The following is a 122,049-nucleotide window of genomic DNA, read 5'->3' as shown; positions in this document are numbered from 1 at the left end:
TTCTCAGTTTGCTTTGTGCTTCACAACTGTTTTGTACACACTCACTTTACCAGTTTCCTGCATGTAAGCGTGTGACTCATGTAGTCTATTCTGTTAATTGTGTAGGTCTTTCGCACAGCACAGGGGGTGGGGGAGAAGAAATCCCTTTAGAACTTGAGCAATTGCAGTAGTTGAAAATCTTCTTCAACTCAAGTGCTTTCATCTCGTTTTTGCAGAGAGAAAGGAGGGTGGACCTTTTATATTTGGTCTAACAGGCTGTTGCTAAACTTCAGTGGTAAAGAAACAGATAAGAATAATAAGAATAGATAAAGCAAACTTGCTGCAAGGAAAAAAATAAGGATTCTTCTCTAGTTTCTTGAACGCAGGTCATCCTGTGTCATGCATTCCATGCCAAGAAAAGGATGTAGCTGGTTGGGCTTTGTCATTATTACTGTAGAAAAATTTTGTTTTGTTTTAGTTTTGTTTAAGTTAAAATTTCTTGCATTATACCAGTTTGTCACAGTCATACGGCACATGATTTGTGACATTATGTGATAAATACAGGAAGAATATGTGTTGTTTTTTATCAAGCGTGAGTTTCCAGCCTGCATTTTCTTATTCCTTATTCGTATTCTTGAAATGCTTTGCATTAATAGTTACTTATAAGACAGTCTACCTGGAAAATATAGACATGATTGAGAGACAAAGCTGAAGAGACTGAACAGAAGGTACTTGTAAGTATTTCGCATTGTCAGGTGCCTCATGAAAGCTTCACAATGTTAAGCTTTGATGTCCCGTTACTGACAGTTTTGATGATTTGATTGTAAAAGCTCAAGAAGAATTTTTCGATTAGCTTAATCTGACACAATAGTAAATTGAATTGTAATCTGGGAGCAGTTATAACTGGAATTAAGTTAAATTTGCCATCTACTGGAAGAGCAAACAACTTTTAGCTTAATACGGAGAGACATCAGTGTACTGCAGGAGTAACAGGGGTAACAGCTTCACTCATTCTTTCAGAGATCTTTGAGATAGCTATACATGAAAACTAAAGCAGCCGTTGTGTCAATGTATCTGCATCAGTGTTTAAAAAGATACTTACATGTGCCATACATACGGCAGTGCTAGCAGTAAAGCTTAAGGAATTAAAAGTATTGTTGGAGTTTTACTTCTGCTCTGTTTCCCCCTTCCAGTAAAATGTATAGTTTGTTTCCTTATATGTGCATGACTTTCAGGTAGATATGATTTAGCAGAGGGCTGTTAGAGTACTATGGTTAGGCTGAGGTTGGACTTGATCTTTGAGGTCTTTTCCAACCTGAGTAATTCTGTGATTCTGTGATGACTGTTGGCTCCTTAAGTAGGAACAAATAATTTGTGTACAGCACGTTGTTTACAGCAGTAGCAACGATGAGTCTTGAGCTCTCAACATTTGTCTCAAGCTTGTAGAGCAGCATGGTGTTCTAAAATTCAGTGTAATACATTTTATAGCAAGTAATAGAGGACATTATCAGCGTTAAGTGTGCGAGAGATGCCTGCTGTTTGCTGACTGTATTAGATCTGTTGCAGGGCTAATTTAGATTAATTTGTTCCACGTCTTAAGTACAGCCATGCTGCTTAAAGTCTCAGACATCTTGCCAAGTAGAAGAAAATGAACCATGTAATTAAAGGCTTATTTTCCTTGTCGGAAATAGTAATGAGAAGATAACTGTTAATTATTTCTTACTTAAAAAAGGGCATTTATCATCCGCTAGGAGCCCATACCAAGTAATTTGGGGTCACTTTGTCCCTTCTTACTGAGCTGGTGTTGTTGCTGGTTAAATCTGATTTCTGTTAAGCGTTCACAGATGTTGTACATCATCCTTGATCTTTGGCAGTAAATTAATCTTTTCTCCACCCTTGTGTTAAGATTCCCATTAGACATCTTCTCACAGATTTTATAATGGATATCATTTGCACTCAAGTTTCTGGCAGCTCCAGAACTGCCTTTGGAAGGGTTACTGTCTCTGGGTCTGTGATGGTCAGCTAATAATGATTAGCATGAATGTTCACACTCACATGAAGAAAACAAACCACCACTTCCCAGGCCTCCTAACGAAGGAAGCTGAGAACACCCTTCTCTGTTTGAAGCTGTTTTGATTTGAGATCTTCTACACTGTTGTTTTTTGTTTGTTTTTCTCATTGGGAAGCATACACAAATGTTTCCTCCTCTGATGAAATGTGATGTATCTGCCTTGCTGCTCATAGCTCCCATGTATATGGAGTATTACCCTTGAAAATGCCTCTTTTGAAATCCCATTTCTGCCAGTTCTGTTTCATTCCTATTCCCATCAACGAGAATTTACATTCTTCATAGCTGTAAATTCTTAGCAATATTCTAATGCTACAGCAGTTGATGTGACTCTTGTGGCTCCAGAAACCAAGTGTGAATGCTTCCATATCAACTAATTGTCTCTCAGAAGCTCGCATGTAGATGTGCAGTTTGGGGCTGAAGGTGGTGTGACACCTGATATAGCTAGAAGCTAGAGGGAGGAGGATTCACACCAAGTCAAGAGTTCAAGGGGAAAAAGGAGTGAAATGAGTCATCACAGCTTGCTCTTTTTGCTGCTTTTCTGTTGTTATTTAGCAGTTGGACTAGAAAATTATAACACAGTGAAGGTGGTAACATGGTCCCAGAAGGCTTGTTTGTGATAATGTTCTAGAATAGAAAAGGTGAAATTCTTGTCTGGATTGTAAGGAAATCATGGAAGGGCTGTACTCCATGTCCCATCTGTTCCTAGGTTCTTCAAAGGCACATCTACGCGCTGTCATTCAGCATGCATACAGCTGTACTCAAACAAATATCTGCGTACATCTGGTCGGTGGATTTGCTGCTGCTGAAGCATGCGAGATGGGCTGTTGTGCTGCTATCTGCGGTGAAATGCAGCTAGAGAATAAATACTTGCTTTTTAAATGCCTGGTAACATTTCTCAGGCTCTGAGAAGACCATTTTTTTTCTACCAAGAAAGCAGTGTTCAGTTCAGCCTTGGTGCTTCACATGTCTGCAGGCCCTGGCAGCAGCAGGGATGATTGAGTGTGTTTCAGGTGGGGACTGCAGTGAAATAATTTGTTTGCATTTCTATACCTGCAGAAGTGTTTGAAAGAGAATAGACCAGAAGTTGATTTTCCCCACGACTTAGCCTGGCTTTTAATGCTTGCAATTAACCATTTATGTTAATGAGAGAGAACACCTAAAAAAGCATTAGTCTGATTAATGCAAAATATTACAATTGCTGTCTGGGTAGGCTTCAAATGGCAACTCATGTCATCAAGGTAAGGGGAATTCTTGTACTTTGGTGCTGTCAGCTCTAAGTTGTTCATTTGTAATATAGACGTATTTCACTACACTTTACTGCATGAAGGAGACATAAGATAGACTGAATTGCAACATTGACTGGTTTGGTGCATAAGCCAAAGAGGTTTTACAGATCTGAGGCAGATAGCTAATGTTTCTTTAATGTTATCCATCACTCTTGAACAGCCACGTCATATCTGATGTTTCTTGATGGAATATTTAGTAGTTCAAGGAGTCAGGGAAAAGCAGCATATAACAGGCTAAAAATGGTGTGTGTTTTATTGTTCAGCAGCTTCTTGTGGAGGCTGTTCTATCAAGTGAGTAAAGTCAGGTGGTTGATCCTGACCTAATAAAAGCAGACTAGAATTAGCTCCTCACTCCCTAGAATGGGAAACTATTAAATATAACCCTCTGAGAACAGGAAGCTGAGAATAATAATGCTTCAAATCTAAGCTTTGTAAGTTAGCATGCATTTAGCTTCGTGCTCCCTAAGGCTTTGAGAACTCAACCTTTGTGTGTTGTCTAGAGAGACAGTTCAGGGAGCAGTGCTGCAGAAGCCAATGTTAAACTTGCCAGATGCAGATGGATTAATACAACTAAATAAACGTAACCTGATTTATACAGCTTAGGTACCCTGAATCCACATGGCTCCTGAACAGTAATACCAATGAAATTACTTCTAGCTTGAGCAACTGGGTATAACTAATAGCACAGCAAGAGAAAATAGAAGTTTTGAGCAGGTAAGTCCAGTTGGATAAGAATGTTAGTTCTTAAGTGGAAATATCTAGAACAGATGAGATTTGTAGACGTTATTTCTCAGGAGAGTAATGGGGTGATCCTGAATGTTTTCTGGTGCTTATAGGAAGGGGAATGAAGGAATCAGCCTTCACTTAATCACAAGAGGAGTGAACCACGTGAAATATTAGTTGTAAAACTAAGTTTTATTAGAGATATTTGACTGTCTCTAATAGCGGTTTTCTTTAATTTTATAAGGTATTAAATTGCTGTGTTTTGAGTCAATCTTCTGTTTTGTAATGAGTGTTTCCAGAATCACAAGCAAAACAATGAGTTGTTTCTGATTCATACGTATGTTTCAATTTACGTGCCATACCACAGAACTAACACTAACATGTACCAGGAGTGAAAATATAATAGAGAAAGTGGCTTGAATGGTAGATTAGAGCACTGAAAAGTACCAAAACTGAAGCTTTTTCTGGAAATAGAATTGGAAAATATTTAGACAGTGCTTTGCTCTGTACACTGAAGTAATGTGTGCCAATAAAAATGTGGGCAAACAGAAGATTGCCTTATTTTTGACAACAGGAGCAGGGATAGATGTGTTTAGCAGTTTTCAGTGAACTCAGGGGAGGCGTATTATGAAGCTAGAAAAGAAAAATTGAGCACAGGGTTCTAAATAAAATGAATGAGTCATAGCTCGGCTTGCCAGATCTGCCTGGACCCAAACCTAGACTCCAAATAGTACACTGTCTGCACAGTACTCTGGACCAAGGACCTGCAGAGTGCCACTTGTAGGCAAAGACCTTGAAGATGGTGCCTCTGTCTTCAATGTATTGCGGCAGAGCAGTGATTATGGTGTGCTGCTGCCTCAAATCTGCTCCCTGAACTGGGGAATCATTGGCATCCCTGGCACTCTGGCTGTGTTGTTCTTCTAAACTCAAGGTTGTAGACTCAGCATGTGTTTATGTGATACCTGTTAATTAAACCACAGTGTGGTTTCTTTAGCATCATCTGACAAGGAGTTCTGGAATGTCCTGTGGAAATCTCAGTAAATTGTATTGGCTCAATATCCCACCTGTTTACTCATCAACTGTTTCAGACAGGTCCATGGGATGTGTGAAATGTGGCTTCCAATTACAATCGTCACAAAGACTTCTCCTCAGCATACATGGGCTTGTGTTCAATACTTTTTATTTATAATTCAGTGCCAATATGACCGATGCAGTGGATTTACCATTCTGTATTTTATTAAGCACTTCATGGAAGCCTGTTGAATACAATATTTTACTTGGTATCTTTTGTTCTTGTGGTATGGGGGAGCTTTAATGAGTGTTACACTGATGGCAGGCAATCCAGTGCTTACATACATACAGATCTGTTACAGCACTTAATTTCTAAGTTCAAGTGAGCTCTGATGAATTGTTAGTCTTCATTTTGTTGATTTCTTCTACAGTCTCTTCTACTTGCGCTCCAATTTATGCAGGTTCTCCAAAGTATCATCTCTTTTTTCTTTCCATTTTTTCATTCCACAACAGGAACCTCTTGAGATATCTCTAGCAAACACCAATAAAGAAAAGTCACTTAATTTTCTTCTTTGATTTTATCTTTCCTAAGTACTATTTTTATACCTTGTTCATCTGCTGGCTTTGCAGACTCTTTGGCAGTTTTCCTGCTCTTGGTGTGTCTGAAAAATAATTTATTATTAGCTTTTATGTCCCTTACAATTTGTTTCTCAAACTTTACTGACCTGCTTTTCCATGCTTTTTACATTCAACCTGTCAGTGTTTTTGTTTCTTTCAATTTTCACGCGGCACAAATCCAGCTTCTTGATTTTTGCTCTGAAGCAGTGGACGAAATGGGACTGATTGCTTTATCAGGATCCAGCAGTGGGGTCTGTTAGCCATGCATGCACCTCAGTAAAGTGAAGGCTCTGGTTCCGCCATTTTTTTGCATGGCTACCTGAGGTTCCACGATGGAGTCTCAAAACAGCTACGTTGCTTCTGTGGGGAGAAATGCCAGTCCTGCTGAGTAAGTTGTGCTCTGATAACCAGCACAAGTGAAAGCAAAGGACAGTGGATAAAGAAAAGAAACAATGTGTGCAGTAAATTGTGTCCTTTTGCAAGACTTGGTGTTTGCAGCACATACACAGCAGAAGTAGCAAAGAGTGGGAGCGTCCCCTGCTCAGTGGGATTCCTTGCAGAAGTGGCACCTGCAGAACTCTGAATTCCTTCAGTTTAGGAGTCCTGATTGCTGCATGGTGGCAAATAATGAGCTTGAAAACAATTAGGTAATGCTCAGTTTCATAACCAGTTCGTTTCCAAATGGTTTAACTCATGAAACCGCAATTTAACAGGTAAATTACTAAATGGCATAACCCCTGCTTTGTGAATAGGTAAGTTTAAAGAAAAAAAGACATAATTTGCAAGTACAGAAGTGAGTCAGAATTAGCCCTTTCCTCACACAGAAATGTTCTGCCAGTTCTGTGTTTGTCTAAAACAGTGATAATAGTTCTCTAACACATTAAACCATTAGATAAGGAAAAGAACCAAAAACTGTAGGCACCCTTGTTGATCATTTTATTGGAATTAATAAACAGAATTCCTTGCTTATAGGTACATCTATAAGCACGAAATGTGCTTAAAAGGGGAATGTTTTCCACTACCTGGAAAGAGACGATCTCTGGAAGAGAGGCATGATGTCAAATACTTTCTGCTCTGGGTTCATCAGCAGGGTTCTGGCAGGTGCCCTTACCAAAATAGTTCACATGCTTCAGAACACTCAAACACCCCCTTTGGGAGATGGCATTTCCACAGACTTGCTTGAGTTTGCTCTGAACCTGAAGTGTTTTAGTGGAAAATGCAGTAAGTGCTTGATGCCATAGAGGATTATGTCTTGCTCTGGATAAAATGAATTGCTAAGCAGACTAAAACAAATATAAAAAAAAAAAAAAGGAGAAAGGATGCTCAGCTAAACCAGGGGGAAAACACCAAAAATGTTAATTTCATGTGATGGAAATAATGTACCTGGGTGAGGAAGGAGCACAGGTGAATCTGATGCTTTACCAGCATACATGTCCCATCAGGCAGGGAATGCTTCCAGGATTGTTGAATGGTGAGCTCCTGTGTCAAGCTGGCTGTCCTGATGCAAAGCATGATGCTGTTGGGAACAGATGTGCACCACAGCAAACATACTGGGCATAAGTTAGGAAAGAAATTGAGAAACTGCAAAAAAACAGTGCAGTCTTAAGGCATTTTAACATAAAATAAATTGGTCCTGAATATTTCTAAGGGAGACGTAGTACATATTTCTAATTGCCTGATCATAACCGGAGACTAATGGCCTGTGTATCACAGGCATTTTACAAAGATGGGATGTTGGCATGCTCATAGAGCAGAGCAATCTTTAGTCCTGGTCCAGAGGTATTTGCAGTTTTATGTTTTTATTTATGGGAGGTCATTCTGAGCTGAAATTTGTCATAAAGAATTCATGCTTGCTTCTAAAGGGGGCTGGCAAACATCACAAGATTAAAGAGCGTTGTTTTCAACCACAGTGTCCAGAGCATCTGACAGAAATGCAGTGAAGACTACAGCCTAGATAATCTGCATGCCTAATCTTATAAAACAAATAACAAATTGATACGTCTGTCTAGTTTCAGGCAAAATGTGAACTGCAGTTTCCAGAGATGTACTCAAACATGAGATTCTAAAGAAAAAAAGTGGGCATATCCCAATGCTAAAACATAGGCCTGAGAGCTGCCAGTTCTGAAGGAGATATTCTGTCGTTGCAAACAGGATGATGCTCTATGTGCTTTTTAATAGAAATGTGTTTAAAGATCAAAAAAATGAAGAATGTAAGGACTGAATATTGTATGTTGATAGAAATGAACAGTAACACTGAGGAACCTGCTGGGGGTTGTCACATGCACCAAAATTGCTTTGAAAGAACACAAGTGAACACAAACCTTGTCTTGCAAAAGGTAATATACTTGAAGTAGTTTTCTCCTACAGCTTATCTAGTTAATTGGGCATTGGTTTAAGCTGTTTGGGTTTCGGTACATACCTACTAGATCCTACGATTCCTTATTTCATGGGCTGATTAACCACATTTCATGTTGCTACATTGCAGAATGGAGCACAGCTGGTAACTTTACTATATAGAGACAACTGTACCCACAGAGATGAGAGTACATCAGGAATTGTTACATCATCTCCTTCCTAATGACAGGAGTGTAACCTGCAGATCAGTACAACATGATGGAATACTTCAGAGACTCAATACGTTCTAGTTAGCACCAGACATGCTTTTAAAGTTACGTATTAAGTTAATTTTCACTGTTAATTATAGCTTTTGTTGTATTTGGCTAGGAAAGGAAAATACGCAGGGAAATATGCTTCTGAGCTTCTGGTCTGAGCCATCTGGAACAGGTTATTATGTTATTCGTGTTATGAGACAGCATTTATACTTGTATTTCAGACACTGGGTGAAGCTGACCTCAGCTGATAGCACAACATAATCCATCTTTGAAAAGGAGAGGGAAGACTCCCCAAACACCAAGAGTGTGCAATTGGAATTCTGTGCTGAGAGGTGGAAGGAACAAGCCTGACACCTTTCATGCAGAATGAGGGCTCAAGATCAAGTTTCCCATGTGCTCAGCATTAGGGAAGATGTGCGCATTTCAGATCACTGCCTGTCACATGTTATATTGATACAAAGCAATATCAGAAACTTTCTTATTTAGCTATCTCCTTGAATGCTTTAATCAACCTCCAAAGTCAAACTGATCCCAGCCTGTGAATCTCATTGGTGCTTGGCTGATGTCTAAATGCAATTGTTTCTGCAAATGCCCAGCAGTCATGCTTTAAGTGTTTTACCAGTTTTTCTGGTAGGAAATTTGGTCCCAAGAGGTTTTGTAAAGAAAAAAAAAAACGAATGTTTTAGCCATCTAACATTTGGACATAGGCCCTTAAAGTGTCACTTATTGGCAAAGTCCTTTACTGAATTCAGGTCTGCCGGACGGTAAAAGATGTCTATGACTTGTCACTTTCAGTACATTTGGGCTTGCACACCTATCACCACACGTATCTGTGCAATTTGACTGTGCTCACAGTTTGAAAGTGTCCTTGGGAATGTTCAGAGAGGGTGAACTCTAAAAAATTTACAAGAGCTAAGAAACATTTTTGGCTGATACAGTTCTAGAGGAGTAAATGCAATAACAGAACTTTAAAATGAGATGAAATGTAGTAAAAGTAGAATAAGACTTGTATTGGTGAAGCAGACTTTTTTGTTCAGGAATGCTGTGTGTAATTAACTCTCCCTGGGTACTGTGACCTACATACAGCTTTTGTCTGTGCATTCAGAAGCTGTTATGTCACGTTCTCTGGTGTTGAGGATCACTGTTATTGCAGAGTTCTGCATTACCTATGGGAGCATGGCACAATTCATACTCTGCTTTCTCATCCAAGGAGGGTAGAGTTAAGGGGATGCTACATAGCTTATGTGCCCTTTATGTTCATACATTACATAATTTTCTAAATAAACACTAAACACTAAATAAACACAATAAACACTAGCTCTATGTGCAAAGCAAGTTTTCAAGACCAAATCCAATTACTTAACAGAACCCCATTCTGTACTGTGAACTGTTCTACACCTCCTCAAGAAGACAAAGTCAAGGTAATCTAAACTAGTGGATTTTAGAACACGAGGAAACCATTTGACCATTGAAGTAAGTGAGCTGCTCCAACTGAAGTCTCACCACCATCCTGCACATAAGTGTCAGTAGGTGGTGTTGAAAGATACTCTGTTTACAGGGTAAACAAAAGAGTTTTTGTGTACCAAAAATGCTTTTCTTTATGCAACTCTTCTTACCAAAGAAAGATGTGAGTCTAGCAGGTAGTAGTTACCAAAAGGAACTGCAAAAAAATCACTTAGCCATAACAATCCTTTAATTTAGGAATTACATTCCTTTTATTTAGGAATAAAAAAATCACCACGTTACAAACTAACCCAAGATGTGGTTTGGTGCCCTTTTTATACTCTGGATTTTATCCACTCCAGCTGCCTGATGGAGACAGGAAAAACCAAAACATTTGTACAGTATCCCTTCTTAAGGGAGCCGCTTAGCTGATCGAGGCTGGATTCACCTCCCGTTTGCAGCGCTGGAGCACCTCTTCCAGATGGCTGATGAATCAGAGCTCTTCAGTCTGAGCCAGGAACAGACTTGTGCTGCACCCATGCCGAGATTCTGGCATGCATTAAAGATTTTGCCATGGAAAGCAAGAAAACTTCCACGGAACAGCAAATGAAGTATTAAGAAGTATATGAAACCAGTTCATCCACAAGTATGGATCATCAGAGCATCTGCTTTGCTGTAGAGATATTTCTAATAGCTTCAGTAGATCGTGCACTTAGAATATAACAGGCATGGTGAGTTGTAATCTTGCTGGCTCTCCAGATCATTGAGCAACACTGGTCCTGTGATGGAATGACAACACTACTGACTGTTAACTTTTGCCTAAATGAAAACTCACCCAGTTTTTGCTAGTTTTTTGATCCATGAAAAAAACACGACCAGCTTTGCCAGAATTCTTATGTGTGTGTTTTTCTTAAGCCCTGGAGAAGTTTATTTTAAATAAATTAATTGGTTCTAATTGGTCTGCAAAAATATTGACACCCCAGGGGAGAGTTTACATTTCCATGCAATGCAAGTGATGTAAGGAACAAGCTGTCAAAAGCAGCACTGAGCTTCTGGTGCTGTCATTTCGTTAATCATGTAGATAATGGAACTCTTATCCCATCAGCTCCAATGTGACTTCTGGGTGCTCAGCAGCCCTGAAGCAGCTGAATCATTGTTTCTTATGCTGTGTATCCACACTTTGAGGCCAGTTCTAGGAAAATCTGTCCTAACTGTTTCCCCATAATGATGGAGAGATGTGACAGAGATTTGATCTCATCAGACCTTCCAGTTCCTTGGAAATGAAAGGTTTTCCCAGATGGGGGCTCTACAGAAGTTCAAAGTATTCGTTTTATGTTTATGTCTGCATTTCATTTCTGTGTTCGTTTTGGGTCTAGCATAATCTCTGCAGCATCTGATTGCTTACCTCTCACATCTCGTAAATGTTCTGCTTGACCTGCCGAAGTTGTGCCTTGGGCAGAGTTGCAAAACACCTGAAAAGGGACCATATTTCCTTCCTCTTCAGTCAAAACTGGAGATCTGCAAGATACGTCTTTCCTGAGAAATTTCATTTCAAAACTTCTCCCTTAAGCACGGGGTCAGCCTAAAAAGGACCAGTGTTTGTAGACAAACCATTTGCTCTCCTTTGAACGTTTAATTTGTTTATTCCTGTTTTCAAATAATCCCCAAGCAATATAGTTCCTGTAGCTGTGATTGTCATGAATTCAAGTTATTCACCTCCCAGAGGGTCAGAACTTTCATCGCTATGCCGTTGGCACGAAGCTATGGGTGTTGCATATTCATCGTCCGAGACACCGGCTAGAGGGCCTCAAAAAAGTCTGACTTTTTTTTTTGTTCTCAGAACAAGGAAAACAATCCCTTCCCTTCTCCAGTCCCCTGATAAGAGTTTCTGTCCAATAACGGTGCTCTGTGCTCTGAGGCACATTTAACTGAGAAGTTTGCAGCGGGAGAGGCTTTCCTTCAAGCTGTTAGTGTTTTATCCTGGCAGGCTCCTCGAGATTGTTGTGAGGAGTCTAGCCAGTTGGTGAGCTTTGTAATCTAAACCAGCTGTCCCAGGCTGAGGCCCCCATTTGCATTGTTTAACATACTTAGAAAATGAAGTGTTCATTTTTAACATTCCTCCTCCAATTGGTTTAATGCTGAATTACAGAAGAGAACTAAGCAAAACCAGGTGCTTTCTCTGTATTCTCTCCAGTGTCTGAGGAGGTACGGACTGCTCCCGATCTTCTCCGTTACTTGCTCTTTCATTCTTTGGACTATAAATGACTGAGGAACTGAAGTGCTAGCAGAGGGTAATGTTTGGAAACACTTTCTAGTTATTCATCAGCACGAGCTCTGTTTTTTTTCCACCTTTTCCCAACGGTTTTGGACATGCAAGGATTAAAAAGGTAAGAGCTATGCATGAAACTTCTGTGCTTACTGAAGGGAAACCTACGTGTGGAAAATATCTGTGGAGAGGATTCGATATGCCAATCCACTTGCTGAAGCCATTTGCACGGAGACGGGATCTCAGTGGTCAGAGGTGGGGGAAGACGATCTGTCTGTTATTAAAGCTGAACTCTCTATGACAATTTTCTTCTTGATCTGCGCTTATATTCTGCACTTTAAGAATCCCAGCATCTGTGGGAGTGCTGAATTGCAACAGCGAATGGGTCCCCTGACTGCAGTGATTAATTTGAAGCTAATTAGTTACTACTGCAGAAGTTAATTACTATTTCAAAATACTCTGCCTGCCAGACAAGCTACTGTGACCAGTTGAATATAGCAGTGATACGGTGTGCTGCATGTCTGTTAATAACTCTGGAGGGGATAAGAGAGCTCAGTAACGAGCAAATTGTGATGGTGGCTGCAGACAGAACACGTATGAGGCAATAAGGTCACTCTCCATGCCGGCAGGGAAGCATGTATTACCCTGCAACAACGGAAAGACTGTCTAGAAAAATATGAATTGTGTCTGACTGATTTTACAGTGGGTATTGTTAGCATGCAATAATGTGAAGTGCAGCCCTAGGTATGCGAGGCAGCTAGGTGTGTTAGTGTTCAGCTACAACCTGCTGTACTTCCCTCTAGTGCTGTTACTGCCATATGCAAACTGAGGGTGCAGTCTCTGTATTCTGTGCTACTTTAAAATGACTTCAAAAAGGTTTAAGTAATCAAAATTGAAATGCAAGTGTAGGTGGATAATGCTGTACTTTGAATGCTTTGTGTCAAGGAAAAGTCTGTGTAGAATTTGCTTCTCCTTGTCACTCAGAAGCTGCCAACAGGCACAGCCTATCTATCTCCACAGCACTACGAACAACCATTTTAGAGTTTGTGTTTACTTTTCAGAGTTTGTGTCTGTCTCCACACTCAAAGCAAACGTGTTCAAGTGTGTCAGTCTCTGTGCTTGGTTTTGTCTGGTGCATTTCTAGGTCTTGTTCAGCAGCTCACTTCACACTGGAAATCAGAGACAGCTCTAAAAGAGAAAGTTGGCAGCTCACTGGAGTAGCAGAACTAAGACTATCTAAAATATCTTGTGATTTCTGTGCTGGTTTGTGGGAAACATACACTACTGCCATTCAGAACTAAAATCCAAGCTACGCAAGATTTAGGTTTAACTGCATTGAAAAGAAATTTGATGTAAGGAAGAGGCAAAACAGTGAAACCCACAGTACATAGAGAAAAATCAATTCTTGCTGTCCTGTCCTGGTTTTCTGTCAGTGAATAAATACATGGGGGTGCAGGTTAGGTGACTGGAGAGTCCCATGTATAGCCACAGAGCTCTGTTATTGGGGACCCTCTTCTGTCAGTTGCAGCAAAGAGACTCAGCAAGCCCCAGTAGGTGGTATAACACAGGAGATCTCCACTAAGGACAGCAGCTTCCAGTATCTGATGTCCTGTCATAGTCTGTGTACACACAGGGCAATGTATCACTGAGAGCTGGGGAGAAGGACAAAATCTGACCTAAAGAAAATGGATTAATCTCAAATATAGTCTCCTGGGGATGAAGTGCGGTTTAGCGGTTAGTGCAACTGGCTTGGATTCAGGACCTCCTGCATGTCATCTCTGCAGCCCTGCCAATGAGTTGCACGATGAGCTTAGGCATGGCCTGTTCTCTGGTTTACCCACCTGTAAAATGCAAATAATGTGCATGAAAAACTTTGATATTGTCAAAAGAAAGGTGCCACAGACAGGGGCAACAATGCTCTGCTGAATATTATGCACTTCCTCAGCAAACAGCTTCTCCATGGAACATCATATAAAACAGATTAGTTAGTTGACACGTACAGGCTGATTTTAGTCATAGTTTTATAAAACCAAAGTAAAACTACTGACTGAGATCTGAATGTGGCCCACAATCATATTACTCTCTCTCCAGAGGCCAAAAAACTCTGGAATGCACTGAAGTGTCACTAGAGATTAGTTTCTCTGTGTGTAATTAATTCTGTGTAATGAGCCTGGTTATCAGAAGGTTTTCAGCCTATTTTCTGTGCACATTACAGGATACTGACTGCTTTCACACTGACCATCTGCCTTTCGAGTCCTGGAAAAGCACAGGTGAGAGGTGTACAGAGAGATCTATGCACTGTTATATACTGAAGCACTATATGGCATGAGACTTAACTGGCTAGCAGGTGGATAGGAAGCTCTGTGGTCTGGGGTTTACATGAAAAGGAAGCTGTGTGGTCTAAGGGTTTAGAGGGGAGGACTGGGAGCCAACAGGATTCTGGAGTTGAACATGGACTGAGCTTATTGACTCATCCTTGCCAGCTCAGCAAAATATCTCTACAGGAACCTGGACCTCACTAAAAACCTGATTCTGCTTCTGAACTGAACACTTCTGGAAAACAAAATAAAAGCCATCCCAAGAGAGCAAGGATAGCTCACTTCTGTGGTGGGGAACACCCATGTTTGGAAAACTTAGTCGTGTAAACAGGCATGTTCTGTGCATAGAAGTCTGGCAGACTCTTGCCTTAAGACTTTATTTTTGGACTATGAGCCTGAATGACTGCATCCCAGGTCTTCACTTTAATTTCTGCCCAAAGCCATCTTTGTTCAAGATGCAGAGTTTTTGAGGGTGAGTGGAAGTATAGCAGTCCAGTTCTTGAAATAGCAGAAACATTAGTACTTTGTAGTTCTTTGTGTTCTTGGGCTCCAAGTGGATTTTAAATTAGGAAAAGCAGTTCCCAAAGGCATGTTAAATTTGGATTCCTAGTTGATAATCCAGATACGTTCAATGTCCAGAGCTGTATTTCTAAATACTCTTGCCAAAAGTCTTTGAAATGTAGTTGCAGGTTTTCTTCTGTTACACAAAAGATTTCCTGCACATGGCATCTTTACTGATATTTCTGCGGAAAATAAAATAAAATAAAATAAAATAAAATAAAATAAAATAAAATAAAATAGGAATCTTGAATAGACTCTGTCCCTGTGCCTTCTGGTTACATCAGTGCTTCCTGTTCTCTGGATGCCTCCTGTCCACCTTCCTCAGCATAAACCTATTTTACTGGAAGGATCCACTTGTTCCAGCTGTGTGGCCCACTGCTAAATTGCTGGAGGCCCAGTCAAAAACAAAGGAGAGCAAAGGATCTTTTTAATGGGTTTTGACAAAGGTCACCATTACTGTTGCTGTTTTAGAAATGCTGAAGGACAGTGATGAGGTGCTACAAGTTCCAGCCCTGATGACAACCAGTAGCATAGAACAGGAAGCAATAAGGTTTCCAGTAACCTTGCATGCATAGAACACATGTTGTATAAAGAATTATCCTTTGAAAATTTAAAGGTTTGGTGTGAACTAAAAGCCTTACTTTTTTTAAAGTTTGTTCTGTTTTACATATGGCTTCCTTGTTGAGAAGTGAGTAATGAATTGTCCCCACATGGAGTTCTAGAGTGCGTTAGGAAAGGTAGCTAATGCCTTTAAACTGAGCTCCTTTGTTCTAGCAAAATCAAGACTCCAAAAGTGAATGGTATGGAGTGAGTAGCACATCAGGTGTTGGTTATTCCAGCAGAGTAACAATTTAAGTGGTCACCACCTGTAGGAATTACCTTCTTACTTACGGGGCTGTCACATGTGTTGCAGGTCTTGGGTTTATGCCTTGCTGTCTCCCCTTTTATTTTGGTGTACAGAACTTTGTGGTGTGGTACTGAACAACTGTACTAAGTGTAATGCAGATGAGCATTTGACTCTGAAACCCTCTTTTTTTTTTCCCCCATTTTAGCAACAATGCACTAATGGGTTTGACCTGGACCGTGCCTCTGGGCAATGCTTAGGTAGGACTTAAATTAAATAAATGAATTTAAATTGGGGTTCAGAAATGTTAACTTTGTTAAAATTGTTCTGCTTTTGGTGTGCTTTAGCTGAAAAGTTCTCTCTGTTTGATGTGTGTGTGTGTTTGTTTGCACAGCCTGAGTATATATTTAACTTAGATAACTAGGGATAGTAATTGGCTCAGGGCTTCTCAAATAGCTGTAATGCACTAAGATGGGGAGCTCAGTCCAGCTCCCAATGGCAAGGGTTGTACGTGCTCCTTTTCTTTCTTCTCCAAACCATATATTCGCTGATTTTGTTGGCAGCCTGCACCTGGAGGCCACAGAAGAAGTCTAATGCTGCTCCATGTTGAAACTTTAGGTCAGTCATTGAGGCAACTGTAGGAAGCTTCTAGTATATAGGGCAGCTTTTTCTTCATGAAGACAATTAGAGGGAATCACAGCAATAGACAGTTGCTCTGTAGCAGCAGCCAAACGCATCTTTGCTCCAAGAACCAAAAAGATGTTTGGTTTGGGTAAACTAATTGTAAATTTCTAAATTTGATTCAACAACAATCTCAATTGGAACAGGGAAGAGGCATAACTCACGTCTCCAGATTGAACATCCCTAACTTTTTCTATGGGAGGGAGCCCAGGAGTTCCAAATCAGGATCCAAGTTTCACAGCTGGGCAAACCAAACCACCAGTGTTTGAAATTCTGATCTGCATGTTGTGGTTTGGAGACACCCACAAGCAGGAACAGGCAGTATCATGCTGCAGCCATGTGTAAATGAGAGTTTAAACCAAACATTTATAAGATAACAAGGCAGGCTTTCCTCTCCCCCCCTTTCCTCTAATATTGAATTAAAACAAGTAGAACACAGGATATGTTGATTGTATGGGATGTTCCCAGTTTTAGTATGATCTAACTTCAAAGCAAGACTTAACAAGGAAAGATTAGCTCTTCTGTTCAGAGAAGTAAATTTTTAGCAAAGTCTTGAGGAAAAAATGTGCTAACAATTTTTTTGATAGGTTTCAGGAAGAAGCAATCATTCATTTAACGTTTACCATTTTCATTCCAGATATTGATGAATGTCGGACTATTCCTGAGGCCTGTAGAGGAGACATGGTGTGTGTCAACCAGAATGGTGGCTATTTATGTGTACCACGGACAAACCCAGTGTATCGATCACCATATCTGAATCCTTATTCAAACGTTTACCCACCACCCCCAGCGCCAGGCCCTGTTCCTAACTACCCTACTGTTACAAGACCTCTGATTTGTCGATTTGGTTACCAGTTGGATGAAAACAATCAGTGTGCTGGTGAGTAGCAGTAATCTTTATTTTGTATTTTTATTTACATTGTTTACATTACACCAATCTCTGGTGACTGCTCGGGATTAACGCTGGCGATACAGTTCACTGCTTATTTCTGTGTCTTAGTTGTCCTAATGATAAGGTGTGTTATTTAAACTTGTTTGTGCATGTAGTTAACTTGTTGTAGCTAATTTGTAACAACACAGATAAAACTGACTTGTCTTTTGGGCAGACTCTGCCCTATTCTCAGGAATTTCTGTCAGGACTTGGTTTCAGATAGTGTTCCTCATTGGCTTCCCTTGTGTGGAGACCACAGTGCACGATGGGAGATGTTGGACTGTAGACTCAAATTCAGTTTCTTTTAGGCTAATCTTTCTATACTTGGAAAAGGTTTTGTTTTTTTACACAAGGAGTTTTAAAATCCTGGGGTAACTGGTGTGTTTGCTATAAAAATAAACATACACGCTATTCAGCCCTTTAAAAATAGACCTTCTGATCATAACAAAGTGATCGTCCTAAGTTATGTTGTCTATTGATTTGTGGGCTTCCAGGAGTGTTTTCATTTTGGTATCTTTGATGTAGATGAGTCAGGAAATGGGACAGTTAATAGAAAAGAAGTGCTGAAATCAAAGGGGAAATGAAACCTCTGTATTAAACTCTGGCTGGCTTGCTGCATACAAAGCCATACAAATCAAAACAGGTGGATTTTGGAAACTTTTATAATGCAACTTCCTGCCTATAAAGGTCATGTGTGTTCCTGTTCATGCTCGCAGAAATGTGAGAGCTTCAGCCTTCAGTCAGGTCCATTCACTTCTGTCGCTTTAACTTTCAAATATGGCAATTTAATTGTGAGGGAAAGTTTGAGGAATAGAGATATTAGTAAGCACAGACTGGAAAAGACAGACTGCCATTCGAGTATCACAGTTAGCTGGAGGAAATTTGTGAAGGCCTACATGAGGTTTGAATTTGGGCAGATGATAGATCATATTTGTGTTAGAGGAAGGAAAATGAAACTTAAAGAAAACGAGACCTGGCAGATGGAATGTGCCTCTGCTGAGCTGTGTTTTCATTCTTCATTTAGAGGAATCTTGTGGAGATATTTATTGTGTTAATGCAGTCTCTACTTTTGTACCCCCGTGCCACCAAATGGAAAGCATAGGCTCAAGAGAAATGTATGAAGTACTATATGCCTCAATGCAGAGGTGGCAGAAAGGCCTTATCCCCTCTTAGCAGGATTTTAGTGCAGTTAATGAGAGTGATGTGAAAGCCATGGAGATGAGGCACCAGGGAACCTTGTCCCCAGCCAGCACTGAAACTTCACCCACATCATTCAGGGAAGTCTTAATCACTGAGTCATGGCTATGTCTTACAGTAAGCAAGCAATAAGCACTGCCTATGCTAATGGTATTTTGTTTGCTTATTACTTCCCTGCTCATCAGCATTCAGCATGCTGTTAGGGTATAAAGCACTTCAGGGGTTAATGTTGTGTTGGAAAGGTTGAAGGGAGTAAAGTGGAAGATATTCTACCCAGTAGCTGAACGACTATATGGCTTACAAGTTTGTTATGCTGGTGTTCTGGCATCTCCTTCCAGGACCTTCTTTCCAAATAAAAAATTAGTCACAGGTATTTCCATTAAAGATGATGAGGCTTTTCGCTGTTGGCTTCAGGAGAAGCAGAATTATTCTAATGCCAATGTTTCTGAGAAATATCCAGTTTTTAACAGAGTGCACATTTTCGTCTGGTCAGATATGAGGTTACAGGTCTGGGCCACATTTTCTACTGCTAGGCCAACAGAAATCTTTACTTTCTCTTTGAATTCCAGTCAAAACAATTTATTAAACACAAGTATCTTCCTTGGGAGATTTGCAGCCACAGCTTTGAAACACAGAACTTGTTCAAGAGGCTTCCAAAGGGAAACAGGATAAAAATTTGATCTAAAAGCAATGTAAGACTCACCAAGGTCTTTATTTCCCTCCCCCCCCCNCCCCCCTTTTTTTTTTTTTGTGAGAAGGTCACTCTGTCCCTGCCTGGCACCTGGCCTGCCTGCCTCTGTGAAGAATGTGCACCACAGGGGGTTCAAATAACATTCCCCCTCATGGGGGCTGATATATTCCAACATAGCAAAAAAGAAATACAAACATTTTTTCTCCCTTTCCACCTATTTGGCCTCCTCCTTTCTGAGATGTATGGTCACAGACAGGGGCTGGGTGTCCACATTCCTTTGCCATCCTGTTTGCTGCTCACTCTTACCAATAATCTTTTCACTTACCCCTAGATCTTTCCTTGCACAAGTGCTTCTCAGTGGCACCTGTCGGTCCTGCTTTGCCCACCTTATTCTCCTCTGCATGGTGCAGAATCAGCTGTAGCCATTGCTGCAAATGGCAGAGAAATACTTAGATGATAATTTCATTTTAAATCTGCTATGAGCTTGTTACTTTTACTCCTGAACATGCTGAAGGCCTCATGCCTTGTACGTAAAAGTGTACTGTGTTTTCAACCGCATGAAGTACATGTAAATTTATTCCAAAGGCAGTCAGGAATGATTTACAGCCATAAGTAATGTTGGAATAAAAGACCACATACATGAAAAAGCAATGAACATCTAATGCAAGAGCACTGCTTGAACTATTTGTCTTCTAATGCTACTTTTCTATAAATACTGAATGTTTAGTCTTTATAATGATTTTTCATTCGTGGCACTTGATCTCATAACTGTTGGCAAGATTACGCTGGAGTGAGGGCCCATGTTCGTGCATTACGCGTTGGTAAGCCCAGAGTTCTTTCCAGTTTCCCTTTACTCCACCTCACTGTTTCCTGATTTACAATAATCTTTAAAACATTCCTCAAACACAGATCCTTCAGGGCATTGTGGAAAGAACTGCAATGGGTGGACTAATAACATCGACAGTGTGAGGAGATCTTATAGGTGGGAAGGTATCTTAAGACAGTTGAGTGCTGGAATTAGAGCAAGCAGACTGTAAATACATGGAAGTCCATGTTTGGAAAGATATAAGTGTGAGGCAAGATGAGTATGACCTAGAGATGGAATGAAGAGAAGACAGGGGAAGGAGGTAATTAAAAAAATAAAAAGTGTGGGGGGGAAGCATCATCTTCAAAAAAAAACAAAAAACAACAGGGAAATTGAAAGATGCTATTTCCAGGCATAAGTGAGAATTGTTCTTCAAGGCCTCCCTGTGCAGTAGTCATTGCTTCACCTTTCCTCATTTCTCAGACTGCCAAGACCTCCTACATTCCCCACCTACAGATGCCTGGCCCTACATTCATACAGTGAAACTACTTCCTTCAAAAAATTACCTTTGCACAGATGGATTTTACGTTGTTATCATTTATATTATTGTGAGCATACCTAAGACCCACATCCAAGCCTGCAATCCTGCTGAGCTGACTTGTGCACAATCTCATTAAGAACAGCCTATGCCTAGATGTGTTTTCAAGCAACACTGCAGAACCATATGTGTGTATCTGGGGGAGAGGAGGAAAATGAAGATATTGAAAAGTGAAATGAGGTGCTCAGGTCTTACAGTGGGGCCATGGCTGTGCTGGGACTGGAGCCCAGAATTCCTTATCCAATGCCTTAGCCATTAAGCCAGGCTGTCTCCTAATAGTAATGTTTCTACGGTGACCTCTTCAGTGTTAGAAACAGGAAGAAACTGCAGCAAGAAGATGGTACTCTGGAAGGAGTTGTGTAAAGGAAATACAAATGGAATCAACTCCTGCTATTGTCTTCTTTAACCCTAATTAGTCCAGCTAGTTAATCTTGCTATTTCAGAGGCCAGTTCTTGAAGGCTGTGCATTATGCCTGTTAGGCAGCCCTGCAATCGTGTCCACATTAACTAGAAACAGAAAGATTGCATGAGAATAGATTCTGCAAGAGGTTCATGGCAGCCTCCTGAAAAGTTACTTAATTGATTATGTTTCCTGATTAAATTAAGGGCCATGATGCTTAGCCTTTTTTCCTAAGATGTTTTGTGTTGTGGTTTTTCTGACAGCTATTGCATGGAGGAACACAAACAAGGACCTCATACTACCATTGCAATAGAAAAGTTGCCTCTAAAAATCGCAAGAAGCTGTAGTTGATGATTAAGACTTGGGCTGGAGGATTTGGCATTTGGTTGCTGACAAATATGTTGTATATGTTGGGGCTCTGGGTCATTCTGTTTGAACTGAAATAATTCTTAGGGTTGTGAATAATTTCACAATGGATGATAGCTGCTGAGGTAGATTCCTGGCAACTATCTTTAAAAAACAAATGTAAACGGGTGAAAAAAGGCCTTGTTTAATAATCCTGAAACAGTGAAGCTCAAAGTGAGGCCCCATCCAGCCTGACCTCGAGTATCTCCATTGTTGGGGCTGCCATAAAATATTAATGGATGGAAAGGTACATCTGAAACCACTCAGAGCTCCTTCCTCCCTCAAGAAACAATTGCAGCAGTGCAGAGGATGGGCTGGGGATGAGGAAAGGCAAGAGTCAGCTAGTTCCCTCTTAGGAGAGCCACTCCTACAGAGACCTGCACTGATAAACATATCCTACCCAGCAGAATTTAGAAGGGGAATAAACGTGCAAATGTTGCTTTTCACTGAAGTGTGACCATTTGTGGTGGAGGGGTTCACTTGATAGGGAAGGTTGCTGTATGTCTCTGTAGGTTAAACTGAACCTTCTGTGGCTTGGATTATTTCCTTCATTCCTGGCTAAATGCAACATGGAAGGAGTATGGTCTGGTGGTTAAAACACAGGAAAATGGTTCATTTATTTGTGAAGCTTCTAGTACGCACATAGAGTTGAGTAAAATTGAACTAAGAAATACATAAGCCAAGAAAGCTGGCATGCTATTAAGAAAGCTGGCACTTCTTTGTACTGGAGTGAAAAATAGGATGCTCCTGGGTATGACAAAGCCTAATAGTAGGTATAAGTCCATCACTCTGCATGTCAGTACCTATCAGGCATCACTGATGGTCTGTATTACTGCACAGTGCTGTGAGAAAGGAAAATAAAATAAACATGTCTATATTATAGCCACAACTGAACTTGACTGAACTCCAGTCATACTGGTTAAATTGCTTTATAGTCAGCAGCTCAGGTTCAGGAAGGCTGGCATCTCTGTAGTCTATGTCTGTGCTATTTCATGTGCTCTGGCTTTCTCTTTTCCTTGGAGTTGCAAGATATCTTTGGTGACAAGGCAGCAAGAACACAGGAATCTTGTCTCACTTGCACTGAGGACTGTAGAGGGAAAGAGAATCCAAGAGATTTAACCTATTCACTGGGCTGCAGCTGGTTTGATAGCCTTTGTTAAGCTTGGTGTCTGAACTGTGAGGTTATTGGTCAACTGGGCTCTAAGCCAGATAATACACAGACTTTAGCTGTCAGCAAGAGCTTGTTGGCAGGATGTTGCATGTGATTCATTTCAGTGGAGCAGTACTTGTGCCCAGCCTGCCATGTCCTCAGGCATGTGTTGGCCAGCACGGGGCTCCAGCCCCATGTGATTCCTTATACTCAGCGCTGGATTCCTTAGACTTGGTGCTGAAAGAGGTTGATATGTGGGGCCTTGTGGCTGCTTTGCCATTATTATGTCTTGACTTCCAGGGATTCCAGCAGTGCTAGATCAGTTACAGCCACAATGTACTGATTAGCTCTGTCTGCTTTGGAGCAGATTGAGTGAGAGCTTTCCTTTGTGGGATAGCTGTCATGCCAAGCTGGCCCACAATTACAGGACTTAAAAGAAAATAAGTCACTTAACAGTCCTGGAAGATAGACAGACTTCACAAGTACCCTTCCTCAGTCTGTTGGCTTTGTGGCTTGCACTCCTCTTGCTTTCCTGTGGTGTCTGTTTTGGCTGTGGGTGATGGTCCATGCCTAGCATTCTGCTGGGAGCCTCAGGGTTGTGTGAGTGCTTCCTTCTTTACATCCCTGGAGAATGATGTGCCGCATTCAGTGCAGAATGATAGAACAGAGTGACATTCATTAACAGGAAGGCTTATTTATTTTCAGTGCTGTTAATAGCATGAGCACTCTGCTCAGGCCTGTGTTAATCTCTGCATGTATTTGCAGCACCCACAGTACCTAGAGATGGCAGTGTTCTCAATGACTTAAAAGTCATCGTTTGTCTTGGCTTTTCACTTATATTTCTTGGGTGAGCTTTGTTTCTTTTTTCTTGGTTCCAGCCTGAAATTGGCCATGGCTGTATGTCACAATCAAGATGTTAAGCCAAAATATATAGAAAATATGAATTGGCTCCTTTACCAGTATAAATCAGCCACATGAGAAGTATGTTTTGCCAGATTCTATAGGCAGAGGTAATGTGCTGGCACTGTTCCCTTGTCTTGTCCTGTGGACACTGGACCCATGGCAGAGGTGCCATGCAGAAATGTAAGCGCTGCTGGACGGTGTGTGGAGTTTAGCGTGTTCTGACCACTACATCTGCCAATTGACTGGTTTCCCATTTTAGTACTTCAATGAAATAAGAGAATTTCTCAAACAAAATAAAGCTACCAGGAGATGAATGGGAGTTACACATCACAGGTCTTGTTCAGGGGAGCAGTTTCAGTGCTCTGCCTCTTGCCTGGGGCATGCTGACAATTGAAGATGATGAAATCCACTGAAGTCCATCTTCAGTTCTAACACCAGCAAAACCCTCTCTGCTTTTAGTTCATCTCAGCCATGAGTTATGTTTGCAGGTGCTCAGTGCTATAAGGCTGTGCTGCAGTTTGAGGACAAAGATGGTCCAGTTGTTAGGTTGGAAGCATAGGTCATGGGACAGCTGGGTTCTCAGGGCTTTGTTAAACCCCTTGCTCTCACTGACCTCCATTCCTAGTGGAAGTTTAACATGCAAATGCCCTTTGGTTTGTCCTGCAGCCCTTTGCTACTGGCTGCTAATACAACCTCCTACATTTTTTCACAATGCCGTTTTCATTATGGACCATTTGTCTGATGAATTCAGTGTCTGAGCATCCAGCTGGAAACTCTGGTGGGATCCAGGCCTTCAGGCAGAAGCATTCAGCACTTTCTGAAACTCAGGGTGCATATGGTGTCTTAATTTGGGTGCCTAGCAGCGTATATGTACAAAAGCACAATGCCTTCTGACAAATTTCCTTAGCTCATCTCTACATCACTGACGTGCTACTACAGTGAGAATAAATCCGCTCATCTTCGTGAGGTGTTCAGAAGCTGGAAGTGCAAGAGATTCTTCAGCTAAAAAGAGAGAGCTTAGGAGGAGGGGGAGCCTCACAAATATACAGAGTCGAAAGGAACCCATACTCTACTGCACAAATGAAACCTTAGCTGGTGTGCCAGTAAATTGCTGGTTGGATCAAAGGCATTAACTGGTTTTGTGGTCCAAGTGCAACATACCTGTAGGTGACAAGAAAACAGGAAGACTGAATACACAAGATTTCAGAAAAGCGACCATTGTGGTCAGGAAATTAAGGGACTGGAAACCCAGCAGTAGGTGAAAAGATAATCAAACTCATGGCTCTGTGCTGGCAGAGGAAAAGTAGAAGGCTGTATTACTGGGAGCAGTTAGCATTGAGCAGCTGAACACAATTGAACACAGAGGGAATAGTTCTTTGAAATGATTCTGCTGTGAACCACCCCATCTACTGATTACTTTGCTACCAGATAAATGTAGATCAGTTTATAGAAATCTCAGTATAGAGCAGCAGTAAATTGGGGAGCGCTAAAAGGGTGATTTTGATTTAGACTGTTAAGTGTATGGTAAAGCTGAGGGTGAGGTGGACCTTCAGATGTCAGAGAAACAGTTATTTATGGATGGTACGAAAGTGTTTATTCCTGAGTAAGGTATAATTTACTAAAGTGAGGGAAAATTACTTTCAGACTGAACGTAGTAAAATCCCTCTGGACACTGTGATGTGTCAGGTTACATGGACATGCAGCTTGTATGCTATGGTGGTAGAGTAATACTGAATGTGTCAGCAAAAAGATTGAAATACTGCTTGAAAAAAAATAGTGAGAAAAGAATCTTGAACATTTGAGGGTAAGACAGATATTAATAAGTAAACTTAAGTCATATTTTTATGTATTTTTGACATATTTCCAGCTTACAGTGTGTATGGAGGTGCAGAAGAGAAGTCTTAGCTTTATCTAGCACTGTAAAGTTCATTATCATGGGTAACAGCCTCCACCCATTAAATAACAGTTATTGTCACTGTGGTGAAGGAATGCAAAGCTGAGATAGCTTAGCTGAGCAGCCTAGGGCTCTCCTTCAGAAGGAGGGATCTTGGAGCAGCACAGGGTCAGTTTGCCAGACTGCCACTCCTTACTCCTGGAGCAGGAACCAGGCCAGGGAGAAGAGGTGTGGTCCAAAAGCTGAAGCACACTGCTGGTTTGCTGCTATTGCAACCCCTTTGGGGAATCCCAAACCAGGCATAGGCTGGAGCAGCCTTGGATCTCTCATTTATTTCAAAAGCAACAACACCTACTAAACTTGTTGCCAGCAAATCACTAAGTATTGTATCTGGAGTTTAACCCAGAAGCAGACTGAAATTATTTTAATGAAAAGCAGAGCTGACTCTGAGATGTGATAGCCTATACTGATAGTGAACTGTTAGTTTCATGCAGTCTTCTCAAAAGACTGTAGAATGCCAGCTTTAGGAAGAAGGTATTTTTCCCCATGAAGGAAGGTCTATGTGAAGCTGCAGTACAAAGCTGTTCCATTTTCCTCACCCAGAAAGCTGCATTTGGGGGCAGAATTCTAAGTGAAATAAGTATGCTCTGAAACTGATGAAGATGTCTATCATCACAAGATATGAAATACCATCACACACTACTCCATTAAAATCTCAAGCTTGCCTCTAGAAGCTTGGGACATAAAACTGTTTTAGAAATGCATGATCCATTGATTGATCATTCCCTCTGACCCAGGGAAGGCCTTGAAATGCAGAACTGAGCACTGTATGCTGTATGTGATTAGGGACGATAAGAAATACTGTGAATAGTAAGGCTCTAATTGTGCTAACAGCTTTCTAGACATGGCCTGTGCTAAAGGTTGGGCCTTCTAAAATGTGCCTTTTGGTAGTAAGTGGCTAATAAAGGGAAAGTATTGTGATAAAGGAAAGCTTTTTGCTGGAGCAGGTCCACATGATGGGAAACTCAGAGTAAGAGGAGAAATTTGCTCCAGGAATAACCACAGCCTTTAAATGTTCCAGCTGGTTGAGAACATTGACTTTTTTGTTTATTTATTTACTTCATTTAAAAAATATATATATGAAAAGAACATGTTTTTTCAGGCCAGGCCACTTGGAATTGAATCATTTTGGCTTGAGAAACTTCAGTGTGAACACGCATCTTTCTGAGCTTTCATGGGGTCTGTGAGAGCTGATGGGACTTCCTGTGACATCTGTGATATGATCAGCCACGCATTCAGCCTGTGGCACTAGTTGTGCATTTCTGAATTCTGGGCAAAGAGGTTGAACTATCCTTGGAGTTTTGGGGACAAAAGCATTCGGATCTGTGTGAGTAGGAAAGTACATCCAATGAAATGGTTCAGTTGGTGGGAGACCACCTTAACAGTTTCCAGTAATTTAAGCAGAGATTCACAAAATATTGCCAAAGTGAACCACGCTGATAACAAGGTTTACAACCAATCTGAGTACAAGCATTCTGACATCAAAGTTAAATATGTTTATACTAAGATCAAATCAGAAGTTCTCTAGAATTTGCTGGAAGCAAAAACTTGCGGAAAATGAACTTTGACTTCAGTTGATAGTAGAATTTGGATTTTTAGAGCTAAAGCTTTTGTTATGGTAAAAACAAAAAAGAATGTAGCACTGCACCCTGGTTAAACTAAGATGCTTGTCTGAAGCCATGAGTCTTCTCAGGATTCTGGGGTCGGTTTGCTCTGAGAAGGTAAGGCTGGCAAGGGGACATTACTTCTTGCTATCTTCAACTGTCTAATGCAAGGTGTGGGGGAAGCCAGATTCATTTCAAACGTGCTCATGGGCATGAATGGGCAAAATTTGCAATACAGGAAATTCTTTTTATGTGTAAGGGGAAGCATTATCATTGTGCACATGATGAGAGGCTGGAGCTGGAAGAGCGGCTCATAAAGCTTGTGGCTAAAGGCTGTATCCTTGGAGAAATTGAAAACGTAGCTGGAGAAGGCCCTGAGCAGCCTGAGTGAATTACTCCTGAATTAAGAGGAGCTTTGGGCCAGGTGGCTTCTTTAGGTCACCCTGATATGCCTTGTGCAATTCTGTGACTTCAGTGCCTGAAGTGCAGGAGCCTGTGTCTGTTATTGGAGGTAGCCATTAGTTTATCTGTGTCTCAAACACCCTTTGACTTTTAGCATTGATTTAGAAGAGACTTTGAGGTCTAGTGCTGATTTTAAACTGCTGTTAAGATCTTTGAATGGAAGATGGTAGAGTGAAGTACAAGGAATAATGAGAAGGGAAGGGCTTTATTCTCAGCAAAGTGAGAATTCATTTATTTCACTGAGTGCAAATTCAGTCAAGGCCACCCAGATCAACACATTGGATTTGTGGCAAAATCAGTAGAGAGGAAGAATATCTGTTTGCGTCTTCTTCAATTTACTGACTGACAGGTGGGGGCCAGAGCTCCTGCAAGTGTGAGGTAGCTTAAGGGGATATTTTAGCCCCACATTTTAGCCTGCCTGGGTGTTTCACAGCCATCCAGAACCTGTCATGCTCCTGCTCAACCCTGGCAGTTCTTGGAACCAAACGAAACACAGCTGTCTGTCCCTAATGGCTGGGCACATCTGCTTTGAGCTCTTTCCCTGGGATTTCATACATGCTGGAAGTTTCTGTTCTAGCTTATGTTTTCAAGGTAGTTGAATAGGATTAAAAACAAGGACAGAAAGAGGAAGGGGAAAAGCTCTTTCAGATGAAACATCTTTTTCTAGGGAGCCATGAACAGAGAGTAAGGAAGGCAGGAGAATTGCCAGTAGACATCCACATCACACACTAACTAGAGGAAACCAAACCTCCCATATCCACACAATTTTCACTTATCTGGGAAGAATTGCAACCCAGTTGGACGGCAGCAAATTTGGAACACTGCAAGGAAGAATTCCAAGCAAATGTGGCTCAATCATTATAAAACAGCCAAATCTGAGTTAAAGCCAGTTACTTGAGCAGGGATTATAGGCATTTTCCAATGATCACCACTACAGAAATAAATAAATAGATTACTTGCTATGTATACACTCAAAGGGAATGTTGCCCAACATGCATAGCTCTTTGCTATTAGCAGTAATGAGAACACAGCTGTCTGAGCTTGGAAGCCAGTATTTGCAAAGGATAATTCTCAAGGATTTTTATTCTCCATTGGCTTTTGTCCACTACCCAGTCTTTGCTTACAAAAGAGCCCAAAAGGCCCTAACATTTATACAAGAATTACCTCGGCTTTGTGGTACTTTTGAGATGGTTACAAAGCATGTTGTCACATGGACAGATTTGAAACTCAGATGAAATATGAAAAACAAATTTCTCCCCTGATAAGCTGCTCACTGCCTTAGTGCCAATCACAACACTTCTTTTTGTAGTCAGTCACACCGTCTCCTAGAGCAACTGGCAAGGGTTGCTGCTGTGGGCCATGGTGTGAAGCTCTCCTATCCCAAGTAGTTCACAGCTTCAAATTGTCTGCATAGCTCATGTCCAAGTCTGGGCAGACAGCTATGTTACTTGAGTCAGATATAATTGATCAGCTCTACAGAGCTCCTAAAGCCAAGACAAAACCTTTCTGTTGTCCATGGGCACGTTTTGTTAGCACTCATTGTGCCAGGTTATTTTTCATGGTTTGGTCAGCTGGGTTCAAGGGGCAAAGCCTTTGATTTCTCAAGAAAGACAAAACACAGTCTTTGTTTTGTGTGCTTTTAACTCAAATAGTTTAAGTGACATGAGACAACCTACAGCCATGTCTCTTCCAGCAGGAATCTCCCCACGTTCCTAAGTCAAACTGCTTTGAATCCAGTCCATTCCCAAATGAAATGATGGTGATGATTGCTGAAGATTTATGTGAGATCAATTAGTAATCAATCTCTTATCACTATTCATGATCCCCATAATGGAGACCCCTTGCATTTTCAGGTCTGCAGTATTTAACTTCCACAGCTGCCTGCTCAACATGCTTGAGCAGTGGTTAAAACTTTTGTCATGTTGTATGTCAGAAGAAGCTGCATTTTGATGGAAAAAAACAGTCCTTACAGTAAAAGTTTCTGCCTGCCCCACAGGTGGGGATTTGCATCTCTTTGTTTTCACAGTGACTTTAATTTCTGTCTCCATTTGGATCAATTCCTCCTGCTATGTTATAAGTAGGGCTGTTCTCTTTACTGGTTATTGTGGTATACTCACAGTCTCAGACCTATTCAGCCTGCCAAAACATTTGGAAAAGGAGTGCTTAATGACTCAGTTAAAATGTACGTTCAAGAAGTTCACTTATTAGAGGAAATGTAAACTGACCACCAATTGGCTAAACCAGCTGGCTGGACTATTTGTGCTAGTGATTTCTCAGAGCTCCCTGGGGAGTGCAAGCAGGAATAGCAGTTCTCTTCTTTTAGTTCTCTCATGCTCTGTTTCCTAACAGAAAAGTCTTTAAAAGAATTTGTTGGAGGAGAAGCCAATAGCGTTTTACAGATATGTTTAAAAGCTTTATAAATACTGTTTTAAACTCCTGTACTTTTAGTATATTCCTTCTGACAGGGTCTTTTAAAACTGTCTGAAAGAACTGCAGAAAAAAATATACAATTTAGCCATAGAAACAAATAACTACTTTGGTTTGAATGGTTTGACTTCTGTGAAATTTTGCAAGCCTTTTCTAGAGGTTCATCTATGAGACTGTTTCAAGTAATGCAGTAAAAGGATGAGTGCAAGGTCCTTTTGCTAGAAGGACGCCTTCATGTCTCAGTTGCCTGTGTATTTGCTGGCTCTGACTGCACGTCTTTTTCTCTTCCACTGCAATACAAAGTGTCACTTACATAACCTCCCAGCAGCTGGGATTAGTCTCAGTAAATGCTCTCACCACCATATGAGCAGATCCCAGTGTAGCAGATGATCATAAGAAATAGGTCATTCTGAGAAAGGGATAATACAACAGTAACGTTCCATTTATACAGCTGAAAATAATGCTTGCTGCCAATGAAGATGAAACCACTGTTGTGAGCAGCAGCAGCTTGGTACCTCCTAATTCAGCAGGTTCAGCATAGCCATTGCGTTGGAATGCTAGCAATTCTTGACCCTGCTCCTGTAGGATATCCTGGTCACTCTGGTTCTGCTGTACCACAGCTACTTGCAATAGCATTAAGTGCAACATGGAAATAACAGAGATTCCCAAATAACATGCATCAAGCATGGATTTCATTAGTTGGGCAGAATGCTGACTGGGAAATCATGGGCATAACACAGTTATATCCCAATCCATGGGCTTCTCAAGTTTAAGCAAAGCTCTTGACTAAAAGTACTAGTTTTGCTTATTTCCAGTTCCAAAGTTAACATGCAGACTGTCCTTTCATGCAGAGGTTTTCATGGGAACAATCCGTACAACCAGCTGTGACCTTAGAAATTGCTGAGAGTGAGGAGTTATGATCGTGCAAGGTGATGCTGAGACTGAACCACGCACAGCACTTTTTTCAGAAAAAGAGAAAGATGCTACCACTCCTCCATGCCCTTGTAATATACTTTATATGAATTGCTGTCCTACAAACTTCAGTCACAAAGGCAGGACTGGAGCTGTGCTCAGAGAGCAAAGTCCTTTCACAGTTAAGCTGATGTTTATTATCTTTGAGCAATGTTAAAAGTGTGCTAGCTACGGAAATGCTCCAATAGCTGGCAGGAGATCTAGAACCTGTGACACATGTTGAGCAACTTTCATACCAGGCAGGAGTACACATTTGTGGCTCATATTAGTATCCCCTTCCAGACTGACCATCTATGTGAAAAAAGCATTTTAATCCTTCTTTAGAAGTCAAGCAATAACATTAATGCATGTGGGATGCAAACAGAAAATTAATTCAACAACCTACGTCCAAGTCCTCAGACACTGAAATATGCAATTAAACAGGTGTTTAGGGAGTTGATCTTGGATCATGACCAAACTCAGCAGGGTCAGTTGTCCTTGGAAAGAGCCACTGACCCCACGCAGCAGCAATTTGAATTTGGCTCTGGTCTGCACATTAGGAATGCGGCATTGTTATTTCTTCCCTTTTCTTATCAAAAATAATTATCTTGAGAAAAAAAAAAAAAAGAAAAAAAAGAAAAAAAAAACTGTTGAGAAAACGTGATTTCACCAAGTAAAAATCTACTACTGAGGAAATTATTTCTCTGTGTCCAAATAAGGAGTGGGGGAGAAGTTTGGGGAAAGTTCTCTGTTCCAAGTAATTTTGGAACTGAAACTCACGTTGCTGAGCTCGGATGTTTAGTCCTGGCCTGTAATTACTCCTACAAAACATAGACATCCAAACTTTGAATTATTTTAAAAAGGAGCCCTGGGGGTTATAAATGACTGAATGAGCTTCAGTGTTTCAGCAGACAGAGGTTCTGGAATGAGCACACAATTTTGTGTCTCTCTGCAAGAAATTCGTATCTCAAGAGTAGTGTGAACTCCTGGGGTTGTGTTGGTGTTGTTTCATTGGCAAGACTAAAATAAAAATGGAATAAAATAAGGAAGTATGGCATCCAAAACAACAATATCTCCTGGTAGAAGGTGAAGAAAAGCTTCCATCAGGATGTTCTCTGCAAGACCTGTTCAGCTTTACTGCATCAAACCTTTCCATGCTAATTGCTCTCAAATAATTATGATGGTAAAAACTTGGCCACTTTTGTCAATGGTTGGTCAAAAGGATGAAGTACAACCATAGCTACCAGTGTGACCCACAGAAATTTGTGGCATTATTACCAGAATTCATTACTTAAGAAAGGAAGTCATGCATGCTAAATATGTTCCAAATAGAACAAAATGTAACAGTCCATCTGTGAAACAGTGCACATTGCCAAAAGCATATCGTCTTGGAAATCTTCTGTCCACATTGGCTTGCCTCTTGAGTACAGTGTCCAAGCAAAGTTTCTATTCTAATCGCCAAAGTCTCCAATAATCTAGTTCTAGTTCAGCAGTAAGTCCATGTCCTTTTCTGATAGGTCTCTGCTAGGGCCATTAGCACCTTGCCAGCCAGCACAGAAAGGGACAGTCACAAAGAATGACTGTTATGGCACTGTGAGCATGGACCTCACCTGTGGAGAGATATGTCTACTTACTGCCCACCGCTTTCAGCACAGGTGGTTAGATAAGGTCTTCCTGGTTCCTGTAGTGAGAGGTGCAAATCATTTTCTGTAACAGGCTTCTCAGGAAGTTGGTAGACTCACCATCCCTGATAGTGTTCAAGAGAAAGGTAGATGTGGCACTGAGTGATGTCGTTCAGTGGGCGTGGTGGTGATGGGTTCACAGTTAGTCTAGTTGATCTCAGTGGTTTTTTCCACTGAGACGTATAATGCTTCTCACTAAAAATTAAATTTATTAATGAAATTGCAATTTAAAAATATGATTGAAAGTTGAACTTGGGTAATTTTAAGAGTGAGAATTTTTCTCTCTTGCAAAGGAAAAGTAACTTGGAAGAACTTTACAAATTCCTACTCCCTTTTTCAGTAATTGTGGCCATACAATCTTAGGCACAAATTGGTGTTTCAAGTGCATGATTTTTTTTCTACTGCACATTTTGGAGAAGGAGAACTGTTCAGGTATAAGGCCCTAAAGAAATGGAGCGTCCACCATGTGTTCTGCTATGTTTTTCAAGTGGTTAGTCAGTAGTAATGCTAAAGTTTGTGCCTTATGTTTATTTTGTCTTCTAAATGTGTAAGCATTACAGCTCATTATCTTTTGCTGGCTTAAGTGACCATCTAAAAACTTTGCTTCCATGTAGAATTTTTTAGATCACTGTCAAATATGCTATGAACCTTTTTAAGAATAGATTAATAAATGGAGCATTATCTTGCTGTGAGACAGGATTTTGTGACTTGGAAGTACTCTTTGGAGATTTCCTGATCTCTTTGCAATATCACTATTTGAAGTGCTGACACCAGCAATGTATTTCAGTAATTATTTTACTAATGTGATATACAGTGGTAAGAACAATTTCCTGTGTCTACTCAACATTCTCATGTTTATGTTTGTAGTTGCAGTGCTGTGTCATGAAAAGTTCATGTTCAAATGGTTATCTTTTATGACTCCAGAGTCATTTTCATTACTAACATTTTTTATTCTTGATATGACCTTACATTTGTCTGCCTTGAAATGAATTTTCAAATGTACGCACCATATCTAGCAAATTATCTTTACTGTTCCTTTTTTTAGTTCTTAACTCCACCAACTTGTCATTCTCTGCATTTTATCCTAAATGTGGAAAAAACTGGACCAAAACCAAATCTTCTATATCTTGTAGACACTCACATTATGAGTTTTCTAGTCTTCTAGTTTTAGACTCTCTTGTATGGCCAGCATTGAATATGTCTGGTTTTAATTCAGTAGGCTGATGTATTGTTTTACTTTTTATGCTGTGATTTCTTGTATTGTTATTGAGTCAGTATAAAAGGTCACTGTGTGCTAGCCTCCCTGGTGAAATGTGGTATTATCTTGCAGTTTGATATCTAGATTTTCTTTCCCACTGCCATGTTTTTTATACCATTGGCTTTAAACTTACAGTTATTTCCAGACAATGAGTGAAAGATTTCTTTAATTGTTCTATGATATGGCTAAATTCAAAAGAATCTGTGAAGATTACTGCTAGCTTTTACAGATTATAAAACACAAAGCTAGTAATTTGCATGCTACACACAATTAGTTCATTTATTTATTTTGACACTGTAAGTGATATCTATCCAGTCACTGGGCATCTTGCAACCCATTAAAATACTGTCTGTCCCAATAAAAACAAAGCATCAACACATCACATCCCACAGAAAAACAGCCAGTCAATCAGAAAGGTAAAAAACACACTCTCCACCCTTCCAGTCCCTAAAGGAACCTCCAGTGCCCCAGCCATCCCACCTCTGTCCAAATGTCAAGTAAACAAAACATCACAGACTGGGGTTGCTAGACCAAACCACCACTAACATAAATTCTTCAGACAGACATTCTGAGCTAAAAGAGAGGGATGAATGTTGGTGAATGATGGAGTATTTGGGCTCAGGCTCTTGCAGAAAGTCTTTTGACAAGCGTGTGTAGAGATTCCTCCTATCTGTTCTCCCTACCAGTTCAGTCAGCAAACCCTACCTGTTCAGTCAGCAAACCAAAGATCTTTTAAGCTCATGGGTTCAAGCTGTGGTGCTCAGTGTTTGTTCTAGATGGTATTTTATAGAGGAAGAGATCTGTGCTCTGGATGGGCTGTGTGGTTGCTCTCAGTATTCAGTTGGGAAGGAACAATGCAAACTGTTCCCACTTCAGGTCAAATTTTAATTTCAGTCTGGACTTCTGCCCTGTAACTAGCTGTGGGACCAGTAATACCAATGCAACGACGAGAAGGTCAGATGAGAGAACAGAGCTGACTGCTAATTTGATAGCATACAACAGCATAACCAAAGCCAAGTCAGGGCCAGAGCTGGCTAGTTTTCTCTCCAGATGAAATAACTTCTTTTTCTCTCCCTGTTGAATGTCTAATTTTGATTTTATTAACCACACCAATTTTTCATTGTAAATAGCCTGAGCAAGACACAGAGTTGCAGCTCAAGTATTCTCCAAGAGGGTACCTAATGGTTAACAAATTGTTGCACTGACATTTTTCTCACAGTGCAGATATCAGTTTCACGTTGTGAGCCGATATAATGTAAATAGCTCCCAAAACTATTGACCTGGTTGCATTGGCTGGGCCTGTCAGAGTTTAATGGCATATCACTGTAAGGAGCAATCTTAGAGAAAGACAGAGATGTGTAATATCAAACCATTGTATGCATTCAGGATGAGACAGAGATTTCAGTAAGATACCAGTAATGCTGTTTATACCTATTGCATAAAACTTCAATAATGAAGTCAGTGAAGTATTTCCCCTCAATGAAGGGAAACAAGGCATTTTTAAAGGGAAACTTCAGGCTGATCAGGTTTTCCTGAGGCAGCAGGAACTCCAAAGGTATCCTTCATTGTAAAAAAATTTGCATTCAAAATGGAAATGCATCTCCAAGACCATTGTGGAAGGTGAAAAGTGGGGCTGAGCAAGGAATCAAATCACAAAGACAAAATATAGTCGAAGGTTGGAAGGGACCTATGGAGGTCATCTGGTCTAACATGCTCAAGCATGGCTACCTAGAGCCTCTTGCTCAGAAATGTGTCCATAAGGCTTCTGAGTGTTTCTGAGGAAGGAGAAAAGAGGAGTGATGCCTTCTTTCCCCTGAGTGACTGTTGATCATGCAACCACTACAAAGATGGCTTTAGGAACAAAACTGATTGCACAGCCACCCATTGCTTTCTCCGCAAGCAAAATGCACCACAGCCAAGTGGAGGATCTGCAGTTTTCAGTACATGGCAGGAAGACCATGAGCCTCGTTTTGTCTCCCTTGGGTTTCACCTATTAGTAACACTGGAAGCAGTGAACACAGAAAATTAGCATCTCTGTATGTAAGTTCAGGAGAGGCTAGAAAAAGCAGGGTTGGCTAGATCCCAAGGGCCCACTCTTGAAACAATAAGTAAGCATGACAAATAGAAAGGTTTTTTTCATTTAGGAAACATTAATGCGATTCTTACGAAATTTATGGTTAGATAATATCTGTGTTCAAATAGTACCAATTATGTGTGATATGTTGTATGAAGGGAGGATCCAGAATTTTAGCCCAATCATAGAAGCAACAGATGCATAACATATTTATGTATCCTTATAGTCTAGACTTCTTATCTTACTGCATTCCCACTTCCCCCACCATTTTGCCAGCCTTCTCTCTAGCCAATAAAGCTGTGGGAACAGATTTCTGACATCGTTAATTACCTCTAACTGTGCTAATCTTGTTATCTTAACAGCTTTAACTCACCATAAATTGCTGATACAGATTTTTTCAAGATAAGAACTCCAGACACTCTGCATTTGTGAAGTATATAGGTATTTATTTATATATCAGAACGTGTTAGATATTCTGTTGTGGTAGACTGGATCAGTTATTTCATGTTTGCTAGAATTTTGCAGCTCATTGACTTATAATTCCTGCCCTCTTCCACCTGATCCAGCCCAATGCATTTGTGAGATACTCTCAGTCATGACCCAACAAAAGTCTGGGTTAATGAGAGTCAGGGAGTGATAAAGGGAGTAACGTTGCTCAGATGACATTGGACTTCAGCAAAGGCCAGTGCATGGTATTCTGGAATAAAAATTTCTTTTAGTTATCAATAAATAAAACATAGAAATCCGAGTTGGCAGAAAAAATGACACAATTTATCTTGTGATATTTCCACTTCTGACGTCTAGAGACAAACCCAATGCCAGAAACACCGGGGAAAAAGACTGATTCAAATTGAACTTATGACTCTGAAAGGCATGTTTAATCAGTTAGGTTCCAGTGTCCTGGCTTATATAAATGTAGGAATGTTATTCACCTCCTCTGCAAAAGAGGAAAAAAACCCAAAACCCTAAGGGGTTGTAATAAAAAGCCAAATACATTAAAAACAATAGGGATGGTAAAAAATAAATAAGAAATAGTTCTATTTTCAGGAAATTGATTCTAGAGAAGTATACATTTTTTTTTTTCTCAGGTAAAGGTTGATATTGGTTGAACTTTCTGTCTGAAAATTTGCAGTGAGATATTATGTGTTGGTGGAGGTAAGAAGTAATATTTTGTATACGTTTGAGCCTCATGATGGCTGTGTTTGTGTATCTCTTGAGCCACTGCTCAGCTCTTACTGAGCAGTTGAGTTACCTAGCCCTTTCAGCAGCCATTGCCCAGGGCTGAACACGGAAATCCCAGCGCAGTGACAAAATGAATGTGGAAGTAATGAAAAGTGTGCCCTCCCCACGGCTCTCTGTGACACACTGGGTCATCTGCAGAAGCAAGAGATTTGATGGGCACACTTAGTTCTCGCTGCTCTCTGACATTTATTTGTATGAATTTACTTCAGGTTACAGTCATCCTCTCTAGTTCACTGTACACTGTCTTCTCACACAGGCCTGGTGTACACACTACGACTCCCCACACTGTTGGACAAACCTTTTGTTCCCATTTCTATTATTAATTGCTGTATTTCTGTGTTGCAGATATTGACGAATGTGCTTCCGATTCTCACCAGTGTAACCCCACCCAGATCTGCATCAATACTGAGGGGGGATATACCTGTTCCTGCACTGAAGGCTACTGGCTGCTAGAAGGCCAGTGTTTAGGTAAAGACCTCTTGCCTTATGAGATTTGCATATCTGTGTTTGTGTATCTGTACCTGTGAATGGCTGAACTAATTTCACTGAGTGTCTTTGTCAAGTACGGAGTGAAGGCTATGGCTGTGCAGAAACTAATGTCTTTCATCTTTCCAAGTGCCAACAGTACGCTTGGCAGAGGGATTCCCTGATGGTACAAAATGTAGATGTAAGTGCCATATGACAGCAGCTATGTCACATGTGTGATTTCTATATTCCCTTTTGTAACAGTCATCTAAGAGGATGTGTACAAAAAGACTTCTTCCCAAACAGACATGTCCTTCTCACACAGTTGCAGTCCAGACCAGGAGGGATAACTATTCAATACCAAGAAACAATCTCATAAATCCCTATATTCAACCAACCTTTTTGGGGGTAAGAATAAAAGAAAAAATAATAATATCTGGGAGTTATCTTATCCTGCAGCTTTCAAGCAGTTTTATTTTGATTTGATTATTTTTCTTGCAGCAATGCCCAGTTCATCCTTTTAGCTCAGCCTTGCTGAAAAAACATCCCTCAACAAACAGCACAGGAAAGCTTTCCACTCTCCCCAGACCTGGATGTCATCTGACATGCCCATGGGATGGTGAAGGAGATGCTGATGTTAGGTACAGCTCTCCAAAGGAGATAGGACACAACAGCTTTCTTAACATTTGCTCTGTAACTTCTTTCCCTGGGTGTGGGCTGTTTGCCTGCCAGCTCTCCAGAGCTGGACCATTCTGTCACAACACCTCAGCTGGAAGAAGAATGGGGCTTCCCTGCCCATTCTGTCCTGGAGCTTCTCCAGATGTTTTCCAAATTTCTTCTCCCAAGTCCCAGTTCTGGTCTAATACTGTCATGCAGCTGCTTTTCTAACTACTGCAAACTGATGTGGAAAATAATAGAATCACAGAATACATGCTAAAATACATTATTAAATAAATAAAACAGGCTATCAAAAAGGAGTCGTTCTGCCAGGTTAGAGCAGGTATATGTGGTGGGGAAGGAGTGAGAGAGGACAAAAGGGGGATTTTGGTCTGTGTTGTCTTTTGTATTAATAATTTACTTCTCTGAGTTACAGCCCAAACTTAAGGACTGTGTGCATCATTCAGGTCTTGGATATGGATCTAAAGCACTTCGCTGCTTGATGGATATCCCAGAAAGCTGAAGTGACTGCTTTGCTGAACTGATTTGAGAATCTGCTTATGCTATTTAAAATAAGCAATAACATTCTACTGTTGCCCACTTTATGTATACATCGGGTGGATTATTTCAAGGCAATGCAAAGAACTAGAAGCAAGTTTTGTTTAGAATCTTTTTTTTTTCTTCCAAAAAGCCTCTTTTCCATACTGATCTCTGAAGGCCCCTTCCAACCCCTACAATTCTGTGATAACAGTTCCACAAAATCCAGTGCTTGTATTTAAAGTAATGCAATGTGTCGGCGAAATGAGATATTAATTTACTTAAAACCAGTGTTACTTTTTGCAGAGTTTGGGCCAGGCCTAGCACTATTGTACGTACCATAGCTATAGCTGAGCCTGGCCTGGGTTATCCTGCTGTTTGAAATGCAGTGGGAAATGAAAGCAAGCGAGGGTAAAGCTAAATGTCAATGTTCTTGTTATTTTACACAGTGAGAGTATTTCCAAAGCACTGATATTTTCAGCATGCCTTCACAAGACTTTGTATGGCATAGAAACAACATAGAGCTGAATTGCAGGATGTAGCTACTTATACATCAGATTCAAAATGTTGCTGTTTTTATAGTATTACCACATCATGTAAAAGTTAAAGTCATTCAACAATTCATTTTCCCAGAGCAGTCTTAATATATTGCACCAAAACAGGAAGCATTTAGCTAACAAGTGATGGACTGCTGGAATTCATGTAGATGTAATCATATGCATGAGAACCATAGGGAAAGTACTGCCATGAGGCTAACAATGATAGATGTTGAATGAGGGGTAAGACTTGCTCTAATCTTATTCTAATTGCCCATAAGAGGAATCTGAACAGGAATTTGATGTTTAGTACATCACTAGAAGGCTGCAAAGCTGCAAAGCTTTGAGAGCAGCCACTAAAAAAAACCTCCATAAATCAAAAGGCAATTGATACTAAAGGGAATGTAAAGCATTGAAGGTGACAGCTACTACAGTTCCTAGGCCAGGAACAAAATTCCTCTAGCACTTCCATCACACATAATTTACAGCATTTTCTTTGACTTATAACAGTAGACTGCATCTATTTCTAATGCTTCATTTAAGTCCAAACTGCTATTTCATTTTGGCAGCAAATTTATTGTTTACATTTTTGTTCTTGTAATTTCTCTCTTAAAGATTTATGTAAAATGCAAATGTGACTATTGAAAAACAATTCTTCAGAGAACATCCTGTCTGGAATTGAAATACTTGCTGTTTTTCATGAGTAGCTTTGGTATACATTGAACTAAAACATTCTTCTCCCTTGATTCTGACAAAGCTTTGGGCTGTCTGTGCTTGCATTGATGGGCAGTACCAGCTGTCAGGTGGAGTTCCAGGTGGTGCCTAAAGGACTCTGGTCCTCCTGATGACATAGCATTGGGCTCAACATTACAGCAATGGCAGTCATTTCATAGGATCTGTAGTCAGATGCCTGACTTGGAGAAAAATGCAGTGCTACATTCTTTCAAGCAAAAATACATTTTAACTGCAATTCAGTCTGAACACCTGAAAGTTTGACTGAAGCCACCTCACTGTGTTACTTCTCTGTTGTTGATGCCATTCATTCATTCAGTGTGTTTGATGCTTTGTATTTCCATGTGAAAACGCTGACCGCTCTGCTTTTCCTCTTTCCCATTCATAGATATAGATGAGTGCCGTTATGGCTACTGCCAGCAGCTGTGCGCCAACGTGCCTGGTTCTTACTCCTGTACGTGCAACCCAGGCTTTACCCTTAACGATGATGGAAGATCATGCCAAGGTATGTTGCATTCTTAACCATGATTTAAATCTTTGGTACCAACAAGCAATGCTTTTAAAATCTGTTTAGCTCTTAACATACAGGTAAATGTCCCTGCATTGCTTTGAAAATGTTGATAGGTTTCTCTGAGATACTTCTATAGCTCCCTTGTGAACATTTGTTTGCCACCACAGCACATAGGAGGGGTACAGATGCAACCTGAGCAGTGTATCCATAGACATAAACAAGGAGGTCCAACCCCCCTAGATTCGTACTGAAATTACCAAGAACTGGGCACTGAAGCTCTTTTACCTAAGACAGAAAACTTCTGCCAGATCACCAAATTAGCTCCGAGTCACCTAAGCTCCAGATGAGGGTCTTGACCATCAGACCAGCTTTTGCTGTGATGTGCTACCTGAATCACAGTCAACACAACCTCTCTGTAAGATGATCTATGACAATGATTATAGACTTTCCAGAAGTTGTTAATGTCATAAATGAATTTAAAAATGGTTTTGGCACAGCCAAAGTTCCCATAAGGGTTATTCCTCATTGTGTTATCACCCTAAGGTGTATCCTACTGCATCTTGTGTCAGATTGGTTATGACAAAATCTTTTCCATGATTTTAATGTTACAAGATAAAGAGACAAGTATTCATAATAAATATTTCACCCTATCTTTCATGTTATTTTCTTTTTAGACATTGCCAAAATGCTTTGTTTCCATGTGTGTTGTTTCCAACACATTCTTTCTGGCATCATCTGTTACCTCAATAAATAATACTGACTTTGTTATATTTTTCAGAACAAATTACTTTTACTATAAAGGTAATCTCCTTGAAATTCTTTACAGTAATGAACTGAAAGTAGAGTTTGGAGAGAAGTTACTGATGCAGCGTATTGTCTTCCTGTAGATGTGAATGAATGTACGGGAGAAAACCCTTGCTCTCAGACTTGTGTCAATACCTATGGTTCTTTTCTCTGCCGCTGTGAACCTGGTTACGAACTGGAAGCTGACGGAGTTAACTGCAGTGGTAACTGTCTTCAGTTATTTATTGTTTTGTTTTCTTTAATTCAATTATGCTTTCTTTTTCCAGTGTCCTGTTTTGCATATGCTTTTCTAAGAAGTCTTCTGATTTGGTTTATAGTTAGCAGCAGAATAACTGCAACTAATGTGATCTTCCTTCCAGTTACGGTATGCAGCAAATACCAAGAAAAGTGCAGTGGAGGAGGGCTGCAAAAGGTTGTAAAGAACTAAGCTAAATATTAAAAAGCTCCAAGATAACAGCAGAACATAAGGAAATGGTTTCCAGTGCTGAATGGGAATCGTACTAAAGCAAGTAAACCAGGGACAGTCCTAGAACATTTTTCCACAATTAAAGAAATACTCTTGCATAAAGCACTTTTCCATTTGTGGAATGTATGTATTCTTTTTGCTCTTATAATTTCACACATTTTTTCCCCTGCATGGCTCTGTCTGCACTTCAGAAATCATGTACCATTTCTTAGCAGTTATTGCCGATCTGTTCATCTCATAGCAGATGAAACTGCTTATGTCACTCTACTTTTTCCTCTCTTGTTTTTGTTTTTATTTTATTCCTTTTTTTTTTTTTTTTTAATTGAAGATGAAATGTATTTCTGTGCTTAATGTTCCCACAGCTTGAGAAAATTAGAGAACATGGCCAGTATTTTTTTGGAAGAAAAAACACTGGAAAATACTTGTTTTTTAATTCACAGTAAACAGATGTAACATGCTGTTTCTGAGGGAGAAGACGTGATATGCAGTATGTGTATGGACTAGAGTTCCCAAAGCTATTCTTTCATGCAAATCTCCTTATTCTGAAGGAAAGTACAAAGACTGAAATCTCTAAAGGGTCATATTATACATATTTATATATTTATATTTATTTAGTATTTATATATGTGTGTGTATATATATATTTAAAGCTGAAGCACATAACTTAAGATTTCTGCTTTCTAATGAAATTTCTTCTTCTAAGTTAGACTCCTGTGCCCTTGTCCATGCTTCTGAGCTATCTGGGTGTCTAAACCTAACCCTAAACTAGAGCCACAGAAACACTGCCTGAACAGAATAGCAGCAGTAAAGGTTGTGACTGAACTTCATTTATGGATGAAAGTTAAGCCAGCAATAAGGATTTTCCAACACCCAGATTTAGGGCAGAAAACCTTCCTTTAACCCTTCTATGCCAGAAAACACTTGTCACAAGCAGATCGTATTCCTCTGGATAAACTTCCTTCACTTCACAAGCAATTGCTAGACATCACTGAAGCTCACCAAGGAAGCAGTTCCAGTGAGCATAGTTGGTAGTACTGCAGAAGGGTTTAGAAATAGCAAAGGTATCTGCCCTGTGTCACTCATAAACAGAAACATATGGCCCTTGTGCCTTTATCTCCATCATTTGACATCAGCTGGGCACAGAGTCTATGAATCTGATGGTGCTGGAAGGCTGGGCTAGAAGGCTTAGAGAGCTGGGCAATGTCTTAGTCTCTTTATGGAGGCAGCCCCTGGTCCATGTTTTGTCAGGAAGGTGACTTTTTCAGAGAACTCGTTGAAGCAAGTGACATAACAGGAGTGTGCAGGTATAGAGTTCCCTTCATCTCTTTTGATAATGTAGTTGTGGACATAAAGCTATTTTAGTGTATTTGGACTTCAAACACTCTCCAGTACATCTGTACGAAACACCAGAAGTGGATAAATGGACGGAGTCCAATTTAAAAGAAAGGGAAATTCAGTCTGAAGAGTAAAAGTGATTTGCTCTGAGGGTCAATGTTAGAGCTGGGAATTCGAACTTGGGAGTTCCTGGCTGGGACTCTGGCCTTTGTTTCTCTCTTCCCCTGCACAGAAAAAGAAGGAAATGATTAACAGCAGCCTCCCTCATTCTAGCGCCTTTGCATGTGTTTTCCTCTCAGTCAGCCATGCTTCCATTGCAGCTCCGAAGTGCATCTTTCCCATTTGAAAATGGTTCCACAGTATAAGATTTCTTTTCAGTTCATGAGTAAAAGGGGAAAAGAGATCATAAACTGATTTTAGTCCGAGACTGGACAGACTGCTTAGCTTCCTTGGTATGTGGGAGATCACTGGGCCTTCCAGTAAGTTTGACCCAAGCTGGGATGAGCTCTGAAGTCTTGCTATAATGCATTACAAGTAACTGGCTAGAGGCTAAGTAACATAAAACAGCCAGGGCTGGCTACAGGATTTCTACTGGGACCCATAAGGCTCTGGGAAAGGGAAGTACACTCTCCAGGAAAAAAAAAAAAAAAAAGAAAAAAAAGAAAGAAAAAAGAAAAAAAATTAAAAAGTAAAAAAATACCATCAAGTCTCTCCTTACAAATTACAGTTGTAGCTTTGTAGTTGGAGCACCTCTATCTCTGACGTAAAACAGAACAGAAAATATGGCCAACTGATGACAGGTATTCAGAAAGAAAAATAAGTAAGAGTCATGCATCTTGCTGAGCAGAAGCTTTGGTTAAAATAATAATAAAATAAAATAAAATAAAATAAAATAATAAAGAATTTAGCCAAGATCTTGTTTAACAGCATTTTGCCAGGCTGCCTCAGAGCTCCAGGGAATTGGATGATGCCAGCCTCCAGCTGGGATGATAGGCACGTCTGGATGGCCACCTGCTTGTGGGACTATGCTTTTAACTGTGAAGCCAAAGATTCTAAACTTTGTTTTACCACCACAGACATGGATGAATGCAGCTTCTCAGAGTTCCTCTGCCAGCATGAATGTGTGAATGGGCCTGGTTCTTACTACTGTGTCTGTCCTTCGGGCTATAACCTGCTTGATGATAGCAGAAGCTGCCAAGGTAAGAGCATTGCAGCACTGATTAAAACCCAGAGGGACTAGAAAATAAGTCCAGTATCTGGAAAGTGGTTTTCAAGGACTCAGTTTCTTAGTCTTGGCATTGCATAGTGACATACTCATAGGGGCCAATTATGTGATTCTGGTGAGAACGTCATCACATGAGCAGTCCCAATGAGGTCAATTGGTGTGATGGTCTAAGGAGGGCTCTACTAATAACCAGCTACACAGTAAAGCCCTCAGATGCTCTCCTCTCTGCTGCACGTCTCTATTTAGTTTTCACTTTTTTCTAAGCTTAGAGAGCTTGAGCAGCAGTTTCTTTTTTACTTCTATAGCATTTTGCATAGGGGAGGACTCCAACCAGGGGAAATTAATGGGGTGAAAACTAATCTTAAAAGTGGGACCAGTTATCAAAAGCCACTTCTTATGGTGCAAGAGTAAATTTTTGGTCAATTCCTTACAATGGACATTGGACAGAAATAGCTGAATAGCAGTGTCTTAAGCTATTTTATCTTTTCTCTTGCTTTTTTGTATTTTAGATATCAATGAATGTGAAATTAGAAACTTCACCTGCACTCTACAGCAAACATGTTACAATATCCCAGGAGATTATAAATGTTTAGATCCAGTAAGATGTGAGGAACCTTATATCCAGATTAATGAGAAGTAAGTAATACCCACAGCCACAAATTCTAACTGCATAAAGCATACCTGGTGAGCCAACTAAGCTGCTTTTTGCAACAGAGCCATGAAGTATGTCTGGAGAGTTTACCATTAGTAAGCTTTATACAAATAATAAATTGCAATTCCTTACCAGGTCACCAGGTGGGATATGATAAGATACTCAGATGTGTGGGAAGTTAGACTGGAAAAACACTTTATCAGTGAGTAGAGGAAACAGCAAGGTTTGTAATGTACTAAAGACACTTTAATTATGTTACTGACTTCATATATGCTTAAATGCAGCCTGTTTGTTAATGTGAATATTTCCTGTAAATACTAACTAGCTCATGTCCAGGAAGTGCTTTAAAAACATTAGATGCTAGTTATAGCAGAACACAAGTAGATTCCTACTGCTCAAGGGTTAGATGTGTGGAAAAACAGCAGTCCACAGAGTGATTTGCACAGTCTGAAAACTGGGTAATTCTGAATGGGACAATTAGCTGTTAGTGTCTAAACTCAGAATCATCTGAGCAAATACATTTTGCCAGGGAGGAGGGACGGTGGTGCAATACACATTTCTAAGTAGTGCTCAGTTCTTTTACATTTTTGTAGGTACTTGCCTGGAGCTTAAAATATTTCAGCCTCAGATAGATCTCTGTGTGGTGCAAGTCATAGAATTTAATCCATGTTTGTTCTAAATCCAATTTCTTGAAATTACTTGGTAGCCTATGCATTTTATACAAAAGAAAGAGATGAAGAATTTAGTGCATCCCATGACAATGCACTTGTGTCCATACATTGCTTTCTGAGCTAGGCAGCTGAGGAGCAGACAAGTTTTGTTCAGCCAGTTCTGGGTCTATGTACCTTCAGAGGAGTTGAAATCTTAAACTAGGTCTTGAAATGTCTAAAGCCTCTGTATCTAAATGCCTCAGAGCCTAACTGTGGAGTATTTACAAATCAGCTTGCACCAAAGTTCTTGATCTCCAAGCTTTGTATTTGGTGGCTTTGGCTCCTATCTAGATGTGACTGCATTTAATTTGTGGCATATGTCTAGAAGTGGTCAGTATAAAAGTCAAGCAAATTCATTGCATCTGTGTTCTCTGTGGAAGGAATGGGGTGTTAATAATGCCAGGAACTGTTTTATGTAGAATGTGCCAGAGGAACTGTCTGAAGCTGGTGTCAATGATGGAGGTTATAGAAAAAATTTAAAAAAATAGACAGAAAAGCCTTATTTTCCATCCAGTAAATTCCCCAACATGGCTTTTATAAAGGGATATCCTGCATTTTATTGGAGGTCTCTGAAAAAATTAGCAGCTTGTGGCTAAGGGACATGGGTTGATGTGGTCTGCTTGGGTTTCCAAAGGTTTCTGAAAAGAGCCCTACTTCAGGCTTCTATGGAAATTAAGCAGCCGTAAGTAAGAAATACCTGGCACAGATGAATAAGAGGTTGAAAGATGAGAAGAGAATTGCAGAAGGAGCCTCAACGATCATGTTAAATTCAAATTCAGTGTATATTAATGTAAAGTAGAAAAACAATCCGAGTTTCACAAGTTAAATAAAATAAAAAGTAATGACCTGATCATAGTCCCTCCAAAGTGAGGTTTAAAGATTGTTCCAGATGGTTCCATGATCTGTAGTACTAAGTACAACTGTGTACCTATATCTTCAAGATTGTCACCAGTTTTGTTACCTGTGATATGACCAGACAAAGATTCATGAAGGGTGACAAAGACCATCAAGAGTAGGGAACCGGTTCCTTGTAAGAAGCATCAAGGTTAGGATTCTCCAGCCATAAAGAAAGTCAAATATGAAGCTATGAGCTGCATGTGGAGAATGAGCAGGGATTGGGTGTGCTCTCAAGAGCTGAGAGGATCAAAGTCAGCAAGGGGCAGTGCAGGGAGGGAGGTGGGCACGCAGGGAGGGACTTTGGAGCTATTGGCAGCAAGGTGTCATGGAGGTGTAAGGGGAAGTTGAACATGTCAGTGGGTAAGAAATACATTGAGGGAAGGCAAATATACAGAAGACATCTTTGTTTCAAGGGTTTCCTGAGGTTGCAGATGATTGGAGGCTGCTGGTGGAGATGTCATATGCCTGACTTGCTGTTCTGCTCCTCTTTAGAGCTTTGTGATTGATCTATGAGCTTTGGTTCCAATCCAGGAAGTCTCACTGTTTGTTTTTATTAAACCACTAATACAGTATTTATGTCACACTGTTACTGAAATGATCCAATAATTACCAGTTTAAATTACTATCAGAACAAACACACACAAGGCATTCTACACCTGCAGATCTTCCTTAAAGAAAGTATTGAATTTTCAGTGATCTAATGACAAATGTGACGCCAAGATACCTTGGCAAAACCTGGAAGACAAGAAAAAGAAAGCAGGGATGAAGGCAAACTGGAGTAGCAGTGCAGAGAACAGTATCAGAGAGAAAATTCATTACAAGCAAAATTGATCATTTTAGCTGTTGGCAACTTGATTCATTGGTTGATCACCTGATTATTTGCAGCTGTATTAGAATGTAAAGAATGAAGTGTTACAGGGATTTGTAACCACTGATGACAGTCCTGTCTCTCTGTTAGCCGCTGTATGTGTCCAGCTGAAAACCCCGGCTGCAGAGATCAACCATTCACCATCCTGTACAGAGTCATGGATGTTCTGTCTGGGCGTTCAGTGCCTTCTGACATCTTTCAGATGCAAGCAACAACTCGCTACCCTGGAGCCTATTACATCTTCCAAATCAAATCAGGGAACGAGGGCAGGGAATTCTACATGCGGGTAAGTCTGGCACTGGCTGGGAAAAAAACTGGAGTAGCTGCGTTTCTTTCTGACAGAAGGACTGTACTTTTATTGAGTGCCATTTAAACCTTCAGTATGAGATATTTTTTACACTCAGACTTGCAGAGCAACAAACTGGCCTGTGGGAGCTGCATTTGTTTTTTGCTGTCTTTCTTTTTTTCATGAAGTTAACTTACTCAAAGCAAATACACTCATTTTACTGGTCCAGGAGTGATCATGGATATCCCATGAACTCTTTCCTGTTGTAAAGTCATTACTAATCCCACTAGTCTGGGTCAAACTGGCAATTGCTAAGGCTGCATCGATGAGCACCGTTGCCCAAGACTGCTTTCTCCTTGTATTCAATTATCACATAGCCATCCATTTGTCACCTGAAGTACTTTGCTGGCACAAGCTGTCTTTTTCCTTCCCTGGCAGCACATTCCCGTGCGGGTGTGTAGCCAGCAGGTGGTGCCTGTTCCTTGCTCTGCACCCAGCAGGAGTGGGCAGAGCTGAGGGCATGGGATACACAGTGCTTGGGATGCTGCTGGTTCTCCAGGCAGCTCCTTCTCAACGCTTCTTAGGCCTCTCTTATCAGAGGTAATGTAAATGCTCCTTTTCATAGGAAAGCAGGTCCCACTTTATGTATATCAGCTACTGCTGGAAAACAAACTGCATTTAGTTTCAACCTCAGAAACTGATCTTTAAATACTCATAGTCTGCTGTTCCGGACAGACGTTTCAAAGCTCTGCTTCTACTTAGTAAAAGACAAATGTTCTAACATGCCTTCACATCTTTAAAGCTCTCTTCAGAGGGTGAGGTTTTGCAATGTTAACATATGCAATTTTACAGCAAACCCTGGTTCCACTCACGTAGGAACATCTGTTTTCAAAGCCCCAGTAACATAACCCCTTCCTGGAGTTTGCTGCTTCAAAGTAATAGTGTTTTTTACATCAAACTAAATAATATATGACTCCCTCAAAAAACAAGTGACATTTTTTATGCATGCTCTAAATCCACTTTTTATTTTTCCCCGTTCAGATGATTTCTTTGCACAATAGCTTCCTTTATGTGCCAGGCTCTCAAAGGCTTTAAAAGTGTAGAAGGCAATGGTTTGCACAAAACAGTGAGCTGGAGCCAAACACTGAAATGAAGTGAAAGCTCGTGCACATCGTGTGGTCTCACCTGAGATTACAGTTTTCAGGAACTGCTTTTGAAAATCTCACTTGCTTCCTCTTGTTCTGTGCACAGCAAACAGGACCCATCAGTGCTACGCTGGTGATGACCCGTCCTGTGAAAGGGCCTCGCACTGTTCAGTTGGACTTGGAAATGATCACTGTCAACACCGTCATCAACTTCAGAGGAAGCTCTGTCATCCGGCTGAGGATATTTGTATCACAGTACTCATTCTAAACCTTGAGTTGGTGCCCTGTAAACATTAAAAACAAAGACACGGTTCCTCCTCTGCAGAACTCTCTCCTCAGAAGCCAGTACGTATAGCAGCTCAAAACCAAGTCAGTATTTCCACAGACCCAGTGACCTATGCCTGTCTGAGGAGAGGGGCCTCTTCATGCACACCCCTACCAGGATGCAGACCTCTGAAGGTGTATCGGCAGCAGATCCCATATGATTCTCTTATGTGGTCATGTATTTTAAGGACTCTTTTTATCCACTGTAAACATTTCTAGGGTATGAGTCTATGTTTCAAAGACTGTGAAACCTTTGTAGCTCCAAGGCTGCTTAGCAAAAAGCACCACAGAAACTGCAGAAAAAGCTGGCTTTTGCAATCTTGCATTTTTTTTTCTCATTATGAATGGAAAGCTGACAAACAAGTGAAAACTAAAAAAAAAGTCACCTATTGAAACAAGGGATCTCAGAAGTGCAAATTTACATTTGCAGTTAACTTTGAAATTATCAGTCGAGCACTTTGTTTCAATTCACTCTGCATTTGTCTTACTTTCACCTGATTTTCTTTGATTCTGTTTTGTACTTAAAATTCATTGTAAATTCATTCCAAAATATTTGCTGTATTATGTAATCTTCTACTTTCTAACATCATGTCACATCTTTGGGTTCCTTCCTGTATTAAATCGTTCTGTACAACAGAGCTCACAGAAATCCATCACTGGATGGCATGTTTTACACTGATTAGGGTGTTATTCTTAGTTACAGCCAGGCTCTTTGACACAGGTCTCCACTGCCAGAATTGTGTCATAGAATTACCCAGGTTGGAAAAGACCTTGAAGATCATCAAGTCCAACCACAGCCTAACCATAGTACCCTAACTCTAACAACCCTCTGCTAAATCATATCTCTGAGCACCACATCCAAATGGCTCTTAAACACATCCAGGGATGGTGACTCAACCACCTTCCTGGGGAGCCTATTCCAGTACTTAATGTCCAGGGACTTCAAAGCAGGTGAGAATCAGAATTTTTCGCTCTTTCTCAGTGCAATGGTTGCAAACAGTTTATAATGGTTGTAAGGTAGCAATTCTAACTTTTCAGCAAAGGCTGCAACTAATCTCTTGTTCAACAAGCACTCAGTTCAAATATGTCCAAATTCCTTTAGGAAAGGAAATAATAACTATTCTGTTTGCACAGAATCTCTCTCCTACATTCCTGAAATTAGGGAAAACAAGCTGAAAAGGACTTGAAATAGCCATGTCATTCATGCCTCTGCCACAAAGCAGACCCACCTATGCCAGTACCCAGACCTCAAATGATGGGATCCCACAGTTTCCATAGGTAATGTCTTCTCAGGTATAACTGCTGTAATCAATATAAAGTTTTTCCTAAAGTCTAACCTGAGTTTCCCCTGTTGTAATGTAAGACTATTGCTTTTTAGCATACTTGCAGTAGAAATAGAGAGCAGTTTATCTTCTCCATTGCAACAGTCTTTAACGTGTCTGAAGACTGTTGTCACGTCTCCCCTCAGACTGTTCCTCTCTAGTCTAAACAAACCCGATTCTTTTGGTCTTTCCTCATACATCACATTTTCTGGACCTTTGATCATTCCTGTTGCTCTCATCTGGATCCTCTCCAGTTGGTTCACATCTTTCTCAAAGTGCATTGCCCAAAACTGTGAAAAGTATTCCAGCTGAGGCCTCACAGTGCTAGACTAAATATATATATATATATATATTTAGGTGTTTGAAAATAAAATTAATTGTATAGTTTGGAGGTATTGTCCTCATGTTGTTAAAGTCACTGGCAGTTCAGAGTTTTATTTACTAAGGACAAGGCTTCAAACGCTTTGTTCTATATTTCTCTGAAGAAACTACTTGCTTTTTCCCCTTTCTTTTTCCTTATTCTCTTATTTGCTCTCAAGGATTGCTAGCACAAAACAGATAACCTTTCCTGAGTCTTTTTGAGGACAGGAATTGTTTAATGCTACTTGGGAAAGGGAGTTTATAAGGATTATAGCATGAGTAGACTGGAGGAGAGTTGAAGGCTTTTATTCTCATATGGGGGGCTTCATTCAAGTCAAGTATCAAATGGGAGAACACAGGCTCAGAAAAGTTATCACAGCTCAGGCTGCCTGGCGCTCTTGCATCAGCTGACTCTTGTGCTCAATAAGCTCTACAAGTTTATCTGGGGTAGTTTTTTCTGTAGGTATAGAAGTGACTGCTCTTTTTACTGGCACTTAGCTTGAGAAAGTCCTGATGCAATGGCCTACAACAGCTAAATGCTGAGTTGAGTGTGCTTTAGCAGCTTCCACTTCTTAATAAAGTTTTCTCATTGATGCTGCAACACACTAGGCTCCTGTGGCTCAGAGCTCTGCATGCAGGCTGTCTTTTACTATGGAAACAGACCAACTTGAGATTGACTCCAGGCTTTAGGGGGCTAAGCAGAGGGCAGGAAGCCAATGAGTTTTGTGAGTAGCCAACTGGAGGGTACAAATGTAGAGGAAACCTGCAGGGACAAAGAAATATCAGGGAAATATCAGGAATATGCTTTCCAAGTGTATTGAGGCTCACCAGATGCCAGCCATGAAGGGGAAAATAGAAATGATCAAGAAGGAGGAATGCTAGTTTATAACCATGAACTAGTTTACAACTCACGGGTCCCAGGTGATGGAAGGCAGACATAGGAAATGAGGCTCTGGTAGCCCAGGACACAGATATGGGGCAGGCAGTGTCTTAAATGAAAGATGTTAAACTCAATGTGCTGAGTTTTTCCAGAACATAAAAGCCGTTCTTCACCCCCGTTGTGCCTCCATGTTATCACTTTTTCGTGCCCAGTGGAGTCCTTTCTCCTCCTGCTGTCACATCACCTGGAGAGGAAGTGCACTCTGTTAGATATCAGACAGTTCCTCACTTTTGGGCTGTTCTCCCATGGTCACTGCATACCAAACCAGTTTAACCCTAATTAAGAAATATTAAAGAAATAACAGAGGAATTCCATTACTAAACACTTTGTTAAAAGGATAAGGCTCAAATGCCTGGTTTTAGCAACAAATATTCATAAAACAATATTACACTTTCTATGTAAACATTTTGTGCCTTAGAAAAAAAAAAGTGAAAAGTCTGGAAACAAAGGAATTCAGCCACTTCTCAATCGCCATAACATCTTTCATCACTCACTATCGCTCCAGCCAACTTTAACTTTGCCAAAATATATGCCAATCTCAAAACAATAACTTACTCGCAGTTTGTAACATCTAAACTCTCCATTTCCTATTCAAAAGTCTGTTTCCAATAGATTGTTACAGGCTCATGTATTACAGCAAATTGTGCCAAATAAAAAGGAAAAAGGAATATGCACGTCAGGGTTTTACAGGATCCGGTGCTATAGAGCTGGATGGGTCCTACCTGACGTATTTGTCTTTGAAATATTTTTAGGTGACAGGATTTTTGTTAACACAGACAACAAAATGTTATCTCACTTAGGAGTTTGCTGGATCCCACAGAATCACTTTTCAACTTCTGCTTCTCTGACCACAATAGCTTTGGTGGAAACAGCTGAGCTACAAGAGCCTGCGCACCCACCACCGCGGAGGTAGCATCCTGTGCTGTTCACGCAGAACCAACAACTTTCACCTTTTCAATTGGGGAGCCTGTGCCCATATTTTCTTGCTTCAGACTTTACAAGAGTCAGCTTTCATCATCTCAGAAACATGGTCTTTAGGTTAGCATAACACGTGCATTCACTATCTCTACATAGAACAAGCAGAGCAAAATAATCGATACATTTTGTGGTCATTCAATTCATCCAGTCTGGCTCATTCACAGAGTGCTACTGGATCTTTTCTGCAGCATTTAGCTGTGTTAGAAGCTAATAAAAATTTCATAGCAGAAAGGTGTTTCAAAAATAATAAAAAAATAAATAAAAATATGCCCTAGCATTATTTAAGCCTGAAAGGCACCATTGTTGAAATAAATCTGGATGGAAAAACCCTCAGCTGGTGTTAATTTGCATGACTGCTGCTCTTCAATGGAAAGAGAAAAAGTATACTGAAGATCTTCCCTGTGTGTGTATAAAGCACTGTGATGTATTTGTATACAAAGGAGAATTTATGGAAACTAAGACTAATAGTAGTGTGGCTTTGCATTTGGAAGCTAAAGAGTTATAAGATGACAAACTGTGTATCCTCCTCTGACATGAGCATTTACAAGTGACTTAAACACATCACTTTCTGTTGCTTTATGCCTTTGAACCATTTCTGACTAGCTTAACCCAGAAGCAGGTGCCATGCATGAAATCTGAAGTTGATAATTATAACAAGACTTCCTTTAGAATGTCTGCCCAGAAAGGCAACCTACACTCAAGATCTGTGTAATAGAGAGTGTAATGGCCCAGAGGTTGTCTCAGATCCTGTAGGTGTCCTTTTCCTCATCTGTTTCACTGCAGGGCACATCTGATGTTTCTAAGTCTGCATATCAGAGGTGGAAACCTCACCAACTACAGGTTTTATTTGTTCAGACCTCTGAGATCCCTGTAGTGGTTTCCACTGGCCAAATGAAACTCAAGTGTAACTCAAGTAATACCAGTAAAATCACATGAGGCAGATACGCTTTTACACTGGTAAGCAAATAATGATGCTGAGTAGCAAAGGAATCCTTAGAAAACACTTCAGCAACCAAAATCTCCACAAATATTCAGTCTCTTTCAGCTCTCTACTGGTTCTCATTTCTCCTTTGTGCATTTGTCCTGAACAAGTGACCTCATTATGGTCAGGCACTGCAAATGCATGATGAAGGAGCTCCACCTTTTCTGTAGCATTACCCAACATTTTTCATTCTGTTTTTTGGATATGAGTTGTAGGCTTTGCATCTCTTTTATGTCCTAACTGACCTCTGTTACTTTTCTTACAGCCAAGACAGACTCTTTATTTCCCTGCCAGGTTGCTCTGCTCCCAGCATAAGAGCAAGTTCTTCATGCTTTGCTGGAAATGCAGACACAGTGCTGGCCCACCTGCTGCTTTTGCACCCTGCTCTCTGTAGTGCCATTAGGCATGCTTACAGCAAAGTGGAGAGTTGAAAGAATTGCCCTGCCTGCTGTCAGAACCTCATTTCACAAAAAGCATTTGAGAAAAAAATAGCCATTCCACAATTTTGAAGGTATCAGAAGCTCTCTTAAGTCCTGATGAGTCACATTTCCTGAAATTGGGTCTGTATCATGCTGTCTTGAGAGTCACAAAGCTTTTCCAGAAGTCCCGTAAGGACATGCTTGTGGAATACATCTTCTTTAGACTCTTCACATTTCAGATGAGGTTTTCTCAGTTTCCAAACACTAACTGTCCCAGCCAGAGACAGTGCAATGTGATTGTGACTGTGCTGAAGTCAGTGATTGCTACCCCAACATCAGGTCTGGATTTAGCCCAGTTTTATTTTAAGTCTTGAATCTCAGTGTCAGTGGTATATATGTAAACAGATATGTATTATTTTGACAGTAGACTTGAAAGATTGTTTCCAGCAAATAAACAGTAGTATGACTGCACTACCTCTTTCTTTGGGTACTTCAATATTTTCTGAGACAGCCCTTGGTACTTCAGGATTTTCTCTGGTATTTCAGGCCATTCACTGATGTGTTTCCATGAATGATTCCTTGCCCCCAGTTTTGAAGGCCAACACAGTCACTTGACACATTTTTTGAACTATCAAACTCCATTAAAGCCTTCACAGATTCACAGCTCACACCTTCTTCAGAGAAATTGTTCCTACAGTTATCTCTGTAATCTGTGAGGGACCATGCTGACTTCCTTGAGGTGCACGTGCTTCCTCTGCGTGCACATGTGTTTTCCAAGACTGAGACATTGGTCTGGAGATTGTTCATCATCAAATTCCCACAAATGTTCTGCATTTGACATGTGAAACTGTGGCTATGAAGGTTAGTTTTGACAAAATCCTCAAAACACATGGTGGTGAGTGTTTTTCCTGTCTGCTTATGTATTATACAAACACAATTCAAAAGTCCAGCACTAGTATGCAGCAGAAATCATTGTTCCTAATAATTATTTCAGCCAATGAACTCATTTTGTAGATAATGCACAAACAAGGAGGTAGAAGGCCTGCCAAGATTACACTGATTTGTTATTTGAATCAGTATCCCTAGGAAAACTTGAATCTAGTTCATCATTTAATAACACTCCTTTGTACTTTGACATCTGATGTCACCCAGGTAGGGAAACAGGGACAGAAACACTGACTCCTTCCTAAAGAAATGCAGGTGCTCTGCAGAGATGCAGGGACCCCTGCAGCAACCAGAAAGACTTGCCAGCTCTAGTCTGCACCCAGGTGCGGGTGCAAGTGAATGAGGAACAAAACTCATAAAGACTGGTTCTCAGAATCACGGTGTTCTGTCACCCTCATCTGGAAGAGAGAGACCTTCACTGACTTTTTAATGATGTCAAATAGAGATTTACTAATTATGTTGTAGCAGAAACGCTGAGTCATGGCTTGAAACAGTGATTGAACACCAGGTGGGAAGGCAGAGCCAACCCTGGGGAGCTCGGTGTATGCAGTACAGCTGCGTGACCAGAAGGGATGGAGCCTGGATCCACCCCTCCCCAGACTTTATTTAAGGATTGGCAGTGGAAGCAAAGCTGTTTCACTTAGAGATTCCTGTTGTCTGAGGCCTTCTGAAGGTAGGAGGTTTCTTTCCTATATTTCTGTGCACATGGCTCCTGTGTTTGAGCAAATCCTCACTTGCTGCAGCCTGGGGCCTTGCTGTGCTTCTGTTATTGCTGCACTTTCCATCACATTACAAATGCATGTATGATTTCTCATTGTGTTTATATCTGTGTGGAAAACTTTAAATGCTATTCCCAAGCTCTTGCCTACAATATTCACTCTACTTGTAGCAAGCTCTAGTGTATCTCCCTGCCATTCCTCAGGGCTGGGCTCCCTTGGAATTGCCTACTCTTATTCAATGTTTTGTAATAGTGAGGCAATTGTAGCAGTACTCACTCCCATAGATTTTAAAAATAAATAAATAAATAGGGGATAAAATTGCAACTCAACCAGAAAGTCAGTAAAAAAGAGCTCCGTTTTTAATCATTCTCCACTGTTTTGGCTATGATGTCATTGCTGTGGACAAAAATAATCAACCAGAAACCCAAAATACTGAAAAGGAGCTTCTCATTAGAAAGATAAGGGCTGAAGTATTCCATAAGCGGTTATAGAATGAAGACATTATATGTGGAGTCTGAAAAAGGAAGGATTAACTCCTTGAAATCTTCCTACCAGAAGGATTAAATGTAGATCAGCCTATCAGTATACAGACTATGTGGCAAGCTGATGTATGGGCTAAGGAAGCAGCAGTCGTGGTCAGAAGTACTAAGGAATGGTTTCAGCGTTCAGGGTTTCTGAGACAAGTCTCTCCTTTGCTGTATGTGAAGCATTTTAGCTTTGCTCTGGCCTTTGAGAGATAGAAAAGTTTTTGTGGTCTTTTCAGTTAGAAAAGGAAGACAGAATTCATCTGTTTGAGTGCAGCACCAGTTTTCAGAAAGCTGTGCTGACACGGCCAAACTGTAACCCAATGAGATGCACCAAACAAAAGAAGCCTGTAAGTGTAGTGTAACATATAGAACATAAAGCATCACCTTATACTACCAGTTTCTCCAATAACAAGTGCAGGTGCAGGGAGAAGGATTCACTGCCCACCTTGATGAATGCTTCGAAAGACCTCTTGCCTAAGTAGTCATTTCTTTCACCCTATTTGCAGTCTGTTGAGATTAATAAGTTTTTAAAGTAACTTTAAAAAAATTGCTAACAAAGAATTATAATTGAATTCTAGTCTGTTTTGGTCATTTTCTGGTTTGAAGTTAATTGTTAATTATCAGTGAAAGCATTCTTGTCAGGATCATGTACCTCTTTGCAAAGCAAGTTGAATGAGGATCGATGATATTATTAAATCTGTTGGTCATAAATGCTATAATATGTACACAGTTGCAGAGGAAACTTCAATGCAGAACACAATTAATTAGTAAAATGTTAATTTTCTTTCAAATATTTAATGTTGTAATCTTTCCCATACCTGGAGGTATGTGCATGTGTTTTAGCCTTTGTTTCTTATTGGGCTTGTTCGTGATAAGGCTCATATAAGTTAGATTTTGCTTTAAGAGTACTTTATCTATCTGTACGTGGAGCTTGAGGTATTCTAGGCACTTTCTTCTCTTGGAACTGCACACTGGGGTGGGGGGGTCTCCCTTGTCAGGCTCCCCAGGTACCATCCAGCCATGCCTCATCTAGCAGATGTTTTGGAGGGCACATTGAGGCTGTGTGCTGCGGCCCTGGAGGTGTTTCTGGAGGATCCCAGGAGATGACCTCACCTCCCAGCCCAACAAAATGCCAACATCTTCTCCCAGCTGTCCTGGGTTCTGGAGGCAACCCAGGTGAGTGGAGGCAGGGATCTGCCTTTGGGCAGAATTTGACTGAGCTTTGCAGAGTAAGCTTGTCTCCTTAACAAGCAGCATTAATATAAGGTAATTTGGACTGAGCTAGTTTCCTTATTCATAAATTATTAACAAGTAGCTCATTCGCATTCCCACCTGCAGTACATAGCTTGTGATTTCAGTACAAGAAATTTTTTTCCACCCACACAATACTCAATGATCCATGCATAATGGACATTGATGGGTGTTGGCTGGTATTTCAATCAAATGTTCTTTTCCATCAAATTGCAAGGGTAGCTGAGCCTGAACCAGGTTTGCTATGTGGGAAGTGAAGGAGTTTACGTCACACAGTTGATCTTGCTCATTCCCATCACACAGCTGACTGCAGAGATGAGGTAGGTAACAACATTCTCAGAGCCTGAGATGATTTACAAGCCTCTCAGAAAGCTGATAAAGATCTGTTTAGCTATTTTGAACTTAAATGAACAGCTGAGGCTCATTTACAGTTACAAAAGGACACTTCAGTTCCCCTCATTGTACTGCAAACGTATTAATTCTGAATCACACACTCAATAAAAATTACACTGAAAAAAAGCAGGCTTATATGCAGAACAAAAGAGGAGTAGCTGAGTGCAGGAACTCTGGATTGAAGACTCTAGAATTGTTCAAGTAAAATGAGAAAGTGGATCTGTGATCCATAACCAAGTCTGGCTCTTCAGTCCTCACTGGGGTGCCTTGGTAGAAGGAAGAACCAGTCATGCCATGAAACTGACAGGCCTTCCACTCACTTTGATAGAAAATGGACACTACAAAACGGAGTTATTCAGATTCAGCTGTTGGCATTCAGCTCTAGTGATCTCATTCTCCAGATCTGAGCTTCTGCATCCTTTTCTCTACAGCTGTTGAAAGTTGTTGGTTTTTTTTTTTCCAGGTTCTCTTCTTACTATATATACCTTTTTCACAGTACAAAAATAATATGCTCCTACACTATCCACAAAGCTGAGGATGTTTCCATTCAGCAAAAGCTCCTACTGTGGAGCAAATGAGAGATGGCTGGGTAAGGCAATGGTATCTTTAGAGGTGACTTGAAAGTATGCACAGAAGGAGGAGGCTGTGCTTTCTCTGTCAGTGCTGTTCAGCCAGGTCACCAGAGAGATGGAGTTTGATTGGACTGTGCAACTGATAACCTGCATGAATTCAAACTCCTGCTGCACTTCCAGTAGGGCTAGGTATGTATTGGCTGGAGCAGTCCTATAGGCTTTTTTGTGTGCACCAGAACTCCTAGTTTATTCTTCCCTATTTTTGGTGGTACTGATTACTCCTTAGGCGTGAAGTTGCTGCTGAATGCTATAAAATAGCTCTCCACGCCTGCCAGAACACAGCCACATTGATGATAGGAAAAGCAAATCCTTTGTGGCTATGACAATGAACCAGAATCAGGAGCTGTGTATCTCATATAGGTGGACATTTTCTTGCACCAGTTACTCGTTAGCATATATAATCCACGGCTCATTCGCAACCACTGCACAGCACCACTGTAGTCTGTACTACTCTTCCTAAGGGCTGTCCCAGATGCAGACTGATATACTGATCTTTAACAGCACATTTGTGGCATTAAATGTGCTTTTTTTTTTTTTTTTTTAATCTTGAGAAATGTTTGGTTAGGTTTTCTAAGATCTTGAGGAACTAGTTCAGTAAATCCCTGCTAGCTTGAATGAGTGCACCTTTCATGTCCCACCACATTTTTCATTATGTCACTTGGATACAAATGCACGTGTTTTTAATGGGAAGTTAATCCCTGAACTGCAGTGAAATGATTAACCTTTCACCCTTGAATTCCTTGCTACCATATGATCTAGTTCTTATGGAGCTGAACGTTAAAGCAGTAGCGACAGCTGAAAATACTTCAGGCACATGTATATTTGCTCACCACAGAAGATCTTAGTTGTACATGCATGTGCTTTTTTGTCTTGGGAAGCAAAGGTAAATAACATAGCAGAGCTACCGTGTCCTGCAAAGGAATAACTGCACCTACTGTTACTACTGCTGACTCAGGAGTCTCAAAAATAATGTCAGGAAAATACTGTGAAGAACTGATGTCCTGCAGTTTGCTGCTATTTAACTTTCAGTTAAAACAAAGGTTTGCGGTACCTGTGGCATTCAGCTTAGATGTAAGAACAAGTTGTACCAAGAAGGTACAACCCATCTCTGTTTGCTCAGTACAGCAGTCACTGAAGGAACTGCATATTCTTATCTCACTGGACATCTATGCATAGAACCAAACAAATTAAATACATGGAATCCTCTTCTTCAGACAGAGAGTGAGTGTATTTTTACTCTCACCCTAAAATCTGTGGTGATATGGGTGAGAGTTGGCTAAGCATGTTTTCTTTTCCATTATTTGGAGGTTGCTGAGTGAGGACCAGCCAGTGCTGTACAAGGGCCTGGAAGGTGACAGCCAAAAAGGCAGGCAGTAGTTGGCTTTGCCTTATTTCACGTGTCTTAAAGATACTGCATACTGGTGTGCCTGCCTGGGAACATGTCCAAACTCCCTGCAGCTGGGTTTAAGTGTTAAAAGTAGAGTAAAATGTGCTGGTAACTTCTGGTTCTGCTTGTGTTAGTGCCTAAGTGGTTTTAAGCCAGACTGTCCTGTTTTTATGTCCTTGCCTCTCCCTGAGAGATGTGGCCAAAGCTCTAGCTAGAAGGTCAGTGTGTGCTCCAACGCACTGGAGGAGCAGCCTTCCAGTTTCTGTTGGTGACCTGTTTCTAGCCTATATCAGGCTATATAGTGAGCTGCCTCTGGTCCCCTTTTCCGTTTTGATACAGGAGGTTTTGGGCAATGTGATAAGCAAGCAACACTGGAATGGTGTTTGGGGAGGCACCATGAATGCCAGGAGGTGGCATCCTCCCAGTCTGGTGGGAGAGCACCTCCTGGGGTGAATGGGACTCAAACAGCCCTCCATCAGTATTTGTACTGGAAATGGCTGCCCTTCTGAGGTTTCACTGACTTCAGCCAGAGAGGACTGAGGAGGAGAGACTGTAGGACTGATGGCCTCCAGCTGCCCACAGTGTTGTGCTGTTTTGTCCCCGCAGAGGTGCTGGAGTGGCCCGGGGCAGCCTGGCTCCCCTCAGGCCCTGGCAGCCCACATGCAGTGCTCACTGCCAGCTCCCTCTGCCTCCCCTCAGAGCAGGCACGTAGCAAAAATACATACGTGCCGTTAGACTCTTGCCTGCGCCTGGACCTTTCTTTCCAACTCGTTTCCAAGTGCAGTACTGAAAAACCACAGGTTTTCTCTTCTAGCTGGTCGCAGCTATCACTCCCTGATGTGCCTTTGAATCCAAGGAACAAAAATAGTTCTGTGAGATCTATTAAGTCTCTGGCTTGTAAAATACAATAATTTCTTACTAGGTTACACTAATATTTCGTAATTCATTCTTAATATTATTCTTCAATAAAGCTCTGCACAAACAATCTATCCCACAGGAGAAACCTCTGCCAGAACCCAGATGTCAAACACATTTGCTTCAAATACAGGAGTTCGTGACCTTTTCTGTTTGTTAATGTGACGCCATGGAAATTATTTATAATAAATAAGTGTGTTTCAGAGTCAGGTGCCCCACAGGGCCGTTTTCAGAGATACGACAGCCCTTCCTGAAACAGGTCTTTCCTGTTTTGTTTTTGTCCCCTAACAATAAGGTTTAGGGAACAATCTGAAACCCTGTGGCTGAGCCAAGTCCAACTGCTGAGAGGTAGACAGGAAGTCAGAGATATCTCAGATTTCAAATCCTTCCTGAAATTGGCTGCTGATAAGGTTCTTCCTTTTTCTTTTATCCTTTACCCTAAAAATTCAACAGCAGACTGTATGGATCTAAACAAATTCTAAGTGTATCAGCTTAAATCACCAGATCAACTAGGAAACTATTTGCAATTTCTTGGATTCAAATAGCAGATTTGAAATGTTAAGTGTTATTTGCATGTAATGTGCTCATTTAAAGCCAAGGTTGTACTGTCTGCCTACAACCTTCAGGTACAAGTGTTCTGTAAGTTATCTGAAGGTTAATATGTTGATAATGTATTTCCACTATCTTTGTCAGTAGATGTGACAGTGTTCTCACAAACATGTGGGGCCAGTGCCTGGACTAAGAGCAGCTGGCTTTTAATGAAGCCAGGGCAAGAAAAGGATGCAATTGAGAAATGAGAGTCTTGGCTCTGCTCATCCTATTGTCAGCTGTACATTATGGTTTATAATGTCTCCTAAGTTTGTTGGGTTCACCATCTCAGATTCCTAGACAGTAGCAGCAGAAAGAAATGGCTCCCAAGGAGGAAGCTGAACCTTTCTCTTCTGCATAAATGGGATTCTGCTTGTCACTGTGGCCTATAGTTGATGGCAGGAAAACTCCAGTTCAGGACTAGGACAGCACCCCTTCCCTCACTGGTTAGCCAGCTGGGATCCTCACCTTGCCTTGTGCTAGTCTGGGGCTGGCAGCCATTAACAACATCAGAGATTGACAGGTAGCTGAGAAGCACTTGTTGCTGCCTATGCAGACGTCATAGCTAAACCAGCTAAACCCCTGTGCGTCTCACTGTCTGTGGAGAGACAGATCCAAAGTGTTCTGGCACATGAAGGATGAGTCCACCTTGGACTTATTCTCACAGTGTATTAATGATGTGTTTGTGCACGAGGACAAGCTGCCTTACAGCATAAGGCAAGACACCACAGGCCAGCAAATCTCTTTTCAAATTTACAGTATATCTGATCTAAAGGAGAGAGAGTTTAATTTGGTAAACAAAGTATTTGCCTGTAATTTTTTCTCTAGACATCCTAGCAGCGCTTTCAAAAGACACTAGACATGGTACAATAAATCTGTTCTTCTACAGTGCTGTGGGAGGAGGCAACTGGCTGCAGTTTCAGTTGGTAGACAGAATTCCAGTGGGTTATGTCAGGGAAACATGACGTTAAAGGGACAGTAGGAAAAAAGAAAAAGGAGAAAAAGCATAATAGACACAGACTGAATTAAATGATAGCAGCTTTCTATAACAAAGTGCGTAGACCCCACCCAGCATCTGTTGAAAAGGAAGGAAGGTGTCTGTTGAACCCAGAGGTTGTAATGGGAATGAAAAAAGCCAGTCTCCAGCTGAGAGTAGGACAGGGAGGATGAGGAATACAGTTTAATGTTTCTCCCAGCAAAACCTCAGGGAATAAAGCTTACTGCTGCAAAAACTTCCATGGTAGTAAAAGCCTCTGGATGCAGTTGTTGTTTATAACAAAGGTGTGTTAACAGCTTATAGACTTCAGCTGAAAAGAACTGACATTTCACTGAAATATGAGTTGCAGAAACATTATTTTTTTTCTCACAAGAAGCCTCTGCATGCAAAACTTTTACTTAGTGGTTGCACTGGGATTTTGGCTGTGAGACACCATGTGCTGTGTGCTGGCCTTGTCCTGATAACAGTCTGCTTTTATGTCCGGACTGCTGAGCTCATTGCTTGGCTGTTGCAGAATATATCCTGTCATGTCAGTTTCTGAAATCAAAATATTTCAGATGCAGCGGTGTTAAATGCTTACTAGATCTGAAGGACTCCCTTCAGCTGCTTCATTGCATTTGATATGTTTTGAACAAGGCAAGAACCATCTACTAATGATGTTTTCCACAGACGTGCACTTTTTTGCTTGAAAGGTTCTGATGTGCTCTGTGCAAACATGATTCAGCCTCTGAACTGCTTGATATTTCAAATCAAAGTTGGCATGATTCATGGACTGTGCACAAGTGATGGGGTTGGATTTCTGACGCAAAGGATCACTGGGGAGAGCTCAGGCTTGAAACATCTGTGAGCATTCCTGCTCACAAACTCATTCACTGGCGTATTTGTGCAGTTAAGAAAGAGGGTCAGAGTCTGCTTGAAAGCTTTTACAGACATGAAGAAGTACTCAAGAGCACTTGTGTCAGTATTTACACAAGGGCTTTTTACTGTTTCACGCCTACTTCCTAAAAGGTTGAGGCCAAAGAGGATACAGCTCTCTCCTGCTTGTAGCTCCTTGCTGCAGTCCTCTCCTCTGGCTACTCCTTTTTTCACCGAAAAAAACACCGGGAAGTTGTAATTCAATAGCATAAACAGATTCAGTAACAAATGAGTAGTGTGCTGTGCAGAGGTTGAAAACAGATGAGATGGGCCTCGCTGGGGGATGTGTGAGGTAAACTGTAGTCCAGACTAATCAATTCTCCTCTGCTGGCTATGCATGGCGCTGCTCAAGTGTCTCAGCACTTGTGGAGCTCTGTGTTGTGGTTTGGCCATGACCAGCCTGGTTTATTTGTTCAGTCTTAGCCCTGGGGTGCCTTAGGTGAGGTAGCGAGAAGGACAGAGCGGCTGTGCAGCTCCAGGAGATAGGCAGGTTGGGTGGCTGCACTAATGGTCCTGGGATGGAAATGTGGAAAGAGGGGCTGAGCTCTTAAGGCATGGGAACAGCACCAGGTCTCTCAAGTGAGGTTTAGTTGCAGAAAGATTAGCAGCCACCCAAGCAGTGCGTGAGGCACTGTGTGCTGGCAAGAGGCAGGAATATATCTGCAGCTGGCAGCAAAAAACAGGGGTAAATTGGTTTCATTGCTTATCTTCATGCTTGATTTCACTGGGACAAAAATCTTTAAGGGAGGGGAAGGTTCATTGACTATTGCAACTAAAAAAGTATATATCACAATTATGTTCTCTGCCTCCATGCAAATGTTCTTTCACTCCATGCAAAATCAGGTCAGCCACGTCCCTTGCCATGTGCAGCTGAACTTTGTATTTATTGAAACAAACTGTCCAATTTTCAGGCAGCTTAAAGAAGAATGGAAGGTGTGTCCTTAACCATCCAACTAGCCCCAGGAATGTGAGAAGAGGCCTCTCCATTCACAGGGGCTGGCCTTTTCTGTGCCTTGAGGAAGAAGGAAGATATTCTGGCAAACAGTATTTTTCCCCTATAACTTCCTCATCAGAAATATGGTTTTTATGTCCCTTCCTCCACCAGTGACGTGAGCTGCATTCCTGGCAGCTGCTGGCTCCAGCAGCTGGAGAGCCACTCAGGCAGGGCTGCAAATCACTGCCGAGCCTGAACAGCCCTTCAGCTTCAACATGGTAACCTGATAGAGGCAAGTGCACATGGGGACTGTATCAGTAGTTAAACAACGTGCTTTTATGAACAGTGAAAGATAGCTGGTTCACATAACTCATTCACGTAAGTGAGATGCCTTGAGATGTGTGCTTAATGCATACCTCAAAGAAACTGAGATAATTTTGGAGGCTTACCAGTTACTTGTATTGCTTGAATGGAGTGACCACACATAATCACATCAGCTCCCTTAGCAGGAATCAGAACCACTTTGCTCTGTGATATCCCACATACTGCGCAGGGACTCACAGAGGCTCTTTGTTAGTTCAGATACTCTGTGTGTGCTTTCTGCAAAGGCTCTCCCCTCACAGCAACTGGGGTTTGAAGTAGTCACGTTATGGTGCAAGATGACAAAACTTATAGTTAGCAGCAGGTCCCTATTGCTATTAAACTAAAAAAAAAAAAAAAATAGTAATAATCATAGGAAAACTGCACTCTCAGTGGATGTGGGATCTCTGAATGGCTGTAGCTCAAGAGCAGTCAGGATGAGCATGCAAAACCTTGCTTGCATACCTGAAATTGGAAAGCACACAGGAAGTACATGGAACTTCCTGGAGGAAACGCTCCTCCTTTTTCCCACCAATGCATCCCCACTTCCCCCTTTACATCTGCCTCAATCAGAGCACAGAGGCCACATGCAGCCACCTGGAGCCTCCCAGAGCTTTTGTTTCCTGCAGATTTCTGAGCCACGCCACCACCTACGGTTGCTAAATGCACCTACAAATAGCCTGTGGCAGGGGCTTTCTCTCGCATACCTGTGCACGGTCTTACCTGACAGGGACCAGCATCTCAGCTAGAAATGCTATTTAATAGAACGGCATACAAACTAAAGCTTTGCTTTTATCTCTGAGAGACAGGCCCAGTCGTGCTTTAGCAAAGCATGGGACAGCTTTAGCCCTGATTTTGCCAGCGGAACAGCCCAGCAAGAGACAAAGAAAAGCCCCTGGCAGCTGCTTGCGGATAAGTGACCTCGCGCGTAGTTTCGCAGAGGCGGAGAAGCAGCGAGCAGGGAAATGCCCTCTCCGCGATAGGGATCGGTGACTAAGCGCCCTGCCGCACACCTGGGCGGCCGGCAGGGACGCAGCCGGCGTCCCCTTCGCAGGTACCGAGCGGCGGGGCCGCCCCTACGGGCCGGGCTGCAGGAGGCGGCGCACGGCGACGGCAGGTGCGGGCGGCGGAGCGGAGCTTGGCGGCGGGGCTGGGAGGTGAGACCGGGCGGCGGAGCGGAGCGGGACGGGCGGCTGCGGCCACGGGAAGCACCGGAGGCTCGTTGCGGGGCGGCGGAGGGAGCGCGGTGAGGTCTCGCCTGGCTGTAGACGGGTCGGTGCGGAGATGGTGCGACTTCTTTGCTCGTCTGAAATGTGAGGTCGGGCTTCAGGCTTCCAGGAGAACCGTTGTACTGTGGGCGTCCTCTGCAGTTCGCGGCACACCTCGGGCTGTGAGTAAGGATTAACAGGAGCAAAAGTTGGTGTGGGTCAGGCTGTCCTGCTGAGATGACCCCAACTTGTGTGGTTGCATATCACGTAACTGTTTTGAGTATCGTTGTTTAGAACGTTTCAGTGCAAACATACAGTGATGGTTTTGCAGTTTGTAAATGATGATTTTCTCACCATGCGTGTTACTCCTGGGACACAAAACTGCTCTAATGGTAGATTTTGTAAACCTGGTGTATACCAACAGTTATGTTGAATGGGAGTGTGTGTTCTTAAAACCAATATGCTATGTTCCTTAAAGAATTCTGATCCACGGTTTGTGCTTGCAGAACATGAGTTGTCAAAGGCGGTGCTATTGGGTAGTGTGACGCTGCACACCTGCATTGCCTTGCCATCTCCCCATCCTGCCAGTGGCGGCTTGGAAGAGAAGACCTCCCAGTGTGTGGGGTTGGCCTCTTTAAGACTTTATGAGTATTAGCTTGACAGCCTGCTTCCAAGACTAGGCTTGGAACTGTATCTTCTAACGAGTGGTAGACTTTGAGAAATGGAGGTAGGTAGAAAAACAGTAATCTTGTTCAACTATTATAGAATTAATTTTTCATATAAATTAGGTCCAATATTAGATTATACTTAAAACAGTCTCAGACTGGTAGTGCTATAAGTAAATGTACTTGTGCATTCAAAACGTTCTTTGTAAATTAACATCTTAATTGTTGTTATACCAGGCAAGAAATAACTACCTAGGTCACCTTCTGCAGGTATGCTTCAGGTAATCAGTCGCAGGTTAGCCAAAGCTTAAATGGAAATCATCTTGCAGCAAACTGGTCTTGTAACTTTCCTTCAGTGTGTAAGTGTGCCCAGTGTTAAGTGTGATGCATTTTTCTAGATAAGAATGGAGAGGTAGATATCATGGTCGTTCCTTAAGTTCACATTTCCAGACAGCACAGTTGTGATTGTGCAGAAAGAGGACAAGTTCCCAACAGCAGTATGCTGGGACAAACCTGTGAAGCACCTGGGCATCTAATGACCCTGTGGGTAGCTGCTCTGTATGGATAGACATGTGCCATTCTAACTCTCGCTCTCTGATCTGCGTAGGCTCGGGTTTTCCTCAGTAACGTTTGCTGAATGTGCTGAGATCTGCCTCTTGCTGTGCCTTGAGTTTTGTTAATGTTGATTAGTTAGATGCTTAAGCTATTCTGGAACCCACAAGGCATTCCTTGACAAGTTGTTCTCATAGAGATCAAGTGTTTTTAGATTACACTTAGATGATTGGCGCTCACATCCAATACCTGCCGGGGAGTATACCACCGTGTCTTTATTTTTCCCCCCTCCTTACTTATGAAACAGTTTTCCCTTGTTTTCAGTGCAGAATTAGGTGAGCTGTGATCCTATAACTCTGTGGTAAGGGCACGAGTCCAGTAGTGGGGCGGTTTCATTTCTAGTCCCTTTTCCATCTATATGCTGAATATTACATTCTTTTGTGGAATACATATGGTTGAGCAATATTGAATTTCAAGAAAAATATATATTTTTATTAAAGTGTCCTTTGGTTCTTCAAAGTATGTGTAGAAATTACACCTCCTAAAAACGCTACATCCAAAAAGGTATGTTGGACCCCATAGAAGTCCTGTTAACTCCCCAGTCCTTTCCTGCATTTAAATTCCTGGTGCTGAATCCACAGGTGATGAATCCTCTGTCTTCCTACGTAATGGAAAGAGTGAACATTGATGGAATTGTTCAGTCAGTCATGTGTGCTATTAATTAATTATGTTGACAAAAAAAAAAAAAAAAAGCTCTGCCTTTGATGTCCTCTTCTTTCCCCTACTCACGTGGTTCAGTCACCTCACTTGTTTGTTCCAGCACTTCTCTTTCCTACCAGCTGATTTTCATTTTCACGCAGCCCGAGTTTGTCTTACTCATAGGTGTTTAAGTTTCAGATTTAGTTTACCCCAGAGTAGTGGGTTGGCTTTGGAGAGGGCTGTCCTGCTCTGGCTGCCTGTTTTCCCAATGGAGCATTCTAACTCCAGTCTTGTGCAATCAACTATTGGAAAACATTTTTTTTCTATATTTTTAAGCATATTTTGTTTATTTTGGTGGTTTATGTTTCCATCTAATCAGTTAACTGGGCCAACTCTTCAAGCAGCTGTGTATTTACTGGATCCAGCGTGAATGGTTGTTGGCACTGGAGAGCATAACTGCCCCTCTCAGTAGCAGCCAGCAGCCCCTTTGCTCTCCCCACGTATGGTAGTGCATTTTGTGTGGTGCATTTCCAAACCCACCATTCCCTTGTTCTTCTTTTAAATTTTGCAAAACAACTACTTTGTTTACTCTGAATTGTCTCTCCTGAGATAGCTTAAATCTAGTAAGTATTCTCTCTCCAGTCTAAGTAGGACAACACCCAGTATCTGTCAGCAGAGAGCTTAAGATATCTCTTTGAAGCGAGAGGCAAAGTGAGCTTTGACTTTAGGTAGGAAAAGCTGAGTTTAGGCTAAGCTGTGTTGTCATTCTGGTTAGAAATACAATTTGGCCTTCTGAAGGTTCTTTGCATAGAGAAAAAATTCTATTGATCCCTTTCCGAAGGGATAATTCTTCATACCTAAACTGAAGAACCTCGTCTGGGAAGAGGTTCAAATCTTGGATTTGATTTCAACTCATCTGTATTGCATCATATCCTTTAATCACTTTAATACATCAAGCCATGCAGAATTAGTGAGGACACTTCTCTGAAGCTTAGTATGAGTGAATGTTTGCTTGCCTGTCATCACAGCTGAAGTTTACATTATTTCTGTGCCAAAAAAAAACTATGTCAGAAATCTGATGCTTATCTTTCCTGTAAATTGTACCCTGGTGATTCTGTTTCGAAGCTTTGTTTCTCAGTTACCTAATAGCCACACTTAAACTGGAAGGGACATACCATTCGGCCCTAAAATAACATCTCTGGTGTGTGAGGAGTTCTTGTAGTCATGGCAGTAAGCTTTGGATCTGGGCCTCAGAGCAAGAACTAGAGAGGTGCCATTGATGATTAAAACAGCTTCAAAGCCTAAGAAAGCAATCCAGAAAGATTGTACCCAAGTGGCCTCAAAACCTATTAGGTGCTTAAGCTATTTTGGCACCTCAGCTTGGAAGTCAGAAACTCAGATGTGGGTTGTATGGTGTGTTGGCACCTTGGGGAGCAAATACCTGGTGCTGCAAGGTGAAGGGAAGCCTGACTCCAGTGGCCTCCGAAGCCAGTGTGCTCTGGGTACATTGGTGCACACAAATAGCTCCACAGTTACATCTAAAGCACAGACAGGAAGAAGAGTGCTTGCCTTTGTGACACCGTGGTCTCCAGAGTACTGAGGATTTCATCCTACCTGCAGAAGTACAGCCCCTCTATCCCATGGAGCCTTTGTACCTCCGGACCAAGTGGTAGAGATGGCTTTGTGAGCGCTGTTTGTTGAAGATGGGCCCACATGCATAGCAGGATGGTTCGTACAGCCAGAAGATGGCCAAACTCTCGCCCAGAGCTTGGCAGGGGAGGATGAAAGGGGACTGGATAGGCTCTCAGCCAAATGCAGACAGCCAGTCTATCTTGTATATATGTATTGTGCTGAGGGCAGTGTCAACCTTCCCTTCAAGGGAAGGAGGTTTTAAAGGTAGCTCTACCTGTCAGTGCTTCTGTGGTTCATGATGAACTGGTGCAAAAACAAATGGTTCTTCCTGTTTCTAAGAGATTACTAAATTTAGGAAGGGTACTGTATTTAGAATCTAATGGCCAGGTGACAACAAAACATTTTCAAGACCATATCCAGCTCCCAGATGTAGAGAATTCAAGTGTTCTTAGCTATTTTCCAATTTATTTTGAAAAATGGGATTTTTCAAAATAAAAAATCTTTAATCTTCAGTTGAAGTTCACTGTCTGCTCGGCAGTGACTGGGATAGCTAAAAATCTTCCTTCTGCAAACCTTGACCAAACCCGGAACATCTCCCTGTGAATCAGCCTGGCTTTTGTTCAGCGCAGTGGTGTGTTTACTTCCAGACCTTGTTTCACCAATGTTTGAAGTGATAGGTTTGAATCTCTTGTGAAGGGTGTTGATTTAAACTCAAGAGCATTAAAAAAAAAAAAAGTACATCAATGGTGTAGCCATTGTGCACCTTGTCTTGAGAGAGGGAAGGGGAATGTTGCCAGCTCCTGCTCTCAGGACCTCTGTCCCCAGTGGCAAGGGCCCCATTATTGTAGCAGCATTTGGCCAACAATAATTGAGATGCTGGGTGCTCCCATAAGATTGCAACAACTCTGATCTCTACTGGCTTCTTCCAATGTCTGTGTAAAGTTATTCTAAAACACCTCCTCTATGCAGTGTCTGGTTACCACTCATCTTCCTGGGCAGCTGCCAACTACTCCAGCCTGTTCACATCTCTTGAGAGGCACTGCTGGGGCTGTTAAAAGTGGTTGTGAGCCACTGGTGTGGGTGGATTTAAAGCAAATAATAATAAACTTTATAAAGTCAGGATCCTCCTAGACTTTTAAGTGTGGTTAGGCAGCCTGAGCTCAGTGTGTGTGCCCTGTAGAGCCATACACCTAGTCTGGTTTGAATTTGAATTAAGATCCATTCCCATTTCCTCTTCTCTCATCATCCATTTGACCTATTTTCATGTATGATATGTACTAGAGTCCTCTGTTTACTTTCTTAATTCCAGCCACAGCATTTTAATCTTGATTTATACCATTTACGTATTTCCTTCCTCTCACCACACTGTTGTAACTGGTTAAATAAAGGCTGTGACAATGAGGAGCAGAAGTACTGAACAGGATTTCCATCACATGGAAGCTCTGTGATTCAAAGTTTTTATTTTAATCATGAAATAGAATAATAATAATATCTAAAGTAATTATTACATACCTAATGTAAAATAACAAATGAGAAACTGTTTCACCTAAACAAAATACTGGATGTGTGTTTGCAGTTATAAAGAAATACTCCAACTTAATTCTTTCAGGTCATCAGAGTTCCTCTAAAATAGTGTTAGTGGTGAAGAAACAGTATTTTTCCATGCAAGATTGTTTGGGTTTTCTTCATTTTTTCATATATACAGTAGGAGCTATTTTTCATTAGTTGTCTGGATACTGTATGTCTATCCATGTTTTCTCCACGTGGCTCTGTGGTCATGGCAGATAGCTGAGACTTTCTGGATGCCATTCAGCGTTACATTAATCTGGTATCTGAAGGCCGTCATTTCAGAGCTGGACACGTTTAGCCATGCTAGGGAAACCCAGTGCACAGACAGATGCTCTTGCCTAAATACCTTCTTGGCTGTCCTGTTGAGAGAGAAAAAAAAAACGCAACACATCCAGATGTTTCCAGTTCTTTTTGGTATCAGGGCTATAGACAGGGATTGCTGACAGCTCTATTTTTATTGCTTGCTGGCATTGCTGCAGGAGAAAAAATATTGGATTAAAAACTGACACAGAATACATGAAGTCTTGAGCATTAAGTTAGATTATAAAGTAACCATTGGTGATTGTCGTGATTTTTTCCTAATCTGCTTAGAGCAAAGAACTTATCTTGAATTGAATTCTTTCCTAGTTCTTGTCAAAAGCCAAGTTCTTTTTTTTTTTAACAGAGATTTCAGTCTCTGCGTTTTCTTTTCTCGTGTCCTGATTTCAACTCTTGTTTTGCTGTTTTCCATCTGAGTCCAAAGTGATCTGCAGTCCAAAAAAATAGATTTATTCCTTCATGTTTACTGCCCCAATACATACCATATTGTACATCCTTGTCCAAGTCAGTGAATTTATCTACAGTTCACAGGAACAGTGTTGTCAGTTCAGTAATTGGATGAACTGGTTGCTTGCCTAATGCAACATTAGGAAGAAGTACTATCTCTATCAACTTTTACAGCCCAGTGCATAGGGGATTCAGCATATTAAAATTCCAAGTTTTAAGCTTTATCATGGGAGAGATTTATAACATTCTCTTCTTAATTCAAACATAAATCTCTCATGAGAAAAACTGGCTCAGATATAAGAAAATTGTGCTTTTGGCCCTTGTACTATTATTAATCTCCCGCGTACTGGGGCAGACTTGGATTGCGGCTCCATTTAAGAGCTGCAGGTGCAAGGCTATAATGCTGAGAGTCAGCGTGTCCCTGAGGGCTGTGTGAGAGGAGCAACTTCTGATCGTGTGCTCCTGCCAGCACTTGTTCCCCTTCTCCAGGGGGTGTCTAAAGAGTGGAGGCAATTGTTTTGTAGCGCAATAGCTCAGACACGCACCTGCTCAGCTTTATTTCTCTTCAGGGAAGTAGGCGATAGCAATTATTTCCGCTTCATGACTTTAAGTTTGGTGGTCTGAGCTAGAGCTGTGGATGCACTGCAGGCTTTTTGGCCTCCTCCAGCCTGAAGCCCTTGGAAGAAGTAGCTGCTGAGCTCAAGGAGACCACAGCTAGATTGCACAAGTGCTCTTTCTGCAGAGTTCAGCTCAGGGCCTGTGTGAAGGGAGGCATGTATTAGCTCATCTCCATCAGGGCAGAAAAGCTGAGAAGTGAGAGTCGCAGTGGAACAAGGCAAAGTCTATCACAATTGCACGTAGGAAAAATGGCTGTTCATGTGAAGCTTCTGCACTGGTTCACTTATGGACCGTTACAGCGTGAGAATGTGTAAAGCCAGTGGGATTGCAGTAAGCTCTTCTTCTTTGGTTGTGACAAAAACTTAGCTAAGAACTGACTTCTGAGGTGGTGTTCTTTGCCTCAGGAGAAGCCTGTTCCAAGTGAATAAGTACTAATATAAAATAAAAATAATAAATTAATAATATTTTTGCGCAGTTGTCAAATCCTGACTGCTAGTGGTGATATGTTGAGGACTCCTGCTGATGGCAAGGGTTTTAAGCCATGCATACCACTGTTACCTCTACGAGTGCCCAGCTGACAGTTTCCTGTCTGAAAGCTTTGGCAGGCATCAGAGGGCGCAGGGCATGCTCTTTATAGTCACCTCCCATGCTTCCACTTGGTCAAAATGGGAGTGATCTTCTCCTTACAAGTGTTACTTAATGAAATATATTATCACCTTAGATTATCTTGTGACATTGTTTAACCTGAACTGTATGGTTCAGTTATAGTATCAGCCCGGAAAAAGGAGGTTAGAGAAGAGGGGTGTTTGTATTGTGGAGCACAGCACTTTGCCCAACAACTTCTTACTGTCTTTTTTCTGTTACCACACCAATTTGTGTAAGTATGTAAAAATGCTGCTAGGCTCTTTGCCCCAGGAAACCTATGCAACCCATCACAAAATCAATGTTATCAAGTTATCATATGTTATCATACTAGCCATGCATAGTCTTTTTTTTTCTTTAATATTATTTCAGCTTTAAATTTGTAGTTACACTTTTTCTTCATTTTGCATTTGGAGAACTCAATAATCAGTCTTCAAATTCATGAATTTCCATGAGTTACAGTTAAAAGTGGAGGAGAAGGAAGCCCTGTAGGTGTGTTCACACAACCAGTATTTACTCCAGATATCAGTGTTAGAGGGTTTTCCTAAAACAGGTGTAGCTATGAGCTTCTTATCATGCACTTTGCAGGTGTGTGTTGGCCTGACGTTTATTTCTTTCTCTCCTCCCAGACAATGTACTACTGCCAAGTTTTATGATGAACAACAACAAAAATGCATTGTCCTGCCTTCTCACACTTTCAAACCTTCTTGAAGTGCCTCTGTGTCCTTTATGGATATGACAGACCAGACCTGCTTATAAGCACCCTTTCCAAAAAATGAATATGTTTTAAACTTTGTTGAGCTGCAGTCTGTGCAGGTGATTAGGGTGTGTGTGTGTGATGTGTGTGTGTGTATGTGTGATGTGTGTGCACCATCCTTGCTCACACAGTAGCAAAGTACCTGAGGGCAAATTTCTCAGAACTGTTTACGCAGTTTTACTGTGTTTTACCAGAGTTCACCTGTTTCTAGACACACTGACCCTAACCCCTCTTCAAATGAAGAGCCCTGTTCAGGTCAGCATACAGCTCGCAGATCTTATCCTCCAGCAGCAGAACTACTAAGCAACTGGCCCTGGAAGTTGAACCATTTGTAGAATCTAAGCCATTAGAGCCCATCTGACCTGCAGCAGGAGCAGCTGTTGCTGTGCTCTGTTTCTTTAATCATCTGGAGACAACAGTGATGTTGTTAATCTCTTTGAAGGAATTTTGCAATTGGGATCAACTGCATCTCGTGGGTCTGAAACACAGACAGGCAGAGGTAGCATAAATGTGGTGTTTGGCTGGGGTGCGAAACTGCAACCTTGAGCTTGCTTTCTCCATAGGGAAGTTCTTCAGCTGTTGTTCCTCTGGGGCTACTGGAGCTGCAGACACTTATGTCATTCAAGGATCTGTCCCAAATGTGTAAGAACAACCAATCATCCCTATTTCCGGACATTTTCTTTTACACCTCTTGCTTTGTGAGGACTTGAAGCTACTAGAAATGCCGCTGTGACGTGTTTCTGGAACACAGATGTGAGAATGTGTTTTATAAGTTTATGGCTGGCAATAAATCTCACAATGATTGAAATCTCTGGTTTAGCCAGCTTTCCCAGCTTGGGATCAGATACTTCACCTTTGTTGCGTAGTTCAAAATGTGTTACCTGATCAGCAGAGCTCTGACTAAATGCAGCCTGTAAACTTGCTGCAAAATTTACCCCTTCATCATAAGGGAGCAAAGACCTGACATATCTTCTGAGACTTCTTTCAGCTTTTAATGTTTAATATCACAGTGATGCATTTCCTATCGTGTTCTTTTGATTTAATGAGTTGTTGAAAATATTTGCCTTTTTCTCCACACATCTCGTCTTGTAGTCATTCTGGTGGCATCTGGAACTGAAGTTTTCAATACTGTTTATCTGATTTAGCTCATTCAAAACTTCTATCAGAGGAATCTGGAAGTCGTTAAGATAATTTATGTTCTCCATCTAAACCCATTAAAATAATACTGACTGTAATTCTCTGGACTCTGAGTATGCGTGTGGTTTGCTTTTATACTTTGTTTCCAGTATGTTCCAATAATATTGGCTTTCTACATTAGTGTGGAAGGATGATTGCTGAGTTAAATTTGATCATCTTATTTTGGCTTCATATTGGGAAGGGAGAAATGAAAAAAAACTCACTGAAATCATAGTGAAGAACACCAAGAGAGAGAATCTGAGACGATAATGAGATCTGGATACAATGCCTTCTGCTGCAAGTGATTTGATTTCTCTCCCTCTTCTATTTTTGCCTGAAAATCAGAAATAATTTTCCTTTTCCTCCTGTCCTTTTCTCAGTCTACTATCTTCACAATGAACAAAATCTTTGATGTAAATGAATTGGCTACAAAAACTGACCCAAAGAGTTAGAGTTAGGATCAGAATCCTGCTTCCTTGTTAACAAGGCTGGCATTGGCAGGAGGTTGATACTTCTCTGGAATTCAGTGGCATACCTAATTCATGTCTGTACAGTTCTGGTTCTATTGGTAAATGTATTCCCACACAGATGTACATTAGTAAAACCTTTTAACAACTCTCAAGTGTTACACTGAAGATTTTTGGGTAGCTGACATTAACAAAAGGTTGTGATATATGGGAGACGTCTGACCTTCAATAGAAGTGTTTGTTTCTGTTAAGATCAGCAGGTATTTGTTTCATCTTCTACAAGACCAGCGAGAAGAGAATCTGTTAAATTTCTGTCCCGTGTGGCTAAGACTTTAACATACAGTGAAAATTGTAGCCAAGTCAATGGCAGCTTGGAAAAATACAGATAAATGAAACTGTCTTTCTTTTTAAAGTGCTGTATTTAAGCTCAAAGGGAACTGGAAACCCCAAACACTGGATTTGTAGACTTTACCATTATTTACCAATATCGCTCACCTACAAAGCTGCAATCTGGAACAGCAATACTGCAGTGTACTCTTCTGTACAAGAGGCCGTGGTGAATTGCTTTTGTGTTTGTCTACAGATAGAAAGGAAATTATGAATGTTTCCTTGCTTCTCAGTGGGAAGGGAATATTATGTTCTGAGAATCACAACTTTTAAAAATGTACAGTATAACAGTATAACTCTTAGATCAACAACAATATCACCTTTCTTTGTAAGTTAGGCATTCACCCAGTGATGGAAAGGCGACTGTTTGTGAATGATGATTTGTATTTATTTGCTGGCTTACATTAATGGCTATAGCTAAGAAATTCTGTGGAAAGAAAGTACTACAATGACATGAGTTTTCTCTGTTGTAAACAACTGATTTTTCCACTTTATGTAGCTGGAGAGCTGGGTGGTTACTAACATTTTCCTTCCTTCGCTACCGGTAGTCCGGGTATTTTGAGATAAAAGATTGTTTTGCCAGAGCGAACTGCTACCGAAGCTTAGATACTATTGTTGCAAAGCTGAGAGCGAATGAAGCAGCTGTTTCAGCCTAGTTTAAACACGATGAACAAGAGTAAAGCATATTAACTCCAGCTGTGCATTGATAACAGCTGGGAAGGGAAATCACTGCATGGGAACCTGTAAGCAAACCTTGAATTGTATAGCATGGGTAACTATTGTGAGTACACTTCAGAGGGAGGAGTGACAGTCTGTGGAAATATGGAGAATTTTGAGGGATTCTTGTGCCTGATTTTGTGTAAAGTATGCAATTAAAGGAAGTAATGAAGAATAATTCTGGAAACAGTTATGTAGTTACAATAACAAAACTTCATTATATTTCAAAGTCATATTTTAAAGATAACAAGTTAATTCAGGCATTATGCATGAAACCTCAGTGACCTTTCAAAACCCATAGCTTAAAATGCATGTAGCAATTCAGAGGCATACTGGTACAGTCCCAAAGGATGGGCAGTAGGTGTTCGCTGTGGTTGGTCATTATTTGCACATCTGATGACAACACTGAGTTGTGCCTATCCATGGTGATAAGTGATGTTAATGTAGGAAGGCATGTTTTCTAAGATAGATGAAGTGTCTATAGATTAATATCTCCGTTTGGTATCTGTATGAATCTGGGAGAAGGGAGAAAAGACTTTTAAGGAAAGAAAAAGTTTAGGTTGATACTTTGGACATGAGTATTATTTCTGTTTATCAGTGTTTTGTGGTTTCCTAGCTGTCTTTTAATATGCATACAAACAAAATGACTGCAGTGTTAAAGCTGCAGATGGGAGTAACTTCCATGCTGGAGCATGGGAACTTTCACTAATTTCCTGTGACCAAGATAACCAAGCAGACCTGTCCTGTTTTGTGTAGCTGTCATCTCTCTTTGCTGTCCCCCTTTCTCTTTCTAGCTGCTTCTTCTCCCCATCCTTGCTTACATTCATATTCTGTTTGGTGACTTTCTTTAACTTCCATGGAGCTGGAATCATATCTTGAGTATGTTCTACAAAGAACCTTGTGTACTTTAGGTACATATAAAATGACTAAACATAGACAAAGCTTTGGAAAGGAGGCAACACAGCTGTCTGTGTCCCTCTGAAAAGAGAACATAAGCATATGAATAAAGACAGTTAAATAAGGCCAGTTACTATTGTCATAAAGCTATTTTAATGTTAACCAGCTGTTGCAGTCTTGATCTCATTCTTCAGTAGAGTGTATGCTTCTCATTTTATTGGAAGCCGGTTTTCCCTATTTCTGTACACAAAGCAGACAATTATATAATAAAGCAGGTCTTTGGTTTTGTGTTTATACAGTTATGAGAAAGCAGTAATTCCTCAAAGAATTGTCAAAGGAGGCAATCTTAGTGTCATTCATAAAGAGTGCTTTCAAATGTAAAACATGGAGTGTGCAGAGTCAAAGATGTAAATGTGTACATATGTTATGATCCTCCATGAGTGACAGAGAATAAGAAACGTGATTAAGGGAAACAAACTAAAAGCCACATCTTATTAATATCTTACCAGAGCATATCAAAACAGATACAGAGCTGAGTGAATTCCAAAGCCCAGTGACCAGCACAAATGTAAGGAGAATTTTAGTGCTTCTGAATGCTCTGATGCTTTTATGAATGACATCAATGGTGTTGACACTGGGGCTGAGTCCAACTAAAAATCACACACTAAATATTGCATTTTTATTTTAATTGTTCTTGTCTAATATACTTCCCTTTGTTGTGTTCTTCAGGTTTGAGAGCTGCAGTGGATCACTGATTGCAGTTTCCTCTAAGTTGCAGCACTGAAAACAATGGCAAATGAATATATTAAAAACTGCTGTAAATGGTGTTTTTATGTGGAAAAAGAAAAAAGCAATGGTGAGTTTCAACATAATCACATTGACTAAAGGTTTTGCTATTCTGGCCTCATTAATTATGAGATTTCCCATTAATAAAATGACTTTGTCACCCTTGATAAACTTGAATTCTTTTACGCATCCAAAATTCTTTCCGTGCCTCCACTTGGAAATTGGACACATGCTTGTTAGTGTTATAAATTGGAACTGGAACTGAAAAATAACTTGTCTGAAGTCTGCTCCTTGCCTGGAATGCTGTCCAAAAATCCAAAAAAAAACCCCTCAAAAAACAGCCTAAGGTCATGTAAAAGTCTTGTATCTTGCAAACTGTCTAAAAGAGAGCATTCCCTCCCCCCCGCCCCCCAGAATTTTATTTGGTGTCTTAGTTGTTTGTACAATTGTTCTCTGATACAAATATATAGAATTCCTCTTGTAAAATCGACTTTAGGGCAAGATAGCTATAAATATACAGCCTCAGGCAGCAGAATTTGTTTTAGTACAGACATGAGGATAAATATCTTTTCCAGGTACTTGTCCTGAATGCTGGTAAAAATGAATGCTAGCAACAGTAATGTATCAAGCACGGATTCTATTAAATAAAAGAGATCTGTTCAGAGTATTGCTCCAAACTTAATGCACATGTAGACTGTCTGTTTTTCTCACTTTTTATTTTTAGCAGTTTCCATGGCGCAGGAATCTGAAGCTGTACCCGCAAGGAAGCCAACTATTGTAGAGCAACCTCCATTGTCTTCGGTGTCAGTGAAGCGGCAAGTTGGCTGTTCAGAGGATTATCTGCTTTCTAAACTGCCCCTGGATGGGCAGGAGGTACCATTTGTGGTCCCACCATTCAAACTGGCTTATGTGCAGCCAAAAAACCTTCCTAATACCTCACATGCTGGACGGATTCAAGGTAAAATATAAAGAGTGTTGCTGAAATAGTATGAGTTTCAGTTGGGAAAACTTGAACAAAAATGACAGTACTTCATTAGGTGTGTTAACCAGTGTCACTTTCTAACCAAAGCCAAAGAAACTTTATTTTGGTGACAGAAATCGCTTACTTCACATATAAGAGCAAAACAGTCTCTCCCCGCCTTTTTCTTCCTTCTTATCTATTAAGTGTGTTTACTTTTAGCTTCTAGAAATTTGGAGGAAGGCTACAGGGGTATGTATTTGTGTTTAATCTAGTTTGTCAGTTGTCACAGAAATAGGTGAAAGCAGTTCAGTACTCCTACTGAAAGCATGTGTCTGTAAAACTTCCCTAGAAGCAAGGTCTTGTGTCCTTTCTCTCTGGATACTGGGAGAGCTTTTTGTAAGGATGTGACTCCAGTGTGAAGCTCTGTGATCCTGCATGAATGAAATTAAAAGCAGGGACTGCACACTAATGCTTAGGCTCAATGTAATGGAAGACATTGAAGAAACCAGAGCTCTAGTAAGGAATTTATTGGAGTCAAGGAAAGTGCAAATGTATCAAAAACATCCAGATCACTTAAGAAGAGTGGTCTGGTTTTTATGTTTATTCTGTCAATACTTTCAGCATACTAACATTAATACTCCTTTTCAAATTTCAACAATAGGAAGTACATGATACTACTTGGAAGATGGTTTTAAGACCTTCCTTGTCTTTGTGCCTGATCCCCTTCAGGTTTCCCTGCAGATAGCCAGCAGAAGCAAGCTGTTCTCTGCCTCCCACCTAGCAGAGCCTGGCTGCTGCATGGAGGGATTGCCTTTTTTATGTGATGGCTGCTCTGAAAGTTAATGCCTCCTATTTTGTTATGTTGGCTCACAACATCAGAGGTGGATGTTGCTGGTATAGCAGTAGAGGTTGAACCTTCCCACCAGTATTCCATTACATTTTCTTGCCGTGTGTCAGATGGCAGCAGAGGGGCTGTCAAACAAAATGTGGTCTGACCTGGTAGTGATTATGAAGCAAAGGTGTGTCACTGAATTCTCTCCTGTGTGGAAAACATGGCACACATATGATTATGTTGAAAAATTGTATTTTGTAGCTGAGGATTTGCTTTATCAAATAGTGTTATTGTGCTGCATGTGTCTGTTGTAGTTTCCATGGAAATAATAAGCAGGAGGCATTACTTTTGGAGTAATCTATATATGCATACTTCAGTAGCTAGTTCTTGTAAGGAGTACTTGAACAAGGTATGGGCATGCAAGATATGCTGCTGGTAAATCCCTTTTGTCACAAGGTTTGCATTCAGACTCTGTCTTCCTTGTTCCCACCTCATCCTTATGATACTGTACGTAAAGGACTCTGAGGCACCAGAGTTTTCCAGTGAGATGAAAGAGATGTTTAACAAACTTTATATAAATGTTTTCTTTGTTCGTGCTATTCTACCGGGTCTTATAAACCAGTGACTTATCTTCATTGGGAGTTATGCTTCAGCCTTTCTGAAGGACCTAGTGAACAGAGCGGCCCTTGGGCTATAAAATCAGAAGATAATCTGGCAGGATGGCTAAGCTGCTTGTAATTGCTTCTCTTGAGCAAATATTTTAAATTCTTGCATAAATATTTGAAAAGTGGATCTTATGTCAAGTAGGCAGCTTCCATTTCCTTTAATAAAATAAGTATTTATATTCAGAAATACAACTCTTTAAGCCTCGCTAAAGCTGTTTAAAAATGCAGAGTTTACTTTTTAGAGAGATATACTAAATACAGGGAAGTGTGTTGTCATTCCTTTTTTGCATTTGCCAAAGTGCAAAGCGTATTAAAAAATTATATTTAGAGTATTTGTTTCTTAGACCATTGTTAAACATCCACAGAAGCCCAAGGTCTAATCTCATTTCCACTCCATTTTCTTTGCATGTCTGACCATTTTCCTTTATTGAAACAGGACATGCTCAGTGTAAGCTCTTGGCATCCTTTCTGAAATCAATTAAGTTCTGGCAGGACTTCTCAGTATTCACTTCAGCATGTCCCCTGCTCTCACAGAAGTAAGTTAGCAGAAGGGAGAGTGCTCCTGGGCTGGAACACTGATTTTACTGTCACCTACTGTGTAGCAATTCTTTACAGCTTCACTTTTAATGTTCAGTCTAACATAGGTTCTACTCAAGCCCACTATACTTGAATTCTTCACTTCAAACTCTTACATTCCAAGTCACTGTTATTTTTAACCTGGAAGAAAGGTGGTTACTGCAACTATATATACACAGCAATATTTTGCCTCTTATGGCACAATGTGTGCAGAATTGAAACCTTGTTATAGTGGGGTAAAGAGCTATTTCATAAGGAAGCAGAAATCTGGGGAGGTGAAGTGAAGGAAGCAAATTTCAGAGCTCAGAAGAGTCCAGGTCACCCTGTCTCCTTTCTTTTCTGGACTGCTACACAAGGCTTCTTTCAGCTCCGGATAAAGTGAAGGACTAGAGCAGTGTTCTTTACTGTCCTGCTGACCAGGAAGTGTGTGCATTCTCTGAAAAAAAACTATGAAGGAGAGAATAGTTGGGCAGCTGTGCCATAATGGACTGAGCAAATGGCTGGGATTCAGGCTTTCTCAAGTCTGTCTCCTCGTGTCTTGGCCAACGATTCAAGTCATTTTGGATCAGTGACTTTGCCACTGAAAGACTTCCTATGAAAATTGGATGACAAAGAGATTACAGTCACAAGTTGCATTATCTTTCCTTACAAGATCCTCTTGAAGATCTGGGGACTCAGTAGTCAAGTGGGAATGTCCTGGGATCACTTAGTTAAGTTAGAGATTTTCTTTATTCATGGACCTACCTTTCCATCTTGGTCTCTTTAAAATCATCTGTATTTGAATGGTTGGGCATTTATTATGGAACACCATGACATGGCATGCATGTATTTTTATGACCAATTTCATCCCAGTATTTCCTAGAATGCTCTTGAAATGTGACATAATGTATGTGTCTGTTTTCTTTTTCTTTTCATTTTTTTTTCCTTTCACTGAAGCAGATAATAATGAAATATTTTGTCCTTTGCCCTGAAGGCACTCAGCCTGCCTTATGAAGCCAGGCAGCATGTGTTATGTCTGGAGCTCTTGCATATGATGTTTACTTGTGCTTCACAGAATCTGCTAGAGCTTCTTTTGGGGACCGGAAAGCAGAACTGTGCGGTGTGTACCAGTGGCCCCGCTATGATGTGTACAACCCATTCTACTTGGAGCATCATGTTTCACCAGACCAGATTAGGCGCTTCCAAGCCAAATCAGATCATAGGAAATTATATGGATCAGGTGAGAAGAACTGCACACTCTTCTGTCTTTCTCCCTTTTCCAAGGTCTGTAGGTAAGAGTTAAAGCTATTACTGTACAGAAGATGTTTGACTACAGCAATTCTCAAACTGGCACTTCCACTACAGGCACTTCCTGGTAAGTGAATTGATGTGGGAGCTGGATCTGCTTGATATCCAGCTGTGCTGGTACAGTCTATCTTTTAGGGGCTTAACAAGGCTAGCATGCATCACATGACAGTAGACAGAAAGGCAAAGCAAGCTAGGGTATCTGCCTCTGATCCATAAGAAGGTGCAGTCCTGGAGATTCTAGCTACCAGTATTTGAGGTAGAATGAACAAGGAAATAGGGTGGTTTGTTGATTGGAGGAATGCCTGGGGAGTGTGTATGTGGAGAGGGAAACAAGCTCTAAAAACATTCAGGAGCAGAATATGAGAACAAGTTAAAAACAGGAAGCTATGCCATGTGCCAGCTTTTATGTAGTTTGCTATTTGAGTTCTAGAAATGTTCCCACTTCTCACTGCTTAATTATGTTTAGTTACAAGGGAGGGCTATGACGCAGTATCAGTAGAAGCTTAGATGCAAGTGTTTGGCTGCCTAGGGAAACCTTCTGTACTGTTCATTGGTGTATGTATCTTGTATAATGCATGCTGCTTACAGTGAAGTAGATGAGTGTGTTGCACACTCTAAGTTTGCTATGGAAAACCATTCAGAAATCTCGTACACTCAAAGAAATGAACATATCTGTTCATCAAGACGGATGCTGGCAGCAGCATGCATTTCTAAAGATATGTTTGTCAGGGAGGTATTGCATGTTTCTTTTACAGTTGGGGAAAATGTTTCAATCAGTGCTCTGTTTTAAAAATAAATGTGAATTGCCATAGAAACTAAATTGAAAGACCATATATTTTTTTTAAGAGAGTGAAACACATATAACTTAAGTAGCTTTTAACACATACAGTTTTGCAGGACTTTTGCAAGCAACTGTGGGGGGAGCCCACTGGGTTTTATAAGATTGTCTTGAACATTTTCCCTTCAGTTCATCATCTGTTTGTTTGTTTAAGCTAAGTAAATACTTCGTTAGTTTGTTTTAGTGAGCTTAAACAGGAGAAAGGTCACTCAAATGTGTCTAGAGTAAAGACTTGACTAAAGACAAGGGCTCAAGCATCTACTGAAAACACCATTTCCGTTGTGGAAGTAACTTTGAGGCAGGCTGCCCATTCTACCAGTGCTGCCAATGTGAACAGGTCTGACTGTTTCAAAAATGGAATGCTCTGCTGGCTTATTCTCACCGTTTTGTTGTTTCAGGAGAGTGTTTTGAGAATGGGAGGCAAGGAAAACCCTTAGTTATCATTTAGTAAGGTTTTATTTCTGCCATGAGTCTTCTTAAATTTTAAAGTCTTCTTAGTATGTTTTTTCTAGCAATGACACAGTGCATACTATTCTTTTTGTCTTTTTAGTTAGTGATTTAAGAACCAGTGCTTTGCCTGGATCACTTGATTTAAGTCATTCAATGTTTGATCTTAGAAGCCCACCTCATCGATTCATGAAGGTGAGTATTTCTCATGCTTTAGCTGTCACTTTGATTGTACTGAAAACAGTATGTTTCAGTTACACTGTTTCAGAGGAAACACTGAAGGGCATTGTCCTGCACACTGGAAGGGCTAAAGGGAAAAGTTCAATGTCTTTGCTGACTTCAAGTGCTTATTATGCTGATGCCTCCTCTGATTACTGCTATTCATGTCCAACAAAGTTGCTGAGAAACTTGAGTAGGCTTCTAGTTAGGATAGGATAAGAGTCTGTGGTTTATCATCTCGTGATTTTTTTTCCCCCCTATCACTTAAAAAGACAAACATTAGAAGTCTGCATTTATGCAAAAAATGATGCTACATTTTGTTTATTTATTTACTTGTTCCCAAATAATCATCTGTTACATGACATGAACTTGCATACATACCAGTGACTGTAAAAATCTGTTGGTCTAATGTGTCCGTGTATTTGTTCTTTGCATCAAGACAGTAACTCCATGCTGGACCATTAGTAGGGAACGGGTTAAAGATTTAAAATTTCCTGTTTTGTTTTCATCATGTCTTGTCTGATGATAGAATTTCTATGACTTTCTGCATCTGTTGATCATACAAGGGGCATGTTTTGCTGTTTTTCCCTCTGCAGAGATATGATTCAGTCTCCAGTGTACCTAGCAGCACCTCCTCCAGAAAGGACTCACACGGCAGTAACAGGAGTCTGGGTGATGTTTTGTTTGTTTATCTTCTAATGCATTATCTCCTTTGCACATGCAATACCAAGCTGTCTCTAACGTTGATTTTTATTTTATGTATCTGCTTATTTTTAAGATAAATCTGATTGGCAAGTCAATGGGGAATACGTTGCAATTTGAAATTAAGAGTTTCGGCCTTGTGCCTTCACGCTGTCAGGAGTCTGAGCCAAATGGGTCTTTCAAGAATGCAAGTTTTTGTGCTTTTGGAAAATTAACCCCTGGATTTACCACCCCAATGAAAGAAGAAATTACAGATTTTCTTTTAGATTAGAAAATGGCACCTTGATCACAACTCTTTTTTCATTTATCAGTGTTTTTCTGTGGTAGGTATTTGGAATCCAATACCTCTGTTACATTAAGAATTATGCAAGAAAACAGCATGTAAACCCTGTATGTTTAGTTAAAGAGAAATGCTGAAGAAGTGGAAAATAAACCTTAAAAATCAAGTCCCCATTAAAGGCTCCCTAGTACAAGTCAGAATTTCATCCGGTCTCCTCAACACAACAAAGAAACTCTGGGTATTAAGTGACTCTCAGAGAAAAGGCAACAGTGAAAGATTTCTTAGGCTGGTTGGTTTTAAGGCAAATAGCAGGCCAGCTTATTAATTTAACACTGGAAATGATCAATATTTTTTTTTTCTTTTTAATGTATTTTAGATGTCTTAGGAATGTGCTCTTTTTGTTTCTGAAAGGTATTTGAGCGCAATACATGTTATTGACTTCAGTAGAGATAACTGGTAAACCGCAGAGTTAAAATGCAGATCAAGAAACAGGACTTCATGGATATTTTATCCTTAAAGTTTTTGTGTTAGGATATCTCAAGCATCTGTTCTGAGAAATGTGGAAAGATAAGCAGTCCACCTACTAATAAGTTCCTTTATTCTTGGAATGAATTTTTATCATACTGCATTGCTTCTAGAAACACTGATTGGCCTTTTTTTCCCCCCACAGATACCATTACATTATCAGGTGATGAACGAGACTTTGGAAGACTGAATGTAAAGTTGTGTTATGTTCCTTCTGTGGAGCAGATCTGGATCACAGTTTTACAAGTCAGTAAATATAAATAAGCAAATATTAATAACCAGATGATTATTTACTCAAATGGCTATTCTACTATGCTTTTTGTTTAAGTACCAGAGAATCAGATTTAACAAGAATAATGAGAATTAAGGAATACTTTGAGGAGAAAAACTATGATAATACCTTCAAGTATTAATATAAGCACAGTTCAGTCAGATGTTCCTGTTTGGGGATGAGAAACTGTTGGATGTGGATAAAGAAGCTGAGCAGGTCACCCCTCTTGGTCCTGCTGTAGAAACTTTCCAGTGGAAATTTGGAGACAGTAATTGGAAGCAAATTTAGAGGCACCATTTAACTGCCCAAATCTAATAGTTCTTTCAGGGCAGAACTTTGAGGATGTATTCTCAGTTCTCGTGGGTTTTTTGTTAAGTGATGTGATGCTGTGGATCTGGCTGCTTCATACATTTCCAGGAATTGTGAATAATTTTTAGGCAATGGAACTTCTATTACTCAGAAACCTTGTAACTATACCAAATGATAAATTTGCAAGATTACGTAAGGAATTTCATGATTTATCTGCTGTTGAACTTCCACATAGTGAAATAATTAAAATCTGCTGAAACACTTTTACTCTGTGCCGTGGAAGCAAATTATTAAATGTTCTGAAGTGACACAGTCATTACCCTGGCTCTGACTTGCATTCAGTATTACAGGAATTATGTCTAACTCTTGGGCAGTGTAGAAGACCTTATGTTTCTGAGTTGTCTGAAAGCTGGTGGCTTGCATTATCTCCACTGACTCTGTTTTCAATGTTTTAGTGCAAAGGGCTGAGCTGGCCTTCTGGCTGTGGGGAAAATCCTCGTATCTATGTCAAGGGAATTCTCACGCTGCCCAAGCCTGTGCAGTTCAAATCCTCTGCCAAGGAAGGCTGCAATGTAAGTAGAAGCAGGAAGAACCATCTAGAAATTTTTCTTCTTCCCCCTAAAAATAATGGACCAACACCCAGTTCTGTATCATATTTGCCATAGTAATTGTCTAAGTTCTAGTTACTTTTTCCCTTTTTCTCTCTTATTTCCCAACCCCCCCCACCCCCCATTTCCAACTTCTCAAAATCCCTTTACAAGCCTTCTTCCAATTCCTTCCCCATTTACCCTCCAGGGAAGCAATATATACAATCCATATTACAAGTCAAAGATGAAAGAATGTAAAATGAGCAGAGATACTGAAACGAAAGGCCTCAGGACAACTTTCTATGGCAATGTGTGCATGCTGTTGTAAACCTGCAGAAGAGATGTCAGCTTGTTTTGGTACTGAACAAGATTCCAGAGCCTTGTCCCTTGCTGGGGTGTGACAGTGAGATGGAAAGTCTACATGAGCTTACCCACTGTAATAGTACATCTCTTCATGACAGCTTAAAATGGTATCCACAATCAGTGGCCATAGGACTCCGAAGCCTTTGTTTCTAAGTTCAGGATCTAACTGAAGACTGAATGTAGACTCTTACTGAAATCATGTTACCTGTGTTTTTCTTTTTAGGATATTGAATTTATGGAAACTTTTGTATTTGCCATTAAGCTGCAGAGTGTTCAGGCTGTCAGACTGGTATTTAAAATCCAGACACAGACTCCTAGGAAAAGAACAATTGGGGAATGCTCTTTGTCATTGCGTGAGCTCAGCTCAGAGGAGTCAAATCATTGGCTGGATATATCTCCTCCTTCCAAAGCACCTGTAAGTGCCGATACCATAAACACATGTTATTGTATGATCTAGACAATGCTGTTGGAAATGGAAGTAAAAGAATTTGGTAGTAGTTCATTGTTTACAACAAAGTAGTTGTTTCTTTTTCCTGCTTTCTTGGATGGGGCACATTAGATGAAGAAAAAAGAAGGCAGTTCCGAACTGTACTCATCCCTGCTATGGTCATAAACTACAGCTGCTTCTAGGAAAAAAAATCTAGAACTAGCTTTTCAACAACATGCCCTATGGTTGGAGGGAGGGACATTCCAGGAAGACTTTCCAGGACACCAAGTAAATGGCCTTTTCCTACCATAAAAGCATTAGAAAATCTTTAGGACTCACAGCAAGAGCTCACAGCAATTGGAATTTGCTTTTATTATGGAAGAAAATACTAAGATCTTCAGTGGCTTTAAACTGCACATACATACATACATATTATTAATGTTCAGATTACATGCTGTGAAGTAATAATTCAGACAGTTCATTTCCATTAGAGTAATAAGAAACAGGTGGTTGTCAAGTGCCATTTTCACAGTGGGATGCCTTTCCCCCTACTCCCGCTTTGTTTGTTTCTTCTACAGATTGTGTCTAGACATTTGTATTTTTAACAGATTAAACTTGAATTGGCAATTCTAAAGCAAATTTTATCTAAATATGTCGAAGTAATATGAGCGACACTCTTGATTCCTAACATAAGTTACACTTTATGTCTGTACTTTTAACAAGCATTGCTTCAAAAGCAGTAACTTTCTACAAAGACAGTAGAAGATACAGCTGGTTCAGATGCCACTTCATCCTAGCATAGATTCCTGAATCTGTCCATGTTGGCTTTTCTCACCATTGTATCTGAGAGCTCTTCAGATGCTGCAATAATTGCCCTGCGAGGCAGCAGTTTTCTCTTAGTTCCCAACAGAGATGAGTTAGTGGCTCCCTCTCAGGTTTACACAGAATGTGTGTGACTGAGCTCTGAAGAGAATTTGGGTCTCTGAACTGAAGTGAAATGAATCCATATCTTTGTATATTGTTGTTTATATCTTCAGATTGCAAAATGTAAAAGAGGGGAAGGAGAATTACACAGTTATTTTCTATTAGTAGAGCATGCCCATTCTCTCACTTTCACACCCAGATTCAGTAGAGCTGCTACTGCATGTCTGGTTTTCCCTGTACGTGTCCACTCTTACCACTGAGGAATCTTTCCCAGGTGAAACTTGAGGACTCGATTATTTTTCCAGTATCTTTGGCTGCAGCCCATTAGGGCCATACGTGCATTGCACATAAGCAGTGCGTCAGTGGAGCACATGTACAGCAGCTGTGACAAGTGCAAGATGCATTTACTTACTGTGCATCTGCAGGTTGTATATACAACACATACTTATATTTCTGTCCAGGAAATCCCAGATAGGAACAAGTGAGCCCAACATATAACAGAATTCCTGCATTTCCTGAGTTTATAAGCAACTTAAGCCAGATGTTATGGCAACATTCTTCTGCTTGTAGGTGTGCCGCACAGAACTTCAAATAGGAACTTGTTTTCAAGCAATAAACAGGAGGATTCAGTTACAGATTCTTGAAGCACAAAATCTTCCAATTTCATCTACACCGCTGTCTTTAAGTAAGTTACATCAGCTGTCTAAAACCATTTGTAGTAGGTAAAATGCTGGTGAAATGGGTTGGCAATTCATAGCATTCCTTACAAACCTCAAACTATCATATTGTACAGTAGGTTTCCATTGCCAAGGCTTGTTTCCATAGATGTCTCATTTGATTACATTTCGTTTTGTTTGAAGCTACTCATTATGTATTCTGGGAGATTTTATCCCAGTATTAATCCTGACATAGAATCAGTTCAGCATTTGTGAACATGCTCAGTTAGTGTGACTACTCAGGAAAGCTATCGTCCAATTCGTTTGGCCAGGCTTTTGAGAAATTATTGTTGAACCATACATGTCAGTTCCTCTTTGGGTGTGTTTGTGAGTAACCCTTTGTGTCTTATGCCTTTTTTCTTCCCTCTTTTTTATTTGTTTGGGTTTGTTTGTTTGTTTTTGTTTTTACTTTCTGTAAGGTTTCTTTGTGAAAGTTGGAATGTTTAGTACAGAAGGGCTGATCTATAAGAAGAAGACCCGTCTTGTGAAGTCCACTAATGGCCAAGTGAAGTGGAGAGAAATGATGATTTTTCCAGTTAGCCAAGCTGAACAAGGAATTAGTTTTCTCATCAAACTCTACAGCAGAAGCTCAGTGAGAAGAAAGCATTTCCTAGGACAGGTTGGTTTCTGCTAACTAACATGATATTCTTGATATTCTTAAAATCCAGTTGCAGGGTTGAGTTTTTGGGTTTGTTTGTTGTTGTTTTTTAACTCATACAAAAGAATAAAATAATAACACCCTTAAGTAAGATGGTGTATAGGGAAATACTGAATTCTAATAATCTTCTCAATATAACCAAGAAAAAATGGCAGTGAGCTGTTGAACTTCATGAGCATCAGAATGGAAGTTAGCATTTGATTTTCCTTCACAAAGGAAGTCCTTAAGTCTTTTTTGTGTGGAAAGTTATAACATGAAAAAATTCTCCTTATGAACAGATGTATGACATTGTCCTTGCCTCTAGGCTTTCTAAAGAAAACAAACACCGCATTCACAGCAGCTCCATGACCTACAGTGTCCTCTACAAAAAGAGGGTGTGTAGCAGTATGCTCACAGACAGGTGTGTGTAGAAGGACACACACAGCAACAGCAACAACAGCAGATTTCCTTTCTGAGCAAGGCAGACGTAGTCAGCACAGTATTCTGAATGTGTATGATCGAGTTATACTGTGAACAGACAGAAGACAATTTTTAAGCTGAATGGGTTTTTTGTTGTAAGAGCTGGAACCTCTGTAGTATCTATTCAAAAGCATTTCTGTGACCATATTTATTTAATCACCATACTTTATAAAACTTGGTAGTCTGATTGCTTTTTATTCTCTGTCTTCATATCCTAGTTGCCCTATCTTACCATCATCCTGCCTGTTCTTTCTCTACTTTTCCTTCTTAGATGTTCTTGATGCTCAGTGTGTTCCCTGATCTGCATACATGTACTAAGAGAATTTTAATATATTCATAAATTAATAATGCGGAATGATTTTGAGATTCCAACTGTAAAGTCTTTTGCTTAACTGAAGGATGGATGACTCTGTCCTTGGCTACAGAAAATGATAGTTTCCCATTCTGGCAATGTACTTTGTGCATGTTGGGCGCATGCAATTTAGGAGATGCTGACCTGCTGTAGAAATAATGTGCCAGCAAGAGTTATGTGATCTTCCTCAATTTTATTGAGTATAATGTCCCATGTATTCCATCTTTCTGTGTTTCCTATTAGTAGAATTAGATTTGGAATGGGGAAAGAAAAAAAAAAAAAGAAATTGTTCTTCTTAGTTTTAATACCTTGGGGCAAAACTAATTGGGTATGATTTTGCAGTCAGCTGTATGTGAGGTCATCTCAATCTGATGAGTTGCATGTAATCATGGATCTTATTTTTATGGGGAGCAAATGAACTACTTCTGCTCTTCAGTTATTTGGAAAAGGTTGTTTCAGGCAGACGTTGCCACATAACACATGAAGACATAAAATACGGCTCAGGGAAAAGCGTACTTGGAACAATTGGCTGGGTAGCTGGAAAAAGATGAATATGGCTAGATCTATTTAACTTCTTTCTTCAGTGAATGATGATTAATTGGATGCTGTTCTGTAGCAGACAACACTTTGATTAGGTTGCATTTATGTGCATGTCTTTAATCATGAGCAAGATGTATACTGAATCTCTGTGGATGAAACATCCGCTGCCTGTGGTATTCTGGAAGACATTATTCTCACTTGGGGAATCATGCCTCAGCAGTGTGTGCTAAATGTACTTCATGGTGAAGGTTTCTGAGAAGTATTAAAAGGACTCATTCTTGGAAGAGTGGAGGAAATGGAGTCCCATAAATGATGATACCTACTTACATAGTCAGCATTCTTTTGGCAGTTGAAGCTGGTGATAATTTTTAGGGGGAAACTTCCTTCTTGTACTTCATTTCCTTGTTTAATGGCTTCTATCCATTAGTTTAATATTGTGAAGAGATGGACTCTTACTGCGTGACTGTGTGTGCTACAGGCACGTTAGTAACCCCTGTGGAATGCAGGTTTGGCCCTGTCTGTTGGAGTGTGTGATTTTAAATGCTTATGAAAAAGCTGGATGGCTAAATCTGGGTGCCAGGTGGCTTGCAGCCAACTGGAGTTTGACTGCATGGTCCAGAGTCATTGCTGCCCTCATGGGCCCTTGACCCCAGCACATGAATTTGAATGAAGCAAAGAATGCTTGACTTAAAACATTTTGTTAACTAACAAAACATTAGTGTGTAGTGAGCTCTCTAAACTCCTATTTGTTTAGAGACTAAATATAAACCCAGACTCCCTGTGTTCCCAGCTGGAAGCCAAGTTATGTTAGTCCTAACAGAACTGTATTTGTTGCTAATGCTTTGGTCGCAGTCTATGTGTCACATCTCATTCTGTACTTTGATGGACTTTATTTGGAGCTAACATAGGCTGGACTTCTGTGTTACATCAGGTAAACTTCATTTTGTTTCTTTTTTCTCCTTGCAGGTCTGGATAAGTTCTGACAGCAATAACAGTGAAGCAATAGAGCAGTGGGAAGATACTATTGCTAACCCTGAAAAAGTTGTTATTAAGTGGTACAGCCTTGGTCCATCTTGAAGACTGGATATGAAAATGAGGACTCTTTTTTTCACTAAGATATTCTTGTGCTGTTTAAAATAATAGAAATAAAAAGAAAAATATTGTCTACACAAACTGTTCAAAAGGAATCTACTCTATCATGCCTCCATGTTAACTGGAAAAACTCGATTTCCTGAAGAGAGTTACTGCCTAAATACTGTTAAGAGGAAGACTCAGGAAATGGGAAGAGCACTTGTTTGGTTTTAAAAAGTCCACCTCTTTTTCCCCTTTCAGGCTCTGTAAGAGTATAGAAATCCAGGACTGGAGAGAAAGTGTGTGAATCAATGTCATTTGCACTAGTTACAGACTTCATCTTTGCATCTGCAGTCATGATTTTGGCAGTCTTCACAGCCCATGGGGAACCAGTCTGGTCGGCGGCTTGATCCTAGGTACCTTTGAGCCTTATGCCACACCTGTATTGACAAATTCAGCTAGAGTAATGTGTGCCTCAGCAGGTGGGAAAGCTGTAGGAGGAGGCCTAAAGGGAACTGTACAGTGATGCAGCACCCAAAGGCTTTTCTAATCTCTGCCTCTGGTGAAGAGCACCGACATACTACTATCTTTGGTTTTCACCCATCCTTCTCCCTGTGTTCTAAACAGAGGAACTGAAAGATAAAAGTGTCTTTGACTATTTGTAATATTCTCAAGTGGGACCCTCCAGCCTCACTGTTTTGTGGCTGCTGGAAGGAATAAGGAGAATACTGTTACACAGGTATCAGCTTTGCTTAGGATCAAATCCTGTTTTTTTTAATATATATATATATATATATATATATAAGTTTATTATGCATAATTCTTACATGTAAATGACTTCCTATCTAATCAACATTGTTTGACCATTTGCTTACTTTACTAAAAGCCAGACTAATGCTTTTAAGGAGTAAGCAAATATTTACTGATGAAGTATATATTTCTTATTTTTTCAAACAAGAAGAGATTAACATATTTTTATTGCAAATGATATTTTTCCCACAAAATCCTAATATTATTATTCTACTAGACCTCGTATTTTCAGGAGTCTATTCATAGTGATTTTTAAGGGGGGAAAAAATACTGATTATGTAATAGATAATATGTGCATCTAAAAGCAAAGACGCCTTTGCACTACATTAACTACTGGATTGATCAAAAACATATTCCATTAAATCCATCACACATCTAATGCTGGCTGTCTGAGCTGCTCAAATATGTGTTTGTGTAGACACTGAATAACAGTATCTTTTTTATAACTTGGAACCCATTCAAACATCTGACACAAGAACTGGAGTGGTGGTGAGAGCACTCACTGCTTGAAGGCAAAGGAACAGTGGGGGGCAGAGAAAGCACTGAAACAGGAAGGCATGTTGTTTTTAAGCAGAGCGCTCAAAGCTTCTTTATTTTGGCCTTTCCAACTTCAAAATAAAGGCCAAGAAAAGAAATGGAATCTCTTCAGTTTCTTTCTTTTTTTTTTTTTTTTAAAAAGTTATTAATTAGAGCTTTTAAAATTTCAGCCATCTAGATTTTTATTTATTTTTTAATGATTTTTGAAAGGGGCCAACAAAAGGGTTTTCCCTGGGTCATACATGGTCTTATTTTGGACTCGTTCTTACATATGAACTGAAATGATTTTTGCATGTTATCTGGAGAATAGACGTTGGCTTTTGCTTTGACAGTTGCTCCTTGCAGAGCTCCCAGTTGGCCCAGTGGAACTGGATGTGAGATCATAGAATCATAGAATGGCCTGGGTTAAAAAGGACCACGATGATCATCTAGTTTCAACTTCCCTGTTATGTGCAGGGAGATGTCAGTGTCCATCCAGTTGCAGTACTTGAGATGAGCCTGGCCTGCTGGGTAAAATAAAAAAGGGAATTGGACTAAGCTGATGTTCTTGGAGTGTCTCTACTTGAATACAGAGATCTTTCTATTCATTGTGGCTGTATTGCAGTAAACAAAAGTGAGAACTAACTGTTTCCTTATGCAAAATGCTGTTCTGTTTGAAAGAGAGGACAGGGATTATTCCAATGTTTTGGAGGTTTCAGTTACCACAGAAGTGGCTCTGCAGTGATTGCCAGCTTGGTGGATATTGTGTAAAATGGACTTTGTTGGCTGCGCTAGGATGCTGAGCTTTTGGAGGCCCAACTAGTAATGTCTCATTTTTTTCTATGTTAATATTTAATCTGTGTGTTTATAATAGAAGTTATAAACACAAAATGGTCCATCTTTTTTTCTCTTTTACTTGTGTATACTAGTGCTTACCAGCGTAACAAATTCAAAGTTCAAGTCTTACCTTTTTTCTCTCAGAAAATGCTGAGGATGGAACAATTTTTGATGTAGTGGTGTATGTGTAGGTGTTGATAGCTAACACCTCATGGGTATATATGGCTTCTTCTGTAAGGTGCACACAGGTCCTATAGCACTGTGAACAATGTACTCTCAGGTCTGCTTCATCCTGTGTCCATTCATTCCCAGTTGTTGGGAACTGCTGTATATCTGTGTCGTAATTCCATGAATTCCTAATAGTTTGGAAAAGAAAAATGTTCGTTCCATTGCTCATCAGACCTGAAGTTACTCAGTTAGTGTGAAACTCCTTCTTCAGGAAAAAGGATCTTTCTTCTCTTGCCTCTCTACAGGTATGGTTCCAATGCTGCTGTTGAAGATTTAGGAGAAAGTAAACATTTAGTACGAAGTCTTCCTGGAGAGAAAAGCATTGCTTGAAAATATAAATTAGCAAAGATGCTTATGAAATCGAGGATACATGCAAAAGTAGGAAAATAGATGTCTCAGAGCACTCTTCTAGGAGCAACAGCTCTACATTGTCCCTTGAATGCATGTTCAGCTACTCTTTTCATTATAGATTATATCCAGGATTACTGACATTGAAAAAATACTACTGTGAAAGCTGTCACATAGTTTGTAGATATCAAGTACTCATGGTTTATAGTTAGATTTGCTGTTGCTTCTATTTAGGGACTCACTTAGCTTCTAGAAAATAGTAGAGGTTCAGAAGCTGCATCGGTTTTATTTAAATCCACACAAAATGAGTGTACGTTAGTTTGAATAGTTATGATCTTGTGTTATATGTTATTCATAGAGAGATCTATGTCCACTTAGAAACCACCCTTAGACTAAACTTAATCAGATTTTTCAGAATGTGTGTATATAATTGCACGAGTAAATTAAACAATTCTGTTTTAAGTTTATTTGTTTATAATCAAGAGCATTCTGTATGCAAACAAGACCAACACATTTATTTTTCAAGTCTTTACATCTCAGTGGCATGACATGGCGTTCCTTTTAAGGAAAAAAAATGCAAGATTCTACCTCAAATGATGAGTGGGTGTAACAGTTTGTAAACCACAATGCCATAAGACGTTAGTTGGAAATGAACTGTATTCGAGCATCTTTTGTGATCACAATGCAGATAGTGCCATCCTGCTAAATCAATTAGACAGCCCTGGATCATCCTTATGTTGGGAGGACATTTGTATAAAACAAAAGGCAATTTTGCCATTCAGTTAAACACATGTGTTGTTTGACTTAAAGACTGTCTGCCCAATGGAGACTGCTTTTGAGTTATGAGTTACTTTTGCAGCCAAAGCATAAGGTTGTCTAGAAACTGGGGGCAGGGCTGTTCCATTCCTTAATTTCGTCCTGCCAAAATATGTATGACATGGGAGGGAGGCTGCATAGTTGTGGAAAGTTTGGCATAAATCACGTTGGACATGATATACCCTCCTTGTTTTTCCAGCTTCTGCTGTAAAATTACATCACCATGTAAACAGAGCCCTGTACATGATCTCATGCTTGGTGTATGGAAAAAACCATCACTAAAATCAGCACCATGTTCCACAAACATTGCTCCAGCAGATTTATATTCTTCAGTCCAGCTTATGCTGAGGGAGAATCCATGGTCTCTCACAGTCTATGGCAGAAATCCCATTGCATTCAGCAGAAGCAACTGGTCTTCAAGGTTGATTTTGGTTATTTCAGCATTGTGATGGTATGATTTATCTTCCAAAAGGTCACAGACAGCTTAAATTTTTTAACATTTTAAAAAGAGCTAAAAAATCTGTTTGTGATGTTTCTCTAGAAATTTAGCATCACTGAGAATGGATTTGCATCTCTTATGTGTAATGCCATTCTTTCCATAGATTTCAGTGGCTTTCAAACAAATCCTCTATACTGATTATTCTGCTATTGGTCTAACTGTGCCACTTCTTTTATTTGCCAGTGCAATGCTCTTCTTGCTCTATATGCATAAATAGGTTTTCAAATGATGTCTACTTCTGCAACTAACATTCTGATTATCCAGTAATATTTCCCTTCTTTAGCTGGTACTGGGACCGGCAGCACTTCTTCCTTTCTTTTGAAGTTTAAAGGACTTGCTAAAAGCATAAGGCTTTCAATCCTTGGACTTGGATCATGTCTGATGCTCAGCATTCCTGAGCTACATTTGGCTGCAGCTTGGATGGTATGGTTCTTTTGAAGCTCGCTGAGTTCTGTATGGTCTACCGCCACTGAATACAATAATGGGTTAAATCAGCTGTAACCTCTTGTGTCTCTGCTAGAATTTTTCTTCCTCAAAAATTTACCTTAGGAAATCATTTTGAATGGCAAGAAGAGGAGGAGCAAGCTGACCTTAGCTGACAATCAGGTGGGTCAAGTGCCTTTATCTGTGATGTTATGCAAGGAGGAAGTGTGATGACATCTGTAGCTCCAGATGGAGAGAGGCCTGTGCCTCCTCCTGTGTGTATGACCTGGGATACACCTGTTACCTGGGGACTGGACTGCCAAATGCCAACAGGAGGCACAGTCATGTTCGACTTTATACCTTTCCCTTGAGAAACTCTCTGGAGCTATGAAGTTGCTAGATAGGGAATTCCTATAGCTGACATGTTTCTAAGAAGCAGAACACTGAGTTAGCTTAGGAGCCATTGAAAAATAACAGTTAAAGGAATATTAGTTCTAAATCTAGCCAGCCTTTGTCACTTGTCATAGAGAAGAAAGTGCTCTTTGTTTGTGATACAGAGCAAAAGAAGAAAATGGCACGTTACGCCCAAAGCAGGGCTGGGTCACCCCTGCATTAGCACCTATTAGTTTTCAAATATTTTTTGTGCTTATCTGTTGCTCTTAGTGAAGCAAGACAGGTTGGCTAAGTGATTGTTAAAGGGAGGTAGTGAAGGAGGTGGAATAAAAGCAGTTTTGTTTTGAAAAACAATGTAACGTGCCTGTAACTATTGACAAAGCTTTCATTTGACGTGACTTACATAGTTGATTACGCATGTAGATATTTGCTTATGTTCTGTCAGTACTTCCCTGGTATGAGACTGAATTCATCTTCTATGTAGTTAAATAAAGCTTCATTCTGATGAGCTCATTGACCTTTGAGCTCCCAACCTAATTAAGCCTGATTGCCAATAGATAGTTCCTCATGGCTAATTGACTTCAGCATCAAATAGAGTAGAAGATAGTGAATCTTCTTCCTGCAATTCAGGAACTAACAAAGTCAGTCTCCCAGACAGATTCTCTGATTTCTAATGAAAAATGAGCTCTTTAAATGAGCTTTTTAAAGTATTTTGGAGCAGTATGCTCTCAAGCTGATCACTTGCTACATTTCCACAGTAGTGCTGTTTTAATCATCTCCTGGCTGAAGACAATTTTAATTTACCTTGAAATCACCATTTAATAAAAGGAGAAGCAGAAATTTAGTATGAAGAAATGCTCTTAAAGCTTCATTTTTAGGTAATAAAACAACCAGTAGTAGCAGACATCAGATCCTCCTCTGTTCATCAGCATATGTAAATAATTAGGAATCCATTAAAGCTCTGAGGCACTGATAATGCCTTTTTTTTTTTTTTTTTTTAACACCCTAGCCTTTCTACATTTAGCACAGCACTGAGGCTGGAAACCCAATGTTCCACCAGCAGAGCACTGATACCCAGAGTGATGAGCCCTGGCAGGAGGGGTTGGGATTTTCCACCAGGTAGCTTGACATGCTTTTGAAGCACGTCATATTGAGAATGTGAGTTTGTGGATCTACATTTACTGCACAAACTGGGTGATTCGATGGTGTCAGTTCCTCTTGAAACTTAAATTACTTGAATATCAAAAGTTTAGGATTTTTTTTTTTTTTTGGTTTAGGGTTGTTGTTTTGTTTTAAGAACAGGACAAGTAAGCCCTGGAATTTTGGATGAAGCTGATGGTCAAATCTGAGTTTGTCTCTAACACAAGTGTCTTTCAAGACCTGTGTGGAAAGGAGTGGGTCAGAATGTCCAAGAAGGAGAAGTGAGGAATTTCAAAAGCTAGGAAATAGAGCCCTAGATACTAGGACACTTCACTGAAGCTCCTGTGCTAAGGTAAAGCAGATCTGGGAACAGAAGAGGTTCTCTGAGGCTCCAGTTCTTTGCTATAAGTTGTGAGACTTGGCTGTCTCTCCATGCTAGACGTTTTGTAGACCAAATGCAACCATGCTTACTACCATATTTTATTGTGGACAAACTGTACTGTGTGTATAAATTATAGCTTTAAGTGTGATGGATTCAGAGGTATATCACAAAAGGATTTCTGGTACTAAGTCTGCACGCTAACGCCAAAGTTCACAGAGGACCAAATCTGACATCAGTATGGATTCCATATTCTCTATCAAGCAACACTGCTCCTTGCCTTAAGAGTGGAAAAAAAAATACATGTGTAAATACTCTTTTTCCAAAAGACAGCAGGTACTGCTATTCTTGTCCAGCTGAGGGGTATTTATGGCATTCACTTGTTCTCAGCTACTTTATTTCATCAGCACTTCATTCCCTTTCCCTGCCTGCACCCCTTTTAGTTGCCTAAGAGACAAAGCATAGTCAAACACATCCAGCTGTTTTACTTCCTTTCATCAGCCACTGGAAGATCATCAGAACGACAACTTTCTCCTGTGTTTTAGAAACATTTGTCAAATCTGTTTGCAAATGTCCATCCATATAAAGAGATCAAAGCATTAGCTTGGTCCCCGAAAGCAACGAGAGTAACAACCATGCCAACTGCAGCTGGAATTCTGGCAGAGCAAGCCATGAGTCCAAGGTCCTGGCACAGGCCCAAAGCTGCTGAGATGCAAACTGGGCTGTGTGTTGGTAGAACTGTGCCAGCTCACCTCTGTCTGGACACACAAGCCACAGAAACTACAGCTTTCTACTCCAAAGTAAGAAGACTGTGACTGTTGCTGTTCATCCCTTGGAAAACTTCCGTAGGTTGCACCAGGGTCTCAGAAACAAGTGTTTATGGCTGGAAATACACTTTTAGCAGCTCGTATGAAAATGGGAAAATGGGAAATGGACTGATGGCAGAGTTATTCTGCATAGTCTTTCACAGTCCTATGGATCCATGAGGTGCTTTCTCCATTTCAGTTCTTCCTTGTGAAAATATGACTTCATGATCAGCTAATAAGTCATATCAGTTAGCATCTGTCTTGCTAGATAGCAATTCTCCATGCGACAGTGAAGGGTGAGGCAGAGGTAAAGTATATTCACTGTCACTGTCCTCTGTCAGTGCTCCACTGCTTTCATATTTCAATGCAAGATGCAAGTAGGAAGCTATCTCTACTCTAACAGGAAAAGTTAAGGTACTGAGTTGCTTATACAACCTCATCTATGTTATTAAATGCCTCCAGATGTATAAAACGGCAATGATTTTTCCCCAACATTTGTTTTTTTTTCATTTGAGCTCCTGCATTTCTGACTTATTTCTGACTGTGGGCAATGTCTATATTTATTAGATAAGGGTAAATAGATTGCCCATATTTACTTCGAGTGAGATTGAATTTCCTTCATGCAGTATTTGTTCAGTAACTGTTTAACTGTGGAGGATGTTTAATAACTTTTCTGTTAACCAAATTTTATCTAAAATGTAAATTTTTGATTCAATTCAGTATTTCAGTGCCTGTTTATCTACGGTATGGCAAATTAAATTTATATGGGTTATCAGAATCAAAGGTGAAAAACATTTATAGGAAGGGTAGGGCCTGAAGCGTGCAGAACTGATTACCAAGTTGTAGTTCTAACAAGTTCAAATATAACCCTTGTATATCCCCGAAAGTAGTGCTTGAGGTCGTTCAACAATCTTTGCGAAACAATGCAATGCTTTATATCCAAGGGTGTCTTCTCTCCACTGTTAAATTAAACAGTGAAAAAACAAGAATGAAATTAGCCATACAGGTGGGAAAACTCCTCAACCGTGGGCTTTTTGGAACAGTCTTGAGACAAAGTGGTGAAGTATCAGATGGTGAATGTCTGCTACCCATGTTGCATGAATTTTGTGTCAAATCATAGGACTTTGCTTGCTAGGTCTGTTGCAGGACATGGGACTTGATCACAATATATAATATTTCATAGTATGTTTGCAAATAATCTGATAAACTGCTTTTGTGTTTCAGATCTCTAGTTCCTATGATCCTCAGTATTTTACAGGAGCGCCAACAGTGCATGCTTGGAAAATCATCTGTTGAACCCTCAATCCAGCAACCTGCTGAGATGTAAAGAGTTCTCAACTCATGGCCTTGCAGGTACTACGAGTACACAGCCAAGAACAGCTGTGCAGCACATGTTATTTCCAAGACTGGAATTCTGAAAATTTGAAACATTAAAAACTATTTATCTACCCACAATCTGAAAGGCTCTGAATCTGCAACATATACAGGTTGCAGCCATTTCACATCATGCCTGGGGAACCAGGAGTCTGGAAATCCTGGAAGCCTGCAGCCTCCTGAGAGCACTCCTGGCAGTCTGGGGCTTGCAGCTTTGACTGCCTTCTAATGGGCATCTACCTTCTATTTAGTGAAGATTAATTTACGTTGGCTATGAAGCTATATTACAGAAATAGTATGAAATAGAATAGTAGAAATAAAATAGTATTATGTTTGTAATGTCAGCTACTGCCACACCACAGAGCATTCTAATTACCAGACTGAAAGAAAGTAGGTCTTGGTACCACTATCCCAATCACAAGAGAATGATAAAATTCAGGTATTTATTTATTTTTTTTCTTTTGATTTTTGAGTGCATAGTTGTGTCAGAAACAATATTCTGGGGTGTTGAAATAAATTGCTTAATTGCTGTTTATCCAAGCTGATTGCAGGCCTCTCAAATTATATTTACTTTATAAGTAATAGCATGTATCCCGATGTCGGTAATAAATCAGTATGCTGTTCGAATGTACGGGAAGGAGGTAGTAAAGGTAAAACTATAGTACAATAATCTCAAACGTTCATAATGACGGTAGAAATTGACACACTGCACGTACTGAATGCAAAACTGGTATTTTGTGCTTGGGAACAAAGATATTTAACAATAAAATACTGTTACAGAAAAAGGAAATGCCACACTGAGACAATAGTTAAGGGTTTTGTGCAGAAGGCACAAGTACAAATAGCTGCACTTGGTGCTGGGAAAGCCTCGGTTGGAGGATGATGTCCAGCTGTGGTCATCATCTTTCAAGACAAAGCACAGAGGAAGAAACAATGTTATGAACAACAAAACCTGACCCGTAAGAACTGAAAGTCCTGAGCTGTTTAATCTGGCAAAGAGAAGGCACAGAAATAAAATTCTAGTTTGTCAAAGTGTTGAAAAAAGACAGGGAAGTATTGTTCTCTGTGTCTACTAGGGATGAGCTGCTTACTCACTCACCTGAACCCAGCTGACAAAGAAGCTTCACCTGGGAAATGCTGCATCTGTTTCTTCAACATCTCCATAACATATCAAAGCAAGAATGTGCTCAGATGGAACCTTATGAGCCTTAAAGTTTGTCTGTTGCTGAAGACGAGTGAAAAGGTGGTTTTCTTAACATACTTAGTTTGCTGGCCTACAGAAAAAAAGAATTCAAAGCAGTCAGAAAATGACACATGAAAAGTTCTCAGTGAAACACAGCCTCTTTTTCATTTGGCTTTTATATTATTTTAAGAAAGTTTGCCTTTTCTCAGAATCAAACCTTCATGTTGCAAAATACAATGTTAATACTACCACAGCCTTCAGTAGTCACAGCATCTCCATTCTGTATTCAATGCATTAACTCTCACTGTCTGTTCTACTCCATAGGCACTGCTTTCTAAAAACTTTCCACTACCTCAAGCATGAGCAAGAAGCTAAAACAAAGGCTCATTGAATTCCTCAGTCATGGGCCTCAGCCATGGAATATGTGAGGTCACCATATGCCCTTGGGCACCCTTTATTTCAAGGGGTGTGCTAAGCAGCCAGAAATACAGGCTTACAAAGTACCGTAAGATTAGTAAGTGAAAAGGTTTATTAAGTGCTGTTTTGATCCCATTTTGGAGGTTCCCTCAGTGATTTTCACTGTTCATGCCTTTCTTCATCCACTTAGCTGATCACGGTGACATTTAATGCAATAGGATAAAGATCCTTCCACTAAATATCACGGTGGTATACAAACAGGATAGACTTCATTCCATTCTCTCTCCTGGAAACAAGCAGGATGGTACCAAAATCTGTGGAAATGCTTTTAGTTATTTTATTTTCCTTTTAAGTTTCATCCCATAGTAGCATCGTTTTCTTTCTGACTTAACAGCAGGATTCTGATACTTCTGCCCAGAGAGGCTGCATGGATTTAGTCACAGTGAAGAGCTACACTAATAATAGAGAACAAAACACCAGCAACAACAAAAGGAATTCTTTTTGTATTAAGCTGTAGATGCTTTAAATTAGTGAACTGGTGGCTGCTTTCAACTTGAATGTGATTAAATTGCAAAAGGTAACCTCTTCAAATAAATAATAATAATAAAAAGTTCTGCATGAATGAGACACAGTCACGAAGTAAAGTTTAATAGCACAGATTTTGCTAGATCTTCTCTAAAATTACTGAAACGTCCAGTTGGGAACTGGAGTTATTAATTAATCTGCTTACAGATCAATCCCAGCCAACTCACATTTACAGGATAGTCCGTATTTTCAGATGTAACTGATTGTGTTTTGAATTTCAAAGCCCATCTGTTACCACTCCTGTTTGTCAGGCTGACACATGGGCACCTCTTTGCTGATTCCCAAACAAGCCCATGTATAACAGGACTGGGCTTACCATGTCTCATGTTGATTTTTTGATTTTATTATACTCAATTAACACAATTAAACTTCTTTTTTTTCTCTTATTGAGCTTCCTGTTGGCAATGTGACATTGTGTCAATGGCATATAATCTTGATTTCTTTTACAGTATCGTGTGGTCCAGTGCCAACGTTTTGTTTAAAAAGGGTGTGAAAGGATTTGGCCTATGAAAAAAATGATGCTAAACATTAACTGTGACGTCATTTGAGTACCTGCCTCAAGAATAACCCCGGATACTCTCACGGGGTAGAATGGAAACTTTAATCACTTTCAGTGAGAATTCTGCTATAAAACCCCATGTGCCCTTTCTGTCTTTAGTTACCAACTTCCATTAAAGTTTTGTTCTTGTTCTATGAACAGAGAAGACTTTTTGGTATCTGAATATATAACTACTAGAAATTGCATGCTCTGGACAAAGGCCAGAAAAAAAAAAAAATTAATATGGAGAGATTCAGGCAGAAATTGTTAACTACTTCTTACCACATTCAATCACTGGAGATGGGGTCAGGGATTTAAAACCAATCCAAGAGACAGACTGAAAAACGTTGTAGTTGAATGTTTGTTTCTCCACATTTCACAGTAAATCCAAACTTCTGTAGGACTGCCCTCCCTCTTTGAAAATAGCTTCCAACTCCAGGCATCCTAGACAGCACTTTGATCAAAATTAATGCCAGATGTAAAAGAAATCTATCGTACTCTGACAATGAGACTGAGGGAGGTGGCCCTCTTCAAGACTGACAGCCATTTGTATTATGAAATTACAGAAGTAGCATTAATTTCTTGTACACTCTTGATAAACTATAAAAATAGTTTATCAACATTGTACTCAGTTAATTACACAAAGAAGAAATCAGTAAGAAAAAAAATAAACAACAACAACCAAAAATAGCACACTTAAGAAAAAGCCATGCCCAGGTGGATATAGGGCAGTAAAAACTTACCTATTCATGTATATCTGTGATCTGTGTGTGAGTTTGAACGCTTGCTTTATGCATGCAGAGATGCAGGTAACTAAAGGGTCTGTATAACAACCTGGTAAAAGGACTGCAAGACAGTTGTGTATAGAGTAGGGGATAGGGAAAAGAAGCACAGAAGGTAGCTGGAAGCTGACACACATGCAGCTGAGCTGAGCTTGGCTGGACACTTTTGCTACTCTGGCAATACCAAGTATTTTTGAAAACTATTTGGTTATTCAGTGGGCTCTGGCTGCTTTAAGATGCTCTGGAGTAAATCAAAGTAATATAACTTCTTTCATAACTCTCAAGTTGCAGCATGAGACGGCAGAGGCTAAAGTCTTTTTTCATGCTCAAGCAGTGTATTTGCACTATCTCCAATGTGCTGGATTTTCATTAACCTTAATTCTGAGTTTCCTAGGTTTATCGTGTTTAGCTTAGAAATAATAACATCACTAAAGTCATCTGGAAAAAATTGTCTGGATTTTACACTACGTTATGAAATCCATTTTCAAGTAGTTTTGTCAGGGAATATAATTCCCAGCATTGGTTGAAACAGGAAAATTAGATTTTTATTAAACGCACATTTTTAAACAAAAAGCTTGCTTTCTGGGGAGAACCTTGTTTTCATTTAAATTAACCAACTAAATACTCAGAACTGTTCTTTCAGCCAAAAGCTGAAAAGCTTCACCTTGGAAATGCTCCCCTAAGTCCCTTGTGTGTTGCAGCTCAAGTGCCTAGTTGTGCTATGTTAGGATTTGCTCGCTTTAACAAGACTCTAACAAGCTTCAAGGAGACAATCAACAAGACAGGAGACTGAGAGGCATAGTCACAAGCCAAACCTGCACTATGACTTACAGCTCAGAAGACTTATCAGGATGATATTCTCTAGACTTAAACTTTCAGAATCCTTAGGGAATAGCCAGAAACATGACTTCCCTATGTGTCTCAAGATTCAACATGCTTTCTGTAGCATTAAATTTCCAAGAGCCGTGGAGAAAAGAATTACAGTCAAGTTCTCTCCCTCCTTAGAAATTACTATTGTGCATATATCTGAACATGGAACCTACAGAAAGTTTGGATGTGGTAGGTGTTTTGCGCCTGGTCGTACAGGACCCGCTGTCTTCCAGAACTGTCAACTGACAGTTAACTGAAATCATTTCATACTTGGTGTCTGTACATTTGTTTGTGTGTAACAATCAGAATTTATATAGCTCCTAACAATATTGTCAAAGAAAGTTCATCTACAAAATGCCCTTCAGCATAGATTAATAAACAGCCTTATCTCCATTTACACTCGTACACTCTTTCCCATTCAACATATGGTTTCATTTTGAAAGAGGAGACTTACAGTAAACTATCATCAGTAGACTGATAAATGCTATATTCATAACAGCACATCTGTTCAATGAAGATTTCTCATGCTTACTGAATGCTTAATGGCTTTCTAGAGTACTAACTGTATTTATCCATTTTGACATTGAGCAATATATACAGGAAGAGAAATTATGATTCTTGGTCATTCCCCCAGGAATTTTAGGTTTTCATTTATTTTATAAGTACATGCTAGTGTTCAGATCCTTAGCAGAGTTACTAAGCTCTCAAACCTTTGTACTTAAGAGGCAAATGGGATCTTAATTCCATCTCCTGAAGGCACACACCAAAGGAATTATTCAGAATTTCACCTGAAGCAGATGATAACTGTTCTACAATTCTCAGCAAAGTGCATATTTAACTACCAATCCAACAGTTCTAATTAGTCAGAAGTTTAGTATCTCAGATACAACACAGGGAATGGACAGATGTTGCTAACAATATTATGTATTACACTGAAGTTGGAAGATATTCCTATAAAAAGACAGTGAGAAAGCTTAGCATGGAAACGGGCTGGAATGTGTCTACTGGGGAAGATGTTTATGAGTCTGCAGGAAAAAGCTGCTCAGCATGTAGACCGGGTCCCACAGCTCCTGCTCGATGCGCCGACTCAAACGTACGGTTCAACTTCAAACCTGGTGCTACTGAAAAGATTCACACCAGGAAACAAATTAACCTTCAGCAAAATGAAATCTGAAAAGCAACTTGAGTAGCAGTTCCTCATCAAAGGAAGCACGTTGGCCTGAGATGTGGACTGCTGAAATACACATCTCCTAGAATGACCAACAGCCGAGATCCCGGACAAGATGGTGCCTGCCCCACCCGAGGGTTGCGCCCTTCTCTCACTGTCCGCCTAAGAAAATTCATAGCCTGGATCCGTTCTGCCACACAGTGGCTATTGTGGAGAACAGCCAGAAACCCGTATGACATCCTTGTGCCTAATAGGCAGATCAGAAGGGAGATTTGTAGACCAACAGAAGCAAGTCCAGTAACTAAGGAAGTAGTGTTACATCCTAAGAGAAATGGGACTTCCCAGGTTGGTTTGGTGATTTCAGCACAGCACGTTGTTTGCAACTTCATAGCAAAAAATGCTGCTGTTTTAATACAGCTGTGCCAATGCTGTTTGTCTGGGACATCCTGAAAGTTTTTTCTGCACCATCTCATGACTGATGTTCCACCATTTGCTGGGAGAGGCCATTAGCACTAGAAGGAACGTTGGTAAATAGATATATTTTCAGTCAAGCACTTTCTGTGTTTCCTTTGCTAATTCTGGAACTAAGTGCATTTGAATAGCAATGTATCTCTTTAACCTTTGTTTGGCAGTCTACAGTGATCTTATGTTCTGTGTTTGCAAAATGAGATTTGCTGCTACAGATTTACTGCAGGGTCAAGTATGATGAAAAACTATGTTGAGAGAAAGCCAAAGCCTTCTTTAAACACAGATGTCCTAAATATTACAGATGTTTTCCATGCTTTGCAAGTAGAGTAGGGGGCTGGATAGCTGATGAGTTTGTTAATGAGCGATCAGCCTTTTGCTGTTAGATCATCAGTCCCAAGCAAACAAAAATGGTGAAAATAGCAATGACATATTTGTATCTGGTTATATTTGTTAGGTGTTATCCATTTCACAGTGAATAAATGTGAATTTCTTGAAAGTCTGCAGTGATATGAGAACACGCTGCTTTATCATAGGTACCAAACAGTATAAACTTTTGTCCATCAGCTGCAGGTCCTTTAGATTAGGTTTGCAGACAACATGTTGTTCCTGTGCTGCACTACTTTGATGCTAAAAAGCTCAGGTCTCAGAAATTAAACAGAACACGCAGTAGTAGCAAGAAATTTGGAAATTAAAAAGCAAAACCTTGTCTGTGGAAAATCACAGCAATTAGATTCAGTGACACCGCTGGCCTTTAGCTACACCGTGATGGGAAGCAAGTGTACTATTTACAGTAATTATTTGGAATGCTCTCACAGCTTCCTTGAGATTAAGAGAAATGGACTTGTCAGCATGCACTCCTTACAACCTTCTCTAGCATTCCCAGTGGTTTTTGTGTTTTCATAATTGACTTTCTGGTGAGAACTGAACTTAGCAAAACAATATGATACACAATTACTTCTTTCATTTGAATTTAAATTTTCTAATATAAGACTTGCCTTGTTTTGTTTTGTTGTTGTTTTCTCTTTAAATACTGTATGGGAAATTGGTAATCACAGCCTGAACCTCTGATTAATCAGCTGAGGCAAGTGTTGGGTCAGCTGTGGGAGCACAGGTGAGAGTAGTTTAGCTGTACTCCCAGAAGGGGTGGAGTTTGACTCCATCTCCATTTAAGGACTGACCACCACAAAGGCAGCATCTCTTGGTGATTACTCATTGGTGGAGATTGCCTCAGTGGTTTCCAGCAGGCCGAGGGCTTCCATATGGGTGAGTTTTTCCTGTAAATAACCTTTTGGGTATTTACAACTACCATCTTTCCATTATTGTCACTATACAAATACTATTTTTCTTTATTTTAAGCAGCGGTTGTCATTACTTTCCACTGCTTATTTTAATTATCTTATTCCACTGGCCTACTTTTTTTTCTTCCCCACATTTGGCAACTGTTGCTGTCCTATACTGATAACTTAATGACATTCTGCTAACAACATCATCTTATTTTTAAGATATTGGCCCAACAACTTCTGTATTACAAAGAAATCTTTGTACAGATTACCTCATTGGATAGAAATTTAACATCTGAAATTGAATGTCCTTTCTTGGCTGTGTCAGTGGAGAAATATATTGACCCCATCACCTGTGAATAAACTTTTACTATGTTTTTGCCCTTGGTCAGTTAGTAAAACTGAATACAGTCATTCCAGTAGTAAGTTGTTGCACTTACATGGCATTTTCATGGCACAGCAGTTTGCATCCATGCTCGTCTCTGTGAGTTCTCAAAGAACAAAAAGAAAATTAGAAGTGCTGAGCTTACGATCACCTCCTAAACTGATTTCCCAGGCTCACATTGTGATCTTTACTCACTGCCTGTAGAGAAATAAATATGAGTACTTATGAAAGAAACGGTATCTTGTAGCTTATTGCTACACCTGGTCTGTATTAGAAGTCTGTTGTACGTAGCTCAAATTAAATAATGTAGTTCATACTAATTAACAGTATGATCAGTTGATTGCAAACAGATGTATATAGGCTGTTCTAGCCATTCCTAGTCCCTTCCTATTTGCTTGCAGTAACTGGCTGTATGGAGTGGAAGGTGCTAATCCACTGCAGCCAGAACTCATGCTAGGCAACACTGGCTGTCAAGATTTTTAAGCTACTGAGACAGTCACCAGCCCACTCCTGCTGGTCTTTGCAGGGTCAGAAGGACAGCACAGGTGAGCACAATCTCTGTGGCAGCTGGCAGCAAGGAGACAAGATTGCTGTCTGCAAGGGCAAAGGGAAATATAGTTGACAGCCTTCAGTTTGGCCTCTTGGAAGGCTTTGTGGCAGCTGCTTCCCTGAAGCACTGGAAAGGACAGCAGTCATGGCCCCCATCAGCCCAGCATGCAAAAGGTGACAGAGAGACTTGACCAGGTATGTTCAGGAAAAAGAAACCATCCATCCTAGCTGCCTGTTACAGCTGTGGTAGAAAGAAGGGGGTAATGCCTTAAGTACAAAGAATAACAGGAATAAAGCTGAAGTGAGGGGGTTAGAAATATTAATAAATGTGTAAATGAGGAGTCAGTAAAGGGGATAGAACCTCTGACTTGACATTTGCTCTGCACTTTCTTGCCTAGACATTAAAGTGCTTGATTAAGTAGAATCTCTCCTGGTATTTCCCAAGCTGGATGTGGAGTATGTGATAAATGGCCAATGGCTTGCCTGAGGTTGCCCAAAGGCTGTAAACACTAACTGAACCCCTGTTCTCATCTGCTGACTGTTATCGCTTCCTGCTCCCTCCTTGTCTTACTGTAAGAATGTAGCAGTGTGAAGCAGTGTTATGTAGGGAACACTGGTGTTAAAACAGCTGTCCTACTTGATGGCAGTCAATGGAGACATGCGAGGTCAGGCTGGATGGGGGTCTGAGCAACCTGACCTAGCTGTGGTGTCCCCTGTTCATTGCAGGGACTAGATAACCTGTAAGGGTCCATTCCAACTCAAACAATTCTGTGAATAAGGTGTCTGAGTGAAATCCAGAAGATCTCAGTTCCAAAAGCAAGGTGTTGTGGAATACCCTCACATAGAGCTGGTAAAAAGTCTGTTGTTTCAGATTATCAGCTCTGGAAAATTTGTTGTAACAGATGGAATCGCTGATGTTAGATATCACAATTGCACAGTTTTAAATGTATTTCTGCTGTCTTCAGGAGTTGCACATAATAAAACAGGTAAGTTGATCGTAATGAGTTTTCAGTTCAGTTAATTTCTTGATTAAGCAGGACAAGTGATGGTACGGAATCACTTCTGAGACACAATAGTTAAATTTATCCTTCCTCTTTCAGGATGCTGTTTTACAAAGCATTTTGGAGCACCTTAAATTTGAGGTGAGTTACAACTTCCTTTATATTAAAAATGGTGAGAAATGTAATTTTTATATAAACAGGGGAGGGTGCATGGGTGGTATGATGGCAGAGGCCATCCAGGACAGAGTTATCATGAAGATGTCCAGGATGGCCAGAAGGCAGACTTTGGTTTCTTTAGAGACCTGGTTAACAGAGTCCTTTGGGAGGAAGTTTTGAAAGGTAAAGGTGTTTGGGAAGGTTGGATATTCTTCAAGAATGAATCTTAAAAGTGAAGAACCAGGACATTCCAATGTACCCAAAGCTGAGCCAGCAGGGAAGAAGAGGAAGCTGGCTGAACAGAGAGCTTCTTTGAGAGCTAAGAAGGAGGAGCAGGCAAAAATTCCTGATGCACAAGTGATTGGGTTTTTTTGTTTGTTTTTATAAAGTGCTTTCTTTTAAATCTATGTTAGTGTATTACAGAGTCCTTCCACAAAATCAGTATTTGTGAAAAGACTTTTCTGAAGACCTTGAGGCTATAATACTTCATGTAACAAATATCACAGTGTCAAAATCTCCTTGTGCTTATGATGTGCTACTTTTTTCTCTTCCAAATGCCTGTAAGTTTTTATGCAGACCTGACCTTAGGTTTACTTCTTGTTCCCTTAAGTGGAATTCATATCTGAATTTGTTTATGTACAGGCATTATTCCCAGATTATTGCCTAAACTCTTTGATTGGATTAGAAGTTATTCCAATCTCTTAACAAGATGTCTGCCTCTGAGTTTGTGTTGACCCTTATCCAGGTCCAGGAGAGAAGGCTCACAATACAACGTGTGTTCAATTGACTTTACTATGAAGGTTTTAAAGTGATCTAGGAAAAAAGATGTACGTGATGAGGCATTACTGAAGACAAAGGGTTTGTAACTCAGTCATGTGACAAGTAGAATGGTCAAATGAATCATAATGCTGGAGGAACTCAGAATGACCATTCCATGTTACCTTTATAATAAGATAGGCTGTAGAGTTTTTTCAGAGAAAGTGCTTGCGTTGTCTCTGTCTGTCTTCCCCTGCTATCTTTTGTAGTCTTGGTAGTCTTTTGTAGCTGAGAATTTGCTCTATTACTTAGTGTTCTTGTGCTTTTTGTATCTATTGTAGTTTCCATGGGAATGACTGAGGCATTGCTTTCAGAGCTACTTATGTACATTATGTTTCTATCAGTTTTAGAAAATAAATAGCTTGTTTAAAAAATGAGTCTATTCATATTCTAGTGAGGGAGAAGTAACAGCCTGTGCTTATCCTTTAGTAAACACTACACATGAGATTCACAACATAAGTCTCTCATCCCACGAAACTTCTTGTTTATGAATGCTATTTAGAGGCATCTGTCTTTTTATGTGATAATTCTTTTCTTTATTGGTACATACAACTTTAATATTTAGCAAACCCATTGTGCATAACATTCAATGATTTCCTGAAACGTTACGCAGACTTCAGAGTCTGCAACACTGATGAAAGTGACTGCTTCCATCTAATGGTAAATGGAAGAACAACAGAAAAATAAAACATTTTAACTTGCTGTTTAATGTTGTAACAGTAGAGGTTTAAGTAAGTATTGTCTTTTTATCCAGTTCTTATTGCAACTAGTGTGTGGATGAAACTTTGATCTTGTGGATGTGAGGATGTGTATGATTCTATTCAAATAATAGCGCGTGACAGATTAAAGCTTTAGGAGGATTAAGTGTAGATAGAGGTATTACTGAACAAAGCACTTCAGGGGAGAGATACAGAAAAAGGTATATGTATTTATTTGGTTAGTAGTGATTGTTTGATTTCATCCATATTCTCTGTATGAAAGCATCTGGGTTACTGTGTGAAGAATATTGTGTTCTCTATGTATTTACGTGGAATAGAGATTTTTGATTATTTCTGATTGTGGAGAAATTGTACGCTTTTTTATATTTGACAGGGCAAGCAATTTAGCTTAGATCCTGTAGATCTAAGCTTAAACCCTGTAGAAGCAATTAAGTTAGATCCTTAAACACTGTAGTAAGCTGTACTTGAGACATATCTTAACATTTTGCATCAAGCATACAATGTGTGAATACTGTATTATCCAAGGAGTGTGCATAGTTGTATAGTTTAATTCATGGGTTACTCTGCAAGTTGATTGTGTGAACTTTGACTCTAGTTTTGATGGGAACTCCTGTGCTTTTATGTGGTATTATAAGATAAAATCTAGGGATGCTATTTTATGTGTGAACTCTTCATTTTGTCCTTTTTTTTTTTTTTTTTTTTCCCTTTTGCTTTGTCTATGGTGACCGGTCATTTGCAAGTATAATCTTAACTAATAAATATTCAGTTGTCCTCACGTATATGAGCGTGCTTATCAGTGAAGACCCATGCCATCCTACTGGGATAATCCTTGAAGTAAGAAACATGGAAGAGTGTTTGTTTGTTTGTTTTTTTAAAACCCAGTTTTGCAAGATTTGGTGGTAGACAGTAAAAAACTGTAACTATTTTCTGTAGGTATGACACTGTATATGTTCATTTTTCTTCTTTAATTTTGTGAAGATGTTTTTAATCTCTCAGTAAAAGACTGTGGTATTGAAGGTAGTGATTAAAGTTGTCTTCATTGTACGTATCCTTTTCTTTCCCTGGCTCTCTAAAGTGAGGCTCAATGGCTTTGAAATGGTAAGAAACCTGGAATTATAATCTCTTTTCGGTGTTCATGGTTGCAAATCTTTTCATATCAGTGAGTATTTATTTGAAAGTATTTGCACTCTTAAAGACAAAACAGTTCGACTACTTAATGTCTTAACTCAGAGACGTTTTAGGGTAAGCCAAGATACTAGAAATATGCAACTTTGGATTGTAACTTTACTGTTCAGTTGTAACAACTTGAATTTGGCTAGGATGTTGCCATAGGTATTCTCTTAAGAATGCAGAAGGGTGCATTTAAAGAGTTGGACCAAACAAAACTTTTTTTTATTTGTGTAATAAAAATAAGATCTTCAGTTGGTGATACTGCTGTTGTTGCTTGCTTATTATCAGGTATTTCACATCCCTCGCTAGGAAAATAAACCACATGTTATTTCCATGGAGTTCCTCCATCAAAGATTCCTACTTTCTTATCTGGAAATCAGTGAGGATTTAGGTAACATAGCTATATTTAAATACAATGTATAATTCTTTTTTGCCTGTATATTATTGAAATTATACTAGTGTTATTTATAATGTGTATAGGGTTGTTTTGATTGTTTGTTGTCAAAAGAGATGCAATTATCTTACTGTTTTATTTATTTTTATTTTTAGTAGAATGATTATTTCCATGCAGGTGTATGGTATCATCAACAATGTCTAGCTAACAGAGAAGGTGAAATACCTTAAATTTAGGAGAGGAAAAGATCATAATAAAGCACAATGAAGAGTGAATTTTGCTCATTTCTCTATCTCAAAATTGTGAAGGAATTCCTATGCAATAAACTTGCATAGAATTTGGAGACCAAACTGCCTGGTCACGTGAACATCTCAGTTCAATTCCAGTATCCTTTAATTTTAGAGCTATTTAATCTCTTAAATGTTATCATTTTTGTAATAGATCTTCCATCTCTCATTGTATCTGGAGAAAGGAATGGGATCCTATGATTTTTGAAATCTCATTAAGTGTTCTGTCAAACTAGGTGGAAAGAATCACGTGCTTCCTAATGAGATTCTGCAAAGCAGTAAGGCATCTTGCTCTCCTGTTCTTGCCTACAGTGTGTTGTGAAGAGCACCACCTTGTGCGCAGAAAGCAAAAAGCATTTAGTATTATAATAATGCAAAGTGACTGCTGAGGAGCTTTGAACTACTGAGATAAATCTACCTGAGCTCATTGCAAAAGTGCATGAGAAACAAGATACTTTTGTCACCCATCCTTTGTATGCATTTTGGAAAAGCAAGATAAGATGTTTAAACATTGGTGCTTGTTTCCTGAATCTTAATATTGTTTTGCATCGTTATTTGAATTTAAAGCAGATACTTTTGCAGTACAGATTGGAAGTAATATATGAGAAAATAATATCATTCAAGTTGTTGCCCAAAGCATCAATGAAGTCTATTGAGAAATCCCATTTGCAGAGGCTGCATGTCTCTGTCCATGCACTATAGAGCATGTTGAATGAAATTATTCCTATGCCATATGCTAATGCCTTTGAATAAACCTTGTCTCATGGAAGAGATAATCAGGAAAAAGACACAAATCAGGCCAGTACTGGAAAAGCTCTGGGTAACTTCTCAATGAACAAGAAGAGAAGCTCAACAGACAACAGATTAAAAACGTGTAAAGGGAAGTACCTTAGGCAAATTCAAAGGCAACAAATTCATACCTTTCATAAATGCAAGTGATCTGTATCTCTTCTATAGAAGCCGCTCAACCACTGTAGCAAAGACTACATGGGTCATTCTGTGTATATCCTAGTGCTTTCTCCATTTGCTCATGTTCAGAAAGGTACAATTCATTCCTTAAGGCATTGGGGTTTTTTTGGTTGGTTGTTTTTTGTTTTCTCTTACACTGAAATACCATAAGGGTCCTAATATTCCCTCTTAACTGCCCAGAAACACATAAGAAAGCAAGACTTCTTTTGCATATAGAAACTGTATGGTTAGTATTCATGTATAAAATCAGTTATACAATCTGATAAAGATACTTTTAAAAATAACTTAGAACGCAATCTACAATGTTTCTGTATATTAATCTATATATTAATCAAGATTTCATTTTTCCTAGATGTATGGGAAATTGGTAATCACAGCCTCAACCTCTGATTAATCAGCTGAGGCAAGTGTTGGGTCAGCTGTGGGAGCACAGGTGAGAGTAATTTAGCTGTACTCCCAGAAGGGGTGGAGCTTGACTCCACCTCCTCTAGACCTCATTTTAGGGCTGACCACCACTAAGGCAGCATCTCTCTGAGATTGCTTCTCGGTGGAGATTGCCTCAGCGGTTCCCAGAAGATTGAAGGCTTCCATACGGGTGAGTTTTTCCTGTAAACAACCTTTTGGGTATTTACTACCATCTTTTCGTTATTGTCACCGTGTGCTAGAGAATGTCATTAGTCTCACATTCAACAAACACAAGATGCAGAGAATGGTAACTAAATAGAGGGTTTACACTGACTTCAACATAATACTGTATGGTACAATATACCTGACGGTTGCAAGTGATATATTAGATGGAGATCCATGATCCACAGTTTGAAATTCTTTATCAAAAAAAGAAATTGTGATACATATAGGAAAGCCTAGTTAACTTTCACTCATCTGATACCAAATGAGTGGTTAAAGTTTACTCTGGTTTAAAATGAATGCTAATTTCCATGCAAGTAAAGATTCAATACTTGAATAAATCATTGTGGAGTTTTGGACAGCTACATGAAAATGATTCTACATTAACAGATCTTCCATATTAATGACATTTTACAGTTAAACAAACTATTAATACTTCTGTTAATAAATTATTAGTGAAATGCCAGGTTAGTTGGTATAGTTGAAAGGAATACAGAATTTGTCCAAAGTAGTGATACTGTTATTACTTGTATCTTATGAGGAGTCAAGCTTGTACTAGGTGAATAGCAGTTGACTTCAAGCACAGTGCTACAATAGATATGCGCGAAGTCGAAGAAGGGGAGTGTAGTATGTGATTGTGGTAAGCATGAGGAGTCATGCTTCATTACTTGCTAGGAGGCTTTCAAAGGATGTAGCAAGCCAGTCAGACGTGCCATATGTTCCTTTTTCATCTGCTGCAGTATGCAAATGACTGTGAGTAAATAGCTCTTATATTGTCATTGTACAGATCGATTTGTAACACGTTGGCTGTCCTTACTCCTTTTCTGTTTGCTGAAGAGTGATATGAATAGCATACTAGGATAAATTTGTCTTATATCTGTGATTTCAAGGAAGTAGTTCTATAATTTAGCTGCCTTCCTAATAATCTACTCATTTGGTTAAAAAAAAACCAAAACAACAACAATAACAAAGAAAGCCTATGTAGATTACTCTTTTAAAAGTCATTTTCTTTGTGATATAGCAGCAGCTCAACAGTACAGACTGGTTAGAGCCACTGGTTTTAGTTGAACATTTTTGTACTGTGCTTTGCCACAAAGGAAGAGAAACTGATGTTTAGTTGTGCCAGTCCTGTGAAAATCAAAATCCAGTTTGCTCACTGCTCCAGTAACATGCAAAGAAAGTTAACAAGTTGAATGTACTTGCATGCATTTCAGCGGAGGAAACATGACATGATATTTTAGCAAGATGTAAGATTATGGAAATCAGTTTGACTTTGGCCTAAGTTTTCCACTTCTGTAAAGAGCTATACAGGCTAAAAGCCCTCTGTTCCTATTAGACATAAGTAACAATGACCAGTACAGGATGTTGTAGACATAATACCTTAGGAGAAAACATCCTGTTCTGTTTACTTGTCAGTCTTTTCTAAGGAGGTTTTTGGTTTTTTCTTTTTTTTCCTTCCACTTACTGCTTAACTAATAGTATTTCTTTACCAGGCTCAATATTTTTTGAGTTTGTTATGAGTTCTTATCCACTGCAGGTCTGTACTGGTTCATTTACACGTACGAAATACCAAAGTCCAAAGCAGCAGCTTCCTAATCACAAGAATTCCGAAGTGTGAACCTGCTATAGCAGATCCTGCCGTGCCTGATAAGGTGCTTTTCAATAGGACATTTGCATCTAGGCAATGGTTCATGCATGACTTTGACACTATAAATCAAAAAAAAGAAATGGGACCTGGCAGTATCAGAATGCAGGTATTTGTTACAAGACTATATTTATTTACCAAAGAATAGTATTATATACTTGCATCTGAATGAAACCTATATTTTCAGATTCAGAGTGATCTTCCAAATACAGGTAAGTGACATTTAGTTCTTTATTTAAGCATATACTTTGTATGTGATACGTAAATTGGCTGTTAGCTAGGTTGTGTTGCTTTGCACAGCTCAATAATCTAAGCAAATGCAAACCTTATATGTCTATTAAGTATTTCTTCCTTATTTTCAAATCTGTTTCATGGAAAACTATTCTAAATGCTTGTATTCAGTGAAAGGTGAATCTTAGCAGATTCTCTCTTGATATTTCTACTGAAAAATGAAAGCACTTTGATTCAATGCTAATTTAAAGCAATAAAATGAGATCTAAATGTAATGTTTATAGGTTCATCTGGAATTTTGACTCCTTGTCTCAAAGTTAATTTGGGAGGTGGGCTACTTTACAGTTGTTTAATTGAATTATACATGTGACTTGGACTTGAGAAGGATAATTCTGTAATTGCTGATGTTGGATAGCTGAAGTTGGAGTTTACCTTGACTAAATAATCACTGAAACTATAAACATATAGAAGTGTCATTGGTGCTTTTCAAACCTTTAACAAAAACAGTCTCTAGATAAGAATTTAACATATAATTCATAAGGACAAAACACTTCAAAGATGCAATCTATTAGAAATGTAGCATTTAAAATGCAGTTCCTTTTAGGAAATTAGACACATTTAAAATCCTAAACCCACAAGGCATGTCTGAAAATCTCAACTCTCAGCTGTAGAGGGAAGGCAGAGTCCTGCCCTGTGCCTCTGGCATGACCTGAGCGACACTTGCCTATCTGGGGAGACGGAAAGGAATCCAGGGGATTTGCACTGTTCTTGACACTGCAGTACTTCATCCTAGGCTGAGCAAACAACCATCTGGTGTTAAGATTAATGGCTGACTCCGCTGGGAATAGTTTCAGAAGGAATTTCTTTGACAGAAAAAGTATGCACACTCTCTAGGAATGCTAAATTCCTAATAGGCAATTTATCAGTTTTGAGTTCAGTTATAAGTTTCTGTGGTAACTCTGACTTTTCATCCTCTCAAAGGGAAAATATGCAACTCTGCTGCTGCCACTTGTTTCTATATGCTGCAAATGTAATGATTGATTTATATAGTGGGAGATATAATTATATAAAATTCTACTGATGTTTCCTAATCACCTTTTCTTAGTCTTTGGATAGAGCATTCATGTAAGCCAAAAAAAGAGCATTCCTTTACATAATGAACCTTGTTCAAAAATAAGTAATGCTATGATATGAAAATTCAGGTAAGAGTATCCTTCATCTTCTGTTTCTGGTTCACCTTGTTTATTTATTACTACTTTTTATAATTCTTTTATATCATCCTCTCAAAGGATAGTTTCTTTCAGAACCTTCTGAATTCAGAGCCCTTCACCTATTTGATTTCATATTTGTCTTCATTTAATTATAAACATCACAAGATGTAGTCGGAGAAAATGAAAGGACAGCAGAAGATGATATTTATATCATTGTGGTTTTTTTGGTTTTGTTCATTTTTTTCTTAATGAATGTTGGTATTATCTGAGCAACTAAAAAACCCAAAGTGGCCAACTGATTGGAACTTGTGTGACAAATATGGCGAGAACAAGTATAAAATGTTTGGTCTTGTAAAATGCTTTGTGCAAGTTGCCTTACTGAAAGCTCTAAAAGAAGCTAAACTGTCAGCCAATGTGAATGTCATCCATGGGCTAGCAACTGGTCATGAGATCCAAGTAAATTATCGGTTTTTAGTCAGTGAGGTCCTACTGGATCTACAGAGATCCAAATCCAAGTGTACAAACTAGTCACAAATGATAATGAAAAGGAAGTAAATACTGAGGCAGGAAAGCTCTCAGAAGATAAAAATCTACCCAGCAAAATTGCAACTGAAGCAGATAGGAAGGGAAACAAGGAAATTTTATCCAGTGCTGAGCAGCTAGGAAATAAAACCTCTGGAGGTTTCCTGAAAGGAAAATACACAGCAGAGAACTTTAAGTTGTTGCTAATCAAAAAAAAGATTTAGGAGCAATTTGTGTAGAAATCTTCATCGTCTGTGACAAGAAGAGACAAATTGAATATTACAATTATTATCTTATAAGTAGAGAACAAACCAGAAAAACATGGTAATGCTAATTCACAAAGCTTAAATCTCAAATAGATGTATTTGTGGTAATTCAATTTGAAGACTAATGCAGTTGTACTAGAGAAAACACAGAGAGGGTGAATAATAGTGATGAAAGCAAGTAACGGTTTCCATACAGGAGAAATGGAATGAGACTTGCCTTCTTTCAAAGAACATTATTAAAGGTGAATATAGCATAAAATTAGTAGTACAAAGATGGTGATTCATTGTTTCTCAGAAGTGCAAAAGCTTGTACAGTAATTGGAAATAAACCAAGGAAGCACTTTTTTTTTTTGCATGTTGCTTAGTTGAATTGCTGAACTCACTGGAGGGAGCTTTGGAAACCAAATTAGAGAGAGATGTTAAAAGGGATTACACAAATATTTGAGGAAAGTGTCCATTTTTGCCATTGGATTCAGTGATCTAAAACCCTTTAACAGATGATTTTTATCATCCTTTTTCTTGCACTCCTCAGAACAGTCACTAGTGGTCACCCTGCTGAAACAGATGGACCTTTGGTCTGACCAGTTCTTACAGTCTTTTGGTGAAACATTTTCTTTGAGGGCGTTTGGTGTCATGCTGAGACAACATCAGGTGAGCAACATGAGAAGTTCAGTGTAAAAATAACACCCTTTTCAAAGTATTCTTTCCATTTTTATCTACCACCCCTCTCCACTGTGGCAAGCATGCCAACAGCTAAAAATACACAGGGCCGTAAATAACATCAGGACCAATTATGTGTGACAGTGATACACTTGTACCATAGTTGTACACATCACTTCTGTTAATCCATTTTACCAGATCGTAATTTACAGTTGCTCCCTTCAAGTACTCTGGTAACTGTATGGCAGTGTCACAAATACTGAGAACCAGCACAGTCAGGCTTTGTTAGATGAAAAGTAGACTCTCAGGTCTTCAAAGATGCCTCACTAAATACATTCTCTTATGAGTTCGCACATAATGAAAAGGGAGATCAATTAAATGGTCTCCTGGTTATTAGTGTAAAAGCTTTACAAAGAGATAAGGCCAGTTTTGAAACAAGCAATTCCAGGCTATACAAATTAAAACTACCCTTTTTTCTCCTTGCATTAAGTTAGTAGGTAGGAGGAGTAAACTTACAGATGTGTCTAAACATGCTTACTGCATTTATTTATATGGCTGTTTTTGTTTTGAAACAACTAGTTTATTTTCACAATGTATCTGTAGAGTAGATCTATGATAGCTGTGACTATCCCACAAGCATCGTGTATTTGTGATAATTCAGCATTTATTGTAACACTGAAAACTGGCAGCATATGCGGGAAATCAATTCAGTTCATTCCTCCAGTTCCAAGGACTGAGGAACTCTGGATATCAGGAGACACAAGCAATGGATAAGATTTTTTTTTATTATTATTTTTCCTCTTCTAAAGCAATTGCTGCTAAGAAAGCGAAGAAGCCATTAGGTGGTGCCAAGAATTGGTACAGAGAAAGAGTCGCTTTCTACCTTGCACATTCACATTTGCAGAGTCAGCAGGAGCATGGGTATACTCATTTAGCTGAGAAAGCAGTCAATGACAGTCTGCTGGTTCATGACCAGTTTCATACTGGTGAGAGTGTGCTGTGCACTAAATTGGATGCTAGACTGAAAAAGTGCGTAAAATGAGTATACTTTTTGCATATGTTAAAATGAGACTTGTGTTATTTAGACTGAATAAATTAAACTACTATTTTCCATGTAATATCTTGACCTTCTGGGGCTTTTATTTATCATTACAGTGTTGCGCTTCTATGAAAGGGCTATTCACTGCATCACTGTTACAAAAGTATCATTTCATTGCCATTCTGTTTACTCCTAATGTTTAAAGGACTGCAGATTTCATTGGTTGACAAGTTTTGTTTCATTACATGAAATGTGTGAACTTGAGTTTAAACTACTATAATATGGCATAACTTGTGCTGTGTTTAAAATGCCACTGAACAACAGAACTTGTATCTAATATTAAACTCATATTTCTGAGGATATTTACCTAAATAAGGCATACACTCCGTTTGTCTCTGATTAAAACTTAACATGAGCCTGTAAAACTAGCACGCATGCTAAAGATCTCTAAATTTCCATCACAGTGGACTGAAAGCTACTGATACCTTCTGATCATGGTGTCTGAGCAGTGGCATATAGGGAGAGATTGCCACAAAGTCTGAGACTAAAAGATCCAGCCAAGAAATCATGGCCAAATATTAAATCACATAATCCATATAAGTAGTAAACATTTCTGGCTCAGTTATCACTGCTGAAGTGATGGCTAAGAATGGGGTTGGGGGGAGAGGGGGGAAGATCATTCATTTTCTCTAAAGGACTCTCTGGGAATGTGAACTGGAAAATTTAGTACAGATGAATGAATTGCTTTCCTTTGCATGCTCTTTTTCTAAATACATAGTATTTCTTCTGTATTATCCTAACACTAAGAATAACTTTAAGTTCACATTAATTGTGCAGAAAGGATGATAATCTACATCCCTTTATTTTATGGTGTATTTGTATGCAGGTAAACTACAAACCTCCATCTGAAGGGAGAGGAGATGATGGTTTATTCTGTGAAAATTTCTAATACAGATCCTGGCAAACTACGTTATCCTAAGGATTTAAGAGTAAGTCTTCTGTAATCATTCCATGGTTGCTGAACATACTTTAAAATGAATTAATATAGCATCATTTATTTCATACACGTTTGTCTTTGTTTTCCTGTAACTTACTTTAATTATCAGTGTTTTGAAAAGCAAACTGTACAGACAGG

The 122,049-nt window shown here is 39.9% G+C and overlaps 2 protein-coding genes and 1 long non-coding RNA gene across 12 annotated transcripts in view; all 3 read left to right on the top strand.

Moving 5' to 3' along the window:
* The first annotated feature begins 11,653 nt into the window (after positions 1–11,653).
* FBLN5 (fibulin 5) lies at positions 11,654–54,769 on the top strand. The gene is made up of 11 exons (XM_015865344.2): positions 11,654–12,130; positions 14,225–14,279; positions 15,941–15,992; positions 17,051–17,293; positions 37,493–37,615; positions 40,463–40,579; positions 41,473–41,592; positions 44,267–44,389; positions 44,925–45,051; positions 47,633–47,828; positions 49,080–54,769. Exons 1-11 carry the CDS (start codon positions 12,114–12,116, stop codon positions 49,239–49,241), a joined length of 1,335 nt encoding a protein of 444 aa, XP_015720830.1. The 5' UTR covers positions 11,654–12,113; the 3' UTR covers positions 49,242–54,769.
* A 1,128-nt stretch (positions 54,770–55,897) lies between these two features.
* TC2N (tandem C2 domains, nuclear) lies at positions 55,898–103,547 on the top strand. Of its 9 annotated transcripts, XR_004307378.1 has the most exons (13): positions 66,614–66,796; positions 78,342–78,468; positions 79,123–79,356; positions 82,487–82,651; positions 84,108–84,199; positions 84,820–84,895; positions 85,876–85,976; positions 86,766–86,882; positions 87,484–87,675; positions 89,182–89,296; positions 89,747–89,946; positions 92,303–93,146; positions 100,827–103,547. XR_004307378.1 is itself a non-coding variant. In XM_015865342.1 (12 exons), the coding sequence occupies exons 2-12, from the start codon at positions 78,402–78,404 to the stop codon at positions 92,411–92,413; spliced, it is 1,470 nt and encodes a 489-aa protein (XP_015720828.1). In that variant the 5' UTR covers positions 55,898–55,916; positions 78,342–78,401; the 3' UTR covers positions 92,414–93,596. The 9 variants fall into 9 exon arrangements, 8 of the variants coding, with proteins under 8 accessions (XP_015720828.1, XP_015720827.1, XP_015720826.1 ...); XM_015865342.1 differs by lacking the exons at positions 66,614–66,796; positions 100,827–103,547 and adding an exon at positions 55,898–55,916 and having other exon boundaries at positions 92,303–93,596; XM_015865341.2 differs by lacking the exons at positions 66,614–66,796; positions 100,827–103,547 and adding an exon at positions 65,425–65,978 and having other exon boundaries at positions 92,303–93,596.
* A 4,715-nt stretch (positions 103,548–108,262) lies between these two features.
* Positions 108,263–122,049, top strand: part of LOC107315265 — an 18,751-nt gene continuing 4,964 nt past the window's right edge. The window contains exons 1-4 of one of the 2 annotated variants that reach the window (XR_004307595.1): positions 108,263–110,187; positions 110,302–110,374; positions 113,352–113,454; positions 114,057–115,070. This is a non-coding gene — a long non-coding RNA (uncharacterized LOC107315265). Of the gene's footprint in view, positions 110,188–110,301; positions 110,375–113,351; positions 113,455–114,056; positions 115,071–119,747; positions 119,867–121,800; positions 121,904–122,049 lie in introns of those variants that run through there. The other variant, XR_004307594.1, reaches the window with a different exon arrangement.

Source organism: Coturnix japonica, chromosome 5, assembly GCF_001577835.2.
Source record: "Coturnix japonica isolate 7356 chromosome 5, Coturnix japonica 2.1, whole genome shotgun sequence".
NCBI classification, from domain to species: Eukaryota; Metazoa; Chordata; class Aves; order Galliformes; family Phasianidae; genus Coturnix; species Coturnix japonica.
This window is presented reverse-complemented; position numbering and strand designations above follow the sequence as displayed.

Bases quoted from the DNA above. Each gene is read 5' to 3' on its own strand.
- FBLN5 (XM_015865344.2), top strand. The intron at 15,993-17,050 runs GTAGGACTTAAA...TTTTCATTCCAG, and splicing joins TGCCTCTGGGCAATGCTTAG to ATATTGATGAATGTCGGACT. The intron at 41,593-44,266 runs GTAACTGTCTTC...TTACCACCACAG, and splicing joins TGACGGAGTTAACTGCAGTG to ACATGGATGAATGCAGCTTC.
- TC2N (XM_015865342.1), top strand. From the start codon at position 78,402: ATGGCAAATGAATATATTAAAAACTGCTGTAAATGGTGTTTTTATGTG. The intron at 82,652-84,107 runs GTGAGAAGAACT...TTGTCTTTTTAG, and splicing joins TAGGAAATTATATGGATCAG to TTAGTGATTTAAGAACCAGT. The intron at 89,297-89,746 runs GTAAGTTACATC...ACTTTCTGTAAG, and splicing joins ATCTACACCGCTGTCTTTAA to GTTTCTTTGTGAAAGTTGGA.